Here is a 144,179-nt window from a genome sequence, read left to right as displayed (position 1 = left end):
GCGGATACCCTGCAGCTGGTTACCGCAGGTAATAATGTTTCAATCGGACTCCAAGATACGGGATCCACGGATGTCCTAGCTCTTTCAGGATCGAGGAGCCATGAGGATGTGGTCCCAAAGAAAGCCACAGTTATCACAGGGGTTGGAGGAGTCATCCCTGTGTTACCAACAGCTTGTGTTGCTTTGCTCAGAGGATCAAAAAGCAAAGTGAGAGATGTAGGCATAGCAGATGCCAGTAATGTACTATCGGGTACTGACCGGGTGCAGTTGGTAGCCCACTATGAGCCAAATTCATCCCCCCTGAAACCTGCATCTCCACCTGAAGCCCCGGATTCACGTAAAGTACTGTTGGGTGACTCAGTGCGCGTTGGGAACTCTGGGGAGGGTCAGGGGACTAGTGACTGTGTGCCAGGTCCAGGCCCTAATGGGTTTCTGGAGCCAAGGCCCAGAGAGGAAACTAAAGTCACAATGAACTCTGGACTTGATAATGTTTTGTGTGATGTAAAAAGTCATGATCTGTGCGGTGCAGACGTTCCCTCTGCTGCAGTGGTGACTCCCAGGGCCCACCGGGCTGCCCCAAACTGGTCATTGCCCACTGCTACAGAGGGACTGTCTGTGAAAGGGCCCAATCCAACTGGGTCGGACCCTTGTGAACTTGGTCAAGCAGGCCTGAGGTCCCCTCACCCTGTTGTCTCCCTGGCGTCTGTGGCAGACCGCTCTGAGTCCCCTGAGGCTGTTAAAATTGACATCAGCCTGGAGGAGTACAGAGGTCTGGCTGACGGACGGTCAGTTGGGGATGGCGGGATGAGGGTGTATGGGGAACAGGACTGTGACTCTGTAACCACATGTAAAGAAAAGGAATGTTTTGAAGTACCTGCTGAAAAGGCAAATTGTGTTTCAGTAGATCCTGGTACGGACAAGCAAGGTGTGCTTGTAACCTTATGTGAGGCAAAGTCTTCTGTGGTCTGCTCCTCTGCCATCACAGCTACCAGTACTTCCATTGTGGATTCTGGGCTGTGCATCACAGAGGAAAGACCACAGGGTGAGGGGGCAAATCTGATCCAATCTGACTCTACTCCCTTGGCAGTTGCAGCTGACAGCACTGATTTCTTAGGGGATGATACATTTGTTGCCAGCCCAGAAGAACTCAGGTGTTGTGCCAACAGATGCTCTGCTGAGGATGGAGTAGGAGTATGGGATGTGGGTCAAAGGACAACCCCAGGTGGAATTCAGTCTTCTGTGATCTTCTCCTCTGTCACCATAGTTGCGAGTACTGCTATTGCGGATTCATTGCTGTGTGTCACTGAGGGAATATTACAGGGTGACAGGGAAAATCTGGCCCCATCAGGACCTACCATCTCAGCAGCTGCAGCTGACAACACCGGGTACTTTCTGGCTGATAAGTCTGATGTTAGCCCAGAGGAACTAAGGTGTTGTGCTGGCAGGCCTTCTCCTGAGGAGGACAGAGTAGGAGAGTATGACACGGGTCAGAGCATGACCCCTGGCAGAATAAAGTGTTTTGTGGCTTTATCCTCTGTCCCCACAGCTATGAGTATCATAATTGAGGATTCGTTGCTGTGTATAACAGGGGAAGAACCACAGGATTATGGGGGAAAACTGACCCCATCTGAATCTGCTCTCTCAGAGGCTGCAGCTGATGGCACTGCGTTCCTACAGGCTGATATGTTTGGTGTCAGCGTAGAGGAATTCAGGGGTTGTGCTGGCAGGCCTTCTGTTGAGGCAGAAAAAGAAAAAGTGTGGGAGACAGGCCAAAGGGTGGAGGCCCTGGTACCCAGGTCATGGAACCAGGCCCAGACCACCCAGGGACGGCCTTATGCCAGGCTCAAACATCTGGTTGTGGTAGCTCATAGAGTACCACCAGATGGCCAGGGACAATGGCTGAGAATGCTGACAGCACACAATGACAAATTTGTCTGTACCCTTTCAGTAGGTAGTCAATGGCCAGTGGATGAAGTGGATCCGCAGGGCAATCTGCTGGCCAATACTGATCCAGACCCGTTAGGATCAGTCAGAGAGGGGTGCGGTCGCCCTCTCCTATCTGCAAAGGGACAGGCTGAAATGTCGGTGGTGCCAAGCTTCAGTTGGGGGAACCTTTACCCCCATCTTAGGGAATCTTCCATGCAGACGCGTTAGCTGACCCGTTTAGGCTCAGCTGTGCGTCATCTGGAAGGGGGAGATGTGACGAAAATATAAGCGTAGGATAGTTTTGCCTTAACTAGATGTGGTGTGATCTGTAGATGTAGTTTAATTCTGGGTTATTAGAAATATAGTATTCTATGTCAGTCATGCACATATGTTCTTTCATTAGCATTTGAAAAGTACAGAGATAGTTTTTTCTAGGATCTAAGTGACACCTAGATGCCAATAAAAGTTCCCATTTGAGTAAACATAGATTGCCACCTTCCTGAGGCTCAAAGGAATCTGCTAGTCATCTTGGCTACACAGATCTGCAGGGGGCATTCACAAGGCTCCGGACAGTCTGTAAGCTTTGATTAATATCGAGAGATCTAAGGAACCATTTTTATCTCTCATAAAAGCTAAAATATTAACGGCAGAGAGATGAAAATAATTCCTTTTGATCGTACATGTGATGGGTTACGTGTACATGTAACTCTGTATGTTTAGCAGAGGTGGAATCCTAAAGAACCACACAAAACCGTTATATGGCGCCTGATTGCGGCAGGCAGGCAGTGATTGGTACTGTTGCGATCGGCATGATGCGCTGGTATCGGAAATCCTATCCATGACCCAGCAATCAGCGCCGTTCTGGGCCAATGTGACTCTGGTCATTTCAGAACACAAAATATTTGTGGGCTGAGACAGGAACACCCCCCCAGGGTTGATTGGCCAAGGGCTAAAGTCCAGCCCGCATCCATATTTCAATAAATTGGGTAGCCTGAGATATGGACGTTGTTCTTCCACGAAGCCAGTTCGAAACTGGGGAGTTCCCACATGTTCCAGTATGCTTCTACTAACGAATAGACTTGGGTAAAGTTTATTTCTGTTTTTATCCCTTTTTATTTTCATAGCAAATTGCCAGTTGTGTGTCTTTCTGCATTTCTTGTATCTTTTTTGGTAAATCCTTTTTCTTTGTATATCTTATATGCACTGCCCACTTTCGGGATATTAAATGATAAAATTAATAAGTGACTTCTGTGTACTAAGCTAGGACTCATATCTCTGGAGAGGTTGTTGTATTTTAGTGCCTAAGTACTCGGTTTAAGTTACATGCCAATCGGTATGCAATTGCACTGTGTGTTGGCAGATTGCATGCAGATTGTAAGCTAACAGATCTTCCAGACAGAGATCTGTGTGTGTGTGGTGGCTCAGCAGACCAGTCTGCGGACAAACTGTTGGGTGGTGGCAGGCTATCGTTTATTGTGTGTCTGGTGTGTGGGTGTGGGGACAGTGGGGAGAGTGATTAACACCGGGGTTCAAGCTTGCAGGATAGCTGGAGGAACCCTAGAAGTGTATAGTAATTGCTAGACTGCTCCCCAACCCTTAGAGTGCACCAGATTGTATGTAAGATTTGTATCTGCCTGTGTGTGGTCAGCTAGCTGGATTGGAGTGGAGTCTCCCTCTAGTGGTGGCCAAAGGTAGTGCAGGCTGTGAAGGTACTGCAGCCGGTCTTACATGCGCAGTATAAGTTCCCCCTTATTCCCTTAGTTCCTCATATACCCCGGTCACGGAACGCACGTCGCGGTTGGTTAGTCGCCGTTGGGGTGTGAATTCGTGACAATTGTCACTGTTTTTGGACAGACGTTGGGGACAACGTCTATCGTAGTGGGGGGAGTATGTAGCGCTGGTAGATTTGCAATCTACCGCATGTTAGGTAAATTTAGTAATTTGTTCGTTAGAAAGGTTAAGTTTGCCTCTGTTCCAGCTTGGCTGACGTTGTGTGTGTTTCCGTGCTGACTGGTGGGTGTCGCTGTTATCACTGGTTAGTGTTGGAAAGGCAACGTGTTGAAGCGAATGGATGCTCTTCTGTCCCGGAGACAACTCATGGGAGGTAGTCCTCCGAGTTGCATTCTGGGCGAGGGTATTTATGGGACAGACGCCATACTTTGGGGTTCGTTTCACAGCCACCTGCTGGCCCTCCTGGCCGACAGGTATGCATTAAGGAGCTACCTCGTGGTCCTCCGTTCCGGAGGCCCACTATACTACGGCGCAGGGGTGGGTCCAGAGGCTTGTCTGGGGCCTACCACCGCGGCCGAGGAATGGTCCTGAGCTGTCGGTCCTGTGTGACGAATCTGGACAACCGAGGAGATCCCAGGGGAGGACCCGTCTTGGAGGGATCACGCGGCATGCTGGTCTATAGAGGGGCCTGGTGACTCGGTTGGAGGACGTATCCAAAAGTAACTATACAGCATAGTGTTGCCGGGTTGGCTTAAAGGTTAAGGCACTGTGACTGACATTCATTACAGAAAATCTGATACATCCTGTGGCAGAGGATCGTACGGATTTTGTTTCCAAGCAAGTCTGTGGCAGAGACTTTGATTCGTGCTGCGTACTGGCTGCTAGGCTGGTGAGAGAGGCCTATCCAGACGAGCAAGGAGTGTGTCCCAAGAGGGGAGCGCATTCCATACAATATCTGAATTCTACCCGAACATTTGTTAAAAGAACCCTACAAGAAGATGTTTGAGTTTCTTCTGCAGTTTTCTTTCCGCCTCTTTCCTGCTATTTCCTAAGTCAAGTGTTTATTTAATAAAGCATTGAAAACGTACTCCAATGTTGGTGCGTGTGTCGTCCAGAGGTAAACTCAACGGAACCCTAGACCCGGTGCCGGTGAAACAGAGGGAAGCAGAGTGAAGGTAACAGACCCGCTTAAACCAGCAGCTCCACCGAGAGTTATTGCTACATGTAGATTAGGGGGCCGGACACATGGTTGGAGGGTGGCACGCATGCGCCCCATATGGACGGGCCACCACTGTTCAACAAAATACTGACACAATGGGGGGGTGATCCTTTTTCCAGCTCAGTTTTTATATTTTTTTCTGATATGTTGGTTACCCTTCACTTGGATGTTGTTAGTTGAAGCTGGATAAAATGTATCTGTCTTCATTTCAGGCTGCAAAGCAACAAAATGTGATTATTTTAAAGGGGGGCGATTCTTTTCTATACCCATGTATGAATGTGATTTAGAGCCCTTAGATTGTAAGCTCCTTGAGGGCAGAGACTGATGTGAATGTATAAAAAATATGTAAAAACCTTGCGTAAGTTGATGGTGCTCTACAGTTGTGCTCAAAAGTTTGCATACCCTGGCAAAAATCATGAAATGTTGGCATTGATATTAAAAATATGACAAAGGATAGTGATCATATGAAGCCATTTATTATCACGTAGTTGTTTTGCTCCTTTTTAAATCGTAATGATAACAGAAACCACCCAATTGGTCCTGATCAATAGTTTACATCCCCTGGAATGTTTAGCCTTGGTACAGACACACAAGGTGGTACACACCAAGGCCATTAAAGGTTAGTTTCCCACATCTGTGACTTTTTAAATTGCGTATGTATATTCAATGAATTTGGTAGTGCTCACATGGATGCAATGAGCAGGCTATATACTTGGCTAGAGCCATGGGGAGCAGAAAAGTCAAAAGACCTGCGTAACAAGGTAATGCAACTTTAGAAAGATGGAAAAGGATATAAAAAAATATCCAAAGCCTTAAATATGCTAGTCAGTACTGTTCCATCACTTATTAAAAAAATGAAAATTTGGGGATATCTTGATATCAAGCCAAGGTTAGGTAGACCAAGAAAGATTGCATCCACAACTGCAAGAAGAATTGTTTGGTATACAAAGAAAAAGCCCACAGCTAACTAAAGAAATACAGGCTGCTCTGGAAAAAGATGGTGTGGTTGTTTCAAGGAGCACAGTACGACGATACTTGAACAAAAATTAGCTGCATTGTCGAGTTTCCAGAAAAAAACCTTTACTGCGCCAATGCCATAGGTTCAGTTACAATAAGCCTGAGAACACTTTGATACACCTCACAGCTTCTGGCACACTGTAATCTGGAGTGACGAGACCATAGGTGTGCGCACAGGGTGTGCCAGGTGTGCCTGGGCACACCCTAATCACCCTGTGTTGCGCAGATTCCTCTTGCTGCTTGGCTGCAGAGAAAGGGACTGGGGAATCTCTGTCCTCCATCCCTTTCTCTGTCTCAAAAGTGAGACATCAGGGGTCTGTTTAGAACCCTGATGTTTCACCAAAGCCCCCCAATGAAGCTCCTAAAAATTGTAAAAAGAAAAAAAAATATTGTAAAAAATTATAAAAAATAAAATGGTAAGTAATAATAAAAAAAAATATTAAAATAAACTACTGACACCAATCTCTTCCCTACTGACATCGCCCACTGCTCTAGTGAGACTGTCCATTGCACTACTGCTATATTTATACATCTATACACACACACACACACACACACACGCATGTGTGTTTGAGCTTTGAGTTGCACACCCTAATACAATAGGCTGCGCACACCTATGGACGAGACCAAAATAGAGCTTTGTGGTCACAACCATAAGCGCTATGTTTGGAGAGGGGTCAACAAGGCCTATAAAGACAAGAGTGCCACCTCCACTGTGAAGCATGGTTGGGGCTCACTGATGGGTTTTTTTTGGGGGGGGTCAGCTCTACAGGCACGAGGTATCTTGTGAAAATTGATGGCAAGATGAATGCAGCATGTTATCAGAAAATTCTGGCAGATAATTTGCATTCTTCTGCACGAAAGCTGCTCATGGGACGGTCTTGGACTTTTCAGCACGACAATGACCCAAAGCACAAGGCCAAGTTGGACACTCCAGTGGTTACAGCTGAAAAAGGTGAAGGTTCTAGAGTGCCCTTCACAGTCTCCTGACCTTAATATCATCGAGCCACTCTGGGAAGATCTCAAAAGTGTGGTTCATGCAAATGCAGAAATAAAATAAATTTGTTTTGCCTGCTCATTCATGTCTTCTTAAAAAATGGTACATACTACATATTACCAATTCTTCAAAGGGATGCAAACTTTTGAGCACAACTGTATAAGTACCTGTAATAAATAAACAAACTCAATGCTGCCCGATTGTTCTACATTAGTGACTTTCTAATTAGTCAAGCTTAGATCCGGAAGATGCCTTTTTCACATTGAAAAATACAAGAAGTACCAACTTCCAGATGATTTTAGGATGTGGCCTTTGTTATTTTGACTTCTTCCTCTCCTCCCAACTCATATAGAAGAATGTGGTTCAAAATCTCAACAACAAAAGAGGAAATACTTTGCGACAGGAACAATTACTGTCAACATTTAAGACATTAATTAACCCAACAAATTGTTATCTGCTTTCTGGAGGACCAGAGAGCTCTGTGACGTGTTTAAAGGGGATGCGAGGAATGACACTTCCTGCCTATGTTGGAGTTTGGCTTTGTGAGTCAGTTAAGAGCTGGGAATTCTGGGAAAATTAGTCTAAGCAGATAAGAGGGTAACACAGATACATGTTAACCAAAGTTGGATGTATAGCCAGCCACACATCTGAGTACAGACCCAGAGATGTGATAGGTGTTAAAGATAAGGAGGCCTAGATCTACAGTACAATGGAGGATAATGAAAGAAAACATAAAGCAATATTGGAAGGAAACCTTGATCGCATTCCCACCAGACAGCAGAGATTGTCCGTAAAGGTTTTTCTGTGTGCCGACCCTCTTGGTAAGTGTTTGTTTATTTCATAGCACCAATATAGTCTGCAGAACTATATTTAGAGTACATGGAGACAGGGGTTCCCAGTATTAAAGGGTAGCTGGTTTTTCCAAGTATATGTAGTCATATCAAAATTAAAGTGGTGCAGTGGGAACATGCTTCTCCCAGTACGCGGAATCAGAGGACTCCACAATTACAGGGGTGCAGGGGAGCAGGCTTAATGGAGGTCTCTTTCCAGGCAGTACCATGTGCCCAATTTCACTCCAGACCATTGCAGCTCAACATTCTGGAAGCATGGGACAAGATGGCACAATCTCTGGACCATACCGTATGCCTGGACAGCAAAACCAGATTTGTTCTGGCATGGTGGGTCACAAGTTCGGCACTTGAACAGAAAAAAATTCTTCTTCCCAATGCTTTGGAGGTTCTAACTAAGGATGCCAACTTGTCAGGCTGGGGTGCAGTCCTAGACATCCTCTGAGTACAAGGGACTTGGTTGTCGGATAAAGCTAGTCTCCCAATCAATATTCTGGAATCGGGAACTATTTAATCAACCCCTCTGTGAGCTTACTGAGCAGGATTCAGTCATACAATGCAATGGCAGTACCTATCCCAACTATCAGGGAGGAAGAGTAGGGACAGTAGGCTTCTCCCAGTACAAGGAGTGAGAGATCTGAAAATTAGAGGGGTGCAGGGACAGTAGTCTTCTACCTACTACGTGGGAGTCAGGGGAGCCCAGAAATAAAGCAGTGTGGAGATTTTAGGCTTCTCCCAGTCAATGGTGTCAGGTTATCTCAAATTTAAGTGTAGGGGGAGCAGGCTTCTCCCAGTACATAGAGTCAGAGGATCCCAGAATAAAGGGGTGTAGGGGTAAGGAGCCTGCCCTAATATATGAAGTCAGGAGATCCAAGCATTATAGGGGTAAAGGGAGAAGAGGCTTCTTCCAGAACATGGAGTCAGGGGATCCTACAAAAAGAGGGGTGCAGAGGGAACAGGCTTTTCACAGTAAATGGAGTCAGGGGGTCCTAATATAACGGGAAGGCTTAACTGCTGAAATTTCCTGGTAGTGAGCAAATTGAAAACTAGATTTATTTATTTTTTTGTGTACATTTTAAGTTTTTTTTGTTTTGTTTTTTATTTCGTCTTTATTATATATTTATTATATTATTATATTCTTATATTATAATATTATTATTATATATTACAGTATGGTACATAAGATTGAACAGGAATATGGTTGACCATAGCCAAAAACATTACTCGTAAAAGACATGACTATCGTGTCAATGTTACAAACGGTCAACATGTAGAAACAGGTGAAGGAATAGACCATCAGAATGTAAAACCAATCAACATGAAAGAGATAAAAAAGGAAAAAAGGGCAAACCAAGGCTTCCACTGTGGAAACATAGCAAATTAATCTGCATCATAGGACTAGTAAGGCTTGCCTAATGTCAGTGTCCAAACTAGCCTAGGTAAAATGGTTACACTTTAAGGTTTTTAAAGCGCATGAACACAAAAGGCCACCACAGCTCACACGTTTTTGGCAGCGGGATACATTTGACTTTTTATCTGTTTAAAACATTAATACAAAATGTCTTATCCTTGTTATAGTGATTCTTTTTAACAAATGTGGAAATGCCCTTTAAATTATTTTCTGCAAGTTGGCTGGATTCTCAATAAGATATATCTTTAAAAGTACAAACCGGACACTAGTGTTTAACTCAGCTATACTTATGTATTTTGATGTTACAGTTGGTGCAAGCAACATTTAAATACCAGAAGACAGGAAAAACAAAGCCTGATATATCTTTGCTAAAAAAAAAAAAAAAAAACACACAAAATAACAAATGTAAGGGTAAAATTAGTAGGATAAAGATAAAATAGTCACAGGGACATTTCCTCTGGATAAAATTAGAGTGCTAGATTATTCCTTACAAACACTTCTGTTCCAGGAATAGGTACACAAACTCTCAGTATTGTATTTAGCTAGAAATTACATACCACTCCACACAAATTCTCAAATCCCGGGGGTTGACCGTACTAAGAAAAGTTCCTTCCGACATTTTGAGCCTTTATGTAGCCATTACCTTCTCTCCCAAATTCTAAAAGCTCAAGAAATCTTCACTGTATAATTTGTCTGCTCAGGTATGCCATTATTGGCATAAAGTGAAAATAGCCATGTCTTCTTTCCTATGATAGAAGAAAAACCTTTTCATAACCTTTATCAAGATTTCTCTTGCATCTAGTAAGTTTCTTCAGTAGCTGCAGAGCCAGAAGGGGCTTATTTTGCAGATTTCCAGGACTGAATTTTGCTGAAGGTTCTCATCTAGGTACTTACGAGCAATGTGTTGAGTCAGCCGTAGAGTTCTTTACAGGTCCAAGCCCTGGTACAGCACCCATCTGGTGGAAGTTTGGGAACCCTTAGGGAGTATGTCCATTGAATGAGCAAAGACTGTCAAGAGCAGCATGCTCCAATACTCCCTGCTTCTCTATCCCTTGATGTGCCTGTGAGGGTGCAGCAGGTCTTTCTCTGAACCTTATCCACTAACCATCTATGGTGTTGTTTTTTTGCCCTATTTCAACCAGTCTTTTATGGAGATTGGCCTAACCTGGATAAAGTCTTTTCTCCTCCTAAGTATGTATGTATTTATGTATGTAAATATTGTTCTAGTAGGAGGGGAAATTTGAGAGGGTGCGAAGAGTGGTGATCTCGGGTGATATGTGTTGGGAGGGGGGAAGAAGATTTGTGCTAGGAAGGGGAATTTTCGGTGGAATTTGTCCTGGGAAGGAGGGATATGAATTAGTGGGAGGGGGGAGATGTTTACTGGGAAGGGCAATTTTTTGGGGTAGAGGATTTGTGCTAGGAGGGGTACATTTTCTTTGGGGGGGGGGGGGGGCATTTGAGCTAGGGGCATGGGGGAGCAAAGATTTGTGCTGAAAAGGGGTATTTCAGCAGTTTTGTACTGGGAGAAGGAGAAATTTATGTTTCGGGGTATACATGCGGATTAGTGCTTAGTGTTTTTGTGGGGGGGGATTTTGCTGACACATGATGCACATACATCTTGGGGCTGGGGGGTGCAGTCTGGGCATATTCGTCCTGGGCTCTAAATTACCTTTTTCCAGCACTGTTTGCAGCTATCTGGTTCCAAGACATTTCAAAAGTTTGGGTCCAGAACATTGTATCTAGAGACTACAAGCTTAAATGCTGTCTCAGCCTTCACCCTGCTTTATGTTGCCAAATTTGCCAGCATCCTTGTACAGATTGGCAGACCTTGATCTTACTTTGGCACAGCTCCTTTCTCAAGGTGTCATAGCTAGAAAGGGAAAAGGCCCGAAAGGGAAAGCTTCCAGTGTCTTTGTTTAAACCTGCTCACTGTCAGCAAGAGGGGGCATTTGCACCCACACTGAATCTAAAGGTTCTCAGCACCTTCCTCTGGGTGCAAAAGTTCCACATAAAACCTGCCAGGTAAGTAATTGCTTTCCTCCATCCAGCAGACCTTCTGGCCTGTGGACATCAAAGATGCTCATTTGCATGTCCCCATCTTCTTAGTGCATCAACATTACCTGTGTTTTGCTGTTGGCATGCAACATTACCAGTTTGTTGCCCTTCACTTTGGCCTGTCCATTTCACTTGGGGTCTTCACCAAGACTTTAGTCTTTCCATAGATCTGGATATCTTCTTCTGGGGGAACAGTCAGCTAAGGTTCTGTCAGTCATAATGTCTATCAGACGTTGCAGGCCCATACAAAGGTTCAGGTGGATCCTAACTTTCCAGAAATTACAGCTGAAACCATCTCATCAATTGGAGTATCTGGGGTTGACCTTGGATACAGTCCTCTCCAAGTTTTCCTTCCCCTGGACAAACTGAGGGCTCTCTCTATTCCCACATTGGGATTCTACTGTCCAGGAGCTCACCAACTCTATGAATGAAGATTTTGGGCTTAACAGTGTTTGTTTTCCAGGCAGTTCCATGCGTCCAATTTCAGTCCAGACCATTGCAACTTAAATTCTGGCAGCATGGGACAAGTTGACACAATTTCTGGACCATACCATTTGCTTAGGCATCAAAACCAGTTTCGTCCTGGCATGGTGGGTTACAAGTTCGGCACTGGAACAGAAAAAAATGTCTTCTTCCCAATGCTTTCTAGGTTCTCAGGAAGGATGCCAACTTGTCAGGCTGGGGTGCAGCCCTAGACACCCTCTGGGTGCAAGGGACTTGATTGTCAGAGAAAGCTAGTCTCCCAATCAATATTCTGCAATCCAGAACTATTTAGTTATCCTTTCTGTGAGTTTACTGAGTAAGATTAAGTCAGACAATGCCATGGCAGTGGCCTATCCCAACTATCGGGGAGGAACGAGAAGTCTTGCAGCTGAAAAAGACGCGGATCTGATTATGGCTTGGGCAGAACTTCACATTCTAACCCTGTCCGCCGTGCACATCCTAGCATGGAAAATTGGCAAGCAGACTTCCTCAGTTGCCAACGACTACTATTTATGTAGTATTTACTTTAATGAACTTGGTTTTGTCTATCTCTATCATGTCAGTTTGACTTGTGAGATCTTGAAGGGAATTGGCTCCTCCAGAGTTGCGATGGACCTCTTGGCTGGTTCTCTGATTAATGCTCTCCTTGTCTGGCCTGTCAGTTTAGGTGGACGGCCATGTCTTGGTAGGTTTGTAGTTGTGCCATTTTCGGATCATGGATTGAACAGTGAGATGTTCAAAGTTTGGGATATTTTTTTATAACCTAACCCTGCTTTAAACTTCTCCACAACTTTATCCCTGAGCTGTCTGGTGTGTTCCTTGGCCTTCATGATGCTGTTTGTTCTCTAAGGTTCTCTAATAAACTTCTGAAGGCTTCACAGAACAGCTGTAAATATACTGAGATTAAATTACACACAGATGGACTCTATTTACTAATTAGATGACTTCTGAAGGCTATTGGTTCCACTAAATTTTAGTTAGGGGTATCAGAGTAAAGGGGGCTGAATACTTTTCACCCCACACTTTTCAGATATTTATTTGTATAAAAATTTTGAAAACCATTTATCATTTTCCTTCCAATGCACAATTATGTGTCACTTTGTGTTGTTCTATCACATAAAATCCCAATAAAATAAATTTACGAATTTGGTTGTAACGTGACAAAATGTAGAAGAGTTCAAGTGGTTTGAATACTTTTTCAAGGCACTGTGAGGTTAACTCCAGACAAAGCTCCTTTTTAGCATTGGAACAAAAATGAAGACAGATGAGAATTTCTAGAGGATATTTTCCATCAATTCCTATGTGGTCACTGAGGCAGGAAGTGAGCCAAATCTATTCACTTGGGGCACACATAGTTATAAGTCATTTTTTTAAGTGGATACTAGAAGGAAGAGAACTATTGTCAGGCTTTTATAACTTCCCCTTTTCCCACTGGGGAGACCTCACTTTCTGTGCAGCCACCCACACAGGAAAACCAACAGGGACCCAGACCGCAAAAACAAAATAAAACGTGAGAGGTTCAAACTATTATCCACTCTGTCCAAAACTACCTCGAGCCATATTATAGCTGAAACATAAAAGATTTCTTTCAGCTGCATATTAAGTATTCTTGTTTTGCTGCTACTAATGCAAAAATAAAATTTTGTTCTTTTAACAGTGTGCTATTCGCTATTTTAATTTATTTTCTATTACTTATTCCTAAATTATAGTATATGAGCACCTAAAAAAGGGGTTCAATTCAATAAACTTATACTTCACTGAACTTAACAATACTAGTTCTTTTTTGCTTGAGGCTTTTTTGCGAATGTGCTTCCTGCCTTGCGGTGACAGCGTTTGCTCAGTAAGATGCTATGCAGGAGAGGGTTGTCACCCTGAGCTGAAACCTACCCACACCACTGTTGGAGTAGTACCCACTACCCACTGCCTGGTTGCATGGCACTGACTCCCGCTCCTGCATTGGCTACTGTGTCACAGGATGTGATGTACACCCACAGCTAGAACGTAGAGGAACAGCGTGCAGTGACAAGGATGGCACAGGAAACTTCTGCTTGAAAAAAAGGTTAAAGCAAAACTAAAGACATGAATGCACATTGGCACCGGCATCTTCTCCCTGGGGTGCCAGTCTTTGGCCCTAAGCGGACTTTATAGGCACTTATGTATTTAAGAGAGATATTGTCAGGGCTGGACTCAGCCCTTCCTTCTGTGAGCTGGCCGCTCAGCTGTCGGCTAATTGCCAGCTCCTATCTCTCCACAGTGACTCATCTGTTAATGATATCCTGTTCGTGAGTCCTGCCTACTTAAGCCGTCCAGTCCAGATGAGCTCTGCCTTCCCCTTGGTCACATCTCTAGAGACACTCTCCTGTTTTCCTGTTAAGGACTTGCTTGGCTGGCATTCCTTCTGGCTCCAGATCTTGCTTGCTGTTCTACTATGCTGTTCTCTGGCTCCCTGACATTTTGGCTTGTCTGACTATCCGTTCTGGTTCCTAAACTCTGGCTATGTTTTGAATATGTTTACTCTGTTCCTTTTTTTTATTATTATTTTAAACAAGTGTAATTTAACTGTACTTCTGTCTCAGTCTAATTCATGATTTCTGACAGTAGGTGAAGATGCAGTCAGTCCACTTGTTGGTAAGATTTTTTCCAGATTGGATGAGCAGGATCGCCGCATGGATCAGTTTGCCATGAGGTTACAAACGCTCCTGAGTCGCACGGCTCACCTGGAATCTCCCACTGTGGCTGCTCCGGTACAACCTGTGTTGCAGGCCGCCCCTGCTGCTGCTCCAGTCTCTGTGCAGGCACCCACCTTGAATATTACCTCTATAAGAGGTATGTCTAGTTCCGCTCCACTTCCCCAGTGATTTGGGGGCGATCCAGTCCAACGCAGAGGGTTCTCAACCAGGTTGAGATAATGTGAGATGCTGCCCCTGGTGTTTCCCACGGATAGAAGCAAAGTAGGTTTTGTGATATCTTTGCTTTCTGAGAGAGCCTTGGCCTAGGCAAACCCTCTATGGGAGACGCAAAAACCTGTTGTCTTGAGTTACCCTGAGTTTGTGGCTTCTTTTAAAAGAGTACTTGATGTTCCCACATGCTCCACTTCTGCTGCCAAGTGCCTCATGTCCATCAAACTGTTGCCGATTACGCCATTGAATTACGTACTCTGGCAGCAGAGGTTGTGTGGAACAATGAGGCCCTCATAGCTGCTTTTTCTCATGGTCTTTTGGATACCATCAAGGATGGAGATAGCAGCCCGAGATATACCCACTGAGCTGTAGAAGTTGATCACGTTTGCCATCCTCATTAACTCCAGACTCAGAGAAAGACTTTCTTTTAAGGAGCGCTTGCGGAAGCCTCCTGTACATTTGTCTCCGAGCTTTGCAGTACAATGCAGTAAGACATGCTTTCCAGAAGGTAGCCAAGGTCCTGTGCACCTCTTCAATCACCTCCCTGCCGGAGGAGTACCACGATTTTAGCGATGTCTTTGACAAAGGTCATGCTGGTAGTTTGCTTCCACACCTGTGGTATGATTGCGCAATTGACCTTCAACCTGGTGCCATACCCCCTCGTGGCAGGGTTTACCCTTTGTCGGTCTTGGAGGATAAGGTGATGGAGGAATATGTTGCAGTTGCACTTTCTCGAGGTTTCATCCGCAAATCCTCGTCTCCTGCTGGTGCTGGTTTCTTCTTTGTGAAGAAGAAGAATGGTGAACTGAGACCTTGTATTGATTATAGGGGTCTCAATCGTTTCACGATTAAGAATGCCTATCCGATTCCATTGATTATGGAGTTATTTGACCGCCTCAAGGGAGAAACAGTTTTCACAAAGCTTGATTTGAGAGGGGCATATAATCTTGTGAGGATTAAGGAGGGGGACGAGTGGAAAACTGCATTTAATACCAGAACTGGCCATTATAAGTACCTCTTAATGCCTTTTGGCCTTTGTAACGCCCCAGCAGTTTTCCAGGAATTTATTAATTATGTCCTTCGAGTTTTGTTGCAGTTATGTGTGGTGGTTTATCTCGACGATATCCTCATATTTTGTACAAATGCCTATAGACGTACAATCTGTTTCCTAACAAATGACCCCTGAGGAAAGTAAATAAACGGAAACGCGTCGGGTGAAGGACAATACTGGGTGTTGTGCTTGGATTATGGTGTTTCTGGACACAGATTTGTATACATTCCATGTTTCTATTTATGTGAAAATGTTTTTAAACTACATAAGTGCCTATAAAGAATATGGGTATTCATTTTGTTTCTGTATTGGTAGATACTGTATATACAGGTGTACAGCTAGTAAGAGTTATGTGTCGGCATCTAATTATAGAACTGGACAGCTTGGTCTGCATGTACAGTAAATGTGATATATATATATATTGTGACAAGTTGGGGGATATATAGCTCATTGGTAGCATCAGTGAGTTTACTCCAGGCTAGAACTACGTTTTAGGGCTTTTTCTTTTATTTAAAAGTAACGCATATAGGGGGTGGTGTGGATAGAGGGGGTGGCGCCCGTGTGCCCTTAAAGGCACGGGCCACTCCTGCTTTCCCTCCCTCTCTCTCAGGCTCGTGCCTCAGTCTGTCCTGTCCTGGACAATGTGGGGCAACATGCACCTCTCATGGTTCCCTGATGTCGGGGACGTACTGGCCGTAGCGCAGCTGAAGTTCTGAAGCAAATGCGCAGGCATGGCCCTATGGGTAACCATCTTGCCGGGCACAGGCGCACAAAGATGTGCATGCCTATGCACATGTGCGCCATTGACACTGGCGCCAAATGGCCTATGTAAGTGCAGCAGCTGCACTAGTCCATTGCTGTTAGATCTGCAGCTGTACCCGTGTTCCAGAATCTGATTCTGCTGACTTTTGTGTTTGACCTGGCTTGCTCCTGACTTTGCTTGAATGCTACCTACCCTGACCTTGCTCTGCCTTCTGTCCATCTGCCTGATTTTGTTTTGCCAACCTCTGCCTGTACCCTGACTATTCTTTGCCTGCCGTGTGTACCTGTACCTGACCTGGCTTGTCTGACCACGCATCCAGTTTCTCATCTGCCCTGTATGCACCTACCTAGCTCTTGCTGGAGTTTTCTCTACTGTGGGCCACCAGTCTTCCTGCACCTGCTATCAGCCGTTGCCTACTGCTGCCTGCTGCCTACCAGCCCAAGGTCTGTTGTTCCCTCTGATATCTGCTGTTCCACATTGCTCTGTTACATAAGACATGTTCGGTTAGAAGTATTGGCTGTAAAGGAAGCCACACAAACCATGGCCAGGCCAACTGCAAAATCACATATTCTGCTTTGTTAGTTGGTCAGGAGTTTAGCTTGTTTTGCTGTTGTTGGCTGTATGTGACATTTCAGCATGGGATAGTTACATAACAGGAAAGCAGAATGTTGTCCAAAATTTGGAGTTTTGCTGAGCAAGCAGAACACAATGTTGTCAGAAGTATGAAGAGGAAATTCCTGGATCGCAGCTTCCGAACCGTGGGCAGCAAACTCCATCCTTGCATCCTCTGTTCTATCGCTGAACACATACAGCTGTGAACATCATTTTTTTTTTTCCTTTTACAAGTGTTTGTAAGGATGCAGCAGCTCCAAGTAATTTTCCATAGGTAGCCACAGGTCCTCCAAAAACACCCAGCTATTTCATCCCTATCTTTTCCTTTGGATCTGTTGTGAAGTTACTTGCTGCACCATCTGCTGGTTAGAATAGTGAACTGCAGTGTTGGTTCACTTTAACATGCCTGTCGTATTGCTGAGAAAAAAGGCTTCTGTTTATTTCTTGTTGTTGGGTTGTAGATTTTGATTTGGTTCTCGAAAGCTCACCTCACTTGCAGATACTCACCTTTGCCGCTATCCCACAATGCTCCATTGCTCTCTGTCAGAGCACTCAGGAATGCCAGGTGCTTCTAAATATGGGGAACCCCTCCTGTGAAGGATATGGAGCTTACACCAGGTTTAGAACCATAGCCTTGATGGCGGTAAGGGTATTGGTGGGTAAGCTTTCAAAAAGGGCTCATTCACACATGGTGATGTGCTTTGCATTGCAGTGCATTAAACAGCCCATTTAATAGAAAGAAAGGGCCCTTAATGGGTCAATTGACAGATTCCTTATAAGCTTACTTTTTTTTTCAATGTCTCCATTAAAAGTCTGTGACGTATAACACTATGAAGAATGTCACCAACACGGCAAGCTGGAGACAATATTTCATTATGAATTACTTTTTCAGGTTGTATGGCCTCCTGGTTCCAGTCTGGTTTAGTATGTAACATGGCCTTCCAGGTATTCTTTCCGATTGCCATGTACACTATATTACCAAAAGTATTGGGACGCCTGCCTTTACACGCACTTAAACATTAATGGCATCCCAGCCTTAGTCCGTAGGGTTCAATATTGAGTTGGCCCACCCTTTGCAGCTATAACAGCTTCAACTCTTCTGGGAAGGCTGTCCACAAGGTTTAGGAGTGTGTCTATGGGAATGTTTGACCATTCTTCAAAAAGCGCATATGTGAGGTCAGGCACAAATGTTGGACGAGAAGGTCTGGCTCACAGTCTCTGCTCTAAATCATCCCAAAGGTTTTTTATCGGGTTGAGGTCAGTCAAGTTCCTCCACCCCAAACTCATCCATGTCTTTATGGACCTTGCTTTGTGCACTGGTCCAAATCATTTGGTGGAGGGGGGATTATGGTGTGGGGTTGTTTTTCAGGGTTTGGGCTTGGCTCCTTAGTTTCAGTGAAGGGAACTCTTAAGGCGTCAGCATACCAAGACATTTTGGACAATTTCATGTTCCCAACTTTGTGGGAACAGTTTGGGGATGGCCCCTTCCTGTTCCAACATGAGTGCTCAACAGTGCACAAAGCAAGGTCCATAAAGACATGGGTTTGGGGTGGAGGAACTTGACTGGCCTGCACAGAGTCCTGACCTCAACCCCATAGAACACCTTTGGGATGAATTGGAGCAGAAAGCGCAAGCCAGGTCTTCTTGTCCAACATCGGTGCCTGACCTCACAAATTTGCTTTTGGAACAATGGTCAGACATTCCCATAGAGACACTTCTAAACCTTGTGGACAGCCTTCCCAGAAGAGTTGAAGCTGTTATAGCTGCAAAGGGTGGGCCAGCTCAATACTGAACCCTACAGACTAAGAATGGGATGCCATTAAAGTTCATGTGCGTGTAAAGGCAGGCGTCCCAGTACTTTTGGTAATATAGTGTATTTGAAGCTGCAGAGTGCAAGAAATTTTACTAAGGCTTCCAGATTTTCTCCTGTCTAAAATTTGTTGAGATATATTAAATGTGTTGTGTCCTGTATTCTGGGAGGCAGAGTAGTTATAAAGTGCTTTATTAACAAGTTCAGGCATCCATAAAGCAGGGGCAGATGAGTACTGATGTACTGAGTACATCATAGCAGGAACAGGAACTAAAACTCTCTTGAACAGAGTATAGAAGGCATTATACATATAACAACTGTAAATGGTGACATCTACAGGCCAGAGGTATGAACACAACAGTATACAAATGCCATAATGTTTTGGGGAGGTTTTCGGTTAGTGTAGAGAATGGCAGTGTATGTTTTGCTGTGTTTGTCCCATTGGGGAGATCTTAATTTTGAGATGCAACAAGAAGTGACAGGGAATCGTTTCAATGTGAAGGGAGGCCAGGAAGTACGGCCGCTGGGGTTTTACCACTATTGCCACAAGGAGAACTGTAGTCATTCCGCACAGACCATTGTGGCTCCTCTGGGGGTAGTGGTACACCAGCATTGTAATGAGAATTTTTCCCAATGACCCCCAATAAATTGTTTTTTTTTTTAGGGCTTTCCAGAGACCTAAAAATTATTTCAGTGGTTCCTCTAGGGTAGAAAGGTTGATGATGATAATGGACAAGTGAGGGTGTCATTTTTTTGAAAGATCTGTAAGATCAGAATTCCTTTTTAAACATTAATAAAGCCTTGTAATAATTATTTCTCAGATTCGGAGTGGGAGAGAGCTGCACTACGCACAGATGTCTACCCAAAACTGCGGGAATATTGTAGACGCACTTACGGCCTGGAATTCCAGGTAAGTGCTCTCTGGAAGATTCTTACTAACCATTCATGTATATACACTATATTGCCAAAAGTATTGGGACGCCTGCCCTTACACACACATGAATTTAATGGCATCCCAGTCTTAGTCCGTAGGATTCAATATTGAGTTGGCCCACCCTTTGCAGCTATAACAGCTTCAACTCTTCTGGGAAGGCTGTCCGCAAGGTTTAGTAGTGTGTCTATGTGAATGGTTGACCATTCTTCCAGAGGCGCATTTGTGAGGCCAAGCACTGATGTTGAACGAGAAGGCCTGGCCTACAGTCTCCGCTTAAATTCATCCCAAAGGTGTTCTGTCAGCTTGAGGTCGGGACTCTCTGCAGGCCAGTCAAGTTCCTCCACCCCAAACTCGCTCATCCATGTCTTTATGGACCTTGCTTTGTGCACTGGTCCAAATCATTTGGTGGAGGGGGGATTATGGTGTGGGGTTGTTCTTCAGGGGTTGGGTCTTGGCCCCTTAGTTCCAGTGAAGAGAACACTTAAGGCGTCAGCATACCAAGACATTTTGGACAATTTCATGCTCCCAACTTTGTGGGAACATTTTAGGGATGGCCCCTTCCTGTTCCAACATGACTGCGCACCAGTGCACAAAGCAAGGTCCATAAAGACATGAATGAGTGAGTTTGGGGTGGAGCAACCTGACTGGCCTGCATAGAGTCCTGACCTCAACCCGATAGAACACCTTTGGGATGAATTAGAGCGGAGACTGCGAGCCAGGCCTTCTAGTCCACATCAGTGCCTGACCTCACAAATGTGCTTTTGGAAGAAAGTTCAAACATTCCCATAGACGCACTCCTAAACCTTTTGGACAGACTTCTCAGATTAGTTGAAGCTGGTATAGCTGCAAAGGGTGGGCCAACTCAATATTGAACAATACGGACGTAGACTGGGATGCCATTAAAGTTCATGTGCGTGTAAAGGCAGGTGTCCCAATACTTTTGGTAACATAGTGAATTATATGATTCTGAGGGCCAAAAAGATTTTAGATAAGATTTAGATAATAGGTGAATTGTGGTTGTTCTTGGGTGGAGTTCAGATTGTTCTCTTTCCCAGAATGTAATCTAAGAGTGTTGGCAAGACTTTGCTGAAGACAGGTGAGAGAGTATCTCCTAGAACTAAGCTGACTTCAAAGGCAGGCATTGCATTACTGGGCTACAGGCACAGATCCTAGGGGTCAGGCGGAGGTTGCAAGATACAGTATAATTGGGACATCTACAATATAGTTTCTTTTCCTATTGTGGACTCTTTGGAGGTGCCACGTCTTTTTCCTATTTCTGTGGTGGTTGCAAGATATGAGTATTGATTCCTGAGGGCCAACAAGAGTTCCAAAGTTTGGCTACCCTCCAGACAATAATGGCTCCCTATAAAATGCCTATAAAAAACGCTATAAAAAAAATGCGCTATAAAGAAGACTGACGATTTTGAAAAACAAACAATATTTTTTACTTTCTGCTATAAAACATATTCAATAAAAAATGTAAAAAGTCAAGTTTCTTCATATATTTAGCCCAATATATATTCTGCTACATATTTATGGTTAGAAAAATCCTAATAAGCGTATATTGAATGATTTTTTACAAAAGTTATAGCGGCTACAAACTATGAGATATATACTGGAATTTTTATTTATTTATATTTTTATACTAGTAACGGCAGCGATCAGCGACTTATAGCGGGACTGCGATATTGTGGCAGACAGTCTGACACTAACTGACACTTTGTGGGGACCAGTGATCAGTGCTAAAAAATATGCACTATCACTGTACTAAATACAAAAGGGAAGGTGGGACTTTAAATGAAGCGCTTGGGAAGTGGAGATAAAATAGTACCATATTTGAATTGCATTATGAAATGTTTATTGATCATAATAAATAACAGACAATAAAAAGAGTATTCATTTCATATACAGTAAAAAATATATTCATTTCATATATGTATAAGAAGTGCACACATAGCATGAACATGGTAAAAAATATATACACGTATAACAGCACATGGTTTGTTGTTGGAAGTAAAAAGGCATAGTATTAATAGCAGACACATGCCTGATACCGATAGGTGCATCCACATGGTAGATGTGCATTTACTAAATAAGGAAGAATTATTATAGTTGGAAAAAACAGATGGTATAAATAAGTATAATTCCATATAGGTTGTAGCTGGGGCATCAAAAACAAAGCTCGACGTGTTTCGTGGGTGTATCCCCACTCATCAGGAGCTGATGTGACCAAAATTCCTATAAAATACATATAGAGATATAATGAACCATATTGTCCATATAAAAGAGTAAAAAATGTAAATAAATGAACATTGATGTATACAGATGGTTTAACCAAACACACTCACCAACTCAGCAAGTGCGGTGCGCGGCGGTGGGCGTAGGGCGGGCCGATCCCTACGCCCACCGCCACGCACCGCACTTGCTGTCTGAGACATCCAGAGGGGTGAACAACCCTTGTTGCCTAGGTTTATGTCCACCTTAAAGCAGACCTTTTAGTAACTGCATTAATACATTTCTTGCATGTCACAATAAACTGCAACAGTATCGCTTTTCAAAAATGCTCCACCTTTTATCATTAGAAAGTCATCCAGTGAGTCCAGTAACTTAGCCTAGGCAGAGATGGTGCTATTCGTCTGCTGAAGGTAAGAGGGAGCATTTTCTCAGTCTGCTCTCCCCTAGATGGTGCCATTACTCTGCTGCAGGTAGGGGTAGCATTTCCTCGGTCTCCTCTCCACTAGATGGTGCCATGAGTATGCTGCAGCTAAGAGGTAGCATTTTCACGGTCTCCTCTCCCTTAGATGGTGCCATTAGTATGCTGCAGGTAGGAGGTAGCATTTCCACGGTCTCCTCTTCCCTAGATGGTGCCATTAGTCTGCTGCAGGTAGGGGTAGCATTTCCTCTGTCTCCTCTCCCCTATATTGTGTCATTAGCCTGCTGCAGGTAGGAGGTAGCATTTCCTTGGTGCCCTCTCCCCTAGATGGTGCCATTAGTCTGCTGCAGGTAGCATTTCCTTAGTCTCTTCTCCTCTAGATGGTACCATTAGTATGCTGCAGGTAGGAGGTAGCATTTCCTCAGTCTCCTCTCCCCTAGATGGTGCCATGAGTATGCTGCAGGTAAGAGGTAGCATTTCCACTGTCTCCTCTCCCTTAGATGGTGCCAGTAGTATGCTGCAGGTGGGAGGTAGCATTTCCACTATCTCCTCTCCCCTAGATGGTGCCATTAGTCTGCTGCAGGTAGGAGGTAGCATTTCCTCTGTCTCCTCTCCCCTAGTAATCAAGACTACAATATTGTCACAAGGTGATTTGTGGTGTTCAGACATTTATGAACACCACCAAGAACTGCACAGGCACTAGAATTTACATGACTGTGAATTCTCTGAGCCAGCTTCTCAGCGCAGGAAGTAGATGGAGACTGTGGAGGATGCCTAAACAAATATGGCTCAGTCTTTCGGGAGAGAAAAGCAGATGAAAGCATTGTCAGGGCGAGTACTGTGATGTATTAGGCCCATGTTAATTGAAAGCAAATTTTCCCATTTCTTTCCAAAGCCTCTTCCACAAGCAGCCCTAGTTCAGTTTTATTGCCCAGGGTGAGCAATCACGAGCAGAGGTTATGGAGAAGTAATAATAGGTAAAATAAAACGACATGTGGAAGAAAATTGTACTACTGGATGGTGAGCTTCTCCCCTACGTCTATTGATTTTGATTGTGAGCCTACCCTGTGATGTCAGGTGTTGGATGGTAAGCTTCTCCCCTACGTCTATTGGTTTTGATTGTGAGTCTACCCTGTGATGTCAAGTGCTGGATGGTAAGGTTCTCCCCTACGTCTATTGGTTTTGAATGTGGGTCTACCTTGTGATGTCAGGTGTTGGATGGTAAGGTTCTCCCCTACGTCTATTGGTTTTGATTGTGGGTCTACCCTGTGATGTCAGGTGTTGGATGGTAAGGTTCTCCCCTACGTCTATTGGTTTTGATTGTGGGTCTACCCTGTGATGTCAGGTGTTGGATGGCTACGATGGGATACACCCGGATGATCTCTACAGCGCTAAGGTTCGGAAGATTCGCCATCAGCTGCTGGAAGAATGTATGAAGACCTCGGCTGGACCATGTTTTGTGGTAAGAACATTTGTTTAGAAAAGAAAAACCAGAACTCTATTGGCATGCTTATAAGAAGCGGGTGAATCTAAGCACACTTGCTGTGCTATTTGCTTGGCTTAAAGTTCTTATATGACATGCATTGGGACTAAACAATATGAGTTTTAACTCATAATCGGTGGGAAATCACTTCTGTCTACCAGGTAACACCACAAATACATGGCAGGAGAATAGAAGGACTTTTTTTTCATCTTGGATAGAGTAAGGGTGGGTTGTAACCCCTGTCAGTTTTTTTTATTTTGCCATCTGTGTCCCATTGGAAAGATTTCCCTTCTCTTCCTGTCCCATAGCCAAAACAGGAAGTTTGGAAATATCTCCAAAGTGAGGGAATTGCTGGTTGTCACCTGAACTAGTGTCCCCACTGGAAGATTTTCCCTTCATTACTTTTCTGGGACAAACCAAAATTAGGGATTTTCTGTCACCTTTACTCTTATGCCCCGTACACACGGTCGGACTTTGTTCGGACATTCCGATAACAAAATCCTAGGATTTTTTCCGACGGATGTTGGCTCAAACTTGTCTTGCATACACACGGTCACACAAAGTTGTCAGAAAATCCGATCGTTCTGAACGCTTTGACGTAAAACACGTACGTCGGGACTATAAACGGGGCAGTAGCCAATAGCTTTCATCTCTTTATTTATTCTGAGCATGCGTGGCACTTTGTGCGTCGGATTTGTGTACACACGATCGGAAATTCCGACAACGGATTTTGTTGTCGGAAAATTTTATAGCCTGCTCTCAAACTTTGTGTGTCGGAAAATCCGATGGAAAATGTGTGATGGAGCCTACACACGGTCGGAATTTCCGACAACAAGGCCCTATAACACATTTTCCGTCGGAAAATCTGACCGTGTGTACAGGGCATTACTCTTAGTGATAACGGTAAACAGGACAAATAGATAGATTTGAAAATGTTATAATTCGTAAATTCGTAAATTTGTAAATTCATAAATTTGAATATTCGAAAATTCGGAAATTCATAAATCCCAAAATTTGAAAATCCGAAAACAAGAATGAAAATTCAAAGGAACGAAAATCCAAAAATAAGTACGAAAATCCGATAAATTTGAAAACCCAAAAATTTGAAAATCTGAAATAATAACTAACTATTACTAACTATTAAATTATAGGCATTGGAATTTCCTTTCAAATTTAGCTGTTAGAGAACGTAAACTAATATGGAACGTAACTAATCAATAATAATAAATAACAATAATAATAATAAATGCTTTTTATTATTATTATTAAGTCATTCCATGCCATTTGTTTAGATGCGGCATTCGTTATTTCAGATAATTCGTAACTTTGGATAAATTCATATTCGTTATATTGACTAACAGCCAAATTTGAAAGTAAATTCCAATACCTATAATTTAATAGTTAGTTATTATTAGTTAATTTAGTTATTATTAGTTAATTTAGTTATTATTTTGAATTTTCGAATTTACGAAATACATTAGTTAGATGGTCAGTGAGAAGAATGCTTTCTTACACTTGTGGTTATTGGGAAGCATTTCCCCCTTATAAAGAGATCAATAGTGTCAGAGAGAACTTATCTGAGAGGCAGACTTGCTCATTGTCCAATGAATTCCTAGCAGCCCCTGGAGGAACCCTAGTTGAGAAACCTTGGTCTTGACAGGCAGCTCCAGCTGTTGAGGGACATGGGAACTAACACTCGGAGCTGCCTACTTTTTGCACCAATAAATAGGGCAGATTTTTTTTGGAACACAATAAGATATATAACTGAGAAAGTGAAAAAAAAATATGGAACTGCCACATTTTTTTTGCAATCCTTTCAATTATTGTCAGCACAGTTCTACCTTCTATGGGCTCGTGTCAATGAGCTTTGGGCTTGAGTTGATGGCATTAGTTTAAGATGCTTCTGAGATCATTCAGAATTCATTGACAGGTGCTTTGGACTTGCAATTGAAAACATGTCCGACACAAAAGGTTTTGTACATTTGGTAGCCAGAAGGCAATTAGTTGTAGCAACTCAAGCAGACACAGATTTATCATTCTGAGGTATGCATCAAAAGGTAATCACAATGGAAAACGTGCCATCGAAAGGTGAATTTTGTGGATGGGAATGCTACTCTCCCCAATATCACCTTTATTAAGAGAAAACAATAGTCTATTGCCTGAAAAAAATTTCAACCCAATGATTTATTCAGGTCCTGATGGTTATATGGTGTTTCCAGGCTATTATTGGAGAGGAGTATGGCAAGTCCTGCCTTCCTACGCTGATCGAGTCGGATGAGTTTGAGAAAATTCTACAAACAGCTGAAGAGCATGGAGTCTCTACAAAGATCCTGGAGAACAGTTACCAGAGAGATGAGAATGGGATCCCACCGGTGTATAACCTTCTAGACAGGGAGGAGGTATCACAATGTAGCAACAGTCAGGTTGGTACATCTATAACATAAAAGGGTATTATAAAAATAAAAAGGTCATTGGCAACTGGTATTTTGGGAATCAGAGATTAAAAGTGATTGCAAAACCACTTTGTTATCTTCCTAGAATCCCCTATGTTCCACCAAAAAAAACAAAAAAGAAAAAAAGCCTGCTAAACAAAGGCATAATGAGCTAGTAATTAAATACTTACCTCAGAACGACGCCCTGAATCGGTGTCGGCACTCCGTGTACACGGCGGACATCTTCCACCGGAGTCACTTCCGGGTTCGCATGCCGCTATGACGTGCCGCCGGTAACAGCACGAGTCCTGAAGAAACAGCACCAGCGGCCCGTTTCTTCAGTGCGAATGCGCCGATGACGTCGGCAGCAGCGCATATACTGAATATCTCCTAAACGGTGCAAGTTTAGGAGATATTAAGGTAGCTATAGGTGAGCCTATAACAAGGCTTACCTGTAGGTACCTAGAGTTTACAACCACTTTAAGTTATGTGCCCCAGTGTATGTTCTATATAAAAAAATACGTAACTTTATACCTGTTTTCAGAGCGCCACTCGGTGCTCACGTGACCGCCCGCCGCTCTCCTCTACCGATCTGACAACTACAGCAGTAGGGGCTGAGAATCCACCGCTGACGTCAGCCAGGAGGAAGGGAGGAGAGGAGCAGGCAGTCTCGTGAGCACCGACCAGCACTCTGAAATAAGGTATAAAGCTACATATTTTTTATATAGAACATAAACTGGGGCACAGAACTGAATGGAACATAGGGGGTTCTAGGAAGATAACAGTTATTTTAGCAGCAGGAGGGGTGAAGAGCAGATCAGCAGAAACTAGCTGACAGGCAGGGAGGGAGGGGAGAGAGGAGAGACAGCAGGATGACAAAGCTACATAAACTGACCACGGTAATCATGGATCAGCAGCCATGATAAACGTGGTCAGTTTACAGAGGGGTGGGCAGCACCCGGCAGGATCAGCCAGGTATTTTAGATCATAGAAAGGGACAAATTGCACAGCACAAGCACGGTGCTGTTATTCATGCTTTAAAGGAACATTTGATTAATCTATCCCCCTATTTTGTAGACACTATAACTGTTGTGCAAACCATTTAATACACGCTTATTTTTTTTACCAAAAATATATAGCAGAATACATATTGGCCTAAACTGATAAAAAAATTAGATTTTATAGCAGAAAGTAAAAAAATATATATATATTTTTCAAAATTGTTGCTCTTTTTTTGTTTATAGTGCAAAAAATAAAAACCACAGAGGTGATCAAATACCACCAAAAGAAAGCTCTATTTGTGGGAAAACAGGAGACAAATATTATTTGGGTACAGCGTCGCACGACCGTGCAATTGTCCGTTAAAGTAACACAGTGCAGTATCGCAAAAAATGGCCTGGTCACGAAAGGGGGTAACCCTTCCGGAACTGAAGTGGTTAAGGTCTCCCGGTTGGAGTAAAAAAGAAGGGACTAACACAATTTTTTTTAAATTTGTTTGATCTAGTTATTAAAGTAAAGAATATTGTAGTAGTTCAAACTATCTATTGCATATTGTGTTTCATGACTAAACAGTCACTTCCTAAAGTGTCATTAAATTAAAATAATAAATTATCAATAATTGGTGTACAGTAAAACCTCGGATTGCGAGTAACGCGGTTTACGAGCGTTTCGTAATACGAGCTGTTTTTTAAAAAACAAAAATCCTGACTCGGTTTGCGAACGTTGTCTCCCAAGACTGGCAGGATTCAAGCCTCTGGGGTGTGCAGTACTGCATCTGGCCAGAGGTGCGGGGGCTCCGGGGACACTGAGAGACACTCGGAGACACTCGGAAACACATTCGTTCCTCTCCGAGTGCCTTCTAGCTTCTCCGAGTGTTTCCGAGTGTCTCCGGCGCCCCCCCCCACTTCTGGCCACATGCGATACTGCATAGACAAGTAGTGGCTGTGGAACGAATTATATGGAAACTGGCTTTGATATACGAGTGCTTTGGATTACAAGCATTCTTCTGGAACGGTTTATTCTCGTAATTCCAGGTACTACTGTATTACATTCTGTTCATACTCATACTTAATTTTCTGTATTCTGAAAAAAACCCGGTTGATCCTGCTGTTCTCTATGTAGAGGTACCCCTGTAAGGGCTGCTGAGTATTGTAGTCCACCTATCACCCTGCCCAGCCAGGCACATGATTTCCAGTCACTCATTAGACAGAAAACAGTCCATGCACTTTGTTTTGTATTTTTATTGAGGGGAATTAACTTGGATGGGGTAAGGGGATATGGGATGCCCACTAAATTGCAGAATATTTACTCTGCGTAACATCGGCTTTCGTATTTTACAAAAAATTGGAGTATATATTGTGTGTTTTTTTTTTTCTTAATTCATTAACCACTTCCCGCCCGCCATATAGCAAAATGACAGCCGGGAAGTGGTTTCATTATCCTGACTTGGCGTCCTATGACGTCCAGCGGGATAAGCCGCGATCATGCGTCCGCAGGGGGCATGCAGCATGGCAATCAGTGGTGTGGTGTGTCAGTCTGACACACCGCATCTCCGATCGAGGTAAAGAGCCTCTTTACCACGTGATCAGCCAATCACGGCTGATCACAGTGTAAACAGGAAAAAGCCGTGTATCGACAGACGCGAGTAGAGGACAGCCGATCGGCTACTCTCCTGACAGGGGGGGTCTGCCCCTCTGACGATGCCCACCCAGGACCACCAGGGGTGCCCACCCATGACCACAGAGGCGGCTCTAGACTTTGTGAGGCCTTAGGCAAAACTTAGACATGAGGCCCCACTCACTCCCATAATGGGAAAAAAAATTCAAGGGATGAAAATGAACTGTATTAGGAGGGTACAGTATAGGCGGTAGGTGAGTGGGTATAATAAAGATATATTTTCCTCAAGCAGAGCTGCACAGGGAAGCTGCTCTCACAGATCCTACCTATTCTGGTAGGCTGTCACAAAGAGAGAAATAAAAGGGGGATGGGTGGAGAAGGAAGGGAAGGGAAGGGAGAACATCCCCTACATCAGTGTACTCACTGGGAGGCAGGAGGGACTGGATGGATGGATGGATGGATAGATGGATCAGACTTCCCTTGTCCTTCTCTTTGCTGGGTTCCAGCTTGAATCTTCCCGCCCACACATCCCCTTCTCTGAGGCAGAACAGAGAACACTGCCGAGGAGAGTGGGGGGGCAGACACAGGAGGAGAGGGCGAGAGGAGGAGGAGCAGAAGCTCTCTCTCCTCTTCTGTCTGGCTGTGCGGGCAGCAGGGGGAGGGGGGAGATCTGTCAGAGCTCTACACTGAGCGGCTCTCCCTGTCTGTGATCCGGATCTCCGATCACATGTCTCACTCGCAGCCCGTATCTCTCCCTGTAGCAGAGCGAGGGGCTACAGGACTGTGTGATGGCAGAGATCTCTGCTGCTGGAAGGGCGGCTCTCTAATTAGGTAAACTAGCCAGCTGTGCGAGGCCCCTATGACTGCGAGGCCTGAGGCCACCGCCTATTTCGCCTAATTAGAGAGCCGCCTCTGCATGACCACCAGGGATGCCCACCCATGGCAAGCAGGTATGCCCACCCATGGCCACCAGGGATGCCCACCCATGACCACCAGGTAAGCCCACTAGAGCCCACCAGGGATGGCAATCATTGCCCATTAGGGATGGCACTCTGTGCCCATCAGTGATGCCTGCCAGCACCTCTGATCAGTGCTACCTATCAGTGCTGCCCATCATTGCTGCCTATACGTGCCCTCCAGTGCCACCTATCAGTGCCACCTATGAGTGCCCATCAGTGCCACCTATGAGTGCCCATCAGTTCCACCTATCAGTGCCCATCATTGCTGTGTATCAATGCCACCTATCAGTGCCCATCAGTGCTGCTTATCAGTGCTGCATATAAGTGCCACCTCATCAGTGCCAATCAGTGCAGCCTCATCAGTGCCCATCAGTGTCGATACGCAATCGTTACCCAAATACCGCGTGACATAAAAAATTGTAATGATCGCCATTTTAATCCCTGGGGTCTCTGCTAAAAAAAAAAATGTTTGGGGGTTATAAGTAATTTTCTAGCAAAAAATACTGATTTCAACTTGTAAACAAAAAGTGCCAGAAAAGGCCTGGTCTTCAAGTAGTTGTGCTTTACTTGCAGTGGAGCATCAAAAACTGAGCTGTCTCCCTGCCCAACAGGTTCAAACATGTTTTGTCCAAAATAATTTTGAGCGCATACAGTATTGAACACTGTTTATACTGAATATAGTGTATCCCACAACAATGGGATCAGACAATCAAATATCCTATTACAGTCAGACAACATTAGGGTCAGATTGTTTTTGGATCATACAAGGTCTATGGAGCAAAAGGAAAAAAATCGCAAAAAAAAATTGGAACATAAAAATTTCAAGCACATGGTGTTCATTGTGGAAATCATGTGCATGGAATAAAGTTCGGAAACTTGGGTTTTTCAGAACCGTGATATACGTCATCTGACCTCCTGCATCATGTCTCCAGATGTTGTCATCATTGCAGGTCTATGATTGTAATGTTGTCCTACAAAATGAGTTGTATACGATGCTTGGCAGCCTGAAGATACAGTGCCTTGAAAATTCCCCCCCCCCCAAAAAAAACGTAAATCTATTTTATTGTGATTTTTTGTGATAGACAAACACAAAGTGGAACATAATTGTGAAGTGGAAGGAAAATTATAAATGGTTTTCAATTTTTTTTACAAATAAATATTTGAAAAGTGCATTCTGCCCCCTTTTCTCTGATACCCCTAACTAAAATCTAGTGGAACCAATTACCTTCAGAAGTCACCTACTTGGTAAATAGAGTCCACCTGTGTGTAATTTAATCTCAGTATAAATACAGCTGTTCTGTGAAGCCCTCAGAGATTTCTTAGAGAACCTTAGTAAACAAACAGCATCGTGAGAGCCAAGGAACACATCAGACAGGTGAAGGATAAAGTTGTGGAGATGTTTAAAGCAGGGTTAGGTTATAAAAATATATCCCAAGCTTTGAACATCTCACGGAGCACTGTTCAATCCATCATCGGAAAATGGAAAGAGTATGGCACAACTGCAAACCTACCAAGACATGACCGTCCACCTAAACTGACAGGCTGGGCAAGGAGAGCATTCATCAGAGAAGCAGCCAAGAGGTCCATGGTAACTCTGGAGGAGCTGCAGAGATCCACAGCTCAGGTGGGAGAATCTGTCCACAGGACAACTATTAGTCGTGCTCTCCACAAATCTGGCCTTTATGGAAGAGTGGCAAGAAGAAAGCCATAAGAAGTCCCATTTGCAGTTTGTGAGAAGCCATGTGAAGGACACAGCAAACATGTGGAAGAAGGTGCTCTGGTCAGATGAGACCAAAATTGAACTTTTTGTCCTAAAAGCAAACGCTATGTGTGGCGCAAAACTAACACTGCACATCACCCTGAACTCACCATCCTCATCGTGAAACGTGGTGGTGGCAGGATCATGTTGTGGGGATGCTTTTCTTCAGCAGGGACAGGGAAGCTGGTCAGAGTTGATGGGAAGATGGATGGAGCCAAATATAGGGCAATCTTAGAAGAAATCCTGTTAGAGTCTGCAAAAGACTTGAGACTGGGGTGGAGGTTCACCTTCCAGCAGGACAAAGACCCTAAACATACAGCCAGAGCTACGATGGAATAGTTTAGATCAAAGCATATTCATGTGTTAGAATGGCCCAGTCAAAGTCCAGACCTAAATCCAATTGAGAATCTGTGGCAAGACTTGAAAATTGCTGTTCACAGACACTCTTCATCCAATCTGACAGAGCTTGAGCTATTTTGCAAAGAAGAATGGGCAAAAATGTCCCTCTCTAGATGTGCAAAGCTGGTAGAGACATCCCCAACATATTTAACATATTTATTTTGAAAAAAATTTGAAAACCATTTATCATTTTCCACTTCTCAATTATGTGCCACTTTGTGTTGGTCTATCACATAAAATCTCAATAAAATACATTTACGTTTTTGGTTGTAACATGACAAAATGTGGAAAATTACAAGGGAAAAAATGTGGAAAATTACAATACTTTTTTCAAGGCACTGTAACTAAGGAGATTGCCTTATGTCCTAAAGTCAGCAAAGCCCCAAAAAGCAAATATGTTTTATTCACTGTCTAGGAGCTTGAAGAAACAATGAGGCTTTTCATTGCTTTGCTAAGACCTTTTGGTCTGTTAAATATACCTGCCTTTAAAAGTTTTGTGACATTTCCCTTTACACATACCATTGGTCTTTAAAAAACAATGAGGAAATGTGGTAGATCAGGGACTTGTAACCTCTCTACCCACTGTACTTGTTGCCAGGCATAGATGGCTTGCAGTTGCGGCTGGTGCTCAATATTTTGGGGGGGGGAGCAAACAAACCCCCCACTCGCACCACCGCCACCCCCCCTCACTCGCACCGCCGCCGCCACCCTACAGGTGATGGACCGGAAGCCGGCCTTACCTTAGGAGACGAGGAGGGGTAGGGCTGCTGCTCTGCGCTCCAGCCGAGAGAAGAGCTGGGGCTTCTCCCGGCCAAACAGGAAGTGGGTCCTGAGAGACCCGATTGGCCGGGAGTCCTAAGACTGGCCAATCAGGTCTCAGGACCCGCTTCCTGTTTGGCCGGGAGGAGGAGCAGGAAGACATTAGCGAATATTAATTCGCTAATCTCACACAAGTGGGTGGGCTCGGGGAGCAGTGCTCTTCACCCTGAGCCCACCCTTTTTGAACCCAATTAAAGCCTCCGGTTCTAATCACATGCTTAAAAAAAAAAAAACCCACATAGAAATTCATATGTCCGGTGCCCTGCATGGCAATTAGGGGCTGGGCACATGGATTAGGGGGGCGGTGCCGTGCACCCCTAATGGACGAGCCGCCACTGATGGCCTGTCAAGGAAGACCAAAAAAAGACAGATCAGTTGCATTTTGCATAAGGATTTGTGGTACTGATAATTTGTCACTGCTCCAAAAGTTTTGGTGTTCAAGTATTTGTTTAGGCACATTTTTGATACAATAATGTTATTCTAAAATCACAATTTCCCCATTCTGCCTACAGAAGAGAGATGATCTGGAGGATTTCCAGAAAATCAGAGGGTTCTTTGATGTTATAGTTCCACTGTGCATGGAGAAGGGGATTCTGGATGAAGACCAGGCAAGCAAATATTTTTCTTCAGGTAAAGTTGAAACGCGTGTACTTAGTTCTTCCCTAGTGTTCCTCCTCCCTTGGGCCTATAAGCTAACTGCCATGTTTTACAAAACATTTTGGACAATTTTTAATTTAAAGGCCATGATTTGTTATTGTGTTTTTGTTATCCATGCAGTTCACATTGTTTTGTACAAGTTTTTAAATGAGTTGATCAAAATCACAGCAAAAACTTTATGGTTGACCCATTGATGATCCACCTGGTCCAGGATGGTTGCTTTTGATGGGAGCTGCCTTTTGTTTTTTCGTACTTTATGAAGAAAATGGCATTCCTAAAGCTGTTCCAGTCGGTATCATGAGAAGAGAAAGAAATCATAGAGTCTCTAATGTGCAGCCTCTCTCAACCTTTTCACCCCAATGAACCCCCTGAAATCATTTCTAGGTCTCAGGGAAACTCTGCTAAAACCCATTCATTTGGGGACAGTGGAAATAATGCTCCTTGCATTGGTAGGCAGTGGAAAGAATACGATCCGCCCCCTCCTCCCACCCCCACCTTACAGTGGTTGTCATATTTACAAGATTATAGACAGCTAAAAAGGATCATTGGTGTCCTGAAGCTGGCTCTGCCAAGTGGCACTAGAACTATGCAGGTACCATCAAATGGGGGTCAATTAACCACCGCTCAGGGAACCCCTTGAAACTTCTTGACAAACTCTAGGGTTCCACAGAACCTTGGTTCAGCATAACTGTTCTAATTCCTTTTGGACATCAGTATTTCAACAGCTTCAAAAGAGAGAGAGAGGAGGAAGGCAGAGTGACATTGGGCAAAACACCTAGAGTTCCTTCAACCCAAACCAATAAATGACTACAACAAGGTAAAACCAGGGACTTTCTAGGATGACACCCAGGGATACAGACTCAACACATAAATGTTGAGTCTGATGGGTGCACATAAGTAAAAAAAATATTTCCAACTTTAGACACATCACACAAAAGATTAAAGGAATCGCATGTGATGCTCAATACAGTATTCTTTTTTCTGACAAACAATTAAAGCGTATATACTGTACAGTATATGCACTATACTGAGTGTCCTATTTCACAGATTGTAAGTCAACTCATTTTATAAATAAATCCACCTTATCAGGACCCGCAGTGAAAGGGTTACAAGACATCCATGCAATTCCATTGATCCCAATATAGTGGTCTTATTTGATTTATGGCATCATATTGTTAGTTACATCCATCTATAGATAAACTCATCTCTCTCCCCAAAGGAATAGCTACACCTATATGGAACAAAGTGGTAGAGAGGTTAGGGCTTTTGTGAGATACTGTACATGTTGATCTTTTCAAACATGTCCCGTGCTCTCTTCTTATGCTATCTCAAGAAAAAATAAATAAATATGTATATACATATATATATATATATATATATATATATATATATATATATATATATTAGCCCTTCCAGTTCATCTTGGACCATAAGTCAATTAGTTCCTATGCTGTGGATAAGACAGTGGAAGTGGTAGTTTAGCAAAAGCCAAGGAGCAGGGCTGACACCTCAAAAATACTATGTGTTGTCAGCCCCCAATAGGAATTGAAGAGCTAAATTCATTTCTAGTAGATTAACAGATATTTTTCTATACTTTTAGGGTCTTTAAAGCAGTGCCAAGACAAGGTCCTTTAGCACACAAGGCAAAAAGGTGAATTACTTTAGCACCATAGGTGGCAAGTCTTGTCCAATATGCATCCTCCTTCTGCTGGAGCACCCAAGGCAGTCACATCTTCTGCCTACGCTTTGGCCTGGCCCTACTTTATAGGAATAAAACATGGGCAAATGTGCGTGTATTGCAACAATACACTGCAAATGTTTTATTCTTATTCTGCCTTGACATACGCTTTAAAGTATAATTAAAATCAAAACTGTTTTTTTTTTTTGGATACAGAATGAAATTTCCAAAACCCCTGTCAGGGAGTTTTTACCATCTGTTTCCCTAACTGGTGGAATCCCATTCACTTCTTGTCTATCAGTCACAAGTGAAAGCTACTTTGCAACAGGAGTCCTCTTTGGAAGGTTTTTTCCTCTATTCAGGTAACAGCTCAGAATTTTGGACATTCCCCCACTCCAAGTCCTGGTTACACTGGTCATGAGACAAATAAAGGCAATGTTGTTAATTTACTAAATGGAAATAGGCTGTTTACTTTGCAAGGGAATTTCCCAAAGTTCTTAGTGAATGTGGTGAAAATTTACTTTGCAAAGAATACCCAATCACGTGCAAGAACAAGCCAAAAAAAAATCTCATATTTTTACTTCCACATAATTGGATGATGGAAGTCAGCAAAGTGTCACCTCATTGGCTAGGCTAAGTGAAAGTTCCCCTGAAAGGTGAACAGTCTATTTGCCTTTAGTAAATCAGCATTTCCCTAACAGTGACCTAGACAGAAATAAAGACCTAGCAGGGGGTTCTAACCCTTCTCCACTCCATCCCTGAAAAAGTTCTGGCTTTAATTACAGTTATAATTTTTAAGTCTTACTTGTGAAAGATATTTGCCCCCAGCTTGCATGTCAGAGAGACTCGTAACCCTTTTAGTGAACAGAGATTTTGGTTTTGCAAGTAATTTTACAAAAATATCCATGTTTTTATACTCATGTTTTGTATGTCTTTTAGCCCTTGAGGATGAGTTGGTTTTTGTTTTACAACACTATCCTGATGTGCTGGAAAAATGTATCTGCTATATTCACAAGGTTCCGTTTAAAGCTTACCAGAAACAAAGACGAAAACCGGAACTGACAGAGAGTGAATTCTGTGATGGGTACTCCAGGCTTTGTCATCTGAGGGACACTGTCATCCCATCACTGGTCCATGATGATGGTCTTCAGGTGTACAACACCACCACAACATGTGACATTAAGGTTGGCTATACAAAAGAGAGGAAGCAGCTGTATGTTGAAGGTCTGTGCAGACAGTTCTATGGGGACATGGTGAAGTTGATTGACAGTCAGATCAGAAGATGTCAACAACCAATGAAGAACGGGATGGAGGAAATCTTGGACCACCTCTCTTTTTGTACCATGTACTCTGACCTGCAACAATATGAGTTCCGAGAGGCAGAGACCATTAAAAATTACATTCTTCAGGATAAGTCGTCAAAGCCAATGGTGGTGTTTGGAGAACCAGGTTGTGGAAAGACTGTCCTCCTGGCTTCTTGTGCAAGGATGGTAATTAGCCAACTTCACTGTCATGAGCGTGTACTTTCACCATTACAGAAATATGTGTGTGGTTCTATGTTAGATTCTAAAGCTGTAGGTCTCTGCTACAGGCGCAACCAATTGTTAGATTTGTAGTGAATGACAACAAATTCAGGACCAACATGGGTTTTAGGTCCTACATTGCAGCAACTACTGTACCTCCGTAAGGACTACCACAGAAGTTACATTACAGCATAATAAAAATTAAAACACCTGTAACAGAATCTCTGACCTCTTCCAGTCTCACCCAAATATATAGGCTCTCCCAGCAGGCCAAGGGATTCAACAAAATCCCTGACCATTGGCTGAGATACACCATATACCCATAACCTGACCTTGAGTTGTCATTCTCAATCTAATAGCTCCAAGTGCCCGGCCCCCTGGTGGTAGAAGAGGAAAGTACAACCAGGCCAAACTTAGGGAGAAGTCAATGGATCCCTAGTAATTAAATACAGTAGCTACTCCTGACAAGGAATTTGGTGAGGAGCTCCCTGACTAAACCCCAGGGTGCTACATACCATTTAGTCCTTTTATTTATAGTTTAAAAAAAAGCACAACTCCATAGGTATAAATGCTATTGTTTTGGATAGAGCATGAAAGGTATAGAAGGTAGGAACCTTTTAGACAGGGCTGGACTGGGACAAAAATTTGGCCCTGGACTTCACCCAGACTGGCCCACTTTGACAGGTCTCTCCCATGCCGGCTTGCCACCCAAGCCCCCCCCCCACTAGCTATTAGCCGTTTTACATTATTTCTCTTATAGGCAGTATCAGTGGGGAAGCTAGACATTATTTCACCTGGGGCAAAGAATCAGTTTGGCGCCCCCCCCCAATGGAACAAGATTAGGCAGGAAAGTGAGGCCGCCCTCCTTCCAGATCGTATGATGAGCTTCTAAGTGTTGACTCCTGAGCATCATGTCTGTATTCAGGCGCGCTGCATAACTAGCCAGGGAGAGGAGGTGAGCACTGCGGGGGGGGGGACAGAGGACTGGAGGGAGGCAGCGGTCCACTGTCACTGAAATCGGCCCACTGAGCCATCGGCCCACCGGGAAACTCCCTGTAGTCCCAATGGCCAGTACATGCCTGCTTTTAGAGGTTGAGATATACCTGGAAAACATGTGGGAATTTAAAGATCCTGGGAGGGGTGGTGACCTTTTTAAAAAAAAAAAGCAAAAAAACTACCAAGTCCCCAATAAAAAGACAGCATGAAGAACACATAGTGTGTCACAGTAGTGTCCTCTACCCCCTTTCAGATCACTCCCTCATTCAGTAGTTTCCTACTCACATGCCAGGAAGTACGCTGCTATTTTTCAGGAAGAAGGCAGACTTTCCAGGGCACTGAGTAAGCACAATTAACATTTCCAAACGTTCCATGTGAGATAGCAAATCTTCACTTTATGTGTTGACTACAGCAACAGAATAAAGCATATGCAATCATCTAAATACTGTAGATTACAGCAATATAATTTAAAAATGTTCTAAATCCCAAATGTATTCCTAGTTTAAAGGATAGGTTCACCTTTACAAAAAAAATAAAATAAATGCACATTTTTGTGCAGGTAAAAAAATGTACATTCTTTTTTTTTGTTAGGAGCTCGTAGAGCATTGCACACACAATCAGCAGATTGTGGGTGTAATGTCGCGGTCCTGCAGACTGTCTGTGTGTTCCTGTCTGCCCATGCCCGTACAGGCAGGCAGTTACTGAATGACAGAAAGCCCAATTAACTACCTAGAGCAGGGGTCTCCAAACTGCCACCCGGGGGCCAGATGCGGCCCTTTGCTTGACTTTTTCTGGCCCTTGGGGCACTTTTCCTTCCACTGATACAAGACACTATTCCTCCCTCTGATACCAACAATAGAGGAATATTCCTGCTACTGACATCCACAATGGGGCACTATTTTTCCCATTGATGCCAACGATGGGGCACTATTCCTCAAACTGACACCAAGGATGGGGCCCTATTTAATCCCACAGACATCAACGATGAGGCACTATTTCTCCCACTGACACCAACAATGGGGCACACCTATAATATGGGTGTAACATGTTCAGAAAGGTGAATTTATCCTTTAATGTATAGTCATAAAAAATGAAAATTATTTTATGAAAAGTAAAATGGTCTCTGTATTTTAATTATTTTTTGTTTGTTTCCAGGTACGGTTATGGCTTAGAGACTGTGATCCAATAGTGGTAGTTCGATTTGCACTTGCATTTGGAGAATCCTTGACTCTTTGCAGGCTATTGACAGGACTGTGCCAACAGTTATCAGACATCTACATGGCACAAGTTCCTTTACATCTTGATGATATCAATAACATAACAGAATCCTTTCATAGTTTGCTGTCACTGACCTCCATGCAAAGACCTCTTGTCCTAATAGTTGATGGCATAGATAATCTGACTCATTGTGATTCCGGTGACATTTTTTGTTGGTTGCCTTCCCTTCTTCCAGAGTTCTCAAAAATAATTTTATCCATGTCCCAGGAATTTTTTTTAGATCACAATACCTGTCAGAAATTGAGACAGGTCTACTCAATCAAAGTGCAGCCAACAAGGAAAGAATGCAATGACAATCTCAAGGTGAATCTTTTAAAAGAAAGAAGGAAAATCACTTCTGGACAACAAGTTTATGTTAACAGATCCCTGACCAATTGTGCTACACCTCTTCAGATGCATCTGGTGTTTAAGAAAGTCATGGGATGGAAATCCCACCAAGATGTTGATGAACAATCCCTTGGCCAAAGCATCCATGAACTAACTGAAAGATTATTCCATAAACTGGAAATCAGATATGGTTATGAGCTTGTCTTCAGGTCGTTAAGCTACATAACATTGTCAAGATCTGGGATTGGAGAAGCAGAGCTTGTAGATGTATTGTCAGCAGATAACATGGCCCTTACCCAGTTGTATCATGTGTATGACAGTGTGCCTAGCTTGAGAGTCCCTGACTGGCTTGTATCCAATATTTTACTTGACCTCAAGGGTTGTGTTTCATCTAGGATAATTATGGGCTGCAGATTAATATGGTGGACAAACAGGCTTTACCAGCAAGTTGTTACTAAGCGGTATCTCAGTGACCAGGAGGTAATAAGGAACTTGCATGAAAATATGTGTGACTATTTTAGTGGACGTTGGGCCGGCAGAAGAGCCAAGTCAATTACTGTGAAACCTAAAATAAACTTGCAGAGTGAAAAACTTAAGTTAGAATCAATCACTAACGCACAGGACAAACTTTATATTGACCGTCGGCTTCCATCTCAACCTTGGTTCTTTGTTGTACGTTCTGGAATGGAACAAACATTAATTGGGAATACAAAAAAAGCTTTCGATTTACCGTATCATCTAAAAGAATGCGGAAAACTAGATGGTTTATACAATAATGTTTTGATGGTTCTTTTTTATTACAAAACCCTCCTAAAATCCGGTCACCTCAATGCCTTGATTTGGAGTGTAAAAGATGCAGCCAAACAGATTGGAAGGGAAGAAGTCAACCTAATCTCCAACATACTTCAAGAAGCAAGGTGTCTGCTGACTGACAGTCCTAATGCTTTTGAAGTCATCGTACAGTCCAAACTGGTGCCTCTCTTGTCTGTATATCCTTGTATTTTTAGGTTTACCAAGAAAATCATTTGTGAAAGCATCAAAAGTTCTTCCATGGTCGTCTGGAATTCTGCCCTTTTTAAAATACCAGCTATTAAAGTTCACTTCCAAGAATCATCTCAAATTGTCAGCATCCTGGATGCAAAAACAAAACCTGAGCTAATTGTGGTTTTTCAAAATGGCCATGTTTACACTTGGTGTAAGGGAAAGCATACGGATTTAGAGCACAAGATCTCACTCGACATAGAAATTATTGGTGCCACTTTAGATAGTAAAGACAGCTATTTAGCACTTTGCACCAGCAAACAATCAATTATCCTTCTTGACTATTCTTCCTGGGCGCTTTTGAATGAGAGCTTTCATGTCCCTAGGGAAACTGTGCTTACCCCAAAAATGTATCACCTAGCTAACAGTTTTCTGTTTGTTTGGTATGAAAACACTCAGCGGGTCACAATTTTCAATATTCTTTCTGGTGAAAAACTAAAAGAAATTTATTTTGACCAAAAATGTAATTACTTTGCATGTATTGGTGAGGGGCAATATTTATCTTTGGAGCAATCAAACACACTTCATCTTTATAGCACTATAAATGTTTGCCAAAAAATAATCCTGCAGATGGACACTTTGAAGCATGTCATATTTGATGTTTACATACACGAATTGTGTGTGATTGTGATTGACAAATATGGAAATATCAGATTATGGAACATAGAAGATCCATGTAAGCCACAGCTTTTGGATGAACTTTACTCTACTGACGTACAGGAAGAGGTGTGTTTTACGGAATATGCTTCCAAGATGATTTTAATCTGCAGATCCACCACCTTCGAAGTGTGGAAAACATCAACATGGGAGAAGGTCAGCTTCAAGAGTCCACACCAGGACAAATTTATGTTTTGCGCATTTTCTCACTGTGGAGATGTGATTATTGCTGCCGTGGAAAATGTTCACTCTTTGTTTGTCTGGAGCATTGAAAATGGACAATTGATTTCCATGGTTAATCTTGAATCTCAAGTGTCATTACTCATAAAGAGCTTGGAATTCAACTTATTGGGAGCAGTAACCAAAAGCAATTCACTGACGTTGTGGGATATGAAATCAGTCAGCATTCCAACTGCTTGCTGTCAAACTGGAAGGCCATTCCAGTCGTTAATCCTTTGTCCTCTGGGCAGCCATGCCTACACGTCAGATGGTTCAGATATTGTCTGCAAATGGAGCATTCCAAGCTGTAGATTGTTAGCCTTTTTTCAGCACAGAGATGTTGTAGAAATGATGAGAGTTAGCCCAAATGGAGAACTTTTGATAACGTCAGAAACATCAGGAGAAATTTACATCTGGGAGTTGGACTCTGGAATAAACACACATTGCATCCACAGCAGTCCTATATCTCAGATTCTTATAACACCAAATAGTAATTTTATGGTAACCCTTTGTGAAGGTGGGGTTTCAATGGTGTGGAGGTCCTCAATGGGGTCTGCAGTATGCAAGATACTTACATTTGTAAGTTCGGCAGTCATAACTCCAGAAGGCACCTTTGTTATTGGTGTGAATAATAACAGACTTCTAGCTATCAACTTATGGTCTGGATTTGTGTGTAAGAGCTTCTGCTGTGATGATGGAACTAGTTCCATTGCAGCTTTTCAGTGTCTTGCCAACCACCCTGATTTTATTGTATTGCTGACCTCAAGTGCCGATCTCTACACATGGAATGTGGTGGAAGAAACAGTGTGCCACCAGGTCAAGCTATCCATTCAACTTTCACTTCCTCCTCCTTTGTTTCAAATTTCAGCCAATGGAGATTTTATTGTTATAACCCTCAGTGGAACAATCAATGTGATCAATTCGTTGGTAAGAAAACAGTATGTCTTGCATATTGCCACCTCCATATTGCATCAACACCTGACCAAAGATGGTAAATACCTAATTTACATTTGTCATGAACGGTCAAGTAAATGCAATTGTGATTTTCATGTTAACCCTGTACTTAACATGATAGAAGTACACAGCGGAAAAAAGATTGTCCAATACCACCTTGGTAAAATGCCGTGTGTCATGATGGCGTCGGATGAGGATGGTTTGGTGTGTGTTGGATTTGAAGATGGAACCCTTGGCTTGTTCTCAGTAGCTGGAAAGTGGAAGGGTAATAGGATGCTGAAAGACTTCCTCTCCTTCAGCAGTAGGGAAGAATCCACTGATATGGAATGTGTACAGATTTACAAGTGTAAATCATCTACAGATATATTGTGGCACGATTCTGCGAGTTCTGACCTCAGTCTTGGCTGTTCATTAGATGAAGAAACTGTATTAGTAGACTGAGGGGGAGATTTACTTATACTGGTGCACTCAGAATCTGGTGCAACTGTGCATGGTAACCAATCAGCTTCTAACTTCAGCTTGGTCAATTAAGCTGTTGCAATAAAACTTGAAAGCTAATTGGTTTCTATAAAGAGTTGCACCAGATTTTGCACTCTCCAGGTTTTGGAAATAACCCCCTGAGGATTCAAAGTGAAACCAATGTTGACTTGGAACTAAACCAGACCAAAAGCAAAAGTTTACAATTCATCCCCTTATCCAATATTGCCAATCAACCTACTAAAAAACAATGTTTATAAAACGCCACCATAGTATAAGTGCCAATCTCTACACATGGAAGAGATTGGCACCAGATTTTGCACTCTTCAGTTTTAGTAGATAATCCCCTGAGGATTTAAAGTAAAACCAATGTTGACTTGGAACTAAACCAAAACAAATGCAAAAATTGATAACCCATTTCAGTATCCAATATTGCCAATCCAAGTATTAAAAAACATTTGGGTTGATTTACTAAAACTGGAGCGTGCAAAATCTGGTGCAGCTGTGCTTAGTAGCCAACCAGCTTCTAATTTCAGCTTGTTCAATTAAGCTTTGACAAAAAAAACCTGGAAGCTGATTGGTTCCAGCGCAAAGCTGCACCAGATTTTGCACTCTCCAGTTTTAGTAAATCCCCCCCCCCCATGTTTATAAGATGCCACCATAGTATAAAGAATCTTAACCACATCCCACCTGGCCAATAGCAAAATAAGGGCCGGGTGGTGGCCTTCCCGTTATGACTGGATGTCATATGACGTTCTTCAGAACGGGCCGCTCGCGTGCACCCCCCCCCCCCGGGGGACACACCGCATCTCCAATCACAGTAAAGAACCTATGATGTAGGCTCTTTACCATATGATCAGCTGTGTCCAATCACAGCTGATCACAGTGTACCTAGGAAGTGCCGGTTATCAGCATTCCTCTATTCATGCTGACAGTGTGTGAGTAGAGGAGAGCTGATAAGTGGCTCACCTGACAGAGGGGATCCACTTATAATCAGTGCAGTGATTATCAGTGCTGCCCCATCACCGATACCCACCAGTGATGTCAATCAGTGCCCATCAGTGATGCCTGTCAGTGCCCATAAATTCCACCTATCAGTGCCCATCATTGCTGCCCATCAGTGCCCATACAGGCTGCCCATCTGTGTTGCCTATCAGTGTCCATCAGTGCTGCATATCAGTGCCACCTCATTAGTAATGTCTCATCAGTGCCCATCAGTCAAGGAGAAAACACACTTATTTACAAATTTTTATAACAAAATCAAAGAAAAACTTTTTTTTTTCAAAATTTTAAGTCTTTTTTCATTTCTTTAGCAAAAAATAAAAAATCCAGTGGTGATTAAATACCACCAAAAGAAATCTCTATTTGTGTGAAAAAAAAATTATAAAAATTTGGTTTGGGTACAGTGCTGCGTGACCGCGCAATTGTCATTCAAAGTACAACAGCACTGAAAGCTGTAAATTGGCCTGGGCAGGAATGGGGGGTAAATGCCCGGTCTTGAAGTGGTTAATAAAGGGAAATTCTAATTATTGCACTCACAAACTACTCAGAAATGGGCTCGGAAGGGGAAGCATTCTAGCTTTAATCTGCTGTATTAGATAGTAACAACTGTGGTATATGGGCAATAAAGATATGACAGTAGTGGTGCCTATAAGCACATGTCTAACATGCCTATTATTACTTACCTTGCTTTACTGTTTGCTACTTTATTAATTTCATAAATAAACTTTATTTAATATGAGCTTTGGATATTGTAAATTGCCAGTATATTTCTGTACATAGAAAAAGTAAAACAATATCTCATGTAATATATGACCAAATAAAAACATTTAAAAATATTAAAGGAATTATGAAATGTAATGATTACTGTTGCACTAAACAGACTGAGAGACTGGGTGATTGCTTTTCTTCTATGTCTATAGACCCCATGGAACTACAGTAGATTTTCTGTTCATATTTATGTTGAGCTGACATAATAATGCTCTTTTGAGTGGTACATTGCTGCCACATGGTGGTTACTCATGGCAGTACCTCTGTAAAGTTTCTTATTTATACAGGTTAGGGTATAGCTCAGTGCTGGCCAACTTTGCTGATATGAGGGGTCTCAAGTATCGCCAATGACATTGCCAAATTGCCACACATAACATTCAGTGAATATTCATTCTCAGAGACAGCAGACCCACAACAGGGTGTGGACAAAAAGTAGGGGTATGATAAAAGAGATGGTCAGAGAATGTGGACATCCTGAAGGACATGGTCATTTAGGACTACCTCCAAAGGAGCAGCTGGATAGGATGGGTCCTTTATTCTGCGCCTCGACCTTCTCAAGAACCTCAACCTCTCTGGCACATCATGTTGCGGATACAAACATACAATATCACCGAAAATCACAGAAAGTAATGCTTACTACACAATAGTAGTGCTATATCAAACAAACCAGGCACAAAACCTGGTAGTAAAGGCAAACATATATGTTGTCACCCAATATGGTTTGTAACTAGGCAAGCATGAAATGGATTAATAACGGTAATAACTATTGTGCAGAGTATTGCAATTAAGTGCTGGAAGCTTCTTGGATACAGAAAATGGCTTTACTTTTATGGAGAAATGAACTACATGTCTTATAGTATGGAGAAACATGAACAGGAAGCAGGAATATACATGCACCAACCGTGTGGCTTGCTGCTTTGTGTTACTTTAAAGGTGCCACTCCATGATGTGTCTGCAGTTTCCTTTGTGATTGCTTTGACTCTATCTTTTGTGAATAGCTCTAGCTTTCGTTGCTCGACTTTCCAGATAGAACAGTCCTTTTTTAAGTGACTGATCATTTTACAGTGAAAACAGGCTTTGCTTTCTTTGTTGTGCTTTGTGCCACTTAAGAGCTTTGTCATCATGGTGCGTATTTTCTTTCCTTCTGTCATATTTATCGATTAATTTGCCTTTGACATACGCTAGTGTGAGCTCCTGCTCAGGTCTGGTTTCTAAAGCGTTATTAAGAGCAGTATATGTCTCTGAATGGCTGCAGAGGAGCAGGGCAACAATATGGTTATCTTTGATGTCCTCTCCGATGGCACGCAGCTGCACTATGATCTCTAGCATAGCATGCACGTGGTCACACATTTGCTGGCCTTCTTCTAGTCTCATCTTGAATAACTTTCGTAGCAAAAACAGTTTGCTGTTTAGACTTAAACGCTCATGCAGTTTCTGTAATGAAGTCCACATCCCTTTGGCTGTTTTCTCTGTTCTTCTGTGGATAAGCTGGTCATCTTCCATTAGTAAGCTTATGGTAGCTTTTGCTTGTCTATCCTTCCTATCCCATTCCTCCGTCTTTCTGTTTGTGGGTCTGTCTGTATTCAGCACTTGCCACAAGTCATCCTTGCTAAAGAAACATTTGTAGTTTAAACTTCCATAGCTGGTAATTTGCATTGTTCAGCTTTGCAATAGCAAACTTAGCATCTAAACCACTTGCCATGTTTCAGTAGCTTGTATACAGTATTCACTGACTTGCTGTACTCACTGAGTATTCTTTCCAGTTCCTCTGGGTGCCTGGGACCTATAACCTAGTGTGCAGAGTATTGCAATTAAGCGCTGGAGGCTTCTTGGATACAGCAAATGGCTTTACTTGTATGTAGAAATATATTACATGTCTTAAAGCATGGAGAAACATGAACAGGAAGCAGGAATATACAAGTACATGCACTGAGACAGACAATACATCCTGTTATATCATAGAAAACATGAACTATACACTATAACACTACAGTGCCACCTGCTGCATAGATGGGTATAATGCATACAGTATTGTCAGTTTATTATCAACTTTACATTACATGTTGTTATTTTTTTCCAACGATAACACCATTTAGCATACAAAGTGATTAACAGTAAGGACTAGGCATAAGATAACATTTGGCATCCAGATCAGCAATGCTGGAACTATAATTGGAAACCTTCATTTTGTTTGCAAATATTATAGATTCCATCTACCAGAATAAGTCCTTACATTTAAAGAGCACCTGTCATTTCATATCCATCATGGCAGCGCCTGTTAGTGGGCATCCACTCACCTGCTGCCACCACGTCCCCCACCTTGTTGTGTCACTGCCACATCACCAGCCGTCCCATTAAAGTGAATGGGACTGTCGGTGAGTCAACAGCGGGTCAGAGGAGGAGCCGCTGCGGGACAGAGATGACAGTTGCTCTTTAAAAATTATGATTTAAATCAAGCCTTTTTACTAGTGATTTAAATCAAACCCACCCTGGTTTGTGGGAACAGTTTGGGGATGGCCCCTTCCTGTTCAAATTTGACTGTACACCAGTGGACCGAATAAAGACATGGATGAGCGAGTTTGGGGTGGAGGAACTTGACTGGCCTGTACAGAGTCCTGACCTCAACCTGATAGAACACCTTTAGGGTGAATTAGAGCGGAGACTGTGAGCCAGGCCTTCTCGTCACACACAGGGATTGTTCCTGCAGTTCCTGATGTGTTTCTCCTAATAATGAAGACTTTGATTTTGATGTATTTATATATATCAGGGGTTCGCAACCCACTGTCTACCTGTCAATCATGGGCAGGTGATGGGTACATCGCAAACCTTCCTTGTCGACCCCCAGACAGGAGTGGGGGTGGCGTTCACTGGAACCCAACCCCTGTACTTTCCACCTGCAGCAGCTGAAAGTTGGCTTCTCCTGCTCGCATTCAGCTACTGCAGGAGGAAAAATAAAGGGGCTCAGTTCCAGTAAATGCCACCCTCACCACCCCTCCTGCCCAGGATCACCTTCCTTCTGCAGCCTGGGCCCCCTTCGGTGCTCCCCTGGTCCCTCCCACATCTTTGCAGTGCTGCCAGGCTCCCCTCCTTTCCCTCCAGCCGCCTGCTGTGAGGTATCCTTTTAGGATGGAGAGCAGGGGAAGGAGATGGTAAGTAAGTCATTTACCAGCCCATTCCTTTTCTGAATGAATACCGCCAGTGATTGCTGCCAGTGATTGGTACCGATCGTGCACTGAGTTCATTCAAAACTGAGGCACAGTATTATTATTATTATTTAAGGTACTTATATAGCGCTGTCAATTTACACAGCACTTTACAAATACATTCACGTCAGTCCCTACCCTCAAGGAGCTTACAATCTAAGGTCCCTTACTCACATTCATATACTAGGGCCAATTAAGACAGAAGCCAATTAACCTACCAGCATGTCTTTGGAGTGTGGGAGGAAACCGCAGTACCCGGAAGAAACCCACCCAGGCACAGGGAGAACATGCAAACTCAAGGCAGGTAATGTCGTGGTTGGGATTCAAACCAGCAACCCTTTTTACTGCTAGGCAAGAGTGCTAACCACTACACCACTGTGCAGCCCACATAATATAACAAATATAACAAATATAACAATAAAGTATACACATCATTTCTTCTGCCATGATGCTTAACAATGCATGGTAGTGCCTTGGTCTGCATTGTGTTGCGTTGCAAACGCATGTGTGTTGGAAGTGCTTTGGCTCAATGTGTTGGGGTATCATTGACGATGGATGGCATTGCAACACACTGATGCTTGTAACGTGTATTAACATAGGTTGCAGTATTGCATGTTACCACAACACAAAAGTGTGATTTGGCACTTAAAGTGGAGTTCCACCCAAAAATGGAACTTCCGCTTTAAGTGATGGTGACCCCCTGACATGCCACATTTGGCATGTCATTTTTTTGGGGGGTGGGGAGCGGATACCCTCTTTTTCGAGGCATCCAGATCCCACTTCCTCTAGCGGCTCCGTGGCGCCGGAAGTTCACCGCTCCCCCCTCCCTCCCTGAAATCTTCTGGGACACGTCACAGGTCACAGAAGATTGCCCGGCCATTCACAGCACGCAGCGCGGCTCGTGCATGCGCAGTGCATGCCCAGCTGTGGGCCACAGTTACAATGCCGGCACCGCAGAGAGGAGTGGGGCTTCATTCACCTGCATCGCTGGACCATGGGACAGGTAAGTGTCCGATTATTAAAAATCAGCAGCTACACTTTCTTTATCGTACATCATAGGACACAGGGCCTCAAGTAATTACTTGGTGGGTTATGGGCCTACCTTCAGGTGTTGACACTGGTATAACCAATACAGGAAGTTGACTCCCCTATATAACCCCTCCTCCTTCCAGGAGTCCACAGTTTTTTCGCCAGTGTCTAAGGTGTTGGTCACAAGTGAAGATGTGCTCTGAGGAGCTCCAGGGAGGGATCCATGCTGGATTTAAAAAACCTCCACAATCGGATCCATCCTCGCCACTGAGGCCATAGGATGGTACCTGGGCCTCGCATTGAAGAACGAGGTTTTGCCTGTAAGCTTCTCTTTGAGAGCTGGACCCTAGGAACCGGGACTCTTTTTGGTTTTTCATATTACCTAAAGTTGTTCCTGAGGGGTGCTATACAGGTCCAAAGGAGCGGAACCCCTTTAAAAAGGGCCCCAGTCTTTGAAGGTTTAACTACGCTGCCCGCCGTGATGGGTGAAGGTTGGATCTGTCTGTTAAATCAGCAGTATCCTGCAGCGAGGATAAGGTAAGGGGAGAAGCCTAGGACAGATCTGCAAGGCCGCGACTTGGTCTTCAGTGCATACATTTACAAAATGTTATCAAGTAGATGAAAGATGGAATGAGGATATCGCCTTCGGGCACAGTGTGCTGCAGGCAGCAGTATAATTCCTCAAGGTCTGGAGGTGCCCTACGGGTTGTGTCTCCCTCCCCTCAAGTAGCATTGCTATGGGACATCCGACCAAGTAATTACTTGAGGCTCTGTGTCCTATGATGTACGATAAAGAAAATAGTATTTTTAAAACAGCTTAACTGTAAAATCCTTTTCTTGGAGTACATCATAGGACACAGAGCTCCCGCCCCTCTGTTTTATGGGGTGAGAGTATATTGCTTATATTGCTTGGCTACAAAAACTGAGGACTCCTGGAAGGAGGAGGGGTTATATAGGGGAGTCAACTTCCTGTATTGGTTATACCAGTGTCAACACCTGAAGGTAGGCCCTTAACCCACCAAGTAATTACTTGAAGCTCTGTGTCCTATGATGTACTCCAAGAAATGGATTTTACGGGTAAGCTGTTTTAAAAATCCTATTTTTTGTAGCTGCTGACTTTTAAATGGGTGGAACTCTGCTTTAAGTATGGCAGTTCACAGAACAATCCAAAACACAAAATTCTCCAGCATACTTACCAGCTAGCCAGCAAAGTATAAAGAAAAAAGTCTAAACTGTTTCCACAATTTACATTGGATGCAAATATATGTGAAGCCGCACTGCCACGTCAAGGCCCCTCTGCAAAGTGCGGTGCCTAACTCTACTCTAATGCCACGTACACACAGTCTGACTTTTCAGCTACGAAAGTCCAACAGCCCGTCCGACAGACTTTCGACAGAGTTTCGGCGGACTTTCAATGGACTTTCTAACGACTGGACTTGCCTACACACGATCACACCAAAGTCCGACGGATTCGTACGTGATGACGTACACCAGACTAAAATAAGGAACTTGATAGCCAGTAGCCAATGGTGTCGGTTTTTGTCCGTCAGACTAGCATACAGACAAGCGGATTTCTGGGTCCTGCGGAGTTACGACATAAAGATTTGAAGCATGTTCCAAATCTAAAGTCCGTCAGATTTGCGACTGGAAAAGTCCGCTGAAGGTCCGGTGAAGCCCACACAGGATCGGATTGTCCGCCAGATTTGGTCCGTCGGCGTCCGTCAGACAAGTCCGGTCGAAAAGTCCGACCGTGTGTACGCGGCATAACAATTCCAACTGAGAAATACGGTGTCTCACAACATTGAGTACACCCCTCACATTTTTGTAAATATTTTATTATATCTTTTCATGTGACAATACTGAAGAAATTACACTTTGCTACAATGTAAAGTAGTGAGTGTACAGCTTGTATAACAGTGTAAGGCTAGGTTTCCACTATTGCGTCCCCAAAGTCGCGCGCTTTACACTGCGATTGTGCGTTGCGATTTGTGTTGCGTTTTGCTGCGACTTTAATTACGACTTTGTGCGACTTGGATGTTCTGCGATTTAGTCCTAGTGATGTAATTCCTTATCCTGCTTATTTATTTATTGCCCCTTCCTGTTTGGTTGTCTCGTGTTGTATGTTTGTTAGCAAACATGTTGGCTATGCAGTATGTTGGGTCAGCAGTCATTTTGGCTTCTGTAGCAGCATTTATAGATCAAGAAGAGGAGGATAACCGGAGGAGGAGAAGGCATCGCTTTTGGATACATCCCATCATTGCCCAAAGGGAAGTGAGAGGCCAGTTTGGGGTCCTTTACAATGACCTCCGGGCTCATGATGAAAAATTTTTCAACTATACAAGGATGTCAATTAGAAGGTGAGAACATTTTTTGATGTCAACTTGCAAATGCTGCCAGATATATTTCTCAAAATGTGTATATGCCTGGTCATTATTACTCTTTTTAGTATTTTTAGATTTGACTAGCTCGAAGTGTTAACTAGAACCTAATCAAATTGTTTGAAAAATGTAACTCCATTTGTAAATGTTTGATTTTTACATGGTCAGTGTAGATACTAGCCCTATTTTTTCTCTTTACAGTTTTGATGAATTGTTGGCTTTGCTCTCTAGTCATCTAGAGCGCCAAAACACCAGTTTCAGAAGGAGTATTCCATCTGCTGAAAGACTCATAATAACATTGAGGTAAATGTTCATACCTACTGTTTCTTCTTCTTAACTTCTATGTGGCTTTTGGAGATCCACATCATTCTTTCATCATCTTTACATGCAGTCCAAAAATAACTACTAGCATGTAATTGTGCGTAAGCTTGGTTTTAAAATCTTAACTCTGCCTCTACATCACCTGTGTCTTTCTCCTGCTCCTCTTCTTCCTTCTTCACTTCCTCAGGCACCTCCTTCCTAGCTCTGTTTTTTGGGTTTATTGATGTAGCTTAGTGTCAATATGTATCATTATCCTAAAATGTATGTACTTTTCCATTTTAGGTACCTGGCAACTGGACATTCCTTTTCCAGTTTGCATTTTGAATTTTTGGTTGGCAAAACTACAGTCAGCACTATTGTCCACGAGACCTGCCGAGACATATGGAATGTCCTTAGTGATTTGGTTCTGAAGAAGCCCACTTCCGACGATTGGTGCAAGAAAGCGGAACTTTTCTGGGATCGTTGCAATTTCCCAAATTGTCTAGGGGCAATTGACGGCAAACATATGAGGGTAGTGATGCCCATTGGCAGTGGAACAAAATACTATAATTACAAAAAATATTTTTCTTTTGTCTTACTTGCAGTGGCTGATGCCAATTATTGTTTCAGCTATATAGACATTGGATCATATGGCAGCAGCTCAGACTCAAGTATTTTCCAAAGATCTTCCTTTGGAAGAATGTTGCGGGAAAATGCTCTGGACCTGCCACAGGACTGTCCGTTGCCAGGAACAAATGGGCCGCCAATGCCATTTGTGTTTGTTGGGGATGAGGCCTTTGCTCTCAGTGAGCATCTATTAAGGCCTTATTCAAATCGGTGTTTGAGTGAAGAGAAGCGAATCTTCAATTACCGCTTAACGAGGGCAAGACGAGTGGTAGAATGTTCTTTTGGCATTTTAGCCAACAAGTGGCGTTTGCTCCATACCCCCATTAATTTAAAAATGGAGAATGCAATATCTGCAGTAAAAGCAGCATGTGTTCTTCACAATTTTGTGAGAATTCGTGATGGCTATCTTTTTGAAGATTCCCTCATGCACGATCTGGAAGGTGCACAATGGAGTGCCAGTAGGGGCACCACCAATGGTGCCAGTGTGCGTGAGGGATTCTCATCTTATTTTCTGTCTGCTGCTGGTTCTGTCCCCTGGCAGCAGGATGCCATAGCATAATGTATGTCATGCATTTTCTGTGAATATTATTTTGATGTATGTTATGTTTCAGTGCATCCAAAAGCATAATAACAGGTAGTTTCCTCAAATTAGAAAAAAGGATAAGCCGAAAATGCACAATGTAAACAAAATTATTTTTATTTTTTTTGTTTTTGTGCAGGGAAGCACACAAAATTTTTGGGTTATGTGTTTGGGTGAACTACACCATTTTGTTTATTTTTTATCAAGCACAACAAATAGTGAAATAATAAACTATTTCTCTCAGAAAAACACGTAAATAAAATTATTTCAAAAATATAAAAAAATATCTGAATCTTTTTTACAAGACAACTCTTTTTGCAATAAGGCAAAAATAAAGAAATACGTTCCATGAACTTAAAATTACAACAGTTGTTGTTTTGGCCTCCTCAACCAAACAAAAAATAGAGAACAAGTCTTAAACACACCTCAATAATAATTGTAAATTACAATTGCTCGTATGTTTTGTTTTCAGTGGTCCCGGAAACTGAACTATTGGTTGGTCCAGGGAAATCCACTGATGGACCAGGGTAATATTTCCTTGCCAGAAAAGGCGGAACATGACTGGGTGTAGGCTGCCTAAGTTGGTGAGTGGTTGGGGGGCCAAGGGTAGAGGTAGTGGGGTCAGGAATTGGATGCAACATGCGTGGCCTTGAGGGATTCAGTATATTACCATACTGGTCACAGTATGGACGGTTTATTGGTGGAGCATACTGTGTACTTGGAAAGTGAGTGTATTGTTGATAAGGGGGATATTGGGGAAGGGGGGGTTGCATATATTCTGAGGATGTTGTTGGCCCCTCACCCACAAATGATTGAGCAGTTGACATTAAAGCCATCCTGAGTGCATATTTTTTCTCAGGGGGTACCTGTTTACATATGCCTAAAATTACAGTGAGAAATGCTGTGTCTTCACACTGGTTTTCAGCCATTTTAGTGGACATCTGATTGACTACCTCTAAAATTTTATCCATGGGTTTACCAGGCTGGGCACTGACCCTTGAAGACCTTCGCAAAGGCCTAGAGACATTGCTAGGTCCTGGTTCTGCATCCTCCTCATTCATTGAGTTTGATGTTGACCTTGCTTCATCTACGAACAGTTCCTTGTCAACATTGTCTTGGAATTGTTCTTGCTCCTCCTCCTCCGCAGCTTCCTCTGCCTCATCTTCTGCTGCCAAACCCTGTGTGCTGTCTTCCCAGCTTGCTTGGGTTCTGAAATACAAATCACATAGTTTTAAAGTAAGCATTACTATTTGATATGTAGAATTCGTAACATATGCCTGCTGATAACTTACTCTCGCATTTCCAACACTGGTTTCAAAAATTCAAGATCCCCGGCATGGGCATATGGGGCTAATCTTTTAGAGCCGGAACCACTCCTTCCTTCTTTTAATTTGCGTAAGTACCGGTTGTAGCAGTCTTTGAGACTTCTCCATCGAGTTTGTAACGAGTGCACTACAAAATATAAAGCAAAGTATACATTTTTTAAAACAAATTTAGTCACTGCCTATAGGTCATTCATTTGCTAGGCTGCATAATTGATATGGATGGTGTTAAAACAACCGCTACATATATTACCCATGACACCTACATAATTTGACATGTGCTGGAGGATGTTGACAGGGCCATCTTTAATAGTATTTAATATTATTAGGACCGTGGACAAAAATTATTTGCTGGCCCACACACACAGATTTACTTTCCTGCAGCCACAGGTTACAGGAAAGTAACTATATAAATGACACCATCAACACAGATAGTGTTGACATGGGATTACCTCCTGCCAAACCATTGTGATCTCCTGCCAGGAGAAGCGGGCCCCACCAAGAAAAAACAGTGCACACAACCATTGGTTACAGAAAGTGTTAAGCAGCATATATCAACCACTTACTTTTTGTAGAACGTTCTGTGGCTGAGAAAGAGTCCCATGTCTCATAATATATGCGAGCCACCTCCAACCATGCTCTCTCCTTCTTTGCATGATCTTTGTAACCTGGATCTCTGAGGTCATATATTGACGGACGTTGTCTGACAAGCCTAATAATTTCCTCATTGTCATGCACTTGTCGCTTATTTTTTTTTGCCCTAGGCATGCTTCCTGCTGTCTTCCACACTCACATACATCGATATAGGAAGTGATGTATTTGGGAGGAGCAGAGATCATGTGCTTCCGTAGACTTCCGTGGAAGTCGCAACAAAGTCGCGGTGTCAGACATGTACATACGACTTCATTGCGACTTAATACCTTTCTATGGAGAACAAGTCGCACCGAAGACGGAACAAAGTAGTGCAAGAACCTTTTTTCGAGTCGCTGCGACTTGAGTCGCACCAATGAGAACGGGGACCATTGAAATACATGGGTTTTGACTTGTCATGCGACTTGACATGTGTCAAGTCGCAAAATAAGTCGCACTAGTGGAAACAGAGCCTAAATTTGCTGTCCCCTCAAAATAACTCAACACACAGCCATTAATGTCTAAACCGCTGGCAACAAAAGTGAGTACATCCCTAAGTGAAAATGTCCAAATTGGGCCCAATTTCCCCTCCCTGGTGTCACGTGACTCGTTAGTGTTACAAGGTCTCAGGTGTGAGTGGGGAGCAGGTGTGCTAAATTTGGTGTTATCGCTCTCACTCTCTCATACTGGTCACTGGAACTTCAACATGGCACCTCATGGCAAAGAACTCTCTGAGGATCTGAAAAAAAGAATTATTGCTCTACATAAAGATGGCCTAGGCTATAAGAAGATTGCCAAGACCCTGAAACTGAGCTGCAGCACGGTGGCCAAGACCATACGACAGTGTAGCCTCCCTGGCGGTATTCCCGAGTGTGGCTCGGGGTTAAAATTCAGTACCATTAGCGGTAACCCCGAGCCACACTCGGGATCGCATTGCAGGATCCTGGGGCGGCTTTACTTACCTTGTCCCCGGGATCCTGCGATGTCCCCCGCAGTGTCCGAGGGCTCCGTCCTCCTCCGAAGCCTCTCCATGCCAGGCTCCGTTCCCTGCGAGCGGCGTGACGCACGGGGGCGGAGCCTGGCGGCAAATTAAAAAAAAAGTAAAAATCATAACACATACAGTACTGTAATCTTACAGATTACAGTACTGTATGAAATTATTTCACATCCCTTTTGTCCCCAGTGCTTTGGCCCATGCCCTCATGCAGTTTTACATGATATACACTGTTCTTTCTGCCTGGAAACTGGAGATTGTCCATAGCAACCAAAAAGTGTCCCTTTACGTCAAAAGTGGCTTTAGACCAGCTAGAAAACAGCGATAGTAAATTAGAACACTTGCAGAATTGAGCGATAGTGAATTGTGGGGAAATTTATTTTATTACTATTTTTTTTTTTTTAATTATTTATTTTTATTTATTATATTATAATTTATGTTTTTGTGTTTCAAACTTTATCATACCCGGGATATCTACTAGACTCTGGTTTGGACAGATTTAAGTGTGTTATTGTTAAGATTTACAGACCCACAATATAAAACGCCAAATTTCCATGCAAAATAATGGTACCGCTTTCAGCACCTAAAATCCGAAATAATCATACCGCCAGGGAGGTTAACAGGACAGATTCCACTCAGAACAGGCTTCACCATGGTCGACGAGAAGATGAGTGCACATGCTCAGCGTCATATCCAGAGGTTGTCTTTGGAAAATAGACGCATGACTGCTGCCAGCCTTACTGCAGAGGTTGAAGGGCTGGGGGGTCAGCCTGTCAGTGCTCAGACCATGCACCGCACACTGCATCAGATTGGTCTACATGGCTGTCATCCCAGAAGGAAGCCTCTTCTAAAGATGATGCACAAGAAAGCCCGCAAACAGTTTGCTGAAGACAAGCAGTCTAAGGACATGGATTACTGGAACAATATCCTGTGGTCTGATGTGGCCAAGATAAACTTATTTGGTTCAGATGGTGTCAAGCGTGTGTGGCGGCAACCAGGTAAGGAGTACAAAGACAAGTGTGTCTTGCCTACAGTCAAGCATGGTGGTGGGATTGTCATGGTCTGGGGCTGCATGTGTGCTGCCAGCACTGGGGAGCTACAGTTCATTGAGGGAACCATGAATGCCAACATGTACTGTGACATACTGAAGCAGAGCATGATCCTCTCCCTTCGGAGACTGGGCCGCAGGGCAGTATTCCAACATGATAACGACCCCAAACTGACCTCCAAGACAACCACTGCCTTGATAAAGAAGCTGAGGGTAAAGGTGATGGTCTGGCCAAGCATGTGTCCAGACCTAAACCCTATTGAGCATCCGTGGGGCACCCTCAAATGGAAGGTGGAGGAGTGCAAGGTCTCTAACATCCACCAGCTCCGTGACGTCATCATGGAGGAGTGGAAGAGGACTCCAGTGGCAACCTGTGAAACTCTGGTAAGCTCCATGCCCAAAAGGGTTAAGGCCATGCTGGAAAATAACGGTGGCCACACAAAATATTGACACTTTGGGCCCAATTTGGACAATTTCACTTAGAGGTGTACTCACTTTTGTTGCCAGCGGTTTCGACATTAATGGCTGTGTGTTGAGTTATTTTGAGGGGACAGCAAAATTACACTGTTATACAAGCTGTACACTCATTTCTTTACATTGTAGCAAAGTGTCATTTCTTCAGTGTTGTCACATGAAAAGATATAATAAAATATTTACAAAAATGTGAGGGGTGTACTTACTTTTGTGAGATACTGTATATAGCAAGAAATAGATATATAGATGAGTGTCTAAACTAGTTAAAAATGTTAAAACAGAGGTTTTTTTGTTGCACCTATTTGCATTCGTAGGTGAAGCTACATAGAGCTCCCAGACATCCCATTGGATCTTCCTTATGGCTTGTGCTTGGTCACAGTGAGACCTCATATGATTGGGATTTCTGTGTCCCTCTAATGTAATGTTTCCAGGGTAAATGCCTATTACCCCTCTAAGTCTTGGGTGCTTGTAGTGATACTGGTGTTAGGTTTATAAAGTCTCTAGCACTCAAAAAGATTATTTCCACCATTTATTGTGAAAAAATTTAATATTATTCCAGCCACTGTTTTATTGCTGGTTCGACAGTACCAGATGATAAAAAGTTAAAAGAAAAAAAAAAAACAGGCCTCCAACCTCCCCTAATAGCTGGTCCAACGTACACCTACAAAAAAGACTACTGGCCTCTAGAGCTGCACAATTAATCGTTAAAGATTGCAATCTCGATTCACCCCCTCTGACAATCTGTATTGAAGTTTTCCCCGATTCTTTTATGTAACAAGTATAGAGAGTTCTCTGCTCACTCCGGCTTTCTACCAAACCAAGTTTTTAACAACATTGTAACTCTTCCATCTTAGATCAAAGGGATAAAACTTCTGTGTGAATATGCAGGAAGTTTAACCACTTAAAGTCTACACCTTTTTCTGACACTTGTTTCTTATGCCGCGTACACACGGTCGGACTTTTCGTCTACAAAAGTCCGACAGCCTGTCCGACAGACTTCCGGCGGACTTTCGGCGGACTTGCAGCAGACTTTCTAACGAACGGACTTGCCTACACACGACCACACAAAAGTCCGACGGATTCGTACGTGATGACGTACACCGGACTAAAATAAGGAAGTTCATAGCCAGTAGCCAATAGCTGCCCTAGCATGGGTTTTTGTCCGTCGGACTAGCACACAGACGAGCGGATTTCGGGGTCCGTCGTACTTACGACGTAAAGATTTGAAGCATGTTTCAAATCTAAAGTCCGTCGGATTTGAGGCTGAAAAAGTCTGCTGAAAGTCCGGAGAAGCCCACACACGATCGGATTACCAGCCAGCTTTAGTCCGTCGGCGTCCGTTGGACTTTTGTAGATGAAAAGTCCGACCGTGTGTACGCGGCATTACAGTTAATATCAGATTTTTTTGCTAGAAAATTACTTGGAACCCCCAAACATTATATATATATATATATATATATATATATATATATATATATATATATTTAGCAGGGGTCCTAGGGAATAAAATGGTGATTGTTGCAATATTTTATGTCACACTGTATTTGCACAGTGGTCTTTCAAACGCAATTTTTTGGGAAAAATACACTTCAATGAATAAAAAAAAAAACGAAACAGTAGTTAGCCCAATTATTTTGTTTAATGTGAAAGATGATGTTACGCCATGAGAATCGTGAGAGAATCATGATCTATCTTCTAAGCAAAAAAATTGCAATTCTCATTTTAGCCAGAATCGTGCAGCTCTACTGGCCTCCGACCTCCCCTTTCAACTGGTCCAAGGCACGTCTGCAGAAAATATTAATGGCCTCCGACCTCCCCTCATAGCTGTTCCAACACACGCCTGCAGCAAAGTCTGCTGGCCTCCAACTTCATTTATAGCTGGTCCAATGCATGCCTGCAGAATAGACAAACATCCTTTGACCTCCCCTCATATCTGGTCCAACGCATACCTGCAGCAAAGACTACCAGCCTCCAACCTCCCCACATAATTGGTCGAACACATGCCTGCACAAAAGACTATCAGCCTCCAACCTCCCCTAATAGCTGGTCCAACACACGCCTGCAGAAAAGACTACCAGTCTCCAACCTCCCCGCATAGCTGGACCAACGCACGACTGCGAGAAAACCATGTGGCACTCCTGTTTGTGAAGAGTACTGGTGATATTGCTCTTCTGGAGTCCGATGCTAATGAAAATCCTTCCATAGAGCGATGACTTAAGAGGACACTCCAGTGATGATGGCTTGACTCGAAGATCCTCTATCTCGTGTTCCTTGTCTTCCTCTGATCCCTCCTCCCCACCACCTAATTTAAAAATTTTTCCAACTTGTTGGCCATTTTCACTCCCAAAAAAGCTGCCTCCCTCCCATTTAAGTGCAGTCCGTCCCTGCTATAGAGCCGGTGGTAACTGACCGCAAAGTCAGCCCAGTTCTCCATGAAGTCAAAGTCCTCTTCTCTGCACCAGTTCCTCAGCCATTTGTTAAGTTCCCTAAGCTCCTGCTGCCTTCCTGGTGTGGCTTGAGGTACAGGTAGTAATTCTGAAAATACTGCCTTGGAGGTCCTTTTCTTCAATATAGCCCCCAAGTCCCTGAAATCATTTTGTAGGATGCTCCATCTTCCTCTAACTTTGTCATTGGTACCAATATGTACCAAGACAGTTGGGTCCTCCCCAGCCCCAAGCAACAATCTGTCCATCCGATCTGCCCCAAACCCGAGCGGCTGGTAAACAAAATTCTGTTCGGAGTTCACGGTCTTTGTGACAGATTACCCTCTCTGTTTCTCTAATAATTGAATCCCCTACCACCAGTATCTGCTTATCCTTTCTTGTAACCTTGCCCCCATCTTTGCCAGAGGAGATGTTGCCATGGTTCCCCTGGCATTTTAGTGGAGTCTCAATGTCTGGTATAGTCCCAATGTGCACATCACACTCTACTAGAGTCTCAACGTGAGCATCACACTCTGCTGGAGTCTCAACATGAGAGTCACACTCTTCTGGCATCTGAACATGAGTGTCACACTCTTCTGGAGTCTGAACGTGAGCATCACACTCTCCTGAACGGCCCACTCTGCTGGAGCCGGAACGTCACATCCTTCTGGAGCCTGAACAGCCCACTCTGCTGGAGCCTGAACAGCCCACCCCTCTGGTGCCTGAATGGCCCACCCTTCTGGAGCCTGAACGGCCCACCCTTCTGGAGCCTGAACGGCCCACCCTTCTGGAACCTGAACGGCCCACCCTTCTGGAGCCTGACCGGCCCACTCTTTTGGAGCCTGATTGGTCCATCCTTCTGGAGCCTGAATGACCCACTCTGCTGGAGCCTGAACGGCCCACCCTTCTGGAGCCTATACGGCCCACCCTTCTGGAACCTGAACAGCCCACTCTACTGGAGCCTGAACGGCCAACCCTTCTGGAGCTTGAACGGCCCACTCTTCTGGAGCCTCAATGGCCCACCCTGCTGGAACCTGAACAGCCCACTCTGCTGGAGCCTGAACAGCCCACGCTTCTGGAGCCTGAACGGCCCACGCTTCTGGAGCATGAACGGCCCACGCTTCTGGAGCATGAACGGCCCACCCTTCTGGAGTCTGAATGGCCCACTCTGCAGGAGCCTGAAGCACCCACTCTTCAGGAGCCTGAATGGCCCACTCTTCTGGAGCCTGAATGTGGGAGACACACTCTTCTGGAGTCTGAATGTGTGCGCACACCTATGTTGCTGATTTAGTGCTTTCTGGATCTTGAATCTCTGAAAGACTGTCTAGGCTGCCTATCTTTCTGGGTGTTGATTTCATCTGGAAGAAATTTCTGGAGCCTGAATGGCCCACCCTTCTGGAGCCTGAACAGCCCACCCATCTGGAGCCTGAAGGGCCCACTCTTCGGAGCCTGAACGACCCACTCTGCTGGGGCCTGAATGGCCCACCCATCTGTAGCCTGAACGGCCCACCCTTCTGGAGCCTGAAAGGCCCACTCTTCTGGAGCCTGAACGGCACATCCTTCTGGAGCCTGAATGGCCCACTCTGCTGGAGCCTGAACGGCCCACCCTTCTGGGGCCTGAACAGCCCACTCTGCTGGAGCCTGACCGGCCCATCCTTCTGGAGCCTGAACGGCCCACCCTGCTGGAGCCTGAACGGCCCACCCTTCTGGAACTTGAATGGCCCACTCTTCTGGAGCCTGAACGGCCCACCCTTCTGGAGCCTGAATGGCCCACCCTTCTGGAGCCTGAACGACCCACTCTGCTGGAGCCTGAACGGCCCACTCTGCTGGAGCCTGAACGGCCCACTCTGCTGGAGCCTGAACGGCCCACTCTGCTGGAGCCTGAATGGCCCACGCTTCTGGAGCCTGAACGGCCCACCCTTCTGGAGCCTGAAGGGCCCACCCTTCTGGAGCCTGAAGGGCCCACCCTTCTGGAGCCTGAAGGGCCCACTCTTCTGGAGCCTGAAGGGCCCACTCTTCTGGAGCCTGAAGGGCCCACTCTTCTGGAGCCTGAAGGGCCCACTCTTCTGGAGCCTGAAGGGCCCACTCTGCTGGAGCCTGAAGCACCCACTCTTCAGGAGCCTGAATGGCCCACTCTGCTGTGGCCTGAAAGACCCACCCTGCTGGGGCCTGAATGGCCCACTCTTCTGGAGCCTGATTGTGGGCAACACACTCTTCTTGAGTCTGAATGTGGGCAACACACTCTTCTGGAGTCTTAATGTGTGCGCACGCCTATGTTGCTGATTTAGTGCTTTCTGGATCTCGAATCTCTGAAAGACTGTCTAGGCTGCCTATCTTTGTGGGAGTTGATTTCATCTGGAACAAATTTTTGGAGTAGGTTTCATGGACACAATTAATACCCAAGGACCAATTTTTCCGCACCTGTTTAAAAGGTGCATATCATTGCAATTTTTGACAGCAAGGCCAATGCTTGCTTTCATCAAGAGTACTTCTATAGGGTTATGGTGTGAAGGCACCACTGACACCCAAAGACCAATTTTTCAACACCTGTTTGAGCAGGGCATCAAATTTTAATTTTTGACAGCAAGGCCAATTCTGCCAACCCCCCAGGCACTATAGTTAAAGGATTTTCTTATTTTTATTGTTATTTCTCATTTTGAGGGTTTCACTTTAAAGTGGAGGGCCACCCTGAAAAAAAAATTGCACCAAAAATCCTAAAAAATTTAAAAAAAAAACATTTGACAACAATTTTTTTTTTAAAACTTACCTGAACCCTTGTTGCTAGGCAGTCTTCCTAATCTGCCTATTCCTATTCCCCAGCATGTTCTGCTCCTAGCTGAGCGGCCCCGTTGCCTTCTGAGAACTGTGTGTGTTCCCAGAAAACCACGGGGCCATTCACAGATCGCCGCGCCGCTCACGCATGCGCAGTAGGAAACTGGCAGTGAAGCCGCAAGGCTCCACTGCCTGTTTCCCTTACCTAGGATGGCGGTGCCGGGACCTGAGAGCTGAGGGACGGGTCAGCCTCGGGCTGCCGACATCGCGGGCGCCAGGACAGGTAAGTCTACTTATTTAAAGTCAGCAGCTACAGTGTTTGTAGCTGCTGACTTAAAAATTTTTTTTTAGCTGGCCGGAATCCTGTTTTAAGCATCAGTAAATCACTGCTCATTTAAAAATTATGTTTTTTACAAACTTTTTTTTCATTAATACATTTCCTCCAGGGCAGTATCCAGACCCCATAATCACTGTATGCCCAATTACTTGCATATAAGCCTTCAAAATAGTCGTTTTTTATTTTTCCAGTTCTGGCCTCATAGGCTTCACTCAAGTTTGTTATTCGGTTCTGAACTTTTGCGATGTTTAAAAGTTCTGCTGCAAACCGAACAGGGGGTTGTTCGGCCCATCTCTAGCCAACTGTACAAACCAGATACATCCTATATACAGAGCTTTTTGTTCAACTGTGCATCCGGAGCCTCTGGTTTATAGACCAGATACATCTTAAATATAGGGACATTTATCCAACTGTACATCCAAAGCCTCTGGTCCTAAATATAGAGCTCTTTATCCAACTGTACACCCAGAGCCTCTGGTTTATAAACCAGATACATCCTGATCTCTTTATCCAACTGTACATCCAGGGCCTCTGGTTTATATTCCAGACACATCCTAAATATAGAACCATTATCCAACTGTACATCCAGAGCCTCTGGTTTATACTACCGATACATCCTAAAAATAGAACCATTATCCAACTATACATCCAGAGCCTCTGGTTTATACTCCCGACACATCCTAAATATAGAACCATTTATTGAACTGTACATTCAGATCCTCAGGTTGATAGAACAGACACATCCTCAATATAGAGCCATTTATCCAACTGTAATCCAGATCATCTGGTTTATAGACCAGACGCATCCTAAATATAGAACCATTTATCCAATTGTACATCCAGAGCCTTTGGTTTATAGACCAGACACATCCTAAATATAGAGCCATTTGTTCAGCTGTACTCTCTGAGCCTCTGGTTTATAGACCTGCTCAGAAGATGGAATGTCTCCTCTCTGGTGTATTTTTTTTTTTTTGGACATGGCATTCAGATTCTGGTGAAACTTACTGTTGACACTGGTGTGGCAGTGATCAGGACAGTGGTGCTGGTGTATAGCGGTCTGGTGTCACTGCAGTCAGGGACATTGGCTCTGTTGACACTTGTGTGACGGCTATCAGGACACTAGTATGGCAATGATCAGGGCACTGGTATGGTGGTGATCAGGACAGCAGAATGGCAGTGATTAGGATGCTGGTATGGCGGTGATCAAGATGCTGACTTTGGACTTGATAAAGCACAGTGGACCAACACCAGCAGATGACATTGCTCCCCAAATCATCACGGACTGTGGAAAATGTTGCATTGCATTTGGAAAACAAGGTCCCAGAGTCTGGAGGAAGAGTGGGGAGGCCCAGAATCCAAGTTGCATGAGGTCCAGTGTAAAGTTTCCACAGTCAGTGATGATTTGGGGAGCCATGTCATCTGCTGGTGTTGGTCCACTGTGTTTTATCAAGTCCAAAGTTAGCGCTATGAGGAAGGCTGATTTCATTATCCAGTAGGATTTGGCACCTGTCCACAATGCCCACACTACCAGGACCTGGTCACATGATCATGGTGTCACTGTGCTTGATTGGCCAGCAAACTCACCTGACCTAAACCCCATAGAGAATCTGTGGGGAATTGTCAAGAGGAAGATCAGAGACACAAGACCCAACAAGGCAGACGAGCTGAAGGCTGCTATCAAAGCAACCTGGACTTCCATAACACCTCATCAGTGCCACAGGCTGATCACCTCCATGCCACGCTCCATTGATGTAATTCACGCAAAAGGTGCCCCGACCAAGTATTGAGTGCATACTATACTGTACATGGACATACTTTTCAGTAAGCCAACATGTCTGTATTAAAAATCCTTTTTTTGTTATTGGTCTTATGTAATATTCTAATTTTATGAGATACTGAATTTTGGGTTTTCACTATCTGTAAGCAATAATCATCAAAATAAAAAGAAAGAACTGCTTGAAATATATCACTCTGTGTGTAACACATCTATATAAAATATATGAGGTTCACTTTTTGAACTGAATTACCGAAATAAATGAACTTTTTTGATGATATTCTAATTTTATGAGATGCACCTGTGTATTATCTATGTCTTCGGGAGTGATAGTGGAGCAGCACACAGTCCATATCCCATTATACAGCCAAACCCCCTCATGTAGTCACCTCATCTTACCTATACTTGACATGGACAACAGATTGCTGGGACAATCACAGTGCTCAACATAAATCTTTATTTTTTTTATTATTATTATTATTACTGTGTGTTGGTGGAGTACTCTCACTTTGTACACATCATTTCACACACTCCACCATGGAACCTGACTGAGCAAAACCATAATAAGCTCTGTGACACTCCAGCACTACATCTCCCGTCACCCCCCACGGCTGGAGCCGCACTACTTCCGGCGGCCGGTCGCCCTATTTAGAAACTTCCGCCGGAAGTACTCTCCCTTTCGTTCCAGCAGCGCGGCGCAAGATGGCAGTGCAGATCTCGAAGAAGAGGAAGGTGAGAGCGGACGGGGCCGGTGTCGGCGGGGAATACAGGTCCCGGGGTATGGACGGGGCTATGTGTGATGCTGGGGATGAAGGTGCGGGGGGTGAGGCGGGAAGACGGGGGAGGATGGCGGCGGATACAAGGCGGCCTGTGCTGACCGGCTGTCATGGCGGCTGGGAGGACTGAGCATCATCCGGGTACTGTGTGTACTCTGTGCCTGGAGTGTGGGGGAGGGGAGAGAGACTGTGTATTCAGAGCTCTGCTTCTATCAGTCTCTGTGCACCCAGGTCATGTCTGCTTCTATCGGTGTCTGTGCAACCAGGTCATGTCTGCTTCTATCGGTGTCTGTGCAACCAGGTCATGTCTGCTTCCATCAGTGTCTGTGCAACCAGGTCATGTCTGCTTCTATCAGTGTCTGTACACCCAGGTCATGACTGCTTCCATCAGTGTCTGTACACCTAGGCCATGACTGCTTCCATCAGTGTCTGTACACCCAGGTCATGACTGCTTCTATATCAGTGTCTGTGCACCCAGGCCATGACTGCTTCTATCAGTGTCTGTGCACCCAGGCCATGACTGCTTCCATCAGTGTCTGTACACCCAGGCCATGACTGCTTCCATCAGTGTCTGTACACCCAGGCCATGACTGCTTCCATCAGTGTCTGTACACCCAGGTCATGACTGCTTCCATCAGTGTCTGTACACCCAGGCCATGACTGCTTCTATCAGTGTCTGTACACCCAGGCCATGACTGCTTCCATCAGTGTCTGTACACCCAGGCCATGACTGCTTCCATCAGTGTCTGTACACCCAGGCCATGACTGCTTCCATCAGTGTCTGTACACCCAGGCCATGACTGCTTCCATCAGTGTCTGTACACCCAGGCCATGACTGCTTCCATCAGTGTCTGTGCACCCAGGCCATGACTGCTTCTATCAGTGTCTGTGCACCCAGGCCATGACTGCTTCCATCAGTGTCTGTACACCCAGGCCATGACTGCTTCCATCAGTGTCTGTACACCCAGGCCATGACTGCTTCCATCAGTGTCTGTACACCCAGGCCATGACTGCTTCCATCAGTGTCTGTACACCCAGGTCATGACTGCTTCTATATCAGTGTCTGTGCACCCAGGCCATGACTGCTTCCATCAGTGTCTGTGCACCCAGGCCATGACTGCTTCCATCAGTGTCTGTGCACCCAGGCCATGACTGCTTCCATCAGTGTCTGTGCACCCAGGCCATGACTGCTTCCATCAGTGTCTGTGCACCCAGGCCATGACTGCTTCCATCAGTGTCTGTGCACCCAGGCCATGACTGCTTCCATCAGTGTCTGTGCACCCAGGCCATGACTGCTTCCATCAGTGTCTGTGCACCCAGGCCATGACTGCTTCCATCAGTGTCTGTACACCCAGGCCATGACTGCTTCCATCAGTGTCTGTACACCCAGGCCATGACTGCTTCCATCAGTGTCTGTACACCCAGGCCATGACTGCTTCCATCAGTGTCTGTACACCCAGGTCATGACTGCTTCCATCAGTGTCTGTACACCCAGGCCATGACTGCTTCCATCAGTGTCTGTACACCCAGGTCATGACTGCTTCCATCAGTGTCTGTACACCCAGGCCATGACTGCTTCCATCAGTGTCTGTACACCCAGGCCATGACTGCTTCCATCAGTGTCTGTACACCCAGGCCATGACTGCTTCCATCAGTGTCTGTACACCCAGGCCATGACTGCTTCCATCAGTGTCTGTACACCCAGGCCATGACTGCTTCCATCAGTGTCTGTACACCCAGGCCATGACTGCTTCTATATCAGTGTCTGTGCACCCAGGCCATGACTGCTTCCATCAGTGTCTGTGTGACATGATCAGTATATGGTGTGCAGGATTTGTACACAGCTCTTCAATCTTACGGCCAACATAGATGTGTACAGTGTGTGTTGTGTGTATGGTGTGTGTACAGTGTGTGGTGTATGTATAGTGTGTGTGATGTGTAGATTCATGTACATGTTTGTGTTCTCATGTTTCCCTGAGGATGTGTCTGGCCTGTATTGGGGACAGAATGTGTGTGCCCGGTGTTAGATCTTTTCTTGGTTTGTAGATGTGTCTAATGACTGTATGTTGTATAGAGGTCCTGTGGCTGGTCGGTGTGTATAATGAATGTCTCCTGAGTGTGCAGCCTGTGTCTATATACCCATCTTCTGTATATTGGCACCGGGTATACAGGTTGCATGTACACAGAACGTTATAAATGATCTTCCGATGAATTAGGAACATGACATTGGAGCGTTTGTTACACACGGCTCTTCATGTTGTAGGGATCTGACAGTCCGGGGACACCAGGCTTTTCCCACTTATCAATCACACTGCGATTTTAGTTGCCTGTTTAAAGCGGTGTTCCACCCAAAAATGGAACTTCCGCTTTTCCGGTTCCTTACCCCCTCCGGTGTCACATTTGGCACCTTGCAGGTGGGAATTTGCTAGCACTTCTGGGCATGGATACCCGAGCCACCCGCGGGTATCTACGCCACTTCCGGTGCCTTCTCCACCCAACCCTGGGTTCAGGTGCTTTCCATGGGGGATAAAATCCTCTACACTGCATGTAAAGTCTGTTGGGGGCATTATAAGAGGCGGGTAATTGGCCAATTAAGGCCAGAGTGTCAGGTTTTCTTGGAAAGCCACATATCCCTAACCAATCTTTAATATACCTTTGCCCTTCTCCCACATCACTCTTTGGGGCCCTCAAATACCTGATGCTCCTGGGTGTGAGAAGACCATGTTACCTTATTCCCAGGATGCATTGCTCAGGCCAAAGTTGGCCAATCCTGATAAAGACAATTATTGGTACATTGTAAGGATCAGCCAGTAGTGTAGAAATGTATTAGCGTATAGTTAAACTTGTAACTTGTGTGTTTACAGTTTGTCGCCGATGGCATCTTCAAAGCTGAACTTAACGAGTTCCTGACCCGCGAGCTGGCTGAAGATGGCTACTCCGGTGTGGAGGTCCGAGTCACCCCAACCAGGACTGAGATCATCATTCTGGCTACCCGGTGAGCAGGATTAACCGAATGTCTGTATCTTCTACTTGAAGTGAAAACTTGTCATGCAGTGACTCTTCAGCAGTAAAATAAACCTACCGGCTCGCTGTCTTCAGACGAGAATGTATACGGAGTAAAAAGAAAAATCCTGTTTTGTTTTAGATTACTGAAGGTGGAGGGCGTACAGAGGTTAAGGCTCCCTTCACACACAGGGTCCAGTCAGGTCTACCTGTCAGATTTTCAGGCAGATTTGATTGGAACGGTCTATTCACCCTTATGGACCGGTGGGTGTAAACAGACTTCATGTAAACGGTGTTAATTTACATCCGCCTACCTCCAATCTGGTCCACTAAAAGAAGAATGGAAGGGATGCCGCCCCCCTCCATCCGTCTAGGTGTATTGGAGGGCAGTGGGGTGTAAACAGACAGCGGAGTTCGTTTACACCCATCTGCCCATAGAGCAGTGTGGGCTCTGCCTGTGTTCACTCTGTATACTGTGAGTATATAGACTCGTTATCCCCCCTCTCTCATAAGCGGACTGATCCTCTGCTAAGCAAAACGAAGTCTCCCCGTGTGAAAGGGATCTTGGTGATTCAGGTGAGTGATGGTCCGCTATAAAGCAGAAGTATAGCCAAAGCTTGTTTGGCTGTACTTCTCCTCTGGGTCAGAGGAGTACAATTAGCTTAGCACTCCTGTGACCCGTTTTCAGCAGAGAGCGGGATGATGTCCGCTCTCTGCTGACGCCACCGATGTCAGTTCAAGCACCGCGTCATCCCGACAGTCTGGATCCGTCAGGTACCTGGACTGACAATTTGTGGCTCTCTGCTCACGGAGCTCTGAAAACCGAGCAATCGCCGGTGGTTTGCTCGGTTCTCAGTGTAGAGGCGCCAGGGGACTGATGCAGCATCCGCCTAGGTAAGGAATCATTGGGAAAAAAAATATTTACTTCTCAATTTGGGAAGTGTTTTTTTAGGTTGATTGGACTTTCATTGAAGACACAGGTTTTGGCTGTATTTTATTTTTACCAACACAAGTTTCCCTTAATCCCTTGACGCCAGCCGCACACATATGCGGCCACTTGTTGGGTGGGCCTTAATGCTGAGTGGCCGCATATATCTGGCCCTGTGTAAACCACTTACTGTGCTAAGAGTAGGGTAGTCAGTGGGTACCAGAAAGTTCCCAATGCATACTAGCTATCGGGAGCTTTTCAATTATGTGAGAGCCAATCTTCCACCTCCTGGCTTTTCCAGCCCTGAAGGGGCCGGGAGGTAGTCGGGAAGGGCTAATACTGTGCTGTTCCATGCCCCCCATTTACACAATACCACGATTAAAAAATTTGCTCAGTTTGGAAATACAGTGTACACCTTTTAGCACCTGTCCATCTGCGGCACACAATAAGCTGTTATGTTTGCTTTAGTTACGATTTGCCTGTGTTAGAGGGGGCAGGATGCTGGATGATTTCTGTGATGATTCGATGACGAGTCCAACTTCACTGTTAGCACTGCCAGTGGTATGGATGGGTAGTGTTCTGCTGCCCGCCTTTACTCCTGGTATGTGTGATTGGTGAAGCGTGAAGACTGATTCGAGGCATTTGTCTGAGAAACATCCACATTTCCTTTTTTCAGTAGCTCGGGTCCCTGTACACAAGCTTTTCTTCTCCTTTAAAAAAAAGGATTTGCATACTTAATGTTTAAAGAAAAAAAAAAGTTTAACTTGGGTAATTTTTAGGGTTATTTACGGGTATGTATAAAGGGGAAATCGTTTGTTCAATCAATATTTTAAGGGTTTGTTCACACAGGGTGGCAATGGGTGTTTTTCCGCACTGGAGATAGCAGGGCACAAAGAAAAAATTTTTTTTTTCAATTATTTTCTGTGGAACACATTCTATTCGCTCTGCAGTGCAGTGAGCTGCAGTAAAATAGACATGCTGCATTTTTTTTCGTAGTTCAAAGGCAGGCACCGCATGTCGCCACACAGCAGCACAACCCTTAATGACAATTGGTGTCGATTTTAAGCACTTCGAATAAAATTAAATCTTAAATGAACCATGTGATTCTTTAAAATGCTTATCGCACCACTCACTGCAGTCCACAAATTACAGCTGCCCACATGCTAAATTTGTCATTAAAATGAGAGGAAAATTTTGTGCGGTGCCACCTATTAAAGATTACTTAAGACCCCTTTCAGACTGGAGGCGTTTTAGCGCTAAAATAGCGCCTGGAAAACGTCTCTCAATGCTCCCCACTGTGAAAGCCCAAGTGCTTTCACCCTGGGGCGCTGGCAGGAAGTTAAAAAAAAGTCCTGCAAGCGTCTTTGGAGTGGTGGAGCAGCGGTGTGTACACACCGCTCCTCCTACGCCCTGTCCATTGAAATGAATGGGCACCGTTGCCAAAGCGCTTCAGCAGCGGCGGTACGCGGGCTCTATTGACTCTCGGCTGCTAGCAGGGGTTAAAAGCGCACCTTTAAAACGACGGTAAAGCGGCAGGTGGCTCAGTGTGAAAGGGCCATAACCCAATTTAGCTGCAGCATATAATCAGCCCTGTTTAAACCACTTGCCGTGCTAAGAGCACGCTAGCCAGCAGTTACCGTAAAGTTCCCAATGAATACTAGCTATCGAGAGCTTTTCGATTATGTGACAGCCAATCGTCCGCCTCCTGGCTTTTCCAGGGACAGTCCTTGGGAAGGGGTTAATATACTCTGCTATTCCATGCTGCAGAGAATGCCCCCATCTACAAAATACCACTATTAAAAATTTGCTCAGTTAGGAAATGCAGTGTACACCTTTAGCCGCCTGTTCATCTGCAGCACACAATAAGCTGTTATGGTTGCTTTAGTTACTATTTGCCTGTGTTAGAGAGACAGGCATTGTGGTTTTCCTAAATTTTGCAACCTAGTATAATCCTAGCCCATGCTGCTTTTTGTAAGCTGTTACACTAATCCTTTGTCTACTTGCAGAACCCAGAATGTCCTTGGTGAGAAGGGGCGCCGTATCCGTGAGCTGACTGCTGTAGTCCAGAAGAGGTTTGGTTTTCCTGAGGGCAGTGTGGAGGTGAGTTTGTTGAATTGATCTGGTAGTGTTTAGTATCACTTTGGATGATTTCTGTGATGATTCGATGACGAGTCCAACTTCACTCTTGGCACTGCCAGTGGTATGGATGGGTAGTGTTCTGCTGCCCGCCTTTACTCCTGGCATGTGTGACTGGTGATGCGTGAAGACCGATTCGAGGCATTTGTCTGAGAAACATCCACATTTCCTTTTTTCAGTGACTTGGGTCCCTGTACACAATTTGTTTTCTTTTATGGAATGAAAATGGATTAAATATTTGCGTACCTAATGCTAAAAAGGGGTTTAATTTTGGGGGTTATTTACAGGTTTGTATAAAGGTAAAATGATTCAAGCAACAGTTTTAAGGGTTTATGCAGTGTGGTGACCAGTGGTTTTCCGCACTGCATAAACACCAGTCACCACTAGGGCACAAAGAAACTATTTTTCGATAGAACAAGATCCATTCACTGTGCGGTGCAATGAGCTGCAGTAAAAATGCAGACATGCTGCATTTTATTGTAGCGCAAATGTAGGCATCGCATGCCGCCACACATCAGCGTGACGTTTAGTGTTGATTTAAGCACTTGAAATGAAATTAAAAGGGAGTTGGTGTGATGCGCTAAAACGCTCATCACACCACTCCCTGCCAAACCTCCATAACTTGCAGCTGCCCACCTGCTAAATCTGTTTAATTGTGAACGGCCCCTTACTATTTGTTTTTTTTTCTTCAGCTTTGCTTATCATTTTGCCTTTCCTTCTTTCTCCTTTCCCCCTTGAAGTGGTTGTAAACCCACTTTGGAAAAAAGAACCTAAAACTAACACTGGCAAGACAAAGGCATAATGAGCTAGTATGCTATGCGTACTAGTTCATTATGCAATACTCATATGTAATACTCACCTGAGATCGAAGCCCTCGCTGCGGTGCCTGTACACAGCACTAGCTGGCGACATCACTCCCGGGGGTTACTTCTGGGTATCGTGGCCCCGGCCAATCACAGCGCTGGAGCCGTGTTACCTAGAAGTAACCCCTGGGAGTGATGTTGCCAGTAACGGCTAACTCACTGAAGCAAACGGCATGTACTCAGGCTCAGTCCCCCATTGAGTGTAGGGGGGGACACAGCAAACCAGAATTTGAGGGGAGTAAGTTGTTAAAAGTTCAGAGAGATAATGGGGTGCCAAGCCATGAAGAGCCTTTTAGGCAAGAGAATCTTGGCCTATGCGAAACCTGACGGGAAGCCAGTGCTGCAAGGACTACAGGATATGGGTAATGTGATCACTTGTACCAGACCTAGTCAGTATTCTGGCTGCAGATTTTTGAACATATTGAAGTCGATGTATAATGGATTTAGGTACACCAGCGAGTAGGGCATTGCAGTAGTTAAGTTGGGAACACACAAATGTATGGATAAGCTTTTCAGCTATGGTGGATGATCGCATAGGATGCAGCCAAGCAATGTTTTTTTTCAAGTGGAGATGTTCTGACAACATTTTGTACATGTGAATCAAAGGTTAAACTAGCATCAAATATCACCCCTAGATTTTTCAGTTTAGACTGAAGCTCCTGTACAGTGCCATCTATAGATAAGCTATTAGGACTGGCCTTACGTAATTGATGGGTGGGGGGTTCCAACAAGCATGACTTACATTTTTGTCAGTTTAATTGAAGGAAATTTTGTTCAAGGATATTATGGAAATTATGAAGAATAGAATGTTTACGATTTCTCCTTTCTTCCTTTAGTTGTATGCAGAGAAAGTTGCCACAAGGGGTCTGTGTGCCATCGCTCAGGCTGAATCCCTGCGTTACAAGCTCCTGGGAGGACTGGCTGTGAGGAGGTGAGATGAAATTTAATGTACACATATTGGTGGATTGAGAATATTAGACTAATCTGGAGTGTTGCCCAGGCTTGTCTTTGAAAGCAGATACCTTCTGTGAGGTGCGATAGTAGGATGGTGGTTGTTGGTGGTTTTTAGGTATTGAGCATTTTCTAAAGCGGGGATCCCCAACCCCCAGCACTTGTTTCGGTCGGCAAGTAATTGAGGCCTCATGCACACTTCGCGTTTTTTTTCAGCTGCTCCGAGGGGTGTCTGGCTTTTTTTCCCCCTTTTGTAATCGGCCTTTAACCCTTTTGCCGCCAGGTCCGTACGTTGTACGGACCTAACTGTGGGGGGGTAGTGCAATCCCTGCAGCTCAATCTCCGAAATGTACCCCATCAGGAGGGATGTTTAGGAGCATTCTAATTGGTGCCAACCAATCGGAACCCACGTAGCCCGTCTTCAGCGGGGAAGAAGACCCGCGAATGACAGAATTTCTAAGGCCCAAACCGGTGAGCTATAGCGGGGCTCAGAATGGGGATCGCCATGCTCCAAGTCAGCGGGATGGGGGGTGTTGAGCAGGGGGTCCTGTGTAAGTTCACCTTACAGGTTTTTCTGTTAAGGTGAACTTATGATTTAAAGTGTTTGTAAACCCCCTAAAAAAAATACTCGCTACTGGAGTTACTTCCGGGTATTGCGTGCTCCGGCGCTGTGATTGGCCGGAGCCGCAATGATGGCACACTAGCTGAAGCAACGGCATGAATGAGCCATTGCTTCAGTGCGCATGTGTCGATGATGTCGGCACATGCTGATACAGGGGATATCTCCTAAACCGTTCAGGTTTAGGAGATATCCGAGGTAGCTACAGTTAAAGGGGTTGTAAAGGTAAGATTTTTTTTTTTTTTAAAATAACAAACATGTTATACTTACCTTCACTGTGCAGCTCGTTCTGCACAGAGTGGCCCCCGAACCTGGTCTTCTGGGGTCCCTCGGCGGCTGTTTCAGCTCCTCCCCGCAAGCATTCACCACCTTAATGCGAGCTCCCTCGCATGGTGGTGAGTGCTTGCGGGCGCGCTCCCGTGATACAGCCGGCGGCTATAGCCGCTCGCTGTATCACTTGGCCCCGCCCCCCGGCGCGCCGCGTCATCGGATGTGATTGACAGCAGCGCGAGCCAATGGCTGCACTGCTTTCAATCCATCCACTGCAGCCAATCAGCGACCAGGCTGAGCTGCAATGAAGACGAGAACGAGCAGCGAAGATTCGAGGCGTCAGGTAAGTAAAACAGGGGGGGGCTGGGGGCGGCGGTACTGTCAAAAGTTTCTTCACCTTAATGCATATAATGCATTAAGGTGAAAAAAATGTTACCTTTACAACCCCTTTAATCCTTAAGCTTTCCTGTAGTAAAAAGTACATTGTAAGGGTTTACAGCCACTTAAAAGTGATTGTAAAGGCATATATTTTTTTTTTTTTTTTTTTTTTTTTTTTAGCATGTTATATTTACCTTCTGTGTAGTGGTTTTGCACAGAGCAGCCCTAAACCCCTTGTCGGGTCCCCCCCTAGCGCTCCTGGCCTCTCTCGCTATGGGGCACCTGAGCAGGCTCACTCCTGTCCATTCACACAGCTGTGACTTGGCCACGCTCCTCTCCTCATTGGCTCACTGCCTGTAATTGATGGAAGCGGGATCCAATGACTCATCGAGGCTCTCATGCACCTCTCTCGGTCAAGAGGGGGCTCGGGTATGGGGGGGCGGGGGGGGGGGGATTCTGCTTGCTGTGCATGAAGGTAAATAAACCTTAAGCCTTTACAACCATTTTAAAAAATGTACAATTAGGAGTTGGTCTGGTCCTCCTAACTTGCATAAAAAGTTACATCTGAGTGAAAATCGGCATGGATATGGTCTTGGTGTTTGCAGATTCAGTGCTGGGATAAGGTACTCTCAGGTGGTGCTCCTATTGCTTGCCCTACATCCACCCTTTTCCCTTCTGGCTCACTGTTGACTGTGGATTTGATTGGTCCTGAAATGGAAATTCTGCTGGGATCAGGTTCTATTAAGGGGCACATACTTGCTGTGCTCCCATGAATGACTGCTCCGCATTCTTACTAATTGCCATCCTCACTGAAGCTGTTTCTGGCTTTCTTCAGCCTTAGGGCAGCCAGTAATGGAGTTCCAGTGTTTACCATGAAGCCAAAACCCACTGTCCGAGTGGCTCCAGACTCTGAGGTTCTTGATCAGCAGCTTGCGCAGCCTTCAGTGCGCCACTGAGCATATGAGCCAGCTTCTCCCGTCCTCTCCTCCACTCCAGTGAGCGCTGGAGGAGTAAGGCACAGAGTGGTGACAGTTGTCGCTCAGAGCGGACCTGAGAACTGAGTGATCAGCGCTCATGTGATTGCTCAGTTCTTGGCTTGGAGGCAATAGGGGACAGCTTGGTAGGTAAGTGTATTTTCAATTCCTGCACTTCTCCTTTTAACCACTTTCAGCCCAAGGACGTCATATGACGTTGTTGACTTCGAGTGGGGATATCTGAATGATGCCTGCAGCTGCAGACATCATTCAGATATCACCTTTTTCGGCCGGTGTTTCTCTGCACCATAACAATCATATCGGCAGTTCAGCCGCTTGATCGTTCTTACAGGTGGCAGTATAGGAAATCCCTGCCCAACCCCCCTGCCGCCACCCTCCAGTGTTTCTACCGGCTTGCCCGTGCGATTGGCGAGCCAGAGAACGAATTGGCTGTCGGAAATGGAACATAGAGATTTCTGGTGACCAGATCTCTGACCCTCTGTGGCCTGGGCGCAACGTTATTACGTCACGTCCGGACCGGCAGAAGTAAACAATGCTGTCTATAACCTTGTTTTAGACCCAGTGATATGCTTTTCTATGCAATGCAGGCAGATCCTGGCTGTGTGGTTAGGGGTGCTGTATAATAGCTTTCTGGAAACAGGAGGCCATCCTAGGTTATGCCTTCAAGTGGTGCTTGGCCTTGATTTGAAAACCTAAATCCTGTAAACCAAACTGAAAGCCTAGTGACAGTCAGGCCAAGGAAAGGGCTAGATGATGCCGATGTCCCCCAAACAATGTGAGGTGGGCTCTCAATTGCTACAGCTTCTAATGCACACTGAGTACGTTGAAATTGGCGTAAGTAATTTCAGTACAGAATAGAATCCAGTACAAACGTAGATTGCAAATACTTAAAGCAGGGGTCCACCTATCTATCGTTTTTTTTTGTTTTTTTTTTTTTGTTTTTTTTTTTTTTGAGTTCATTCACAAACTTTCCTTCTCAGCATTACATACTCACATATTGTGTGTAATATGTCCGCCTGTGTCAGATTTCGTCGGAAAGAATAACTTATATTCACTGCAGGCGGTTTCCATCTTCATTGTGGGCATTTGAAGCCCACAAGCATTTATTTCCTGGATGCGGTGAATGCTGTGCTCCCAGCATTCACCGCTCGTTCCCGCACATGCTCAGTGGCATCCTGGGAAGCCTGAGACTAGCTCCCAGGAGTCTGGGAGAGGCTAGAAACACGCCTACTCCCACGGGAGGAGAACCAGGAAGTGCAAAGAAGAATAGAAAAATAAAAGGTAATTACGGTGATTTAAATTTTTTTAAACGGCATGTCAGCATCTAGGCAAGGAAGAGAATACATACAGATCTTGTTCAAAATTTGGGTGGAACCCCGCTTTAAGGAATTGGGCAGCCCTTTGTAACGATGCATTAAGGGCCAAAAGTGCTTCTAGCCACCAGAGTTTGATTTTCCAGAAAATGCTGGAATTGGCTTTTGTCGTAACCATTCTATATAAGTAAATTTTTTTGACATTCTATAGCAAGATGAAATGCTGGCGATTTCTTGCTATTCCTGTCCTTCAGTGATGATACGATGACGAGTCAGACTGGACAATTCTGCTGGTTTCTCCTATACAAAGCCACGTTCTGTGTCTCTGTATGTGGGGTCTCCGCCAGATTAGTGTCCATACTCCTGATTGATTTAGAGGCATTTGTCTGAGAAGGACACCAGGAAAATGAGATGAAAGCCAGTGACTTGTACGAATGCATGTTTAGTTTCTAATATTATTTACCTCTAGGTGTGCTGGGTATCGAGGTGAAGATAATGCTTCCTTGGGACCCCAGTGGCAAAATTGGCCCCAAGAAGCCCCTGCCTGACCACGTCAGCATTGTGGAGCTCTATGACCCTCGACGGCCCGGGCGCAAAGTTATGTCACGTCTGGGCCGTGGGAGTAAATGGTGCCGGGGACGTGGCTGGAAAGGCCGAGACATTTTATTTTTTATCTCGCTCTTTCCAGCATAGAGGAAAGATGTGGGGTTTTGTAGACCCCACATCTCTCCATAAAGAGGACCTGTCACACACTATTCCTATAAAAAGGGATGTTTACATTCCTTGTCACAAGAATAAAAGTGATCAAAAAATTTTTTTTAAAGAGAAAATAAATAAGTTAAAAAAAAATAATTAAAGCCCCCGTCCACAGAAGCAAACGCGTACGTAAGTCGCACCCACATATGTAAACAGCGATTCAAATTAGGGCCGAAACAACTAATCGATTATGAAAATATCAACTATTTTCATTGATTTATTTGGCCAGCCGATTAGTTGGCCTTCATACAGAATGCATTGTGTTTACATATCAGGAAATGCAGTGCAGCACACCTACAGCTCAGTGTATTACTTTCACAGTATAAATGAAAACCCTTATAGTAGCGATTATCTCCAGATAAAAGGGCTAATTTTAGTTTTTTTAACCCCGTATGACAGGTGATACAAAAAACAAGCATGCTGCTGCTACTAAATATCTTAAGCCTGGTTCACACCTATGTGTTTTTGGTGCTTTTTGCAGAAACGCACTACAGTTCATATGCCTATGGGACCATATTATCCAATTATTCAAAACAATCAGCCAACTAATCGATTATGAAAATAATTGTTAGTTGCAGACCTAGTTCAAATCACACATGTATCGCTGTGAACGTTGGAGCGAGAGCAATAATTCTCGCACAAGACCGCTAACTCTAAACATGTAACCACAAATTCAAGTTGCCTATGGAGATTTTTAAGTAGCAAAGTTTGGCGCCATTCCACGCGTGTGCACAACTTTAAAGTGTGACATGTTTGGTATCTACTTGTCGTAACATCTTTCACATTATACAAAAAGATTGGGATAACTACTTTTTTTTTTTTTTTTTTTGTTTTTTCATCGTTCCCCCCCCCCCCCCCCCCCCACAAAAAAAATTTGAAAAATTGCTGTGCAAACACTGATGTAAAAAGTTGCAACGACCGCAATTTTATTCCCAAGAGTGCACAAAAACATGTTTGGGGGTTCTGAGTCATTTTCTAGCAAAAAATACTAATTTAAACTGGTAAACAAAGTTCCAGAAAAGGCCCGGTATGGAAGTGGTTAAGCATTTCCTTTACATAAAATATACATTTATAGTAAAGTGTAGATTTCGAGTATTTAAATGATACTAAATATAAAAACTGTCCTTGTAAAAAATCTGCAGTGTAGTATTACACTAAAAGTTTTTCGTCTGAACTTTGATTTTTCTTCCTCTATTAGAGCCTGCTATGGTGTCCTGCGTTTCATCATGGAGAGTGGGGCCAAGGGCTGTGAAGTTGTCGTGTCCGGCAAGCTGAGAGGTCAGAGAGCCAAGTCCATGAAGTTCGTGGATGGCCTGATGATCCACAGTGGAGACCCAGTTAACTACTACGTGGACACAGCTGTACGTCACGTCCTCCTCAGACAAGGTGAGAAGAAGCCTCTTACACCTCATCCTCCAGATTAGTTTCTGTTAGTGGACTAAACTGCGACTCAGAAATGTAATTGCTGTAATGAGGTGCTTAAAGGTGCCACGGTTTTGAGGGGTCAGTTTGTGCAGAGAGAGTATCCCTGTGATCAGTACCTGCATGGGGCAGAATGTGCTTCCTCATCCAGAGAAAGGCGTTTCCTGATTCAACAATCCCCTTTTCATATTTTACTCAACTAGATTGGTTGCAAGGAAAGAATCACATTTTTTAATCTTGGTCACTCCCAACTGCAGCTTGCTGGCCTTTTAAGTGGATGGAAATGCCGGAAGGTTGGAATTCCGATCGTGTGATTGCTGTGATTAGCTGTCAGTGGTCAAACTCCTGATTTCCTTTAAGTATGCATCGGGAGCTTTCCGCATCAGTTTATTTACTCAGCACAGTAAAATGTTTACATATAGACGCACATATGCAGCCGCTCGTCGTTAAAGTCTCCTAACCTACGCTACGCCATGTAAAATAAAGAGAAAAAACTTGCATGTAGGCGTTTTTATGTTATCCCAACCTCTGCCATGTAGATCTCCCCAATCTTTGTCGGCATATCACTGGTGCATGCTCGTTTTGTCCCCAATGGGCAGCATGCTCAGTGTACCATCAGCCTCTTCATAACTGGTGCCGTGCCTGTGTCATCAGTACTTGCATAGCAATCCTGCGAGCGTTTGGGCCCATTACTATTATTTCTCGGACACACAAGAAAAGGCAGAAGTATACAGCTACGTGGAATAGGTGTAGACACAGCAAATATGGTGCCAGCTTTGGCTGGAACACGGGAACAAGTAGTAAAGCGGAAAAAGAATCCCAGTAAAACATGCTATGAGGATAACTAGCATTGAGCCTTGGTGGCCTGACGATTTGTTTGCCAGGGTTTACTGCTGCTTTAAAGCCCTCCTGCCGAGAGGTCGCATATATGCGGACAGAGGTTAAAGCTGAAGTTTAATTTCCTTATGTTTGTCTTCCCAGTTTCATCCCTCTCCTCCACATAATCGTACTAAGGACTTATTTGTCTATAACCTTGTTTTAGACCCAATATTATGCTTTTCTATGCGATGCAGACAGATCCTGGCGATGTGGAAGGGGTGCTGTACATGGCTTTCTGGAAACAGGAGTCCATCCCAGGTTATGCCCCCAAGTGGTGCTTAGCCTCCTTGATTGCAAATGATGAAATCCTGTAAACAAAAGGGGGAAGGCCAGTGACAGGCTAAGGAAAGGGCTAGATGATGCTGATGTCCCCCAGACAGAACGCAAGGTGGGCTCTCTGAATTGCTGCAGCTTTGAATGCACACTGTGGTGAAATTGGAGTAAGATATTTTAGTACAGGAGAGAATTCCTTACTAATGTGCAACACTAAAGTTCAGCTTTAAGTGAATGTGCAAGAATGGAATTGAACACCATGACTTGTTTTATATTGCAAATATTTGGGAGATCGGAGAGCCCTTTGGAACTATGCATTAAGCTCCAAAAGTGCTTCTAGTCACCAAAGATTCATTGTCCAGAAGATGCTGGAATTGGCTTTTGTGACAACCATTTAATTAAGTAAAGGTTTTTGCTTTTGTGGGGGTTGATGTCCTAGAATAGTGATGGAGAACCTTGGCACCCCAGATGTTTTGGAACTACATTTCCCATGATGCTCAACTACACTGCAGAGCATCATGGGAAATGTAGTTCCAAAACATCTGGGGTGCCAAGGTTCGCCATCATTGTCCTAGAACAAGACAAATGGCGAGGTTTCTTGCAATTCCTGTCCTTCAGTGATGATTCGATGACGAGTCAGACTTGGACGTTTCTGGTGGAGGTTTCTCCTATACAAAGCCACGTTCTGTGTCTCTGTATGTGGGGTCTCCACTGGATTGGTGTCCATACTCCTGATTGATTTAGAGGCATTTGTCTGAGAAGGACACCAGAAAAATGGAAAGCCCAGGGACTTGTACAAATGCATGTTTCAGTTCTAATAGAATCATTCACCTCCTAGGTGTGCTGGGTATCAAGGTGAAGATTATGCTTCCTTGGGACCCCAGTGGCAAGATTGGCCCCAAGAAGCCCCTGCCTGACCACGTCAGCATTGTGGAGCCTAAAGATGAGATCCTGCCAACTACTCCCATCTCTGAGCAGAAAGGAACAAAGCCTGATGCGGCTCAGCCTCCCGTCATGCCACCAGCTGTACCCACTGCATAATGGGTAAGTACTGAAGCCAACACAACTTTCCTGAGGTACAAATGAGCCTTCTGTGATGATTCGATGACGAGTCTGAATGGGTAAACCTTTTCCAGTGGGCTGCTGCTTACATCACGTTCTGTGTTGTGGCTGCTGGTTCATTGAGTCAAGACTGCCCGTTGCTTGATGTCCTTGAGGCATTTGTCTGAGAAGGCGTTCTTTTTAATTGTTGCATTTCTTTAAAGTGTTCATCTTTCCACAAAAATGAAGTGTATTAACACTGTATTAAACCCCCCCCGAAATCCCCTCTGGGGATGCTGCAATGTCAGTGCTAGGGCTGGGAAAATCGATTTAAATCTTGAATCGAGTTGAGAGGTCAAATCGATTCAAAATTTAAGCAAATCGATTTTTTTTAGATTTTTTTTTTTTTTCACCGTGCCGGTCCCAAGACGCTGCGGGCATGAGTTTTTAGGCGAGGCCGCGGCTTCGGCCTAGTCTGTGGCTACGGCCAGACGCCGCGGACTAGGCTGAAGCCGTGGCCTCGCCTAAAAACTCATGCCCGCAGCGCCTCCGGACCGGCGCGAACACCACGCCGGGCCTGAATAGCTGCGGGCAAGGAGTTTTTAGATGAGGCCGCGGCTTCGGCCTAGTCCGTGAGGCCGGGCGCCGCGGACTAGACCGAAGCCGCGGCCTCGCCTAAAAGCTCATGCCCGCAGCGCCTCGGGACCGGCGCGGTTTCCAAAAAAAAAAATTGATTCGAATCATGAATCGAGATTTTTTTTTTTAAGAGAATCGAAGATTTTTTTTTTTTTTTTTTTTTTAAGAAAATCTCCCAGCCCTAATCAGTGCCCACACACTGGGTCCAGCAGCCTGAGAATTTGAAATCTCGCCATTCTGTACAGTGCTTCTGGGATGGACCGTTTTGGCTGCACAGTGAATCCTTTTTGATCCGTCCTGAGAAATGCTAAACGGAAGAGTGAGAATTTCAAAGCACTGGTCCGGCTGCATGGGTACTTGACAGCTCAGCATCCCTGGAGATAAGTGGTATGGTGGGGGGGGGGGGGGGGGGAATACAGTCTTCACTTTTTTTTTTTTTTTGAAAAGGTGAACTAACACTTTAAGCAACTCCTGGGGAGTTGATTAGAATGAACAATTGTAATGACATTTAGTGTGTAATACTTGGAACAATCCCATAATGCAAGTCTTGATGGATTTTTATTTTTTTTCTCCAGGATGTTGAAGGCCAGGACGTGATGCTTTTGGATACCAGCTCAAACTCTTTAAAATAAAAAAACACCATAAAAATCTATCTGTTATCTTTATTTAACATGTATAATGTGAATTGAAAATGTCACTTGAGACCAGCTTGTAAAAGCTAGAGCAAAAATTGGATTTATTGCACTGGTAACCATTTAGTTTCATTTGAAATATGAAACCTGATTGGATGTAGAGTGCAGCTCCAATTTTTGCTTTTTAAATCATTCCCTTTGTCCTCACACTCGTTAAAGTCATAAGAGGAATTTTTTGTCCTGAATTCCAAAGTGCATGTAAAACAGCCTGTTCAGTTTCAAATTGAAATGAAAGACAACCCTTTGTGTATAGTTATAAAAAACTATAAATACTTCACTTTAAAAAAAAAAAAAATACCCTCTATTCTCAGCTGCCTACGATCTGAGGTAGAAGCAGAAGCACACTGACCTTCCACATGAAAGGCTGTGCATGGGGGGGGAGGGGGAAGTCTGATTATTGGAGGAGAGCAGGCTGAGTTCCCAGCATAGCTAGAGAGCTGAGCATGGTGTGCTCCCCTGCTTAGTGTGGTCCGTTTTTAATAGGGAAGCAGAGGGACTGGCAGGATCACCAGGGTTTTCACATAAAGAAAGCAAACCAAAGAGGACAGGCTACTTTCTCATACAAGTACATGGTACAGCAGGCACATATCAGGAATATGAAATGTTGGGGTAACATTCTTTAAAGCAGAACTAAACTAGTACTGTTGCATACTGTGATCAGGCAGGCTTTTTATTGCAGAAGAGACATGCAACATCTCTTCTGCAATAAAATAAAGCTACCTGCCTGATCTCAGCAATCCAAGTGATATAAACTGCGTGTGCAGCTTGGCTTGCAGCAGTCGGCCCAATCCTATGTGCTGGAATGGCTAGCTCCTGTGTGGGAATGAAGTCCAGTGCTGGCCAATGAAGATGGACAAAGAACGGAATGCTGGAGATGTTCTTATGCAAAGTGAGAACTAATCCTTTTAGTTCCACTTTTAAGCACATCTAAGCCCAAGAGCAAGCTTATATGTAATATATTGCAGCTTACCAGTTGTGGAGGCTGCATTAGCGTTCCTATTTAAGACTTTTTCACTTGGGGATCTTCAATTTAAAATTTATTGAACTAGGATGACAATGCTTGCTTATGCTGTATCTGTGGAGGTGACAGTATTGTCGCATGGAACAAGGGTGTGTTGGAACTACAAAACTCTTCATCTCCATTAACCTTACGGGTGAGGTGTTCTGTAGTCCCTAGAGAACTATGAGCAGTGCTAACTGATGATTCCCTTGTAAACTCTGACTGTCTCACAAGCTTTAACAGACTTAAAAGAACGCTTTTTTTTTTTTTTTTTTGCATTGATTGAGCAAAACAAAGAATGTCATTGTCTTGCCTATATGCCTTGAAAGACCTTTTGGATGCTCCATTTCAGTTGCTAGACTCAACATATTCTGAAATAAGCCATGCAGATCAGTGGTCTCAACAATAAGCCGGGACACTAATGTTCCCTGCTAGCTTGATGTCTGCAAAATCTTTACCTGTAGGTTAAAATATTACAAAAATCAGAAACTGATTTAAAACGGCACAGTAAGATTTATACTCAGATTTCCAGGGGGCAATGTGTAAAAGTGGAACTGAAGTTGCAGCTCGGCTTACAACAGCTGGCTGGTCTGGGTGCTGGAATGACAGGGGCATGAGTGACTTCATCCTGTGCCAGCAAAAGAGGTCACACAGAAGGTGCTGCTGAGGAACTGTTGGAAAGATGAGTATTAACCCCTTTAGTTCTAGTTTAGTTTTGCTGTTGCCCCCACATCACCACTTGTAATGACATTGGGGGTATGCCAGAGGAACATCAGCAAACTCTCCCATTGTGCTATCTGACACACCTGGAATTATTGGGTAGCAGATCAAAGATTAACACACAGCCGCCTCCCCCCCAAGGAAAGGCAAATATAAATGTAATTTTTTTTTTTTTTTTGTGTGTGATAGGAATGCTATCATGACAAAAAAAGCCACTATATATACACCATAGTTCATTGACGCTAACTTCCAAGCAAACCAAAATGTTGTTTTTTTTTTTTGCTTAAAAAAAGCAGTGGTGATCAAATATCACCAAAAGAGCTATTTGTGTGAAATGGTATAAATTTAACTTGCTTAGTGTTGTATGACTGCTCAATTACCAGTTAAAATAGTGTAGTGCTGAATAGTTAAAAATGGCCTGGTCATGAAAACTTTCCAGAGGTCTAGTGGTTAACCATTTAAGCCCCGGACCATTTTGCTGACCAAAGACCAGAACATGTTTTGCGTTTTGGCACTGCGTCGCTTTAACTGACAATTGTGTAGTCGTGCGACGTCGCTACCAAACAAAATTGATGTCCTTTCTTTCCCACAGAGCTTTCTTTTGGTGGTATTTGATCATCTCTGCGGTTTTTATTTTTTGCGCTATAAACAAAAAATAGCGACAATTTTGAATAAACACATTATTTTTTACTTTTTGCTATAATAAATATCCCTAAATATATAAAAAAAAAAATTTTTCCTTAGTTTAGGCCGATACGTATTCTACATATTTTTGGTAAAAAAAAAAAAATCGCAATTAGTAGGACCCACAATCACGGTCATGGAGCTCCTGGCGGGCGCCTGCAAGCCGCCTCCTAAAAGGCAACGTACAGGTACATTAATTTGCATGTACGTGCCCTTCTGCCACAGTATATCTGCGTAAGGCGGTCCGGAAGTGGTTAAAGAGACCAATATCCAATAAAAAAGCAAAATGTAAAATCTAGGCAAAGTTCTGTTAGTATAAGAACTTGCTGCTACCTCCCCCTGGATCATTATGGGCAACCTCATTGATGGAAATGTGTAAAATCTTTTAAATGTTGCTTTTTTTTTTTTTTTTTTTTTTTTTTTTTGTATTGCAACCCCAGGTCTCACCCTCTATAAGGTACCCCTGGATAACCCAGAGATTTTCCACAGAACACAACCAGTGAGCTCTGGCCCCTTGCAGACAATTGCCACTTTGATGTGATTATTCAGAAGCATTTGAGTTGTTCCTTAGTGTTTGCGGGGACTTAGGGTTGTAAACCCTGCAGAGTTCGATATGAATGTTTTTGTGCCCTGTATAGCACTAGATATGTTGGCACTATGTAAAACAATAGAAAAAGGAATAGATGAATCTGTAACACATCTGTAAACACCAAATCCAAAAATGGGGATTTTTTTTTTTTCTCTAATAGAAAAAAAAAGAGTCTCAGTTTTAAAACCAACATAAATATTAAAGGCAGAACTACCTGGGTTGCATTGGGGCCTGGCATTTCACCACTGTCAGGGGGGCACAAGGACTCTGAGTGTCTCTCATACAAGCTCAGCCCTCTGTAGTGTATTAATATGCTTTTACTAAACAAAAATGCTTTACACATGAAACTATTACAATTATAGGAATACAAGACTGACACAGATACTTATAACAAACACAAAGCTGCCTAGCAAATAAGCTTAAAAGTTACTTAACTCAGGTTACAGTGTGTACACTCCTTGGCATGATGATGCCCCACTAACTTTCTATGTTGATGGAATGTCTCTTATTACTGATGCCTGGGTATGGGTGGACTACACACTCCAGTCTTGTTCTTTATCTCCCTCCTCAGTATCTTACCTCAAGCCTCCTTGTATATCCCCTCAGTGACTTGCAGATATCCATCTGACACTTTAAGGACTTAAGCAAGGGGTCATAGCTGTAGTTTCTGCTGCAAAAAAAGTTTTCAGAGGTTTTGTTCCCAACTTGTTCACTTTCAAAACCTAGAGGTGGCACTTGCCCCTATCTTGGACCTCAAGGCCATGAATGTTTATATTCAGCCCCAAACAACATTATGGATGGAATCAACCTGATTTGTCATTGCTCCCTTCATCGGGGGTGTTTTCTGGCTCTGGTGGACATAAAATGCCTACCTGTCATTGTGCAAATCATTCTAACTCCTTAATGCTTCCTGTGTTATTCTGTAAGGCCTCAGTTCATGTCTCTATTTGATCTGACACAAGGACCTCAGGTGTTCAGCAGGGTAGTCCTGTGTTCTTGGGTTACTCCCATTGTGGAATACTTGGATGACCACCTTTTCAGTCAACGAGAGCTCTGGAGAACAACGGCTCTGTCTAGACCAGCCTTTCTCAACCTTTTCAACTCAGAGGGACACTTAAAATGGCTTTCTGGTCTCAGGGAAACCCTTGTAAAAAATTACTATATTTACTATGCATGATACATTAGTGTGATGGTCACAGGGAAGTATGTTTCTTACACTTTTGGTCATTGGAAAGAATCCCCCCTTACAAATGGCTAAAAAGATCAATGGTGTCAGTGGGAAGTTATCTGAGAGGCAGAAATTGCTCAAGGAACCCCTAGCAACCTGTTAAGAAACCCTGGTCTAGATGTTGAAGTTTGGGTTGGACGCTGAACCTTCAGAAATAATTTCTGGCTCAGACTCATAACTTGAAGTATCTGGGACTGCTTCTGTACACATCCCCGAGTGTTCCTTCTCCAAGAGAGTCTGCAGACTCTCAGATCTCAAGTCCATGTTCTCCAGTCCAGAAGCCATTCAACCTTTTTCTGTATGACTTCCTTGTTGCTGATGGTAATCTTCTTTGAGGCAGTTCCCTTTGCCTAATTGCACTCCAGACATTTGGAACACAACATCCTGTTATCATGGGACAAGTCTGGTCTTTCGTCAAACAGATCCACTTGATGCCAGGGACAAGGCTGTCCGTCTTGGTGGCTTGAAAATACAGGGTTGTAGCCGGGGCAGTTGTTTCCATGTATTCTGGAGGTTCGTGATAGATGGCAGCCTGTCAGGCTGGGGAAAGTCCGTTCAATGAATTGACAGTTGTCTCACAGGTGCTTTCTATGCTGATCTGTATGTGCTCCTAAAGTACAATTAAGGGCTCCTCTATGAAAGTTTAAACAAGTCCCAATGCAGTTTCTATATATAGAGAATGGAGGTACAGTCGATCAATGTGTTAGGCCAACATCTTGGATATAGAACAAACAAGGAGAAACCCCTAATGGGGGTTAGTGGCCTAAATGATATTGTAGAACAATCATAAAAAGTGAGTTGTCAACAGAGTATAAAATCAGTACAAATTTTATTGTTAAAAAGAAGCAACTATAAATGGCTGGTGTATATTCAAACCAACAAGGTGCATACAGCTCTACATATTCCCTGGACTGCTGTGATGAAGGTCACCATGGCAGACTGAGCAAGGAAAATGCCCGATGCGTTTCAGAAGTTCAATCTTTCCTCAGGGGTGTATGTTTACATAGAACGAATCGCTTCTATAATAAAACAAACAAAAAGGCATTTATAATAATTCATAATGATCCTATACATTACTATTTTTCCTTAGCTCTAGGTCACACTTGTTGATGCTTGCATACAACAGCCAAAGATAATTAAAAATGGTCAGTGTTATATATTGCATTGCCCAGGCGAGAAGAGTGATTTCAGTAATGATAGCACCCAGGTGAAATCATAGGACAAGTCTGTTTGGTCTTTCGTCAAACTGATCCACTTGATGCTAGGGACAAGGCTGTCCCTGTCTTGGTGGCTTGGCAATAGTTTTGTAGCCAGGGCAGTTGTTTCTCTGTATTCAGGAGGTTCCTTTCTAATGGATGGCAGCCTGTCATACTGGGGGAAGTCCATTCAATGAATTAACAGTTGTCTCACAGGTGCTTTCTATGCTATTATGTATGAGCTCCTAAAGTACAAATAAGGGCTCCTCTACAGCAGTTTAAACAAGTCCCAATGCAGTTTCTATGAGATACACAAGGCTTATAAAGTAAATAAAAGTCTAAACATTACATATACACCTAACTTTTCAACAAACCCAACCCCAAATCAAACCTAGCTTGCCGCCAATGGGAAAACGATCTAGCCATAGATCTCTCAGAACACAATTGGGAAAAAATCTATATATGCATCCACGAGGGAACAGTAAACATTTCCACACAAGAGAACGCGTTCAAACTATTCTCCCATCACTCCCTTCCCACTGCTGGAGACGTGAGGAGGAGCCGACCTCGCTTCTCCATATCTGGTGGAACTGTCCCAAAATACCACCCTTCTGGAAGGAATTGCACCGACTCACAAACCAAATAACCACCTATAACCTGGATTTCACCCCAACAGCTTTTGTTGTACCACTCCTCTATATCGAAAAATGCATATGTGCGCTCTCTAGCCATGCACATGGTGAATGCAGCAAAAATGTGCATCCCAGCAAACTGACGTTCCCCGGAGCCACCATCTGTAACAGATTGGTTTGCACGGATACAGAAAACTGCAGACGTGGAGAAACTTATTCACCAAGCGAAAGATATCCCTTCCAAATTAGGAAAAATATGGTCATGTTGGCGACATTTCGTCACAACAGATGAATATAAACAACTCAAAACTAAGAACAACCACAAAGATGCGGCAGGGGAGTGGGTTGGAAAGGGTTGCAGAACCCTGAACCCCCCCCCCACTTCTCTCTTTTTTATTTTTCTCCCTCTTCTCTTCTCTCCTAGTAGCTATCACCAAGAGGTTTCCCGCCCTCTCCATTCTTCTAAATATCCCTACCCACCTCTTGAAACCCACTACCCTCCTGGAATAATCCCCAGGACCTGGAACTCGTATTCCGAAGGCCATACTTTGACATTTATAGGTCTTAACACACAGAACATTCAAAGGCAGTCTCTAAAAAGATTGGAAGAAATAGAGACTGCAGCTACTACAAGCTAACACCACAAAGAGATGCTATACCTAACAATATAGGTAGACATACACCACAAAATGAACAACCTAAGTGACTTGTGGTTTAGGGCCACGCCAAAAAAATGAATACGCTGTTATGTATTACCCCTGTCACACAGTTGCATTTCTGTGCATATATATATATATATATATATATATACAGATGTATAAGTTTGCTAAATTGGCTGCGTCCATACATATATATGTACCTGTTATACCTTTGATAATTCAATAAAAATTGTTTAAAAAAAAAAAATGCCTAAACAAAGAAGAGGGTTGGGACTTTAAATGAGATGAATGACAACGTGCAATTCCATCCCTGGTTCTGTATGGGAAAAGGAGGGTTTGGGACTTTAAATGGGGTATAAAATCAAGGCTAGCAAGGAGTTGATGTAGAAAAAATAAATGTTATTCCTCTACAACCATGAGCAAAAAATTATAACTAATATCATACATGGATAAAACATGGAAAATCGTAGTAGACCAAAGCCATGTGGGTGATCATGCTGCATGTCAACAATATCATAACATTTTACATCGTACAATGAGAGAAACTGTCCTCCACATCAACAGATCACTTGGGACAATATATTGTAGTGTAGTCTGCAGTATATTGCATATAAAACCAACTGTAGGGCATGTAGCATCTGTGTAAGCCCAGGTCAACTACTAGATTATTGTCATATTTACCTTTTATGTTTCATTATAGACTCATGCAGCATCCACCCCTGAAGAGTGGGCACTATCCCACGAAACGCCTTAAGCTTACACAGATGCTACATGCCCTACAGTTGGTTTTATATGTTTTAATTGCAATATACTGCAGACTACACTATAATATGTTGTCCCAAGCGATCTGTTGATGTGGAGGACAGTTTCTCTCATTGTACCATGTAATATATTATGATATTGTTGACATACAGCATGATCACCCACATGGCTTTGCTATACTACGCTTTTCCATGTTTTTATCCACGTATGATATTATTGTTATATTTTTTTTACCATTCATGGTTGTAGAGGAATAACATGTATTTTTTCTACATCGACTACTTGCTAGTCTTGACCTCATGCCTCATTTAAAGTCCCAAGCCCTCCTTTTCCCATACAGAACCAGGGATGGAGATGCATGTTGTCATGCATCTCATTTAAAGTCCCAACCCTCTTCATTGTTTATGCCATTATGAATGGAGACAGAGATCAGGCTACCATGCAGTCTACAATTACCTATGCATGTCCCCCGTCATATATGGTGGTTTGGTCCTTGGTCGGTTTGCCCTCTTTCTGGCTCTCTGGCCATATAAATTCTACACTCTACTATAATTCTATGCTCAAGGTTGGTTTGGGCTGTGTGACCAGGGGGATGATTAGGGCCTTGTGCTGTCCATCTTTGGGCCGAGTGTGTGACATCCTGACGGGCATCGCATTGCCGGTGCATGCTTATCCGCCCTTTTGACTGACAATTGTGAGATGTCCAAGCCTCAGTAGGCAGCTCTGGCCGCTCCAGCGAGGACTCCTCCCGTCCATTGTCATGTCTGTGTGACGCTGGTAGAGATGCAGGCTACGCAGGGAGTATTTAACATGCTCACTAGGCAGCACACAGCCTCGTGTAGCTTATCGTGTACACACTTGCAATTTTGGCTCTGGATTTCAGCCTTGTATAATTCAAGGCCCTTTCACTGCGAGTTTCTGTTATTTTCACGCTTTGCACTACTTGGTTTAATTGTTCAATGTTTGATTTCACATTGGTATATGGCCTACCATGCCACCATACACTTCACAGTTTTTTTCTAACTACATGGTCACGGCTCTGGGCCCAATTTCAACTTCTACATTCTGTAGATTTCTATTCCCCTCCATTTGGTTATGGGCTTGTCCTACTTTTTTAATACATACACTATTATAGATTGTTTTACACTACTTATTTATATCCGCAGAAGTGGAGCCCATTTTTATTATCACTTGGACATCTTTCTTGGGGACTTTATATGTGCTCCCCGTCTCTTCTTGTGTCCCCATACCTCAGCTCCCGTGGGGGACATTCTCAGTGGTCCTCACCTGGCCACACACACCAAGCCAATGTAAGTACCAAGGGATGCTATTCGTCCTCTGCACCCATTATCCCTCTTTCCCCGGGTCAACTACTAGATTATTGTTATATTTACCTTTCTTTCATTATAGACTCATGCAGCATCCGCCCCTGAAGAGTGGGCACTATCCCACGAAACGTGTCGGGCTTACACAGATGGTACATGACATAAAGTAAATAAATTTCTTTACTTTCCCTGAGTGAGCCAAATCCTCCTTTTGTTTCACATACTCCTACTGTCAGACACAGCATGATGTGGGATCCTCCGCTCAAAGAGGAGCTTAAACCAGAGTGCTTGTTTCTCATTACCTCCAGGAAGAGAAGAGCCCCAGGATGCTGGCTAAATGATGCAAGTAGAAGAGAGCAAGAAGACCTGGACAGTCGCACACCGGAATGGATAAATCCGTCTTTATTCTAAATACAGGATCATGGGGTACACAAAACACGACTGCGGGGTGGTACAAAAATATCTGACGCGTTTCGCACCTACACCAAGTGCTTACTCATAGCTGTAAGTAAGCACTTGATGTAAGTGTGAAACGCATCAGCTATTTTTGTACCACCCCACAGTCGCGTTTTTTGTACCCCATGATCCTGTATTTAGAATAAAAAGACAGATTTATCCATTCCGGTGTGCGGCTGTCCAGTGTATGGCCTTGATTGGCTATGTGAATGAAGAAAGCTTAGAAAGCAGCCATGGCCTGAGTAGAAAATCCTATCTCCTTCCAGCATGCTCTGTGTGGATGCAGTGGTCTCTCTGCAGATATCCAAGACACCGCTGCTTTGTCAGACGTTGCTGGTTGCAGAGCTCTAGGCCTGACTTGGCAAGCGGCATGTAAAACCTCTACATAGTGACCACTGCATGCATCCACACAAAGACCACCTCTCCAGCTTGCTGGCAGGGAGAGAACAGGCGTCAGTTTGTTCTGCTGTCACAGGGACAGGAAGTGAGGTCAGAGCTCCCCAGCAGAGTCACAGACCCCAGTGAAAACTTGACTGGCTTATTCCTAAATTTATCCAGAAGTAAAAAAAACTTTGTCTTGTGTGGGGTTTTTACAGCTAAAGTTCTTGTAATCTTATGAGAAATATAACCGCAGGTAAGAAAAACTGAGCAGTGGAGACGTGTCTGGTGTGAGATCTGTCACCAGTCTTCTCATTTCTCATCTTTTAATACACAAATGGAGGAACTGGGAGTTCTCAGACTTCTGCAATTCTTTTGCTTGACTGTGCACTACAAATGCTTTTTTTTTATTCCCGGGACGGCATCTTGTTTTATTTAAAAGAAAAGAAAAAAAAAACACAATCTTGCAGATCTACAAATTCCTCCTGTATTGATTTTATTGTAACTGTACTGTTTTTCCTAACGTTGTACAGCGCTGCGCAAACTGTTGGCGCTATATAAATCCTGTATAATAATATAAATAACAAGAATCTACAAGCCCAACCTATAGTCTGCTTGTCTCTTGAAACTAGAGGCTGAGGCACTGCTAGTAAGTCATGTTCTATCACACCACAATTTTCCAATAACAAGTTTCATGCACTTGGTGCTCAAGGAGGAGGTGTTTAAGTGCCTGTCATGAAAAAAGTATGGGGGTGGCATGGGGGTGGTAGTGTACTTTCAGGCAGAGCGGGGTTTAAAATTTCTGGTGTGTAAGCAGAGATGCATGTGTTCGTTGGACCATTGTTCTCTACTCTAAAATCTATACTTTTTGTATTGTCGGAAAGAGTTGCTCTCACTATAGTTCCTGTCCACTGTGGATATAAGAGCAGCGCCTCTCATACAAGAAATCACTAGTATAGTTTATACACCCTTAGCAATTCATGGATCAACATGTACAGCCTCTATAAATGCTAACGTGTTTCGTCCACAACAGCCTTTCTCAGTGCAATGAGGAAGGCTTTTGTGGTCAAAACGCCTTAGCATTTATAGACGCTCTACATGTTAATTAATAGCCAATAGAGATTTTGCAACGAGAAGTCCACCAAGTTATGTAGTTAGTCTGGTTGAAAAAAAAAAAAAGACCATCCAGTTCAACCAATAAGTTGCCAGCTTCTTGACTGGGAATTTGCTATATTGGGGGATGGAACTTCCCAGCCTGAGCACCGGTCTCCAGCCTTTGAAGTTTAATTAGGCAGTTGAGTTTTTGTATGTCATTTTCTTTCTATTCAGAGAACACCACCTTCATTGCTCCAACCTTCAACCATCCAGTTCTGTTTAGTAGGGGGACACCTTTGCCATATTTTCGTGCTCTATGCTGATAGGGGTGAACATTCTCCACTAACCTCTCTAAGGCCCGGTTCACACTGATACAACAATCGCTCTGACTTTGGAGCACTTTCTCGCATTAGAAGTCAGGCCCCATTCAGTGCAATGGAACTGTTCTAATCTGTGCAATTTGAGTCACTCCAACTTAGAAAAAGGTTCATGCATTACTTTTGGCCCGACTTGCATTGACTTCTGTTAAAGAAGTGGCATGCAAGTTTTGCTGAAGTCGCATTAGGGTCTGACTTCAAAGACACGCGACTTTGAACCTGGGCTTAGCCCTCGTTCACACTCGTTCGCATTTCAGTGTGGGTTTGGGGGAGATTTGAAAGATATCTGTGCGGGTTCATGCACAGAAGTCTTTTGAAATCACCCCCAAAGTCGCCAAAAGTAGTGCAGGAACTACTTTTGGAAATCGGTGCAGCGCCGCACAGTCGGCATCGCACTGATTAGGACAGTGCCGTTGCCGGCAATAGGCTGTGATTTGGCATGCGATTTCAAATCACATATCAAATTGGCCCAATGTGACAGGGGCTAAGGGGCTTTTCTCACAGGCTTTCCAATCGGGTCCACCTGTCTGTTTTTTAGACGGGCCTGATTGGAAGCTTCATGCAGCGCTATGGGCAGGCTGATGAAAATAGATCTGTGTCCATTTACACCAATCTACCTCCAGGTCCGGGGAAAAAAAAAAACAGCAAAGGCTTTTTCAACAAAATGTATTCAGGACACAGAATGGTCACTCGCTGGAGAGGTTTATCCCTAATCTCTGTAACCTCAGGGGGAACATACAGTGTAAATATCCCAGGATGTCCGCAGGCTCAGACCTGCTGCAGCCGGCACTTAGACTAAGGTCTCTTTCAGACAGGTGGCAGTGCTTACTGCTCTCTGAAAAGCAATATGTGGTGAATCGTTTTTCAAAGGGTGGTAGAGCAGCAGAGGCACTACTGCTTCTTCATGGTGCCGGTTGTTTCTCTTTAATTGCCGAAAGACCCTAGGTGTGCGCAGCCTGTTGCATTAGGGTGTGCACCCCAAAGCTCAAAAACAGAGCAACAGAGGCAGTGGCTAGGGGACATGTCACAGCCGTAATGCTATGCTTCACAGCCATGGCAAAAATTACAAGTGGATTCCTTCATTTAAAAAAAAAATTTTTTTTTTTTTTAGATTTTTTTAACTGCCCTTTTGGAAGGCATTGGTGGAATAACAGGGTTTTAAACCGACCCCTGATGTCTTACATTTAAAACTGGAAAATGTACTGAGGACAGGATGGAGGCGCAGATGCTACAACTGATCTCCCTGTAGTGCAGCCGCAGGAAGGGAGAGGAGGAGAAGCCAGCAGCGCTACAGGGGGAGGAGCAAGAGGTCCGGTGTCTGCAATATGGTAGTACAGTCAGTCCTCCTGCCTGGCAGGCACCCGGGTCCTCTTTTTGAACTAATAGGACCTTGGTCTGGTACAGAAGGGCAAGATGTACTGCCTTATCATCAGCCCTGGCACACAGGGAGATTAGGGTGTGCCCAGGCACAGCCTGCACGCGCCCTGTGCATGCCTATGTGAAAGGCAATTTTGCATTCCAGTACTTTGCTGTGACACAAACACTTGGCCTGTGGTGCGGTCTTATTGATCTCAGAGTTTGAGAGATGAGTTTGACAGGCACCTGAGTTAAAGCGGAACTATATCCGCTGCCAATCCGGCAACGCGCTATCCAGAAACTCCACACCAGTCACTGACCTCATCGGGCAGCCGGCTTCCGGGTCTCGATCATCAGCCACTATTGGCTGGGCCGGGATGACATCACTCCCCCGCATGTGCGAGAATTCCGTCAGATTCAGCATTACCGAATTTGTGCAGTGAGGTAAGTAGCTGTAATACAGAAGAGACCAAGCATGTCTCTTCTGCATTAAAATTCCTTCCTGTTTGATCATTTTCATTCCCTATCATAAAGTTCCACTTTAACCACTTCATATCCTTAGGCCGTCATTTGACGGCCTCGACTTTCCGGGGTTATGTCTGAACGATGCCTGAGGCTACAGACATCATTCTGATACCGGCATTTTCAGCCGGCGATTCCGTACACTATAAGAACGATCATAGCGGCTGTTCCACCGCTTGACCGTTCTTATGGGCGGCGAAATGGGACGTCCCCCCCCTCCCGCCGCCCTCCGGTGCTTCTACCGACTCACCTCAGCGATCGGTGAGTCGGAGAGCGGATCCGCCAGCGCCGGATGTAGATCATAGAGATTTCCGGCGGACCAGATGGTCGCCGGAGTCTCTATGATCGTTCGGAGATCAGGTGCAATGTTATGACGTCACGCCCGGCCTCTGCATTCAAAAAAAACGGCGCCGCCTCGGCTGGGAAGCGGTGATCGTTTTTTTTTTTTTTTTTATTTCAGGCTTCCCAGCCCAGAGGTGAGATGTGGGGTCTTATTGACCCCATATCTCACTATAAAGAGGACCGATCATGTCATATTCCTATTACAAGGGATGTTTACATTCCTTGTAATAGGAATAAAAGTGATCAAAAAAATTTTTTTTTTAAAAGTGTCAAAATAAAATTTTTTAAGTAAAATTAACAATAAAAAAAAAAAAAATTTTTTAAAGTGCCCCTGTCCCCGTGAGCTCGCACGCAGAAGCGAACGCATACGTAAGTCCCGCCCACATATGAAAACGGTGTTCAAACCACACATGTGAGGTATCGCCACGAACGTTAGAGCGAGAGCAATAATTTTGGCCCTAGACCTCCTCTGTAACACAAAACATGTAACCAGTAAAAAATTTTAAAGCGTCGCCTATGGGGATTTTTAAATACCAAAGTTTGGCGCCATTCCACGAGCGTGTGCAATTTTAAAGCGTGACATGTTAGGTATCTATTTACTCAGCGTAACTTCATCTTTCACACTATGCAAAAAAAATTGGCTAACTTTGCTGTTTTGTTTTTTTAAAGCATGAAACTGTTTTTATAAAAAAAAAAAAAAGCGTTTGAAAAATTGCTGCGCAAATACCGTGCAAGATAAAAAGTTGCAATGACCTCCATTGTATTCTCTATGGTCTCTGCTAAAAAATATATATATGTATAATGTTTGGGGGGGTTCTATGTAATTTTATAGCAAAGAAATGATGATTTTTGACATGTAGGAGCGAAGTGTCAGAATTGGCCTGGATGCGAAGTAGTTAAAAATTGCTGCTGCCACATCATGTGTACAGCCTTTTGAAGTTGTAATGTTAGCATTCGGGTGGGGGCCCAGGCCAGGAGGCAGTAAAACTGTGTCTCAGCCACATGTTTTTACCATCACTGGCCACCTGTGTAAAAGCGCACTAACAGTCATTCTGTGTACAAAGTCGGTTAGATTGGGAATCTTCTCCAAAATCTTCTACAAAAAAACGGAACATATTGACCACATCTGCATGTTTTATGTACTGAGCCTCAGTTGTGTGCACTGCTGCTTGGATGTTTCTTTTTTCACATTAAAGTTTATTTTTCTTATGTTTCTTATTTATTTTACTTTTTATTTTTACATTGTCCCTTTAAAAAAAAAATGTTTGGATCACTTTTATTCCTATTACAAGGAATATAAACATCCCTTGTAATAGAAAAAAAGCATGACAGGACCTCTAAGGTGAGATCTGGGGTCAAAAAGACCTCAATCTCACATTTACACTTAAATGCAATAAAAAGAAAAGTCCTAAAAAAAAATTCTCCCTTTTTTTAAGGCCGTTGGGCGGAAGTGAGCTTTGACGTTGCTTCCGTCATCCAATGGCATTGAGTCAAGTGGGGGCCATCAGTCCCTCACTCGACTTCCTGCCTCTCAGGGGATAGAATTGGCTCGTCTCCGCCGCTAGCAACTGATCCGGTAAGCAGTGGAGAGGACCAGGACGCAGCGGTTTGGGAACTCATTCTCACGTCCCTCGCTGAATCTTTTGTGCCACTCAAACACACGCCCGAGACAGGCTGTCATTCCCATAAGCTGTAGTAAGAATTTGAAAACATTCTGTTGCTGGTTTGTGCAATTTTACTAAAAATTTCAAATTGACATGTTCAGCTTTTAAACTTACCATTTTTTCGGCACACTACAGAAAACACAACCAAACTAAATGGCGACTCACAATCAACTGAACGTCATAGAGTGTTGCTGCTTGTCATGCAGGTTCAAACATGTTTAAGGTCACCACGCATGCAGTTCTAAATGGTTCTGACTGATTTGTTTACTAGGTGGGATCACAGTCTTGATATTTAATAGACACACCTTTTATATGTGACTTTGTCTTTATTAAATGATATGTGGATATCTTAAATGTATTCAGGGCCTTAGAGTACAGTGCATTTGGGAATTATTTACAGGGCTTCACTTTTTCCAAACGTTGTTATATTACAGCCTTATTCCAAAATAGATACAATTCATTTTTTTCCTCAAAATTCTACAAACAATACCCCATAGGGACAACATGAAAGAAGTTTGTTTGAAATGTTTGCAAATTTATTAAAAATAAAAAAGGAAAAAAATTCCATGTACATAAGTATTCACAGCCTTTGTTCAATAGTTTGTTGAAGCACCTTTTTCACCAATTACAGCCCCAAGTCTTTTTGAGTATGATGCTACAAGCTTGGCACACCTATTTTTGTGCAGTTTCTCCCATTCTTCTTTGCAGGACCTCTGAAGCTCCATCAGGTTGGATGAGGAGTGTCGGTGTACAGCCATTTTCAGATCTCTCCAGAGATGTTCAATAGGGTTCAAGTCTGGCCTTTGGCTGGGCCACTCAAGGACACTGAGTTGTCCCATAGCCGCTCCTTTGTTATCTTGGCTTTGTGCTTAGGGTCGTTGTCCTGTTGGAAGATGAACCTTCATCTCAGTCTGAGGTCCAGAGCGCTCTGGAGCAGGTTTTCATCAAAGCTATCTCTGTACATTGCTGCATTCATCTTTCCTTCTATCCTGACTAGTCTCCCAGTTCCTGCTGCTGCAAAACATCCCCATAGCATGATGCTGCCATCACCATGCTTCACTGTAGAGATGGTATTGCCCAGGTGATGAACGGTGCCTGGTTTCCTCTAGACATGATGCTTGCCATTCAGGCCAAAGAGTTCAATCTTTGTTTCATCAGAACAGAAAATTTTGTTTCTCGTGGTCTCGAGTCCTTCTGGTGGCTTTTGGCAAACACTTCAGGCGGGCTGTCATGTGCCTTTTACTGAGGAGTGGCTTTCATCTGGCCCCTCTACCATACAGGCCTGATTGGTGGAGTGCTGCAGAGATGGTTGTTCTTCTGGAAGGTTCTCCTCTCTCCACAGATGTTGGAGCTCTGTCAGAGTGACCATTGGGTTATTGATCACCTCCCTGACTAAGGCCCTTCTCTCCCAATTGCTCAGTTTGGCTGGGTGGCCCGCTCTTGGAAGAGCCCTGGTGGTTCCAAACTTCTTCCGTTTACGGATGATGGAGGCCACTGTGCTCATTGGGAACTTCAATGCTGCAGAAATGTTTCTGTACCCTTCCCCAGATCTGTGCCTCGATACAATCCTGTCTCTGAGGTCTACAGATAATTCCTTGGACTTCACGACTTCATGCACTGTTAACTGTGGGACCTTAAATAGACATGTGTGTGCCTTTCCAAATCATGTTCAATTAACTGAATTTACCACAGGTTAACTCCAATCAAGTTGTAGAAACATCTCAAGGATGATCAGTGGAAGCAGGATGCACCTGAGCTCAGTTTTGAGTGTCATGGCAAAGGCTGTGAATACTTATGTACAGGGTTCAAAATTTCAAGTCCTGAGCTACTAGCCAGGCTTTAAGAGTTACTCGCCACCAGTTACCCCACCCAACCCCTACCCTGCCCCGCCCCTAAACTCAAATTAAATTACAACGTAATTATAACCCCCAGCATTGGTGTCAGTGGATGCTATAATAACCTCCAAAACAGGTATCTGAGGCTGTGGTAATAACCCCCAGCATTGATGTCAGCGGATACATTAAAAACCCCCAGCCCTGGTGCCAGACGACATAATAACCCCCAACGCAGGTATTAGAGGATGCATTAGTAAATCCCAGCATTGAAGTCAGTGGACGCATTAACCACTTGCCGACCAGCCGCCGCAGTTGCACTGCGGCAGAATGGCACGGCTGAGCAAAGCGACGTTATGTAACATCGCTTCGCCCTGTGGCCACTATGGGTGCGCAGCCGGAGGCACGCACCCGCTGCTCATCCCTGGAGCCGATGCGATTGCGGCTGACACACAGAGAACCGGGATCTGTATGTGTAAACACACACTTTCCGGTTCTCTGAGGGGAGAAGAGACAGATCGTCTGTTCATACAGAGTATGAACAGCGATCTGTCATCTCCCCTACACAGTCCCCTCCCCCCTTCAGTTAGAATCACCTCCCAGGGAACACAATTAACCCCTTGATCGCCCCCTAGTGTTAACCCCTTCCATGCCAGTGACATTTTTACAGTAATCAATGCATTTTTATAGCACTAATCGCTGTATAAAAGCCAATGGTCCCAAAAATGTGTCAAAATAGTCCGATGTGTCCGCCATAATGTCGCAGTCCCGATAAAAATCGCAGATCGCCGCAATTACTAGTAAAAAAAAAAAAATTACAAATAAAAATGCCATAAAACTATCTCCTATTTTGTAGACGCTATAACTTTTGTGCAAACCAATCAATATACGCTTATTGTGATTTTTTCTTTTTTTACCAAAAATTATGTAGAAAAAATAGTTTTTTTTATATATTTTTGGGGGATATTTATTATAGCAAAAAGTAAAAAATATTGCGTTTTTTTTCAAAATTGTCGCTTTTTTTTTGGTTTATATCGCAAAAAATAAAAACCGCAGAGGTGATCAAAATACCACCAAAAGAAAGCTCTATTTGTGGGAAAAAAAGGACGTCAATTTTGTTTGGGTACAACGTTGCGCAATTGTCAGTTAAAGCGATGCAGCGCTGAATCGCAAAAAGTGCTCTGGTCATGAAGGGGGTAAAATATTCCGGGGTTGAAGCGGTTAAACACAGAAACCAAAATATACGGCAGATTACTAGTTTTCAAGATATGGTGGCTGCATTAGATTTCTATTTTTTTTTTCAGCTGGTGATTTTAGCAGTAGCACACTTCCTGTCCTAGAGGGACCATGTTCACTGACTATTGTATCTGTGGAGGAGCAGTGTAGTCACCCTAGGACAGGAAGTGTGTTAGAACAACAGAACACTAATCCCTTCTTCTCCATCTCCATAACATAGAGAGGGGGGTGGTTTTCTGTAGTCCACAGAGAAACCTGGGAATGATGCAAAGTGATAAGAGTGCAGTGCAGAACATTATTGGCTCGTAGCATTTCTGGCAGGATCAGCTGCCCTTCTAGAACAGATATAACAGAATTCTTTGAATAGTCTATATAATAGAACAAGAAAGAGCGTTTCTATACACTTCATTTAAAACACAGGAAAAGGGAAATTGGAAATTCCTATATTGGAGATTTTGGTGATAATGGGATGTTTCTGGAATGATCATATCAGTTCTTAGCATCACACCAATCTTCCATTATGTTGGGGCAGTCCCAGTATGGATGGGCATGTTCCATTTTCCTGACATACAGAATATTACAGGGATTGGAGAGTCCACATATGAGAACACCTTCCAGGTGCTATTGGGTCCAGATGGCTGATATATCAGGCCTTAGCATATGCATTGCCTCCTGCAATGAAGGTGGTCAGTTCCTCCAGGTTCTGGTATGTGCTGAGACTCTGCGTACTATCCAGGCATTCTGCAATATGAGGACACAGGTGAGTACATATCTTTATATAAAACCATCATCATATGATAAGACAGAATTATAGTATCTATCATAAATAGCAGAAGATATATGATTACCACATTGATAAAGTGATGGAAGCGTCATGCAAAAATTTGCATATTCCTTACACTGACATACATACAGTGGATATAAAAAGTCTACACACCCCTGTTGAAATGTCAGGTTTCTGTGATATAAAAAAATGAGACAAAGATAAATAATTTCAGAACTGTTTTCACTTTTAATGTTACCTATAAACTGTGCAACTCTGTTGAACAACAAACGGAAATCTTTTAGGTGGAGGGAAGTAAAAATAATAAACTAAAATAATATGGTTGCATAAGTGTGCACACCCTTTCACTAATACTTTGTTGAAGCACCTTTTGATTTTATTACAGCACTCAGTCTTTTTTGGTATGAGTCTATCAGCATGGCACATCTTGACTTGGCAATATTTGCCCACTCTTCTTCGCAAAAACACTCCACATCTGTCAGATTGCGAGGGCATCTCCTCTGCACAACCCTGTTCAGATCACCCCACAGATTTTCAAATCGGATTCAGGTCTGGGCTCTGGCTGGGCCATGCCAAAACCTTATTCTGCTTCTGGTGAAGCCATTACTTTGTTGATTTGGATGTATGCTTTGGATCGTTGTCATGCTGAAAGGTGAAGTTCCTCTTCATGTTCAGCTTTCTAGCAGAAGCCTGAAGGTTTTGTGCCAATATTGACTGGTATTTGGAACTGTTTATAATTCCCTCTACCTTGACTAAGGCCCCTGTTCCAGCTGAAGAAAAACAGCCCCAAAGCATGATGCTGCCACCAACATGTTTCACGGTGGGTATGGTGTTCTTTTGGTGATGTGTAGTGCTTCTTTTGAAATTATGGCCAAAAAGTTTAACCTTGGTTTCATCAGACCATAACACATTTTCCCACATGCTTTTGGGAGACTTCAGATGTGTTTTTGCAAAAATTTCGCTGGGCTTATATGTTTTTCTTCATAAGAAAAGGCTTCCATCTTGCCACTCTACCCCATAGCCCAGACATATGAAGGGTACGGGAGATTGCTGTCACATGTACCACACAGCCAGTACTTGCTAGATATTCCTTCAGCTCTTTTATTGTTGCTGTAGGCCTCTTGGCAGCCTCCCTGACCTGTTTTCTTCTTGTCTTTTCATCAATTTTGGAGGGACGTCCAGTTCTTGGTAATGTCGATGTTGTGCCATATTTTCTCCACTTGATGATGACTGTCTTCACTGTGTTCCATTGTATATCTAATGCCTTGGAAATTTTTTTGTACCCTTCTCCTCTGATCAGAGATCCCCCTGATGCTTTGGAAGCTCTCTGCGGACCATGGCTTTTGCTGTAGGATGTGACTAAGAAAATGTCAGGAAAGACCTACTAGAACAGCTGAACTTTATTTGGGGTTAATCAGATACACTTTAAATGATGGCAGTGTGTACTGACTCCTCTTTAACATGAGTTTAAATGGGATTGCATAATTCTGAACACAGCTACATCCCCAGGTATAAAGAGGGTGTGCACACTTATGCAACACCTTATTTTTACTTCCCCCCCTCTAAAAGATTTAAGTTTGTTTTTCAATTGAGTTGTACAGTTTATAGGTCACATTAGAGGTGGAAAAAGTTCTGAAATTATTTATCATTGCCTCATTTTTGTTTTACATTACAGAAACCTGACATTTTAACAGGGGTGTGTAGACTTTTTATATCCACTGTATATGAAGGAAAGATTTAATCCAAGGGCCCATTTGTACCTCTGCATTGTGGTAAAGCATGTAACATGCATTTCTGCATTGCTGCTTCATTAATATTGAAGGGCAGATATTAAAAAAACAAAAATACTGCTCCACAACTGCAAATCAAGCATTTGGCTGGTGGTTACATTCCCATTAACTTTAATAGGAGCATTGAACAAAAAGGCTGCAGGAGATTATTATTATTATTATTCAGGATTTATTTAGCGCCAACAGTTTACGCAGCACTTTACAATATAAAAAGGAGACGATACAGTTATAATACAATAAGATACAGGAGGATTAAGAGGGCCCTGCTCAGAGCTTACAATCTAATAGGTGAGGCAGGTGGTACAAAAGGTTGTAACTGTGGGGAATGAGCTGATGGAAGGGGTAAAAGATTAGTTAGAGACGTTATAGGCTTTCCTGAAGAGATGAGTTTTCAGGGATTGCCTGAAGGTAGCAAGAGTAGGGGATAGCCAGACAGGTGGAGGTAGCGAGTTCCAGAGGATGGGAGAGGCTCTGGAGAAATCCTGGAGATGAGCATGGGAGGAGGAGACGAGAGAGCTTGAGAGTAGGAGGTCTTGAGAAGAGCGGAGAGGAGGGTTTGGGTGATATTTGGAGACAAGATTGGTGATGTAGCTCGGGGCAGAGTTGTGAATGGCTTTGTATGTTGTGGTTAGTATTTTGAGCTTTATTCGCTGGGTGATTGGGAGCCAGTGTAGGGATTGGAGTAGAGGGTTGGCAGACACTGAGCGGTTGGTAAGGTGGAAAGGTCTGGCAGCAGCATTCATGATAGACTGAAGAGGGGATAGCCTATGGAGAGGCAGGCCAATGAGAAGGGAGTTGCAATAGTCAAGGCGAGAGATAACAAGGGAGTGAATGAGGAGCTTGGTGGTTTCATTTGTTAAAAAGGGGCGAATTTTAGAGATGTTACGGAGGTGAATTCTACAAACTTTTGACAACGATTGGATTTGAGGCTGAAATGACAAGTCAGAGTCTAGGATTACACCTAGTACCCTGGCGTGAGAGGAGGGACTGGTTGCATTGTTGATTTTGATGGAAATGTCGTGGAGGGGGGCACGGGCGGAGGGGAATATTAATAGCTCAGTTATAGAGAGATTTAGTTTAAGGAAGTGGTGAGACATCCATGCTGATATGTCAGTTAGTAAGTTAGTAATGCGAGAGGAGACTGAAGGAGTGAGGTGAGGAGTAGACAGATAGATTTGGGTGTCATCAACGTATAAGTGGTATTGGAAGTCGTGGGCGGTTATCAAGTGACCAAGGGAGGAGGTGTGGATAGAGAAGAGAAGGGGTCCAAGAAGAGAGCCTTGGGGGACCCCCACAGAAAGGGGCAATGGAGAGGAGGAGACAGAGTTGTAGGTAATACTAAAGGAGTGCTGTGATAAATAGGCAGAGAACCAGGATAGAGCAGAATCTCGGAGGCCAAGGGAATGTAGTTTATTGAGAAGGAGCGGGTGGTCAACAGTATCAAAGGCCGCAGAGAGGTCAAGTAGTAGGAGTATGGAGTACTGGCTGTTGGTTTTAGCAGTTAGTAAATCGTTAGTGAGTTTTAGTAAGGCAGTTTCTGTAGCGTGCTGCGAGCGAAAGCCAGACTGTAAGGGGTCAAGAAGGTTATTTTCACTGAGGTAGGAGCTAAGACAGTTGTAGACTAAGCGTTCTAGAAGTTTAGAGGTGAATGGGAGCAATGAGATGGGTCTTAAGTTGTTCAGGTTGGTGGGGTCCAGTGAGGGCTTTTTAAATATGGGAGTGATCTGCGCATGTTTTAGAGGGGAGGGGAAGGTGCCACTAGAGTATCAGCTCCGAGACGCAACAAAGAATGGAAAAAAGTGAAAATAAGTATTCTTTAGTTTTAACACATGGAAATTGTTTCTGATACACAGGGGGTGATTTACTGAAATTGGAGAGTGCAAAAGCATGCATGGTAGCCAATTAGCTTCTAACTTCAGCTTGTTCAATTAAGCTTTGACAAAAAAAATTGAAAGCTGAATGGTTTCTATGCAGAGCTGCACCAGATTTTGCACTCTCCAGTTTTAGTAAATAAACCCCATAGTGCTTTTCGAAAGCTAAATGTCATTCAGTTAGGGTGTACATCCACTTTAACCACTTGGTGCCCACACTATAGCCGAAAGACGGCTACAGCGCAAGCTTAAATGGCCGTGAGTATTTTGGGGTTTAGTTTTGATTTAATGTTCTATATTAATGGTGTTCAGGTCCCCAAATGTCCTGCTTCTGTTCCCCCTCATTACCTGACTCAGTGGTGGCATTCTCCCATGGTGCCGGTGTTATCTCTGTGGATAGGGAGAGCTGGATGTTCACCTCGTGACCTGGAACTACATTAAAGAGGTCATTTTTTTTCTCACAATATGACAAAAATCAGTTTAAAGTGGAACCCCAGCTATTTAAAAAAAAAACTAAATAAGTAACCCATGGTATAGTAGTAAAAAGCGTCTATCACTGCAATAATCAACTTCAATCCAGCACCGACCCCCACAAAGGATCTGCTCCTCCAGCTGATGGCGCTCCAGCCTCATTTAACCAACTTTATGTCATCCCCCGCTGTCACAGCTCTCCACACTAAGGGGGTGTCATCATGCAGGCCCAAGCTCAAGGTACTGCTGCAATGAAAGGTACTTACACTTAATTTTTATTAAATTAAGAAAAGTTAAAGTGAAAATGACCCAATTCCAGAATGCATTCACACCAACGCACCAAACACCGATTACATCGATTAGCTGTGGGAGGCAGCCCTATTGAAAGCAATGGGAGCTTGCTGGCTTTGGCAGCAAATTGCAGCCATTCGCATGTAATTGCTAATGCGGCAATTACGAGTGATCGGCCAGACTATATAGGGTTGTCACCCGTCTGGGATTCACCCAGACAATCCGGGTTTTGAATCATGTGTTCGGGTTTCAGATCGCCTGAAACCCAGATAAAATTACCCCCGCTAAACTACTGGCTTCCCTCTTCTCCTCTCCCACTGGCTGCGCTGCATGGGAATCTACAGGGTCTGCACTAAGTGCCTCTGACCCCCTCCCCCTGCCTCTCTAATTGCCACGCCCCTGTGTGCCTCCATCATCACTCTGATCCCTGTGTCACCCTCCCTCTTCCCCATCCGGCTTTCCTCCTCTCCTCTAATGCGGGAAGCAGCTGCTAATTTAAAGTGATATTAAAAGCAATTTTTTTTAAAGTAACAATTATGTCATACTTAACCTGCTCTGTGCAGTGGTTTCGCCCAGAGTATTTCCGATCCTCCTCTTCTCGGGTCCCTCCTTGAAGCTCTTGGCCCCTCCCTCCTGCCGACTGTGCCTCCAGAGCAAGCACCATGCTATGGGGGCAAGCATGTAATTGCTGCATGAGCGAATACACGTGATTGGCCACAAATTAGCTGTAGGATGCTCTCAATGGGACTCCCACAGCTAATCACCGGAAACTCCCTCTAGGGTTCTCACACGTAATTCGTGTCGGGTGCATTCGCAGGTGTCCATTCACCCTTACTAAACAGCTAATTTGGCGTTCCCCATTTAATCATAATTAAATTACAAATTGTAATTAAAAACTATGAATGGGAATGAGAATTGTAAGCAGGAACATATACAGATAAGATTATTTACAATACATGTACTGTACAGTGCCTTCAAAAAGTATTCATACCCCTTGAAATTTTCCACATTTTGTCATGTTACAACCAAAAACTTAAACGTATTTTATTGGGATTTTATGTGAAAGACCAACACAAAGTGGCACATCATTGTGAAGTGAAAGGAAAATGATAAATGGTTTTCAAAATTTTTTACAAGTGTGGCGTGCATTTGTATTCAGCCCCCGGAGTCAATACTCTGTAGAGCCAAATGAAGGTAACAGAACAACTCTGGACAGCCGCACTCCAATGAAGAAAATTTTCTTGTGCCTTTTATTGTGAACACAGGATCATACTGTACAAACCACAGAAAAGCAATACAGGCCAACGCGTTTCACACTGCCAAGAGTACTTACTCATAGCTAACAATCACTAAAAAGATTAACAAATATATACTGTTTAATGACACACCTGACTAGATAATTGACCAAGTAATGGGCTGGAACACCCTTCCAAAAAGGTCAGGCTAATCACATGAGGTCTAGACACACGTCACCAAACTATCAATCCATCTCAGACCGACTCAGTGATTGTATAGTGTGTAGACAAATATAAGTGAATGTGCAAAAAAGAAAAGTAAAAAATAATGATAATAAAGAGTGTTACTATATGTGTATAAACATGTGATGAACTGAAATGAAATGAATATAAAAAAACTGATCAATTGTACGGAAACAATAATAATAAAATCAAGTTCCCACTGAAAGATCAGGTAAATATGCATAAATATATATAAATAATAAAGTGAATCATAGTAATATCCATATTCAGATGTATAAATGTGTGGATACATATTGTTGTGATAATGTGAAAAAAATAAAAAATAATATATGAATAATATATGGAATAACTGGTGAACAGTTTCACAGTAATTATGTGAATAATAAAAAATAAATATCTTATAATGAATGAGTATACTTAAGAATGAAATATGTATTGTATAGACTGATATTCCATGTCTAATGTGTGAAAAAAAAAAAAAGAAAAAGAAGAAAACAAACAAAGTGATAATCATTCATTACTGATAGTTTTTAAAGAATAAAAGATTCCGATTGATGACGATAAAGAGTCCTTATAACCCACTAGTAAAACATATATATACATACATACATACATATATACATACATACACAAGTATGCGGGATGATCCTGGATGTTGGTGGAGTTTAAAAATCTCGTGACTATAACCTTACATCTACGCAGAGGTAATATCATCCATGGGCGATCCCACTCCCATTGCCTGTGGTGGATGGTGTAACGATCTCGTCCCGTGTCTATCTTGCTGTGTATGTGGTAACCAGTGGGGTCGCTAGGGGGTGGCTTTTGGGGCTATAGCCCCGAGTCTCTGCAGGGGTCCCCAAGGGGAGGGGGGGCTCTCTGGGGACCCTGATGTAAGTAGGGGGGCTCTCTGGGGACCCTGATGCAAGGTGGAGGCTCTCTGGGGACCCTGATTTTAAGGGGGAGGCTCTCTGCGGACCCTGATTTTAAGGGGGAGGCTCTCTGCGGACCCTGATTTTAAGAGGAAGGCTCTCTGGGGACCCTAATGTAAGGGGGGCTCTCTGGGGACCCTGATGTAAGTAGGGGGGCTCTCCGGGCACCCTGATGCAAGGGGGAGGCTCTCTGGGGACCCTGATTTTAAGGGGGAGGCTCTCTTTGGACCCTGATTTTAAGGGGAAGGCTCTCTGGGGACCCTGATTTTAAGGGGAAGGCTCTCTGGGGACCCTGATTTTAAGGGGAAGGCTCTCTGGGGACCCTGATTTTAAGGGGAAGGCTCTCTGGGGACCCTAATGTAAGGGGAAGGCTCTCTGGGGACCCTAATGTAAGGGGGGCTCTCTGGGGACCCTGATGTAAGTAGGGGGGCTCTCTGGGGACCCTGATGCAAGGGGGAGGCTCTCTGGGGACCCTGGTTTTAAGGGGAAGGCTCTCTGGGGACCCTAATATAAGGGGGGCTCTCTGGGGACCTTGATGCAAGGGGGAGGCTCTCTGGGGACTCTGATGTAAGGGGGGCTCTCTGGGGACCCTGATGTAAGGGGGGCTTTCTGGGGATACACACACACACGTATATTACTGTATATACATGTGTATGCCCGCCCAAGCGTATGACTTTCTTTATTACGCTGCTATGGGCTCTAGCCCCTGATCTTTTGTAGACCTAGCAACGCCCCTGGTGGTAACTAAGAGCCCTTGCACACTGGGGCGGGGGGCGGCGTCGGCGGTAAAACGCCGCTATTATTAGCGGCGTTTTACCGTCGGTATGCGGCCGCTAGCGGGGCGGTTTTACCCCCGCTAGCGGCCAAGAAAGGGTTAAATACCACCGCAAAGCGCCTCTGCAGAGGCGCTTTGCCGGCGGTATAGCCGCGCCATCCCATTGATTTCAATGGGCAGGAGCGGTATACACACCGCTCCTTCACCGCTCCGAAGATGCTGCTGGCAGGACTTTTTTTACCGTCCTGCCAGCGCATCGCTCCAGTGTGCAAGCCCTCGGGGCTTTCACACTGGAATACAAGCAGCGGCACTTTCGGGGTGGTTTGCAGGCGCTATTATTAGCGCAATAGCGCCTGCAAACCGCCCCAGTGTGCAAGGGCTCTAAACCATAAATGTGAAAAAGGGGAAGCAGATAGAACAAATGGAACTGCAATCAATAAAGAAAAGAGCCCTCTAGGATGGATAGATCGAACAGTGAAGGTCGAGGCCTCAATGTGTGGAAAAAGATATACAAATACTTTTACACATAAATAAATGTGAACATAAAAATGAACATAAAAAAACGGGGAATAAAAGCTCTTAATGTGACACTGCGCTATAGATAAGCGTAGGACACGTTATCATCACAAAAAGGAAATAAGGAAACAATTGTTGTGTCCATCAACATAGTATAATATACACAAATTAAATGTAAACATATGAATATACGATAAAAAACATTTGCACATAAATAAATGTTAATATTGTGTCTACTAAGGCGATCAAACCCTCTGGTATTCATACTCAAGAAAGCTGACATACACATGTAGTAAATAGTAGCCTGGTGAGGCTTTGTATGTCAGGGTATATCGCATATAATTGAAGTTTCTGAAGAAAAAAGGGGAGAGAAAATATCACATTAAAAGGGGCGAGGGATGACTGCCTATAAATGAAAAGGATTCAAGTGGGTGGGATACCGGCTGGGATAGTTCTGGATATGCGGAGCAGGAAGCAGTTGCTAAACAATGTAGTAGATCGGGGTGCGCCCGCACATTTTTCTGGACTGACCTGGGAGGATTGCAGGAGTCAAGATAGGCAGGAGAGGCCTGGTACTTCTAACATCCACATACAAGGTGTTTTCCAGAGAGGCACCTGTCAGTTCATTAAGGGAAGAGGATATAACTACTGATAAAGGAACCAAAGATTAAGAGGCAACTCATACTTCCTGGAGTCATAGACTGTAAATATTGCAAGTTCTTTTCTAACATGCTACAAGGAGAAGATTAAAGTTTATGTTCAAATGTTACTGGACTGTCTGCTGATGTTATTCATGCAGGGGAGGAAGAACGGAGAGCCACTGACAGAAAGGTATGAACTAACAGCAGCTCCCAAGGAAGTAGTGCGCTACATGTATATAAAAGGACACAGTAAATAAGCAAGATACATAGGTGGATACATGACTTTACAATAGCCAAGTCAACAATGCTAGTAATGCTGTAAATGATAACTATAGCCATTAGAAAGTGTAAGATGACACAATATTTATATCTGGGTATATATATATATATATATATATATATATATATATATATATATATATATATATATATATATATACACAGGCAGCAACAATGTTCCAATCCAAACATATCTCTCCACCGCTCAACATGATGTGATAAACCTATGTAAAAAAACCTGTGGAAACTGATGATAAACAATCGTTGCATAGATGCACGTCATGGACTTTTAAGCATGCCTACACCAACTAATCTCCCGAATTAATGAAATGACCTGCGGTTTCTCTTAAATAATTCTAAGAAAGAAAGGTAAGTACGTAAATGCATGTGAATGGATAAAAGTCCTTATCCCGGAAAAATGTATGAAATACCAAAATGAAATTGGTCATAAGAAACAATCAAATGAAAAAAAAAAAAAAATGAAGCATGAAAAGGAAAACAAAAAATTTTTCAAATCAAATCCTAATAGTCAAATCTTGATGTTAATCATAATAGTGGGACACGAAGTTTAAGCCTGATGGAATTCTTGTGTTTAAAGAGAATATCCAGTATACTTCGTGCTTGCAAAGTATCTGGAATCTGTCCCCCCCTCTTTTGGGGGTGACAATTCTCTCAATGCCCTGTATGGAAAGGCTAGTAACGTCTTTATGATGTATAAGATTCCAATGTTTGGCTACATTAGTTGACCTATTTTTCTCTATGTCATACATATGCAGTCGATCTTTTAATCGACGTGTGATGCGTCCCACATATTGAATGTGACAGATCTCACAAGTAATCAAGTATACCAAAAATTGGGTGTTGCAATTAATAAAGGAGAAAATATTGAAGGATTGACCATTGACACAGGACTGGACACATTTACTCTTTTTTATATGGCAACGATAGTTGCAACCCTTTTTACCACATTTGAAGTTACCCCTAAAGTGCAACCAATTAGACCCCGACTGTTCAGTGGAAAACAGACTGGGCGAAAGGGAACCACCTAATGAGGTGCTCTATAGGAAACAATACATACGGGGACTTACTACCTCTTGGGAGAATTTTGTTGTAAATGGGGTCATTATGCAGAATTGGGAGATACTTGGTGACTATATTTTTTATTTTGGTAAATTTCAAACTGTACGGTGTAGAAAAAATTGGAGCAATGTTAGGAGACGATGAGAGTTTGTGGTTTCTATGCTTGTTCACCTTCCTATTCTTATCCTGAAGTAGTGAGTCTCTGGGGACAGCGCTGGCTGCAACAAAGGCTCTATTGACCAATTTATCAGAATAACCCCTGTCTCTAAAGCACTGAATCATATCACTGGCTTCATATTGAAAACCCTCAGGTGTGCTACATAGACGCTTCAACCTGAGGAATTGTCCATATGGTACACCTCTAATGGTATGGCTTGGATGGGCAGAGTCTGCTCTCAACAATGTATTACCCGCAGTGGGTTTTCTGAAAAGGCCAGTATGAACTACCCCATTTATCCCTGTTAGTCTTATGTCTAGAAATTCTGTAGTGTTCACTAGGGATGAGCTTCGAGTTCGAGTCGAACCCATGTTCGACTCAAACATTGCATGTTCAACCGCTTGGCGAATATCTAACGTTATGGGCGCTTCGCGCCTAATTCGAGTGGCGCGTCACGGCCCATAATTCACTACGGCATCGCAGTGCATTGCTGGCTGATGATTGCCCAAGCATGCACTATGACCTGCATGCTTGGCCAATCACAGCGCCGTCTGTACAGAGAGCCGTAATTGGCCAAAGCCAGGGTGGCTTTGGCCAATTATGGCTCAGGGGGTTTAGTACACGCCCCACACTATATAAGGGTGCCTGCGTGGCGGCCTTGTGTAGTGTGTTGCGGCGGCGGCGGAGAGATAGACAGAGAGACACAGTGTCATTTGATTTAAGTTAGATAGAGTAGGCAAGCGAGTCAGTTAGCTGCACTTACAGTGTATTGTGTATATATAAATATGCATCCTAGCTGTTGTGTATATATATATATATATATATATATATACACACACACTGTATTCAGTTTAGCTAGATCCGTTCCTGTTATTCTCTTCCTACTGGTGTTTTTACAGTATTTACAGCTACCTAAAGAAAATTGCTGGTGTTCTTCTGATCCTATTAGTCCTATTAGCTACAGTATGTACAGTTAGTGTAGTGCGTCCTCTGCACAGTGTGCACCTAAAGCTACCTGAAGACAATTGCTGGTGTTCTCATACTAATAATACTACAGGCAGGCAGTTGATTCTGCTAGCTGCAGTATCAGTATATATATACATCCCAGCTTTGTGCAGCTACATCTCACTGCAGTCCATTAGTATGCCTGGAAGGCCAACAAGGAGAGGCAGACAGTCACAAGCCAATATAAGAGGGCAAGCAGACTGTCTAGAGGCAACAGTGCTGGTCGTGAAGACGGTGCATCCTCATCAGCACGTGGCTGTGGGACACGCTTGTCCTTTTCTTCGGCAGCTGGCCGTGTTGAGCCCCAACATGCCGAAGACTTGGTAGAGTGGATGACCAAGCCGTCCTCATCCTCCTTATCCTCTCTCACCCAGGCTCAGGGTACTTTGTCTGGCAAAGCAGCTGCCAACGTGGCCTCTTCCCTCGGCTCAATGGCATCAGTCACTCCTTTCCTAGCCCCACCATGTCCTCCTGAGGAGTCCCCCGAACTGTTTGACCACAGTGTTGGGTACATGCTCCAGGAGGATGCCCAGCATTTTGAAGGCTCCGATGATGGTACCCAGCTAGAGGTAGGCAGTAACGTGAGCCCAGAGAGAGGGGGTGCCCAAGAAGGACATCAATCTGGCAGTCATGTTCCTCCAGCTGCAGCATACTGCTAGCTTTGCTCCAGTGATGAGGAGGGAGGGGATGATGAGGTCACTGACTCCACGTGGGTGCCTGATAGGAGAGAGGAGGAGGAGGCAGGATGCCCTCCAGGGGCCAGCTTAAGGGCAGCACATCGACAGCATCACACCACAGAGCTCTGCATGTGCAGGGCGCTGCTATCTCTGCGCGTTATACCAAAAGTTCTTTGGTGTGGGCCCTTTTTGAGACGAGTGCATCAGATCCCACCACTGCTATTTGCAACATATGTCTCAAGTGTATCTCGCGTGGCTAAAACATCACCCGCTTGGGCACCACAAGCTTGACCAGACACATGTCGACCTGCCATGCAGTTCGTTGGCAAGCGTACCTAAAAGACCCACACCAAAGAACAAACCGGACCTCTCCTTGCTCCTCATCAGCTGGGATCTCCAACCCCACTATACCTTCAGTCCTCTCTGAAACCTACACTGAGAGGAATGAAGGTGTAGAATTAGGTGTGTCACAGCCAAGTACTTGCGGGCAATCTGCTATCGGTACACCGACGTCAGATTGTACCAGGCAAATTTCCCTGCCCCAGCTGCTGCACCGCCATAAGAAGTTCGCTCCCAGCCATTCACATGCCCAGCGGTTGAATGCTAGCTTGGCTAAATTGCTAGCACTTCAACTGCTGCCTTTTCAGTTGGTAGACTCTGCCCCCTTCTGTGAGTTTGTGGAATATGCGGTTCCTCAGTGGCAGGTTCCCAAATGCCACTTTTTCTCATGGAAGGCGATTCCGGCTCTCTACCGGCATGTGGAAGGCAATGTCTTGGCCTCGCTGGACAGGGCGGTCAGCGGTGAGGTGCATATTACCACTGACTCATGGTCCAGCAGGCATGGACAGAGATGTTACCTATCTTTCACCGCACACTGGGTAACTCTTCTGGCAGCTGGGAAGGACGCAGGACAGGGTGCAGTAGTGTTGGAGGTTGTTCCGCCACCACGCCTCCAAAATTCTACTAGTGGTGATTCTGCCACACTTCTCTCCTCCACCCCCTCCTCTTCTTCTTCCTCCATGGCCTCTTCCTGGGCTGATTTGTCCTCGGAACCAGCGGTGCTCCGTAGTCGTTCAAGGGGCTAAGAAAGCACGCAGGCAAAAAGATGCCATGTGGTGCTTGAGCTGGTGTGCTTGGGGGACATGAGCCACACTGGGGAAGAGATTCTGTCAGCTCTGCAAGGGCAGGTTCAGAGGTGGTTGACGCCACGCCAGCTTAAGGCAGGTATGGTGGTTTGAGACAATGGAACCAACCTCCCCTCCGCCCTCCGACAGGGACAACTGACCCATGTGCCCTGTTTGGCTCATGTCCTTAACTTGGTGGTGCAGCGGTTCTTGGGCAGATACCTGGGCTTACAGGATGTCCTGAGGCATGCCAGCAAAGTCTGTGTGCATTTCCGCAGGCCATATAATGCCAGTGCTTGGCTGGCTGACCTCCAAAAGGAATTTAACCTGCCCAACAACCGCCTAATCTGTGACATGCCCACCAGGTGGAACTCAACATTGGCCATGCTGCAGTGGCTGCACACGCAGCAGAGGGCCATCAATGAGTACCTATGCAACTATGGCACCAGGACAGGGTCAGGGGACCTTGTTTTTTTTCCCCACGCCAGTGGGCTATGATCAGGGATGCATGCACTGTCCTGTCACCATTTGAGGAGGCCACGAGGATGGTGAGCAGTGACAGTGCATGCATCAGTGACACTGTCCCTCTTTTCCACCTGTTGGAGCACACGCTGCGTGGAATAATGGACAGGGCACTTGAGGCAGAACAGAGGGAGGAAGAGGAGGGCTTCCTTACCTCTTAAGGCCCCCTTTATCCAGACCGTGTTCCTGCGTGCCCACCGATCACACAGGAAGAGGACGAAAAGGAGGAGGATTGTGTCAGCATGGAGGTGGAGCCTGGCACTCAGCATCAGCAGCAGTCTTCAAGAGATCATTTACAGTCCGAAGAAACCCATGGACTTGTACGTGGCTGGGAGGAGGAGGCTGCAGATCATGTCATCCTTAGATGATAGGACTCCTGACCGAATGCCTCAGCAAACCTACGCTGCATGGCCTCCCTGATCCTGCAAAACCTGCGGAAGGATCCTCATATTCGTGGTATCAAGGGGAAGGATGATTACTGGCTGGCAACCCTCCTTGATCCATGTTACAAGGGTAAGGTTGCGGACCTTATCTTGCCGTCACAGAGGGAGCAGGGGATGAAACATCTTCGGGAGGCCTTGCAGAAAAGTTTGTGCAACGCGTTTCCAGAGCTTAGGAGGTTACAATTTCCTGGTCCTCCTGGACATTGTGTTGCTGAGGCTTCGGTCAGTCAGAAGGAGTGGTGGAGAAGGTGACCGTCTGCGTTCAGACAATTTTTTAGTCCGCAGCCCCAAGGTCTGATCGGTTCCAGCAACCATTGCCAGCGTCTGATTCACATGGTGCAGGATTACCTAGGGGCAAGATCAGACTTGGACACCTTTCCCACCAACTTGAGGAAGGATCACTGGCCAGAGCTTGCACAGTATTCAATTGAGCTACTGGCCTGTCCTGCATCCAGCGTTCTTTCGGAATGCACATTCAGTGCTGCTGGAGGCTTTGTAACCGATCACAGGGTGCGCCTGCCCACCGAATCAATCGATCGGCTGACCTTCATAAAAATGAATCAGTCTTGGATCACCAGCTACCAAGCACCTGATGCTGATGTAACCGATTGATTTTTTTTTTAATGTGAGATCCCTTCAAGACTGCCTATGCTGATGCTGAATGACTATCCTGTTATGCTGAGTGACAATCCTCTTCCTCCTCAATTTTCATGCTGATAGCTTGTAAGAACATTTTTGGTTCTGGGTACCGCCACCAGTGGCCAAGGCCCAATTTTTTAATGGACTGGGGGGTGGGGTGCAAACAAGACAGAGACTGTAGGTTTGTTGTTAAGTAGAATCTGTTTGTAATTTTGAACTGGTACATTTTTAAATTGTAGCTCCAGCCAAAAAAATCTATTTTTAAGCTTTATGGAAAACATAGGGACGGGTTATCACCCCTGTGACATTTGTTTTGCTGTCTGTGCTCCTCTTCAGAAGATTTCACCTCACTTTTTGTCCCAATGACAAATGTTGAAAATTTGGGGTTTAGTGAAACAAGGATTGGTGATAAAGCATCAGTGTAAAGGAGAAAAGTTTTCCCATATTAACTCTTACAGGAGAGAATTTCCCTTCCTAGGGGTAGATTTCATCTTACTTCCTGTTGTCTCCTTTAGTTTGCAAGTAGGAGTCGTTTATAAGTTGGATGTTTGAAAGTAGGGGCCTGCCCTATATACTCAGCAGAAATTTGGGCCTTAGGTGTTGTTGTGGCCACAACACTGTAAGCCCTCACAGGGCCCTGCTGTGAAATATTAGATCAAGAATTGTAATTACATGCCCCTGTTGAACAGGGGCAGAAAAATTGGGCCTTTGGTGGTGGTAGTGGTGCTGGTGCCACAACACTGTAAGTCCTCACAGTTACACTTGGTGGGCGCAGAAACGGGCTCTGCTGTGAAATATTACATCAAGAATTCTAATTACATGTCCCTGTTGAACAGGGGCTGAAAAATTGGGCCTTAGGCACTGGTGCTGATGCCACAACACTGCAACCCCTCACAGATACTCTAGCTGGAGCGCAGGAACTAGCCCTGCTGCAAAGAATTGCATCAAAAATTGTAATTACACGTGCCTGTTAAACAGGGGCTGAAAAATTGGGCCTTAGGCACTGGTGCCACAACACTGCAACCCCTCACAGATACTCTAGTTGGAGCGCAGGAACTAGCCCTGCTGCAAAGAATTGCATCAAAAATTGTAATTACACGCCCCTGTTAAACAGTGGCTGAAAAATTGGGCCGTATGCACTGGTGCTGGTGCCAGAACACTGCAACCCCTCACAGATACTCTAGTTGGAGCGCAGGAACTAGCCCTGCTGCAAAGAATTGCATAAAAAATTGTAATTACATGCCCCTGTTAAACAGGGGCTAAAAAATTGGGCCTTAGGCATTGGTGGCGGCGCCCAGAACCAAAAATGTTCTTACAAGCTATCAGCATGATCATTGAGGAGGAACAGGATAATTACTCAGCATAACAGGATAGTCACTCAGCATGAGCATAGGCAGTCTTTGAAGGGATCTGACATTTTAAAAAAAATTATTCGGTTACATCAGCATCAGGTGCTTGGTAGCTGGTGGGGATCCAAGACTGATTCATTTTTATGAAGGTCAGTCGATCGACCGAGTCGGTGGACAGACGCACCCTGTGATCGGTTACAAAGCCTCCAGCAGCACTGAATGTGCGTTCTGAAAGAACGCTGGATGCAGGACAGGCCAGTAGCTCAATTGCATACTGTGCAAACTCTGGCCAGTGATCCATCCTCAAGACCCAGTAACCCAGAGGATTTTCAGTGGGAAAGGTGTCCAAGTGAGATCTTGCCCCTAGGTATTCCTGCACCATGTAAAACAGACACTGGCGATGGTTGCTGGAACCGATCATATCTTGGGGCTGCGGACTAAAAAATTGTCTGAACGCAACGGTCAGACGGCCACCTTCTCCACTGCTCCTTCTTTGACTGACCAAAGCCTCAGCAACACGTTGTCCAGAAACAGGAGTTTGTAGCCTCCCAGTCTCTGGGAACGCGTTAAACAGACCTTTCTGCAAGGCCTCCCGAAGATGTTTCATCCTCTGCTCCCTCTGCGACGGATAAGGTCCGCAACCTTACCCTTGTAACGGGGATCAAGGAGAGTTGCCAGCCAGTATTGTTCCTTCTCCTTGATACCACGAATACGAGGATCCTTCCGCAGGCTTTGCAGGATCAGGGAGGCCATGAAGCGTAGGTTTGCTGAAGCATTCAGTCCGGAGTCCTCTGGGTCACTAAGGACGACATGATCCGCAGCCACCTCCTCCCAGCCACGTACAAGTCTATGCATTTCTTGGGACTGTAAATGATCCCTTAAAGACTGATGCTGAGTGCCAGGTTCCACCTCCATACTGACACAATCCTCCTCCTCCTCTGCCTGTGTGATCGGCGGGCACGCAGGAACACTGTCTGGATAAAGGGGGCCTTGAGAGCTAAGGAAGTCCTCCTCTTCCTGCCTCTGTTCTGTCTCTAGTGCCCTGTCCATTATTCCATGGCAGCATGTGCTCCAACAGGTGGACAAGGGGGACAGTGTCACTGATGCATGCACTGTCACTGCTCACCATCCTCGTGGCCTCCTCAAATGGTGACAGGACAGTGCATGCATCCCTGATCATGGCCCACTGGCATGGGGAAAAAAAACAAGCTCCCCTGACCCTGTCCTGGTGCCATAGTCGCACAGGTACTCATTGATGGCCCTCTGCTGCGTGTGCAGCCGCTGCAGCATGGCCAACGTTGAGTTCCACCTGGTGGGCATGTCACAGATTAGGCGGTTCTTGGGCAGGTTAAATTCCTTTTGGAGGTCTGCCAGCCGAGCACTGGCATTATATGACCGGCGGAAATGCACACAGACTTTCCTGGCCTGCCTCAGGACATCCTGTAAGCCCGGGTACCTGCCCAAGAACCACTGCACCACCAAGTTAAGGACATGAGCCAAACAGGGCACATGGGTCATTTGTCCCTGTCGGAGGGCGGAGAGGAGGTTGGTGCCATTGTCGCAAACCACCATTCCTGCCTTAAGTTGGCGTGGCATCAACCACCTCTGAACCTGCCCCTGCAGAGCTGACAGAACCTCTGCCCCAGTGTGGCTAATGTCCCTCAAGCACACCAGCTCAAGCACCGCATGGCATCTTTTGGCCTGCATACTTGCGTAGCCCCTTGAACGCCTACGGAGCACCGCTGGTTCCGAGGACAAAGCACAGGAAGAGGCAATGGAGGAAGAAGAAGAGGAGGGGGTGGAGGAGAGAGGTGTGTCAGAATCATTAGTAGTGGCATTTTGTAGGCGTGGTGGCGGAACAACCTCCAACACTACTGCACCTTGTCCGGCATCATTCCCAGCTGCCAGCAGAGTCACCCAATGCACCCTGAAACTTAGGTAATGTCCCTGTCCATGCCTGCTGGACCATAAATCAGTGGTAATATGCACCTTACCGCTGACCGCCCTGTCCAGCAGGGCATGGACATTGCCTTCCACATGCCGGTAGAGAGCCGGAATCGCCTTCTGTGAGAAAAAGTGGCGTTTGGGTACCTGCCACTGAGGAACCGCACATTCCACAAACTCACAGAAGGGGGCAGAGTCTACCAACTGAAAAGGTAGCAGTTGAAGTGCTAGCAATTTTGCCAAGCTGGCATTCAACCGCTGGGCATGTGGATGGCTGGGAGCGAACTTCTTTCGGCGGTGCAGCAGCTGGGCAGGGAAATTTGCCTTGTACAATCTGACGTCGGTGTACGGAAAGCAGATTGCTCACAAGTACTTGGCTGTGACACACTGTGCAGGTCTCAGAGAGGACTGAAGGTATAGTGGGGTTGGAGATCTCAGCTGATGAGGAGCAAGAAGAGGTCCTATTTGTTCTTTGGTGTGGGTCTTTTAGGTACGCTTGCCAACGAACTACATGGCAGGTCAACATGTCTAGTCAAGCATGTGGTGCCCAAGCGGGAGATGTTTTGGCCACGCGAGATACGCTTGAGACATATGTTGCAAATAGCAGTGGCGCGATCTGATGCACTCGTCTCAAAAAAGGCCCACGCCAAAGAACTTTTGGAATAACGCGCAGAGACAGCAGTGCCCTGCACATGCGGAGCTTTGCGGTGTGATGCAGTCAGTGTGCTGCCCTTAGGCTGGCCCCTGGAGGGTATCCTGCCTCGTTGGTGATGTGCCTCCTCCTCTCTCCTATCAGGCACCCACGTTGAGTCAGTGACCTCATCATCCCCTCCCTCCTCATCACTGGAGCAAACCTGGCAGTATGCTGCAGCAGAGGGAGCATGACTTCCAGATTGCTGTCCTTCTTGGGCACCCCCTCTGTCCATGCTCACGTTACTGCCTTCATCTAGCTCAGTATCATCGTCAGAGCCTTCTAAACGCTGGGCATCCTCCTGGAGCATGTACCCAACACTGCGGTCAAACAGTTTGAGGGACTCCTCAGGAGGACATGGTGGGGCTAGGGAAGGAGTCACTGATGTCATTGAGCCGAGGGAAGAGGCCGCGTTGGCAGCTGCTTTGCCAGACAATGTACCCTGAGCATGGGTGAGAGAGGATGAGGAGGATGAGGACGGCTTGGTCATCCACTCTACCAAGTCTTCCGTATGTTACGGCTCAACGCGGCCAGCTGCCGAAAAAAAGGCCAAGCGTGTCACACGGCCACATGCTGATGAGGATGCACCGTGTCCATGACCAGCTATGTTGCCTCTAGACACAGAGCCTGCTTGCCCTCCTTTATTGGCTTGTGACTGTCTGCCTCTCCTTGTTGGCCTTCCAGACATACTAATGGCCTGCAGTGAGATGTAGCTGCACTAAGCTGGGATATATTATATATATATATATATATATATATATATATATATATATATATATATATATATATATATATATATATACTGATACTGCAGCTAGCAAAATCAACTGCCTGCCTGTAGTATGAGAACACCACTAATCTTCTACATAGAAGAAAAAAGAGAATAAAAAAGAGAAAAAAAAGAAAGAAGAAAAAAAAAAAAGCGCCTCTGAGTGCAGGTATTTATTGCTGACAATAATAAGTTATCCACACTTACAGTAAGGTAAGGAGAAGACCGGTTACAAAATGGGACATGACTGCCGTGACAATCTCAGCGTCCATGGTATGGATCCGGCGTGATGAGCGGTGAAGGATGGTCTCGATCCTCCACGGGAGGAAGCAAACAAGCCGCTGCGCTGGATGACAGTCTCGTAATCCTAAACGAGGGCGTGTGACGTCACAGAAGTGAAGAGAACCACAACGCGTTTCTGAGCTTGCGCGAATGCTTCACCATCCCTCACCGCTCATCACGCCGGATCCATACCATGGACGCTGAGATTGTCACGGAAGTAATTTCCCATTTTGTAACCTTACCTTACTGTAAGTGTGGATAACTTATTATTGTCAGCAATAAATACCTGCACTCAGAGGCGCTTTTTTCTCTTTTCTCTTTTATGGTTATATGGAGAGCTGACTCTGCTCACTCGGAAAAGCCTGCTCTCAGCGCTGGTCACAGACTATAGACATTCCAGTTAGAGACATTTCAACCTTGCTTTATTTTGCCCTTATCTCCTTAATACAAGTTTACTGCCATCCACGGCTGTAGCTATGGACTATTAATGAGACTGTCTTGCAGCTACAACTAGATTGTTACATTTTACTATTGATTGTATCATCTTGCAGTCTTGTCCATATTTGTTTTTTGGTCCATTGATCGAATTTACATCATTTTTAATACTGTACCCTCTAATTCTGTCCTGAGCGCTTGCACGCATTTGTTATATATCTACTAATCTTCTACAGGTAGCTTTAGCTGAACACTGTGCAGAGGTCGCACTACACTAACTTGTAGCTTTAGCTGAACACTGTGCAGAGGACGCACTACACCAACATTAAAATAATAGCTGCCTGCGGTAGTGATAGGATCAGGAAAACACCACCAACCTTCTACAGGTAGCTTTAGCTGAACACTGTTTTGAGGACGCACTACACTCACGTGTAAATAATGTAGCTGCCTGCGGTAGTGATAGGATCAGGAAAACACCACCAACCTTCTACAGGTAGCTTTAGCTGAACACTGTGCAGCGGTCACACTACACTAACGTGTAAATAATTTAGCTGCCTGTGGTAGTGATAGGATCAGGAAAACACCACCAATCTTCTACAGGTAGCTTTAGCTGAACACTGTGCAGAGGTCGCACTACACTAACGTGTAAATAATGTAGCTACCTGCGGTAGTGATAACATCAGGAAAACACCACCAACCTTCTACAGGTAGCTTTAGCTGAACACTGTGCAGAGGTCGCACTACATTAACTTGTAGCTTTAGCTGAACACTGTGCACTACACTAACTTGTAGCTTTTGCTGAACACTGTTCAGAGGATGCACTACACTAACTTGTAGCTTTAGCTGAACACTGTGCAGAGGTCGCACTACACTAACTTGTAGCTTTAGCTGAACACTGTGAAGAGGACGCACTACACTAACTTGTAGCTTTAGCTGAACACTGTGCAGAGGTCGCACTACACTAACTTGTAGCTTTAGCTGAACACTGTGAGGAGGACGCACTACACTAACTTGTAGCTTTAGCTGAACACTGTGCAGAGGTTGCACTACACTAACTTGTAGCTTTAGCTGAACACTGTGCAGAGGTCGCACTACACTAACTTGTAGCTTTAGCTGAACACTGTGAAGAGGACGCACTACACTAACTTGTAGCTTTAGCTGAACACTGTTCAGAGGATGCACTACACTAACTTGTAGCTTTAGCTGAACACTGTGCAGAGGTCGCACTACACTAACTTGTAGCTTTAGCTGAACACTGTGAGGAGGACGCACTACACTAACTTGTAGCTTTAGCTGAACACTGTGCAGAGGTTGCACTACACTAACTTGTAGCTTTAGCTGAACACTGTGCACTACACTAACTTGTAGCTTTAGCTGAACATTGTTCAGAGGACGCACTACACTAACTTGTAGCTTTAGCTGAACACTGTGAGGAGGACGCACTACACTAACTTGTAGCTTTAGCTGAACACTGTGCAGAGGTCGCACTACACTAACTTGTAGCTTTAGCTGAACACTGTGCACTACACTAACTTGTAGCTTTAGCTGAACACTGTTCAGAGGATGCACTACACTAACTTGTAGCTTTAGCTGAACACTGTGCACTACACTAACTTGTAGCTTTAGCTGAACACTGTTCAGAGGATGCACTACACTAACTTGTAGCTTTAGCTGAACACTATGCAGAGGTCGCACTACACTAACTTGTAGCTTTAGCTGAACACTGTGAGGAGGACGCACTACACTAACTTGTAGCTTTAGCTGAACACTGTGCAGAGGTCGCACTACTCTAACTTGTAGCTTTAGCTGAACACTGTGCACTACACTAACTTGTAGCTTTAGCTGAACATTGTTCAGAGGACGCACTACACTAACTTGTAGCTTTAGCTGAACACTGTGAGGAGGACACACTACACTAACTGTAAATAGTGTAGCTGCCTGACTGTGGTACTAATAGGATCAGAAGAACACCAGCAATTTTCTTCAGGGAGCTGTACTGTAACAACACCTGCCTGCCTGTCAGTAGGAAGATAATAACAGGAAAGGATCTAGCTAAACTGAATACAGTGTATATATATATATATATATATATATATATATATATACATACACACACAACATCTGGGATGCATATATATACACAATACACTGTAAGTGCAGCTAACTGACTTGACAACTGCTAACTGACAACAATTGCTTTCTTCTTGACACTCTTCCATAAAGGCCAGATTTGTGGAGTGCATGACTAAAGCCTCATACACACGATCCGATTGTTGGCAGGGGATTGTGTGATGACAGACTGTTGACCTAAAATCCGACCATTAATACGCTCCTTCAGACAATTGTTGTCCCCTTTTGGCTAACAAATGTTGGATGGCAGGCTAATAAATTTTAGGCGAACAACGGGTCTGTTGTCAGATTTTCGTATCGTCTGTACACAAGTCTGTCACACAAAAGTCCAAAGTACAAGCACGCATGCTCAGAATCAATGCTCACCAAACACGACATTAGCAGAAGGCGCCCAAAGGGTGGCGCTCAAGAGCTGAAATTCCACATATTACATCACTACGTTCGTGTTTGTTGGCCGACAATTGTGTGCCATTAGTATGTAAGACAAGATCCAGGCACACGCCCTTTTGACAAAAGTCTGACTCTCTGTTGGCCAACAATCCAATCGTGTGTAAGAGGCTTAATAGTTGTCCTGTGGATTCTCCCACCTGAGCTGTGGATTTCTGAAGCTCCTCCAGAGTTACCATGGGCCTCTTGGCTGCTTCTCTGATGAATGCTCTCCTTGCCCGGCCTGTCAGTTTAAGTGGACGGCCATGTCTTGGTAGGTTTGCAGTTGTGCCATACTCTTTCCATTTTCGGATGATGGATTGAACAGTGCTCCGTGAGATGTTCACAGCTTGAGATATTTTTTTTAACCTAACCCTGCTTTAACCGCTTCAGCCCCAGAAGATTTTACCCCCTTCCTGACCAGAGCTCTTTTTGCGATTCGGCACTGCTTCTCTTTAACTGACAATTGCACGGTCGTGCGACATTGCACCCAAACAAAATTGACGTCCTTTTTTTTTTTCTTGCGCTATAAACAAAAAAAGAGCGCTGAAAAAAAACACAATATTTTTTACTTTTTGCTATAATAAATATCCCCCAAAAATACATAAAAAACTATTTTTGTCCTCTGTTTAGGCCGATATGTATTCTTCTACATATTTTTGGTAAAAAAAAAATCGCCATAAGAGTATATTGATTGGTTTACGCAAAAGTTATAGCGTCTACAAAATAGGGGATAGTTTTATGGCATTTTTATTATTAATTTTTTGTTTTACTAGTAATGGTGGTGATCTGCGATAGGGAACTATGGACAGCAGGGATAAAGCCTGAGTACTGCATATTGTGGATGAATGTAATGTACATAATGATAATCATAAAAATGCCTATTTTTTTATGTGTGTACATGTTTCTATGCAACTCCTTACTTATTATATAGTATACAGATTAGCTCTGCTTCTTGATTCTGAAAATGGTGGCTACCCTCCCTGCTTCCCCCACATTAGAAGAATGCGGAAGTGAAGACAGAACCAGCAACAACCAAGCCTCGGCATCAAGTCTCTCCATTTCTCTTCTATGTACCTATTAGACTGACATAGCAATGACGTATAATCTATTATCTTCTCTGTATAAAACATTAGCACCGCCCTGGAATAAACCAGAAGTGTAAGAAGTAACCGAGCTGAACGTGTGTCAGAGAGTGTTTACTTCTAGAATGCATGCGTATCCACACTTTCTAATTAGAAACAGCAGCAGATAACCTGGAGCTCGATTGAAGTTCTTAACCTTATCAATATAACAGTTGTGTGTCCTTCTTACCCGTTTTTTGATTCCTTCTTTTGCACAGGCATTTTCCCAGATACACCATGGACACCACAAGGGCTAGAACGAAGATAGCACCCTCAAAGATGAGGATGATTGCTGGATCTGGCAGCCGTGATTTTGATACCCGATCCGGTGATTTCTTCTCAGTCTGGTTGCCTGTGCCAGAAATTAGAGGACATACAGGGATAAATGACGAGAGGAAATCCCAGCAATCCCTCTGCGGTCCCAAGCTTAACCCAAATGGTCACCATATCTTAATGTAGGACTAAAGTATCCTGCATGTCCTCCAGACTTTTACGACTATATGTATGTGTAGTAGAAATATTTATGTATGCTTTTATAGGCACTTTTTAGATAGACTTACCTGCCAAAGCGCCCCCTCCAGCGATGTGACGGACGCGGTCTCTCCCCATTGCTCTTTTGGCGCCACTAACATCCTGACTGATCCTAACTGATCTTCTGCCAAGCCCATCATCTTCGGGTCATCTTGATGGCCCTGCCCAAGATGATATAACATCTGCTCATGCACAGAGAGGCATGCGAGAATGTACACTGAAATGTGCATGTGTGGTTAAGGCCTGGTTAACATTTGTATGATGTGGGACTGCGCACAAAATCGCACGCTTTCCTGCAATGCGGAAAATCAAACATTCCTTTTGCAGCCTCGCAGCAGTGCCATTCATTCCTAATGGCACCCAAACACACTTTGCTAACATACCTTGAAATAGCTGCTCTAAATGTGATGTTCAAAAATTGCATTGGCGTGAATGGAGCCTTAAAGCGGTAGTAAACCGCTGTTTCTTTTTTAAATTCTGCAAGGTAAAGCCGTAATGTGCTAGCATGCATCACATACTAGCACATTATGTGAAACTTACCTTAGAACAAAGCCTTCCAGTGCCACAATGTCACTGCTGAAGATGCTTCCATTTTCACCTGATCTTCCTTCCGGGTTTGCGGACTCCGGCTGTGTGAGTGGTGGGAGCCGAGAATGACGTCACTTATACACATGTGCGTGGTAGCCGCCGTTTACGGCACAGGACCCTGAGGGGAAACAGCACGTGATTCTGCTTCTTCAGAGCGCATGCGCCAGTGTCCTCACCGGCTGTATCAAAAATAAATATCTCCTGAACGTCGCACGTTTGGGAGATATTTACTGTACTTATGGGTAAGCCTTACTATAAGCTTACCTATAGGTAAAAGTCATAGATGGAAGTTTACTCCCACTTTAATGTACATTCAGAGGAAACTTGGCTGGCAGGCAGGAGATGAGCGCTTATTGCAGAACAAACATTAACCACTTGACCTCCGAAAGGTTTTACCCCCCCTTTATGACCAGGCCATTTTTTGCTATTTAGCACCGCACTACTTAATCTGGAAATTGCGTGGTCATGCAACACTGTACCCAAGTGAAATTGTTATCATTTTTCACACAAATAGAGCTTTCTTTTGGTGGCTATTGATTACCACTGGGTTTTTTATTGTGTAAATGAAAAAAGAGCAGACATTTGGAAAAAAAAACAATATTTTGCTATAAAACATATCCAATAAAAAAAAAATAAATAAAAATCAAACTTCTTCATAAATATAGGCCAAAATGTATTCTGCTTTGTATTTGGTTAAAAAATGTATAAAAAATGTGTAATAATTGGTTTGCATGAAAGTTATAGCGTCTACAAACTATGGTATATATACTGGAATTTTTATTTCTTTATTTTTTATACTACAAATTGCGGTGATCAGCCACCTATAGTGGGACTGTGATGCGGTGGGCAATCTGACACTGAATGGGAACTGACTGACTGCCACTGACATCACCAGTGACACCAATACAGTGATCAGTGCTAATAATATACACTGTCACTGTACTAATGACACTGGCTGGGAAGGGTTTAACATCTCAAGGGGTTAAATGTGTGCCTAACTATGTGTAATGTGTGCTGCTTTCTACTAAAGATCTCTTTGTTTTTTCTACCTGCTTTGCAGGGCGAAGACACAGAGAGATCATTCCCTCTGTACAGAGCCCTGTGTTGACTGTCAACACAGGGCTCTAAGCTGTGATTGACCAATCAGCAGGTCCCGGCCGTGAATCAAAAATGCGGGTTTTAGCGGGAGGGGGAGGAAGGGGGGGTGCATGCACGTCCCCTAAACCTGGAAATGGGCAGCAACATACCAGTACGTAGCTTTGCTTGTACAGGCTGTCCATTCACAGTACATTGCGGGCGGTCCGCAAGTGGTTAAAGTTACACCTAAAAAGCAAGGTCTGCTGTTTTTGTTTGCCCAACTCCCCCTTGCTAAACTACTATAAAAAAAAAAAAAAAAGTGGAGGGGGCGGAGACTATAGTTATAAAGACAGGTCACTGCTGCTCTCTCTCCTTTTGCAGGGTGGCTGGTCTGGTCTCCGCCCCCTCCTCTAGTTTTCTGTAGGCAGCCTGTAGTGGGTGGAGCTGCTGGACCCCTCCCACAGCCCTTCTTTCTGCACAGACTATGCCCAGCACAGTGATGATGTTGCTGCTACATTTACAAGGTCATCTCTGGGTTTGCAAAGGCATTTGGAACACACAAAGTGAATGTATATTCTTTGTGGCTCTCAAGGAACATATTTATATAAAAGTCATGCTTGAATTTCAGCTTTAAGCACAAGGTGAGGATGTGGGAAATTTGTTGGGTTAGGTTAACCACTTACTGGGCACTTTCACCCCCTTCCTGCCCAGGCCAATTTTCAGCTTTCAGCACTGTTACACTTTGAAAGACAATTGCGTGATTATGCTACACAGGCTCTGATAGGTGGCACTGATAGGCAGCACTGATGGGCACTGTTAGGTGGTGCTGATAGGTGGCACTAATGGGCACTGATAAGTTCCATTGATGGGCACTGATAGGCGACACTGATGAGGAGGCACTGATTGGCATTACTGGTGGGCACTGTTGGGACTGCACTGATAATCAGTGCCCTAATTGTCAGTTTTGATGTCTCTTTAACACAAGCCAGTTATTGGCTCTCCTTTTCTCTCCTCAAGTTGTCAGCGTGAGGAAAATAAAGCCGATAACCGGCTTGTGTTTTTTTCCCATGATCAGATGTCATTGGACACAGCTGATCATGCCGTAAAGGGCCGCTGTGATTGGCCCTTTACCCTGATCTGGGATCAGCTGAGTCTGCAGGGGGCGCGGACAGCGTGATCATGGGAAAGACGTCCATGTACGTCCTCCCGGGAAGTTAAGCCTGCACTGCAGCTGTCTTTCAGCTATAGCATGGGCAGGAAGTGGTTAAAGTATAACTAAAACCTTTTTTTTCCTGGTTTTGGACAGAGCTGAGAGGGATTAGAACCCCTGTCAGTTATTACTGCTGTCTGTGTCCCCATTAGGGAGATTCATCGTTTCTATATGTCCTGTTTACCATTATCTAAAGTAACAATAAAAGAAAATACCAAATTCCAATGGGGACACTAGTTCTGGTGACACCCTGGGAGCCCCTCACTTTGAAGAGATTTCCTCTCACTTCTTGTTTCGGCTATGGGACAGGAAGTGAAGGGAAATCTCCACAATGGTACACAGATGAGGGGAAAAAAAACCTCACAGGGGTCATAACCCTCCTATACTCTATCCAAAATGAAAAAAAGTTTTATCTTCAGTTCTACGTTAGGTTATAGGTTAGGGATCATGTGTGAGTCCACTATGAAAATGTTTTTCTCAGTGCCAACAGCCCTACAATAAGCACTACCTGTTCTGGATCCCTGATGGCAAAAGCTTCCTCCAGTTTGAACACAGTCCCATGTATGTGATGGAGGGACAGGGGGAGGTAGAGAGGAACAATATACCCTCGTAACAACCCCCCCCACCTCCCCAGCAGTAATAGACCCCCACTAGCAACAATAAATACCTCCCTCAACAGTGGATCAGTCCCAGCAACAATTGGCCACCAGCTGCGGCTGGTCCATAAGGGGCGCAGGGGCGCCGCCCCCTTAATCTCTATGGCCAGCCCCTAATCGCCATTCGGGGCACCGGATGCATAGATTTCTATGAGTTTTCTTTTTTTGAAGCCCACCCTTCAAAAAGCCCACCCACTTGTGACATCCTGCTTTTTGGGGGGGATTTGTTTGCCCCCCCCCCCCCCTCCTAAGAAAGGAGCACTAGCCGCCACTGTAGGCCACCCTCCCCAGCAACATAAGACCCTCCAAGAAACAACACCTCCCCCACCAGCAAAAATAGATCCACCCCTGCAACAAGAGATCCTCCAGCACCCCCTTGCCATTAGATACATTCAATGCTCGAGGTGCCGGAACTGCGCTCCTCCACGTTCCCGCTGAAAAAAGGCCTGCAAATGTCACTGTAACCCCCCCCCCCCATGTTCTCTTACCATAAAAGTACAGGAGGATCTCCGTCTGGTGGATCAGGATGTTATGCTCATCATACACCTCTGCAGAGTATCTTCCCTCGTCCTCTCTCTGGACACGTCTCAGGAGGAAGCTGCCATTAAGGAGTATGCTGTATGTCTCATTGCAGCCAGTGATACAGATACCCCTAAAGATCTCCCCCATTGGCTGCTCATCTTTCCTCCAATTCACCTGGATGAGTTGTGACTCCAAATCCAGAGGCAGCAGGACTGAGGTGTTGCCAGGCCCCAGCACTTGCTCTGCAGGGATCTCTATAGGGATAAAGAGTGAGACAACTTATCCTATCAGTGTAGAACATTACAAAAGTGGTTCTTCGGTGGTCATTGAGTCTAGAGGACCCAGGAGCTTCATCAGACTGTATAAGTCCTAATTACATACAATCAGAGGCGGCTCTGGGCTTAGTGAGGCCTTAGGCAAAATTTAGACTTGAGGCCCCACTCACGCCCATGATGGAAAAAGTAATTCAAGCGAATAAAATTAACTGGGGCATGGGTAAGGCAATCATTGGGGTTCAGAAGTGGGGCTAACAATTTAGGTGTACTATACCCTGTAGCATTCAGATCTACAGCTCACAGGACATTGGCGTGATCAGCGAGCTGTGATATAACAGCAATTATTTTAAGAAATAGCATTAAATAATAGAAAAGAAATCCTAGAACTTACCTATTTTATGTGAAATTTGTGCTGTTTTTTTTTTCTGCGCAGATGCTCAGTTCTGGGTTTAACTTGAGGTAAGTAGTGTACAGGGGACAGCAGGGCAGAGCACAGGAGGTTATGGCACATTACAGGGGGGGACAGCAGGGCACATTATGGGGCACATAGAACATGGGATACAATGTAGGGCACACAGCAGAACATGGGGCACATCATGTGGCACACAGCAAAAGATGGGGCACATCATGGGGCTCACAGCAGAACCTTGGACAGAACATGGGGCACACAGCAGAACATAGGGTACATTGTGGGGCTCACAGCAGGTCATGGCGCACATCACAGGGTAAAGAGCAGAACATGGGGTTCACAGCAGAACCTTGGGCACATCATGGGGCTCACAGCAGGGCATAGGACACACAACAGGGCATGGGGCACATCACAGGGCACACAGCAGAACATGAGGCACATTATGGGGCACACAGCAGAACATGGAGAACATTGTGGGGCCCACACCATATCAAGGTTAAAAGCAAGGTGCAAAGTACACATAACCATGCATTGCTAAGATAAAAAATATAAACATTGGTGTATGTTCCATATAAGGACAACGTTTTCACAGGTACTGATATTATTCTCGATGCGTTTAGTGAAGCAAAGTTCACTTCTTCAGGAGACAATAAAGTCCAAATATATAAACCATGGATGGGTTTAAAAATGTAACAGGAACCAGCAGTTCACCAATTGGCAAGTGCCATGGAGAGGCATATTATGTCAGGGAGCTGAAGATGGGACAGGCCAGCAGAGGTACACAGGGTGATTCACCAAGGCAAGGCCAGAATGTATGCAAAACTATATTAGAACCTGTTATAAATAGACCAAAAATGAAAAAGCATCCGCAAAACAGATCACCACAGAAAAGATGTGTGCCAATGCATGGTTACAGTATATGTACTTTGCACTATGCACTCATTACATTACCTATTCCTGACCCCTGCACTTTGTACGTGATTTGTTCCTGACCCCTGTACTTTGCACATTAGCTATTCCTGACCCCTGCACTCTGCACAATACCTATTCCTGACCCCTGCACTCTGCACATTACCTATTCCTGACCCCTGCACTCTGTACATTATCTATTCCTGACCCCTGCACTCTGTGCATTACCTATTCCTGACCCCTGCATTCTGTACATTACCTATTCCTGACCCCTGCACTCTGTGCATTACCTATTCCTGACCCCTGCATTCTGTACATTACCTATTCCTGACCCCTGCATTCTGTACATTACCTATTCCTGACCCCTGCATTCTGTACATTACCTATTCCTGACCCCTGCATTCTGTACATTACCTATTCCTGACCCCTGCACTACATTATAAAGTTGTGTTAATCTTATAAGTGTGCGCCCTACCCCCAACATTCTATTTCTTCTGAGGTCTGTCACAGTACTTACCTATAATCCATAGTGTGATGTCCACCTTATGTATGAAAATACCAGTTGCATTATACACCGTCACCGAGTATCTTCCTTCCTCTTCCTTTCCACCATGACTCAGCCACAAGCTCCCATTGGAGAAGAGCTGGGATGTATTACCACAGCCATAAGCACAGCGCCCCCTGTTTATTTTAGCCAGTAACTGCCCTTCTTTCTTCCACTCTACATCAGATAGGGGCATTTCAAACTTGCCCCGCAGAGGAAGTAGGACCGATCGTCTCGGGGTTTCCTGCCCCATTGCTGCTCCACCATAGGACACATTCGTTTGGTAGGCTATACAATAAATAAATAGGATAAATGTTTACAAAAATGTATAAATGAAAGAATCATCTAGAGTACAAAGGAAGAACTCCACAAAATGATAGATATTTTTTTTTTCTCTGGCCTCCAAACTGGAGTTTAGAACAAACATTACAATCTTTTGCAATGATAACGCACAACATAAACCTAGTCTTCCACCTAGCTATTAAAGTGACTCGGTAGCTAAAAAGAAAAACAATTAAAAAACATCCATGTGACAGTCCTGATGTCAGTGACCACAGTCAGCGATCTCCTGCAGATCTCCATTGGTTGAAGGATCTTCAGCATCTGATACTTCTAGTCTTGTCAAATGCCTATGTGCCCCGCTGTGTGCTGTGGCTCCATCTGCTGCCGTCCCTGAGTCACTACAGCTCTTTGGGAACCCGCTGGAGATGCACCAACCAGCAGGTCTGTAAGCAGGTGTTAGATCCCTGTAGCCAGGTGCTGGGCTACACCAATATGGAGAAGGAGACATTGGGGTTGATTTACTAAAACTGGAGAGTGCAAAAAATCTGGTACAGCTGTGCATAGAAACCAATCAGCTTCTAACTTCAGCTTGTTCTTAAAGTGTTACTAAACCCAGGACCCTGCATTCACTGCATTCTGGTCTCCCACAGTACACAGAACATGGAAATGCAATTATTTTAGTAAATATAAACTGATAAATACCTTTTCTCATAAGCAGTATTCCCGATCTCTGTCTTGTGACTTCTATCAGTGTCTGGTTAAAGTTTGTAGGATGAGTTTTCATTCTCCTCTGACTGTCCTAAGAGGCTGCATGACCCCTGACCCTCTGTCTGGACAGTGCTGATCACAAGCCCCCTCCCAGTGTAAACAAAGCAGATCCCCGTTCTGTCAGGGGAGTTCAGAGTGATCTCTGTTCCTAGTGATCAGGAACAGCGATCTCCCTGTACTTCAGTCAGTCCCCTTCCCCCACAGTTAGAAACACCTCCCTAGGGAACATTTAACCCCTTGATCGTCCCCTAGTGTTAACCCCTGCCAGTGTCATTTATACAGTATTCAGTGCATTTTTATAGCACTGATCGCTGTATAAATGTCACTGGTTCCAAAAAAGTATCCGATCTGTCCGCCGCAATGTCGCAGTCCCACTAAAAATAGCAGATCACCACCATTACTAGTGAGAAAAAAAAATGTAATCGCCATAAATCTATCCCCTATTTTGTAGACACGTTAACTTTTGCACAAACCAATCATTATACGCTAACTGGGATTTTTTTTTTACCAAAAATATGTAGAAGAATACATATTGGCCTAAACTGAGGAAGAAATTTGTTTTTTTACTTTTTTTTGTGGATATTTATTACAGCAAAAAGTAAAAAATATTGTTTTTTCGTCAAAATTGTCGCTCTTTTTTTTGTTTACAGCGCAAAAAATAAGAGCCGCAGAGGTGATCAAATACCACCAAAAGAAAGCTCAATTTGTGGGCAAAAAAGGACGTCAATTGTCAGTTAAAGTGACGCAGTGCCGTATTGCAAAAAATGGCCTGGTCCGGAAGCGGGTAAATACTTCAGAGCTGAAGTGGTTAAATGTAAGTATCATCCCTTGTGCTAATTTTTTTTTAAATAATTTTTTTCCCCTACCTTAGGTCTCAACAAGGACTACAAATTCCCAAAAAATGACTTTGACCGTCAATCTGTATTTATTATGTCTCATAAATATGTGCCATTTTATTTAAATGTATATAATGAAGGGTACAATAAGAGACTTACCCCAAAAGATCAGAGCGACAACCCACAGCACAATCATCCTGCTGGTGAGAGCAACACAATGAGTGCAGAAAAAGAGATAGCGGTAGATAACATACAATATCTATCTATCTATCTATCTATCTATCTATCTATCTATCATACATATGTGCACTCACCTGGGTCTTGGTTGCTGCTGATCTGATCATTGCTGAGTAGTGCAGTAGAGGGAAATGAGCACTGAGGTCAGGAAGTGGAGGGTCTGGGAACATTACGATAAAGTTATAACCACAAGTAGACTTCAGAAAGTAGAAGTTATCCATATAGCATATTAAACGCACTTCCAAACTTCCTCTATAGTCATAGACAGTGAGGCCTTTTTGTCTATAAGAGCCAGGCTTTTAGTTCAGACCCAGAGCTGGTAAATATTAAAGGGAATGCATAATAATTTTGTGTATTTTTATGGTTTCATGTTTACAAGATTTTTTCATCTTCCTGCTGAAATAGGCTTGTTGTTTACAGAGATCAATAGCTCAAGCTGAAATTTACACACAAAAGTGAATTAGTCAGAGCACTGACTCCTCCCCCTTCTCCCCGCTCCAGAACAGTCTCTCCGACCCCTTCCTCCCCAGATTCTTAAGGGCCAGTTCACACTGCCAACACTCCAAAATACAGTGGTTTATTGTGTGGGCAGCTGTCAATTCCAGCTGCAGCTGGCAGTAGGGGGTGGTGTGATGCACACTTCAGCAGCACAGTGCAGACAGCAGAATGGTGCTGCTGCGCAGTGACATGTGGCACCTTCCTGTGCGTTGCAATGAAATGCAACATGTCTAAATTTTACCACAGCTCATTGCACCGCACCTCTGGGTTGTGTTGCAGTATGAACAGAACTTTGTTCCACAGTGCAGTAAAACGCAGATCACTGCAGTATAGTGTTAAAGAGCATGACTCTTCCCCTCCCTCTCCAGAGCAGTGATTCAACCCCCTCTTTCTTCAGGATATTGACTCTTCCCCTCTTTTCCTATTTGGGGGTTGTCTGCACCCTTCCCTTCCCAGATTATTGGCTCTTCCCCTTCCTATCCAGAGCAGCGATTCCACCCCCTGCTTCTCCAGATCTCCCCTCCTTTCATTCTGTCATTGTACGCTATAATCTGAGCTGAGTTGTGCCATTGGGAATCCTTTGTTATATGCAGGGTTTTTTTTCTGCAGGAACGCGGGGGAACGCAGTTTCCAGAACTGAATGTATGTAATGGCAAAGGGTGCTGGGATGTTCTGGAGGGTCTAGTGATGCTGCCTGCTGGGGAATCTATTGTTCCTGGAAGGGATCTATTTTTGCCGAAGAAGGGAGTCTATTGTTGCTGCAGAGGTTTCTGTTGCTCCAGGGGATCATTTGGGGGGTGGGTCTTATGTGGCTGTGGGGTCAGTTGTTGCTGGGAGGGATCTACTGTTAAGGGAGGGGTTTGTGTTGTTGGCTGCTAAAGGGTCTATTGATGCTGGCTACTGGGGAATCTATTGTTGCTGGAGGGGATCTATTTTTGCAGGGGTGGTCTATTGTTGCTGGGGAGGTCTATTGTTGCATGTGGTGGTTCTATTGTTGCTGGTGTAGGTCTTATGTTTCAGGAGGTCAGTCGCTGCTGGGAGGGATTTCCTGTTGAGGGCGGCGTCTAATTTTGCTGGCTGCTGGAGGGTCTATTGATGCTGGTTGTTGGGAGTCCATTGTTGCTGGGGTGGATCTATTTCCCCTGGGGTGTCCATTGTTGCTAGATCTATTTTACTGCTTTCATTATCATTAAAAAATTAAAATTCCATATAAAATAGAACCACAAAATGATTCTTAGTTCTGTATTCTCTAAAAGGGGTGGTACTGGGAGGTAGGTAAGGGGTGGGACCAAGGAGTGATGTTCGGAGGTGGGTAGGGGGGCGGAGTCAAGGGGTGTCTCAGTAGGAAGGAGTTCCTGCACATATTCTCTGAGAAAAAAAGCCCAGGTTATATGATAACTGTTTACCTGTTAAAAACAAATTGTGTGTGTTTGAATACATACACACACAGGTGCGTCTCATAAAATTAGCATATCATCAAAAAGTTGATTCATTTCAGTAGTTCAATTCAAAAAGTGAAACTCGTATATTATATACATTTATTACACACAGCGTGATATGTTTCAAGCATTTTTCTTTTTTTTTTTTTATTTATTTTTGTTTATGGCTTACAGCTAGTGAAAACCCAAAATTCAGCATCTCAGAAAATTTGAATATTACATAAGACCAATAAAATTTTTTATTTTTAAAACAGAAATGTTGGTTTACTGAAAATGTATGTCACAGTACATGTTGGCATTTATGGTTCCCTCAATGAACTGTAGCTGCCCAGTGCTGGCAGCACTCATGGAGCCCCAGACCTGACCCCCCACCCCTTCAACCTCTGCAGCAATGCTGGCAGCACTCATATGTCTATTTCCCAAAGACAACCTCTGGATATGACGCTGAGCATGTGCACTCAACTTCTTTGGTGGACCATGGCGAGGCCTGTTCTGAGTGGAACATGTCCTGTTAAACTGCTGTATGGTCTTGACCACCGTGCTGCAGCTCAGTTTCAGGGTCTTGGCAATGTTCTTATAGCCTAGGCCATCTTTATGTAGAGCAATACTTCTTTTTTTAACCAGTTGACATCCGCGCTATAGCTGAATGACGGCTACAGCACGGACCTAAATTTGCGGGAGGCCGTCATATGACGGCCCTACAGGGCGCGCGTGGAGCGCGCTGTGATCACCGAGTCACTGAGACTCGGGTGATCACCGATCCAAGTAAGGGGCCGGTCCCAGCCCCTTACAATGTGATCAGCTGTCAGCCAATGACAGCTGATCACATGATCAAAACAAAAGCTCTGTGATCATTTTTTTTTTCTCCTCGCGCTGGCAGTGCCGATCACCGGCTCATCAGCAAGGGACATCAGTCCCGAAGAGGAGGAGGCAATAATGCCTCATATGTGCCACCAGTACCGCCTGCCAGTGCCACCTGCCATTGCCACCTGACAGTGCCCACCAGTGCCACCTATCAATGCCCATGAGTGCCACCTATCAATACCCACAAGTGCCACCTATCAATGCCCACCAGTGGTGCCAATCAGTGCCACCTAGCAGTGTTGCCTATCAGTGTAACAGATCAGTGCTCATTATTGCCACCCATCAGTGCCCATCACTGCCACCTATCAGTGCCCATCAGTGCCGCCTCATCAGCGTACATCAATGAAGGAGTAAAATTACCCTTTTTAAAATTTTATAACAAAATATAAAAAAATATATTTTTTTTTTAAAATTCGGTCTTTTTACATTTTTTTAACAAAAAATAAAAACCGCAAAAGTGATCAAATACCACCAAAAGAAAGCTCTATTTGTGGGAAAAAAATGATAAAAATTTCATTTGGGTACAGTGTTGTATGTCCGCGCAATTGTCATTCAAATTGGGTCAGCGCTGAAAGCTGAAAATTGGTCTGGATAGGAGGAGGGTTTAAGTGCCCAGTAAGCAAGTGGTTAAGATCCTCAGAGAGTTCTTTGCCATGAGGTGCCATGTTGAACTGCCAGTGACCAGTATGAGAGAGTGAGAGCGATAACACCAAATTTAACACACCTGCTCCCCATTCACACCTGAGACCTTGTAACACTAACAAGTCACATGACACCGGGTAGGAAAAATGGCTAATTGGGCCCAATTTGGATATTTTCACTTAGGGGTGTACTTACTTTTGTTTGCCAGCGGTTTAGACATTAATGGCTGTGTGTTGAGTTATTTTGAGGGGACAGCAAATTTACACTGTTATACAAGCTGTACACTCACTACTTTACATTGTAGCAAAGTGTCATTTCTTCAGTGTTGTCACATGAAAAAATAGAATAAAATATTTACAAAAATGTGAGGGGTGTACTCACTTTTGTGAGATACTGTATACTTTCTGGGAAAGAAATATCTGCCCAGAGGCCATATTGCTGGGGTGGCGCATGCAGGAATTAATTTATCTTGGCAGATGCTGAAATTTATGCTGAGTTCAGTGTACAATAGAAACGAGGTAAGAATATTGGAATGCCTGCTTCTCCTCAAATTTTAATTCTGCGTGCGCAGATGTGCAGCAGGGATTCAGGTCCCGGCAGAAGCCTTATGGCACATCTGTGCACATGCAGATTACCCACGCAGGCGCAAAGACAGGGCCAGTTTGGAAATTTCAGCACACTGTGTCCAATTTTTAAAACTATTTAAAAACTATTCAAAAAATTGCATAAAATTGATGCAAAGTCATTGTAGCTTCTTTTTAGCAGGTGCTGCTGAAATGTTTACCTGTGTTTAGGTGCGGTCAGTTTAGATGCATTTAGAGAAAATAGAATTTTGCGTTTCCAGGATCTAGTTAGAAACCCTAATTGCAGCTAAACGTATGTAAACTTGTGTGTAAATATGCCTAAAAGTGGCTTAACATGCAGGAACATCGATAATGCTCGAAAAAGTGATCGGGGAAACATAAAAGTTATTCCAGTATGAATGAGGTACTGCTAGTCTCAGCAGATTTGCAGTGAGATTTGGTGAGGTCACTACTGTACTGCGCATTCATAGTTGCCAACATTGAAAAAAAGGGCGTGGTTTATGCAAATTAGTGGGCATGGCTTACAAGGGCGTGGCTCAAATGGGGTGTGGTTAGAGTCTGAGATGAATGAGGGATGGAGAGGGAAAGGGGGGAGGGGGGTAGAGGGAGAGGGATGAAGGGACAGCAGACCCAGATCCTACACCACAATAGCAATGTGTATTTCAGAGTTTAACAGCAGATAAAAATAAAGATACTCCAAACACCTGGTGTTGGCACTTCAATCATCCTGGCACATGGTTGTTATGGTGTCAGGATGATTGAAGCGCATTATTTCTATTATTACATTGTAATATAAAATGAAATCATTCAACTCACCATAATGCAGAATCAGTGGGACCACTGAGCGTGTCACCTGCTACGTCGCCTGCCAACAGATGCCATCAGGTTCCCCCAGCAGAGTCCATCCTTACATCAGGTGCCCCCAGCAGAGTCTGTCCTGACATCAGGTGCCCCAGCAGAGTGCCTCCTTCTATCAGGCATTCCCAGCGGAGTGCCTCCTTACATCATGTGTCCCCAGTGGAGTACCTCTTACATCAGGTGTCCCCAGTGGAGTACCTCTTACATCAGGTGTCCCCAGCGGAGTGCCTCTTGCATCAGGTGTCCCCAGCGGAGTGCCTCTTGCATCAGGTGTCCCCAGCGGAGTGCCTCTTACATCAGGTGTCCCCAGCGGAGTTCCTCAAATCAGTGCCCCCAGCGGAGTGTTGGCTGCAGATGGAGTGTTGGCTGCAGTCTAGCTACATCTCCTCAAGAGGGGAGAGAGGTGTGTGGGTGGAGGCATGGTGACTTGGGGTGTTACAGGCTGATTGGGGAAGGGTGGAGGCATGGTGGTGATTTGGGGGTGCAGGCATGAAGGTGACCTGGGGGGTGCAGGCATGGTGGTGACTAGGCCAGAGGGGGTGCAGGCATGGTGGTGACTAGGCCGGAGGGGGTGCAGGCATGGTGGTGACTAGGCCGGAGGGGGTGCAGGCATGGTGATGACTAGGCCGGAGGGGGTGCAGGCATGGTGATGACTTGGGGGAGGGGGTGCAGGCGTGGGGGGAGGGGGATGCAGGCATGGTGTTGTCATAAGGGGGAGGCGGGTGCAGGCATGGTGTTCACATGGGGGAGGGGGTGCAGGTATGGTGGTGACATGGGGGGGAACAGGTATGGTGATGACATGGGGAGGGAGGCAGGTATAGTGGTGACATAGGGGGAGGGGGCTGCAGGTATGGTGGTGATATGGGGGGAGGAGGTGCAGGTATAGTGGCGACATGGGGGGAACAGGTATGGTGATGACATGGGGGAGGGGGGCAGGTATGGTGGTGATATGGGGGGAGGGGGCTGCAGGCATGGTGGTGATATGGGGGGAGGGGGCTGCAGGTATGGTGGTGATATGGGAGGGAGGGGGTTGCAGGTTATGGTGGTGACATGGGGGGGAGGGGGGAAGCAGGTATGGTGGTGACACGGGGGGGAGGGGGGAAGCAGGTATGGTGGTGACACGGGGGGAGGGGGAAGCAGGTATGGTGGTGACACGGGGGGAAGCAGGTATGGTGGTGACACGGGGGGAGGGGGAAGCAAGTATGGTGGTGACATGGGGGGGAGGGGGAAGCAGGTATGGTGGTGACATGGGGGGGGAGGGGGAAGCAGGTATGGTGGTGACACAGAAGGAGGGGGGAAGCAGGTATGGTGGTGACACAGGCGGGAGGGGGGAAGCAGGTATGGTGGTGACACAGGCGGGAGGGGGGAAGCAGGTATGGTGGTGACACGGGGGGGAGGGGGAAGCAGGTATAGTGGTGACACGGGGGAGGGGGGAAACGGGTATGGTGGTGACACTGAAGGAGGGGGGAAGCAGGTATGGTGGTGACACGGGGGGAGGGGGGTGCAGGTATGGTGGTGACACAGGGGGGAGGGGGGTACAGGTATGGTGGTGACACAGGGGGGAGGGGGGAAGCAGGTATGGTGGTGACACGGGGGAGGGGGGAAACAGGTATGGTGGTGACACGGAAGGAGGGGGGAAGCAGGTATGGTGGTGACACGGAAGGAGGGTGGAAGCAGGTATGGTGGTGACACGGGGGGAGGGGGGTGCAGGTATGGTGGTGACACAGGGGGCAGGGGGGAAGCAGGTATGGTGGTGACACGGGGGGAGGGGGGGAAGCAGGTATGGTGGTGACACGGGGGGGAGGGGGGGAAGCAGGTATGGTGGTGACACGGGGGGTGCAGGTATGGTGGTGACACGGGGGGAGGGGGGTGCAGGTATGGTGGTGACACGGGGGGAGGGGGGAAGCAGGTATGGTGGTGACACGGAGGGAGGGGGTTGCAGGTATTGTGGTGACATGGGGGGAGGGGGTGCAGGTATGGTGGTGACACGGGGGGAGGGGGTTGCAGGTATGGTAGTGACACGGGGAGAGAGGGGGGTGCAGGTATGGTGGTGACACAGGGGGAGGAGGGTGCAGGTATGTTGGTGACACGGTGGGGAGGGGGAAGGCAGGTATCGTGGTGACACGGAGGGAGGGGGGAAGCAGGTATGGTGGTGACACAGATGGAGGGGGTTGCAGGTATAGTGGTGACACGGATGGAGGGGGTTGCAGGTATAGTGGTGACATGGGGGGAGAGGGGGGTGCAGGTATAGTGGTGACACGGGAGGAGGGGGTTGCAGGTATGGTGGTGACACGGGGGGAGAGGGGGGTGCAGGTATGGTGTTGACACGGGGGGAGAGGGGGGTGCAGGTATGGTGGTGACACAGGGGGACGGGGGAATCAGGTATGGTGGTGACATGGGGGGGTGCAGGTATGGTGGTGATACAGGGGGAGGGGGGAAACAGGTATGGTGGTGACACGGGGGGACGGGGTGCAAGGGGGAGCCAAGACAATCAGTGCACTGTCCCCAGCCAGCGAGCCCCGCTCCTTCCATCAGTGGCGCTCGTCGGACACTGTCACACATGGGGCAGAGTGGAGGGTTGGCGGCAGGGGCGACTGAACATTTCCTTGTGTTCAGTGGAGAGCGGGGAGGGGTCGCCAATCCCTGTAGCCAATAGGCTTCAGTGTACAATAGAATCTTCTATTTGTAAACTGAAGAGAGAAGCCGATTGGCTGCCCCTCTCCCCTGCACTGAACACAAGGGGAAACAACACTCGTGGAGGAAACGCATATCGGCGTGAGTCGGTCGGCGGGTGGTTAACTTGCCCGACCGACTCACGCCGATATACGTTGGCAGAATGGCACGGCTGCGCAAAACTCAGCTCAGCAAAATGGCAGCCTCCATCAAGAAGAAACAATAACAATGCTGGAGACAATTTACCAATTTACAGCACACACTAATTTTGGTAACCCCCGGCTGCTAACGGGGGTTAAAAGCGCCAGTTAATTGACGGTAAAGCGACGCTAAAACTAGCGGCGCTTTACCGCCAATGGACCCGCTGCCCCAGTGTGAAAAAGGTCTTAAAGTATAGGTTTGTGGATAGTGGGATGATCTCAATTGCTATATTGCACAGAGCCACTAGATGGTGCCACTTCCAAACAAACACAAAATAGATTTTAGCACAATGGTACTGAAGAGGAATTAATGCTGAACTCCGGGCAGATAAAAAAAAGACACAAATTAATGCAGCTCTGTATTGATTAATACATTAAATTTGATCTTTAAATGCAAGCAGTGTAAGTACCTGAATTTGACCTGGTACCAGTCTTTTGTAATTCTATGTACAACAGAGGTCAGACAGGGAAAAGGAGAAGGAACACAAGGTACCAATCAGTTGTGCTGCAGTGTTCATGGATTAATTAGGGATATACTGATAGAAGGAGAGAGCAGAGTGACCGAGTGACATTAACCCTCCTATAACCCAACATTACAGTACAACTAAAGGCAAAACTTGTTTTTTTGTGTTGCATAGAGTGGAGAGGGATTAGAACCCCTGTCAGGTTTTTATTGCTGTGTTCCTATTAAGTAGATTCACCCTCCTGTTTACTGTAATCAGCTAGAGTGAAAGTGAAAGAAACCCCCAAATGTTGGGTTGTTACCAGAACAGGAATGGAGGGGAAATCTTCCAATGATAACAACAGTTCTGGTGACACTGGTGACCTCCAAGGATTCCCTCAATTTGGAGCGATCTCTTCTCACTTCTTGTTTTGGCTATGGGGCAAGAAATGAAGGAAAATCTCCACAATGGGACAAATAACAAATAAAAAAAATCTAACAAGAGGTATAACCCTCACTTATAAAATAAAAAAAAGCTTTGTCTTTAGTTCTACAGTACTTTAACCTGCCTTATAATCCCAACACCATCCCTCTTTAAAACCCTCCTTGTAACTTCATCATTAACCCTCCTTATAACCCAACACTAATCCTCCTTATAACCCAACACTAACCCTCCTTATAACCCCAACACTAACCCTCCTTATAACCCAACACTAACCCTCCTTATAACCCCAACACTAACCCTCCTTATAACCCAACACTAACCCTCCTTATAACCCAACACTAACCCTCCTTATAACCCCAACACTCAACGCTGTATCCTGGCCTAGGCCGACAAGGCCCAGGCCTAGGGCAGCACTTTGCAGGGGGGCAGCACGGAAAGAGTCCCCGCCGGCTTGCGCTACTCTGTTAGTGTAGCACCAGTCTTATGGGGCAGACTGGGCTGAGAGGCAAATTAGTCTAGCGCCCCCATAAAGCGGCCGCACTGCTTCCAGTATGCGGGCGGCTGGCATTGCGCAACTGTGGGGGGTGGGGGGCACCGCTTCTAATTTTGACTGTCCTCTCATCCTGGACCAACTACCTTCCCCACTGTGCTATATGTTTTCTGCTGCACCATTGGCATGGTTATCTTTTAGTCCTCTCCATAAAATTATCAGAAATTTGTGCTTAAAGTAGAACTATAGCCAACACTTTTTTTTTTCATTTTGGATAGAGTAAAGGAGGGTTAAAACCCCTGTCAGTTTTTTTTTTTACCATCCTTGTCCCATTGCAGAGATTTCCCTTCACTTCCTGCCCCATAGCCAAACAGGAAGTGAGAGGAAATCTATGCAAATTAAGGGAATCCATTGCCCCCCCCCCCCAGGCCCTCAGAACTAGTGTCCCCACTCGAAAATTTCAGGGCGGGTCTTAAACACCAAGGGGTGGGGCCTTGACAGGAAGAGTCATATTTAAATTAGGGGGTGCACGAGTTTAGTCAGGCCTAGGGCAGCACAAAACCTAAATACACTCCAGCCAACACTAATCCTCCTTATAACCCCAACAATATCCCTCCTATAACCCAACATTAACCCTATTTATAACTCAACATTAAAGTATAACTAAAGGTTAAACTTTTTTTGTAGTTTTGGACAGAGTGGAGATGGATTAGAACACCTATTAGGTTTTTATTGCTGTCTGTGTCCCCGACAGGGAGATTCATCACTTCCATTCATCACTCTGTTATTGTCATGGTTACCATTATCATTGAAAGTGAAAGCAATAGTAAAAGAAAATAACCCAAACACTAACCCTCCTTATAAACCCAACATTAACCCTCTTTAACCACTTGCCGACCATCCGCCTCACTTGTACTGCGGCAGAATGACACGGCTGGGCGAAACGACATTATGTAACGTCACTTCGCCCTGTGGGCACTAGGGGCGGCGGCCCCGAGCCGATGCAAGTGCCCGGCGGTGATCATGACCACAATCACTTGGGGCACACAGGGAACCGGATTCTGTGTGTGTAAACACACAGTTTCCGGTTCTCTGAGGGGAGAAGTGACAGATCGTTTGTTCATACAGTGTATGAACAGCGATCTGTCATCTCCCCTGCACAGTCCCATCCCCCCTTCAGTTAGAACACAAACTAGGGAACACATTAACCCCTTGATTGCCCCCTAGTGTTAACCCCTTCACTGCCAGT

At 44.6% G+C, this 144,179-nt stretch overlaps 3 protein-coding genes and 3 non-coding genes across 8 annotated transcripts; 5 read left to right on the top strand and 1 right to left on the bottom strand.

Moving 5' to 3' along the window:
- Positions 1 to 26,091: 26,091 nt before the first annotated feature.
- LOC141126531 (NACHT and WD repeat domain-containing protein 2-like) lies at positions 26,092 to 42,648 on the top strand. Its single transcript, XM_073612466.1, has 4 exons — positions 26,092 to 26,316; positions 33,390 to 33,507; positions 36,152 to 36,702; positions 38,887 to 42,648. Exons 1-4 carry the CDS (start codon positions 26,092 to 26,094, stop codon positions 42,646 to 42,648), a joined length of 4,656 nt encoding a protein of 1,551 aa, XP_073468567.1.
- Positions 42,649 to 64,945: 22,297 nt separating this feature from the next.
- On the top strand, positions 64,946 to 82,234 carry RPS3 (ribosomal protein S3). The gene is made up of 7 exons (XM_073612904.1): positions 64,946 to 65,077; positions 67,986 to 68,116; positions 71,059 to 71,152; positions 72,888 to 72,982; positions 78,532 to 78,719; positions 80,746 to 80,951; positions 82,160 to 82,234. The coding sequence occupies exons 1-6, from the start codon at positions 65,048 to 65,050 to the stop codon at positions 80,946 to 80,948; spliced, it is 741 nt and encodes a 246-aa protein (XP_073469005.1). The 5' UTR covers positions 64,946 to 65,047; the 3' UTR covers positions 80,949 to 80,951; positions 82,160 to 82,234.
- On the top strand, positions 76,826 to 76,972 carry LOC141130721 (small nucleolar RNA SNORD15). The gene has a single exon (XR_012242483.1). It is a non-coding gene; the product is annotated as a small nucleolar RNA SNORD15 (small nucleolar RNA).
- LOC141130722 (small nucleolar RNA SNORD15) lies at positions 80,520 to 80,670 on the top strand. Its single transcript, XR_012242484.1, has one exon. It is a non-coding gene; the product is annotated as a small nucleolar RNA SNORD15 (small nucleolar RNA).
- Positions 80,996 to 81,141, top strand: LOC141130720 (small nucleolar RNA SNORD15). Its single transcript, XR_012242482.1, has one exon. It is a non-coding gene; the product is annotated as a small nucleolar RNA SNORD15 (small nucleolar RNA).
- Positions 82,235 to 97,515: 15,281 nt separating the features above from the next.
- On the bottom strand, positions 97,516 to 133,935 carry LOC141126873 (uncharacterized). Of its 3 annotated transcripts, none has more exons than XM_073612893.1 (8): positions 133,873 to 133,935; positions 133,718 to 133,758; positions 131,646 to 131,960; positions 129,502 to 129,789; positions 125,142 to 125,303; positions 109,766 to 109,849; positions 105,123 to 105,206; positions 97,516 to 101,070 (listed from the first exon to the last, which is right to left on the bottom strand). In XM_073612893.1, the coding sequence occupies exons 2-8, from the start codon at positions 133,752 to 133,754 to the stop codon at positions 100,976 to 100,978; spliced, it is 1,065 nt and encodes a 354-aa protein (XP_073468994.1). In that variant the 5' UTR covers positions 133,755 to 133,758; positions 133,873 to 133,935; the 3' UTR covers positions 97,516 to 100,975. The 3 variants fall into 3 exon arrangements, with proteins under 3 accessions (XP_073468994.1, XP_073468995.1, XP_073468996.1); XM_073612894.1 differs by having other exon boundaries at positions 133,718 to 133,755; positions 133,873 to 133,925; XM_073612895.1 differs by lacking the exon at positions 109,766 to 109,849.
- Positions 133,936 to 144,179: the final 10,244 nt, after the last annotated feature.

The sequence above is a fragment of the Aquarana catesbeiana genome, linkage group LG02, assembly GCF_042186555.1.
Source record: "Aquarana catesbeiana isolate 2022-GZ linkage group LG02, ASM4218655v1, whole genome shotgun sequence".
In the NCBI taxonomy this organism is placed as follows: Eukaryota; Metazoa; Chordata; class Amphibia; order Anura; family Ranidae; genus Aquarana; species Aquarana catesbeiana.
Note: the sequence above shows the minus strand (reverse complement) of the source record. Positions and strands in the feature narration are given on the sequence as shown.

Coding starts and splice junctions, on each gene's coding strand:
- LOC141126531 (XM_073612466.1), top strand. CDS start 26,092: ATGGTTATATGGTGTTTCCAGGCTATTATTGGAGAGGAGTATGGCAAG. Junction 26,317..33,389: donor CACAATGTAGCAACAGTCAG/GTTGGTACATCT, acceptor TTCTGCCTACAG/AAGAGAGATGATCTGGAGGA. Junction 33,508..36,151: donor AAGCAAATATTTTTCTTCAG/GTAAAGTTGAAA, acceptor TATGTCTTTTAG/CCCTTGAGGATGAGTTGGTT.
- RPS3 (XM_073612904.1), top strand. CDS start 65,048: ATGGCAGTGCAGATCTCGAAGAAGAGGAAG. Junction 65,078..67,985: donor AGATCTCGAAGAAGAGGAAG/GTGAGAGCGGAC, acceptor GTGTGTTTACAG/TTTGTCGCCGATGGCATCTT. Junction 71,153..72,887: donor TTCCTGAGGGCAGTGTGGAG/GTGAGTTTGTTG, acceptor TTCTTCCTTTAG/TTGTATGCAGAGAAAGTTGC.
- LOC141126873 (XM_073612893.1), bottom strand. CDS start 133,754: ATGATTGTGCTGTGGGTTGTCGCTCTGATCTTTTGGG. Junction 129,790..131,645: donor CATCACACTATGGATTATAG/GTAAGTACTGTG, acceptor TTATCCCTATAG/AGATCCCTGCAGAGCAAGTG. Junction 101,071..105,122: donor GAATGCCACCACTGAGTCAG/GTAATGAGGGGG, acceptor CTCATATTGCAG/AATGCCTGGATAGTACGCAG.